This window comes from Oncorhynchus nerka, linkage group LG6 (assembly GCF_034236695.1).
Source record: "Oncorhynchus nerka isolate Pitt River linkage group LG6, Oner_Uvic_2.0, whole genome shotgun sequence".
Classification (NCBI taxonomy): Eukaryota; Metazoa; Chordata; class Actinopteri; order Salmoniformes; family Salmonidae; genus Oncorhynchus; species Oncorhynchus nerka.
The window spans coordinates 9,589,516-9,733,694 of NC_088401.1; the positions used below are offsets into that span (position 1 = coordinate 9,589,516).

General features: G+C 43.3%; 2 protein-coding genes across 2 annotated transcripts in view; both read right to left on the bottom strand.

The window, feature by feature from the left end:
* Positions 1 to 55,998: 55,998 nt before the first annotated feature.
* Positions 55,999 to 94,601, bottom strand: LOC115115985 (noelin-3-like). The gene is made up of 6 exons (XM_029644471.2): positions 94,288 to 94,601; positions 67,097 to 67,240; positions 64,170 to 64,325; positions 61,860 to 62,079; positions 60,416 to 60,522; positions 55,999 to 57,645 (listed from the first exon to the last, which is right to left on the bottom strand). The coding sequence occupies exons 1-6, from the start codon at positions 94,354 to 94,356 to the stop codon at positions 56,968 to 56,970; spliced, it is 1,374 nt and encodes a 457-aa protein (XP_029500331.2). The 5' UTR covers positions 94,357 to 94,601; the 3' UTR covers positions 55,999 to 56,967.
* A 41,730-nt stretch (positions 94,602 to 136,331) lies between these two features.
* The window catches only part of LOC115131014 (collagen alpha-1(XI) chain-like), a 256,495-nt gene continuing 248,647 nt past the window's right edge, over positions 136,332 to 144,179 (bottom strand). Inside the window, exons 61-64 of the mRNA XM_065019254.1 lie at positions 139,437 to 139,549; positions 137,950 to 138,018; positions 136,879 to 137,112; positions 136,332 to 136,686 (exon numbers count right to left, since the gene is read on the bottom strand). Of these exons, the coding sequence (XP_064875326.1) occupies positions 136,540 to 136,686; positions 136,879 to 137,112; positions 137,950 to 138,018; positions 139,437 to 139,549 (563 nt within the window). The 3' untranslated portion in view covers positions 136,332 to 136,539. The remainder of the gene's footprint in view (positions 136,687 to 136,878; positions 137,113 to 137,949; positions 138,019 to 139,436; positions 139,550 to 144,179) is intronic.

Sequence of the window (144,179 nt, forward strand, 5' to 3'; positions counted from 1 at the left end):
ATGGTTGCACTCACAAGACTCCATGTTACACAATAAATGTTTGTTTTGTTCGATAAAGTCAAATCAAATCAAATTTATTTATATAGCCCTTCGTACATCAGCTGATATCTCAAAGTGCTGTACAGAAACCCAGCCTAAAACCCCAAACAGCAAGCAATGCAGGTGTAAAAGCACGGTGGCTAGGAAAAAGTCCCTCTTTATGTCCAAAAACCTCCATTTTGTTGGCGCGTTTTGTTCAGTAATCAATTGGCTCAACGGCGGTTACAACAGGCAGACGAAAAATCCAAATAGTACCAGTAAAGTTTGTCGAAACATGTCAAACGATGTTTATAGACAATCCTCAGGTTGTTTTTTGTCTAAATAATCAATGATATTTCAAACGGACAATAGCGTCGTCAATATAAAAGAAAAACAAGAAAGGCGGGCTATAGGTCATGCGCACCAAACAGGTCTGGGGACTTTCCACTGTGCACTCATTGAAACTGGTCATTATCCCTCATTTTTCAGAATAAAAGACTGAAACAATGTCTAAAGACTATTCACAGTTAGTGGAAGCCATAGGGAACGCAATCTGGGTCATAACCATTTATATGGTGGATAGGCTTTCAATGGAAAAACACCCATTTCAAAATAATAGCACTTCCTGGATGGATTTTCCTCAGGTTTTCACCTGCCATATCAGTTATGTTATACTCACAGAAATTATTTTAACAGTTTTGGAAACTAAAGAGTGTTTCTATCCAAATCTACCAATTATATGCATATCCTGAGTATCAGGCAGTTTACTTTGGGCACGCTTCTCATCCGGAGGTGACAATACTGCCCCATTTCCCAAACAGCTAGAAATTATGTAAACCTGGGATGCGAATACCGACAACCGCCGAAAAATCGATTCTATGAGAACATTTCTGACTGTTACTCTGAAGTACCCATTCTAACCACGAAAGACTGATCTTCAGGGAAACAGAAAGACTCGTATGAACTCTCCAGCAGACGGACCGGATTCCAACAGAGAAGACAACAATGACATACACCGTAAATATGTACTTTTAATTATTCTCGAATGAGTGGCCGTTCATATGCAAAGAATTAGCATTTCAATGTATATGATTGTAGACTGTAATGAATCCATTTTATCTTTCAGTCCACACCCACTTCCCTTTGTCCACCAAGCCGTCGTTTTAGCCCACTAGGGAAGCTTCCATATCATTGTTAGTAACTGTCGTGTCTTTGGCTATGCCGGATTAAGTGATATGACATGCTATTCTATAAAATAATTTCTCCGTAATTAATATTACCTGATTGAGCTAATCATGTAAATGTGTCGGGCACCACGAAATAATATTTATAGAGCTGTTATCTTCCGAATAAACTCTTAAAGACCTAGTAATATTTTACATCAATAGCAGTCAATATCAATCGTCATCTTAATTCAGTCTCATCTCATACAAAATTGGGTTTCATTGAAATTGATTTGAAATCATTTATTTACTAAATACCTAACTAATCACACAGAATAACACATACACATAATTAAATCATAACTTGATTACAAATTAAAGAAAAGGGGCTGGGTTTGAGTGAAGGAGCGGGAAGACTGAGGAACAAAGGGAAGAAGCTGGGCTATCGTAAATACAGTATCTTATGCACTCTAAATTCCCCTCATTTGGAAAAGGAAAATGCAATAAATATTTACTCTGAGCTTCAGTAGGTTGGTGGTAGATGGAAGGCCGTGTTGCCAAACCAAGTCCTTTGTCCTTTGAAGAATGTCTCTGGTGGTCAATTGGATACGTTGTAGTAACGTCGTTGGGTGATAAGACGGGATACTCTGTCTGTTCCTTCCTAACCCTCGTTTGCATCTGCTGTTGCTAACTCAACGGCTAGAAGATATCACTTCTGTAGTGAATAAGAGTTCAAAGTTCATACCATTCGCAACCAAAGCTCAAGCTGACGTTGGCATTGTTCTGTAGTTATTATCTGAACCATTCTGACATAGGACCGTCGTCCTCACATCATTGGAACAGGAGGTTATATTGTTGTAAAGGGCTTATATAGGAACGGAGAGGAGGGCGTGTTTAAAAAGTTTTATAGCCCATGTCCCTTCACAGGGGCGGGCCACTGATTGAGCAGAGCCCTACCTTATGAAAACCCAAATCTCACATTTTAGAAGCTAAAATCACATTTCATCCCATAACAAATAATTTCATATTCAAACATTTAAATTGAACAACAATTCCATGTGAATCCGATAACTCTGATGTGTAGACTTTCCACTGTAGAGTTTATGTCATCTTATCATTGATGAGAATGTCTCAGATGACAACCGAACTGACATCATATTCATTAAGTACCACCACATATGTTCCATTGGTCGGATTACCAGAATATAGTTAATTTCCCCCCACATTCTGACGTTCCCAGAATCTCTATGTTAACCAAGGGTTTTGCAAATGTAACCTCAGTAGGGTAGAGAGAGGAAAAAGGGTGGAAGAGGTATTTATGACTGTCATAAACCAACCCCCCAGGCCAACGTCATGACATAACTAATAACTACTGTTTGTTTGTTTATGCATTTCTGTGATTATTTAGTTAGTTAGTAAATGAATGATTAAACCAATTGGTGTATGGATGATTCATAGTAAAGGCCGGGTTCGTGCAGATAACCAACAATTTACAACGTTTGGAATGAGACTGATGTGAGGTAAATAATAATGAATTAATAGAAGACTAATTGATCAGATATTAAAATATCTGAAGAGTTATATTCGGAAAAGTATAACTTTGTAATCTGAAGATTTTCCTTCCTGCCCCGACTTCCTAGTTAATTAACTTTATATGATTAGTTTGATCACATAATAATAATTACAGAGAATTGATTTGATAAAATAAGTCCTCACCTTTAATGATGCCAAAGACACCACATCCCTCTCATTCATCAAGTCATTTAACCTAGGACCTTTACCATACAGCTCACTTCCTGAACCCACATAAAGCAAGCCTTGGTCAAAGAAAAGACCAAGGCTTGCTTATCAGGAAGGATGACAGAACTCCCTCCACTTGACAGAAAGCGAAGGATGGCTCATTGAATTAAAGAGGGGGAAACCAGGTCAGTATATTAGAGGTAAAGTATTTGTTTCAATTTTCCTGGAATTCTTTATGGTGATGACTTCTGGCTGGCCAACACCGTAAGAGAAGAGAGCTTAATTAGTTTCTGCTGGAAGTTAATTGGGGGCTTGTAGTAATGTCAATGAGAGCAACATGAAAGGAAAAAGCTGATATTGCAATAAAAACAATCGTCTTGACTCAGGCCAGTTCCCCTCCGCCTTGCCACCAATACAATACACTCATTAACTTAATCTCTTAATCAATGATAATGGACTGATGCGACTTCAGCAGAGACCAGGGCACTCGATTGGACAGGTTTCATCGCGACAGCAGAAACAGAGAGAAAGGGGTTGTGCAAGTTCAGTGTTTTCCTGAAATGACTTAAATAAAACTACATAGAGAGTGAAGTGGCCCAAATCCGGGAATATAATGACTTCTGGGTAATTGTAGTTTGGGAGGACCTTTGGCTACTTTACTCTAAATACATGGGTTATTATTGATATTTTTCAGACAATAAATTAATAATAATATATATTAATTTATTTATATATATATATATATATATATATATATATATATATATTATAGTTTCAACTTCCACCTGACTGTGCTGCTGCTCCAGTTTCAACTGTTCTGCCTTATTATTATTCGACCATGCTGGTCATTTATGAACATTTGAACATCTTGGCCATGTTCTGTTATAATCTCCACCCGGCACAGCCAGAAGAGGACTGGCCACCCAACATAGCCTGGTTCCTCTCTAGGTTTCTTCCTAGGTTTTGGCCTTTCTAGGGAGTTTTTCCTAGCCACCGTGCTTCTACACCTGCATTGCTTGCTGTTTGGGGTTTTAGGCTGGGTTTCTGTACAGCACTTTGAGATATCAGCTGATGTACGAAGGGCTATGTAAATAAATTTGATTTGATTTGATTTGATTATATATATATATATATATATATATATATATATATATATAAACTGTATATGATGGTGAATCAGACAACCAAACTTTCACCCCAGTTTATATATTTTTATATTTCATTGCAATTGTAAAAATAAATAAAAAACATGAACTGGGTGAAAGTCTTTATCTGTGATGGCTGTCTGATTCACCATCATACAGAACATTACCCTGTCAGACTTTCCATTTCCAGAGGCCAGGTAATTGGGTTTTCGTCCCAACTACTGAGTGGTATTTCTCATGATGGATGGCCTTTGTATGTATTCTTTATTTGTCCTATTTTCTACTTTGTATGGCCCAACCACCACTGATTTCTGTACAGCCCAACCGCCACAGCCCAACCGCCACTGATTTCTGTACAGCCCAACCGCCACTGGTTTCTGTACGTCCCAACCCCCACTGGTTTCTTTACAGTCCAACCCCCACTGGTTTCTGTACTGCCCAACCCCCACTGGTTTCTGTACAGCCCAACCCCCACTGGTTTCTGTACGTCCCAACCCCCACTGGTTTCTTTACAGCCCAACCACCACTGGTTTCTGTACGGCCCAACCACCACTGATTTCTGTACGGCCCAACCCCCACTGGTTTCTGTACGGCCCAACCCCCACTGGTTTCTGTACGGCCCAACCACCACTGGTTTCTGTACGGCCCAACCCCCACTGGTTTCTGTACGGCCCAACCACCATTGTTTCTGTACGGGCCCAACCCCCACTGGTTTCTGTACAGCCCAACCCCCACTGGTTTCTGTACGGCCCAACCACCACTGGTTTCTGTACGGCCCAACCACCACTGGTTTTTGTACGGCCCAACCCCCACTGGTTTCTGTACGGCCCAACCACCACTGGTTTCTGTACAGCCCAACCACCACTGGTTTCTGTACGGCCCAACCACCACTGGTTTTTGTACGGCCCAACCCCCACTGGTTTCTGTACGGCCCAACCACCACTGGTTTCTGTACAGCCCAACCACCACTGGTTTCTGTACGGCCCAACCCCCACTGGTTTCTGTACGGCCCAACCACCACTGGTTTCTGTACAGCCCAACCACCACACTATGAGTTAGTAACAACAACATGGCCGAACAGTGAAGTCAGTATTTCACCCAGTCAGATGGTGAATACCTCCGATTTAATCTGGGGGTAATAAAGTGAGAAGTAAGACTTCCTCTGTTTTACTGCCAATTAGTAAGAGGCTCAGAGGTAACTTCTGACATAGCGTACCAGTCAAAAGTTTGGACACACCTACTCATTCAAGGGTTTGTCTTTATTTCTTACATTGTAGAATAATAGTGAAGACATCAAAACTATGAAAAACCACACGTGGAATCAAGTATTAACCAAAAAAGTGTTAAACAAATCAAAATATATTTTATTTTTGAGATTCTTCAAAGTAGCCACACTTTGAAGCCACACTTTGCCTTGATTGCATTTTCTCAACCAACTTCATGAGGTAGTTAAAAGTTAATTTGTGGAATTTCTTTCATTCTTAATGCCTTTAAGTCAATCAGTTGTGTTGTGACAAGGTTGGGGTGGGATACAGAATATAGCTATATTTGGTAAAGTCCTTATTATGGCACGAACAGCTCAAATAAGCAAAGAGAAATGACAGTCCATCATTACTTTAAGATATGAAGGTCAGTCAATCTGGAAAATGTCAAGAACTTTGGAAGTTTCTTCAAGTGCAGTCGCAAAAACCACTATGATGAAACTGGCTCTCATGAAGACTGCCACAGAAAAGGAAGCCCCAGAGTTACCTCTGCCGCAGAGGATAAGTTCATTAGAGTTACCAGCCTCAGAAATTACAGCCCAAATAAATGCTTCACAGAGTTCAAGTAACAGACACATCTCAACATCAACTGTTCAGAGGAGACTGCGTGAATCAGGCCTTGATGGTCAAATTGCTGCAAAGAAACCACTACTAAAGGACACCAATAATAAGAAGAGACTTGCTTGGGCCAAGAAACACGAGCAATGGACATTAGACCAGTGGAAATCTGTCTTTTGGACTAATTTGTCCAAATTTGAGATGTTTGGTTCCAACCACCGTGTCTTTTCGAGACGCAGAGTAGGTGAACGGATGATCTCCGCATGTGTGGTTCCCACCGTGAAGCATGGAGGAGGAGGTGTGATGGTGAGGGGGAGCTTTGATGTTGACACCGTCTCTGATTTATTTACAATTCAAGGCACATTTAACTCTTAGGGCTAGGCCCCTTTTTTCTCCACTTCCTGTCTGAATGACGTCCCCAAAGTAAACTGCTTGTAGCTCAGGCCCTGAAGCCAGGATATGCATAGAATTGGTATAATTTTAAATAAAACACTTTGAAGTTTGTAGAAATGTTAAAATAATGTAGGAGAATATCACAGAATAGATATGGTAGGAGAAAATCCAAAGAAAAACCAACCAGATTTTTTTGTTTGTTGGAGAGACCATCATCTTAGAAATGCAAGAGTCATATAGAGAATTAGCTCCCTTGATGCAATTCCTATGGCTTCCACAGGGTTTTGGCAGTCTATGTTCCAGGTTTCAGTCTTGTAACTTCAAAAACGATTATAAGAAATACCAGTTTTAGCAGAAGGACACAGACTTGGTAATTTGTGTTTGCGCCCCCATGAAGAAATGACGCACCTGCTAAAATCGGTTTCCTATTGAACATTCTTTCTTTCCGTAAGAAATATTATAGTTTGAATACATTTTAGGGTATCTGAGGAGTATATAGAAATGTATTTTGACTTGTTGAAACAAAGTTTAGGGGTACATTTTCGGATTCCTTTCTCTGCAAGTTGAACGGGTGGATTAATCAAATCGATGGCGCCAACTAAACACACTTGTTGGGATGATGAATGAATGGATAATGAAGGATTTTATCCAACAAAACAACACTACATGTTATAGCTGGGACCCTTTGGATGACAAATCAGAGGAAGATTTTCAAAAAGTCAGTGAATATTTAGTCAAAAATATTTTGACATGGGGTGCCGTCCTCAAACAATCACATGGCATGTTTTCGTTGTAATAGCTACTATAAATCGACACTGTAGTTAGAACAAGAATGTAAGCTTTCAGCTGATATAAGATATAAATATAAATATAAATATATATTTACCTAAATATTTAAAATACATAATATTTCTGATTATTTATTTGAATTGCGCGCCCTCCAGTTTCACCGGAAGTTGTCCCGCTAGCAGGACGCCTATCCCTTTAACCAGCATGGCTTCCACATCATTCTGCAGCAATATGCCATCCCATCTGCTTTGTGCTTAGTGGGACTATCATTTGTTTTCAAACAGGACAATGACCCAACACACCTCCAGGCAGGAGGAGGGCTATTTGACCTAGAAGGAGAGTTGGATGGAGTGCTGCATCAGATGGCTTCCACAATCACCTGACCTCAACCCAATTGAGATGGGTTTAGATTAGTTGGACCGCAGAGTGGAGGAAAAGCAGACAACAAGAGCATACGTGGGAACTCCTTCAAGACTGTTGGAAAAGCATTCCAAGTGAAGCTGGTTGAGAGAATGCCAAGAGTGTGCAACGCTGTCATCAAGGCAAAGGGTTGCTACTTTGAAGAATCTAAAATCTAAAATATTTTTTTTGGGTTGCTACATGATTCCATATGTTTTATTGCATTGTTTTGATGTCTTCACTATTATTCTACAATGTAGAAAATAGTAAAAAATAAAAAGCCTTGAATGAGTAGGTGTGTCCAAACTTTTGACTGGTACTGTATGTTCTCTAGCTTAGCTTTCAAAGTGATTCACATGGACTGGGTAAACTCAGCCAACCTACCTGCTTTTTATTGAACCTGGAAATACCCTTGATGTTAGGAACCTATGTTGTCATAGCACAACATGATTGATGGGTATGCATGGTAGCCATATAGCAATTGAACACGTTTTTAGGGGGGATAACTACTTGTGGAAGAACTGAAACTGAGTTGGACTGCTATGTCTCCCCTATATCCTTCTGTTTCCTTTATTGACTTCAGTCCTTTTCCCAGAACAGTCATTCTGTATAAACCTCAAAAGTACTTTCTGTAGAAAAGCCTTCCGATGAACTTTACACCACTTCTCTTCCAAACAATTGTATGCTCTTAAGATTGCCATGAATTACATCATCCATTTCTCAAACGTTGTTTCAACCAGTCAGTAGGTAACATCAGTTCAGTGTCGTGAAGCATCTCTCCATGAGACACAGAAAGACAGTAGGTAAACAGAGACACAGGAATGTGATTTATAAACATGCATTTTTTATAAATCACATTCCTGTGTCTCTCTTTATCTACTATCTCTCTCTGTCTCAAGGAGAGATGCTTCTGTGTTCCACTGACTAGTACAGAATGTTCTGGCAAACATTTCCCCCTAGATCATACAGCCAATCGCTAACCAGCCACAAACCCACGCGGACGTACATTTTAGCCTTCATAGCAGGTGAATTCTGTATCTAATTCCAGTCACACAACTGCTGTCCTCAGCATTGCCACTTCTCCCATGTTTGTGACAATAAAAGTTACATACATATATATATATAATAGCCCAGGGCAGTTTAGTGCTAGTGGGGGTGTTTGATTCTAGGCGGAAAACAGAGAAAGTGCCCATGCAGCTAGAATCTTCCATGGTTTATTCAGCGAGCAGAGCAGAGCAGCTAACTCAAAGCACTGACACACTGTGCAGGGTTTTTGCATTGCCAGATGAAAGGGCAATCATATCTCTGTGGGGATAGTGAGTTTATCAGACCGGGCTCTTGTTGCTGACTTCCTCTCACTGTGTTCAACACTCATCTCCTTGACGGCACGAGGCTGTGAATGTTAAAGACTGGCGGCTTGAGGAAGATAAGCAAAAGTCCGTAAACGAGAATAGCCCTTGGCACGGACGCTTAAAAAGAACGTTAAAACTGAAGTGTGACTGAAAACTTGACCCCTTGTGTCTAGACTTGAGGGGTCGTGAGTAGCCGTTGGTCCCCGTGATCCTTAAAAAAAAAGTTGTTGTTTATATGCCGTATATGATTGAACTATTGATGTGTTGAGTTAAGGGGAATGACCACTTCCTGAAGGCACGTGTATCTAACCCTATCCCCTATAGACAGAGGTATATCTAACCCTATCCCCTATAGACAGAGGTGTATCTAACCCTATCCCCTATAGACAGAGGTGTATCTAACCCTATCCCCTATAGACAGAGGTGTATTTAACCCTATCCCCTATATACAGAGGTGTATCTAACCCTATCCCCTATATACAGAGGTATATCTAACCCTATCCCCTATAGACAGAGGTGTATTTAACCCTATCCCCTATAGACAGAGGTGTATCTAACCCTATCCCCTATAGACAGAGGTGTATCTAACCCTATCCCCTATATACAGAGGTGTATCTAACCCTATCCCCTATATACAGAGGTATATCTAACCCTATCCCCTATAGACAGAGGTGTATCTAACCCTATCCCCTATATACAGAGGTATATCTAACCCTATCCCCTATAGACAGAGGTGTATCTAACCCTATCCCCTATATACAGAGGTGTATCTAACCCTATCCCCTATAGACAGAGGTGTATCTAACCCTGTCCCCTATAGACAGAGGTATATCTAACCCTATCCCCTATAGACAGAGGTGTATCTAACCCTATCCCCTATATACAGAGGTGTATCTAACCCTATCCCCTATATACAGAGGTGTATCTAACCCTATCCCCTATATACAGAGGTGTATCTAACCCTATCCCCTATATACAGAGGTGTATCTAACCCTATCCCCTATAGACAGAGGTATATCTAACCCTATCCCCTATATACAGAGGTATATCTAACCCTATCCCCTATATACAGAGGTATATCTAACCCTATCCCCTATATACAGAGGTATATCTAACCCTATCCCCTATATACAGAGGTATATCTAACCCTATCCCCTATATACAGAGGTATATCTAACCCTATCCCCTATATACAGAGGTATATCTAACCATATCCCCTATATACAGAGGTGTATCTAACCCAATCCCCTATATACAGAGGTATATCTAACCCTACCCCCTATATACAGAGGTGTATCTAACCCTATCCCCTATATACAGAGGTGTATCTAACCCTATCCCCTATATACAGAGGTGTATCTAACCCAATCCCCTATATACAGAGGTATATCTAACCCTATCCCCTATATACAGAGGTGTATCTAACCCTATCCCCTATAGACAGAGGTGTATCTAACCCTATCCCCTATAGACAGAGGTGTATCTAACCCTATCCCCTATAGACAGAGGTGTATCTAACCATATCCCCTATAGACAGAGGTGTATCTAACCCTATCCCCTATAGACAGAGGTGTATCTAACCCAATCCCCTATATACAGAGGTATATCTAACCCTGTCCCCTATATACAGAGGTATATCTAACCCTATCCCCTATAGACAGAGGTGTATCTAACCCTATCCCCTATAGACAGAGGTATATCTAACCCTATCCCCTATATACAGAGGTATATCTAACCCTATCCCCTATATACAGAGGTGTATCTAACCCTATCCCCTATATACAGAGGTGTATCTAACCCTATCCCCTATATACAGAGGTATATCTAACCCTATCCCCTATATACAGAGGTATATCTAACCCTATCCCCTATATACAGAGGTGTATCTAACCCAATCCCCTATAGACAGAGGTATATCTAACCCTATCCCCTATATACAGAGGTATATCTAACCCTATCCCCTATAGACAGAGGTGTATCTAACCCAATCCCCTATATACAGAGGTATATCTAACCCTATCCCCTATAGACAGAGGTATATCTAACCCTATCCCCTATATACAGAGGTATATCTAACCCTATCCCCTATATACAGAGGTGTATCTAACCCTATCCCCTATATACAGAGGTATACCTAACCATATCCCCTATATACAGAGGTATACCTAACCCTATCCCCTATATACAGAGGTGTATCTAACCCTGTCCCCTATATACAGAGGTATATCTAACCCTATCCCCTATATACAGAGGTATACCTAACCATATCCCCTATATACAGAGGTACACCTAACCCTATCCCCTATATACAGAGGTATATCTAACCCTATCCCCTATATACAGAGGTATATCTAACCCTATCCCCTATATACAGAGGTATACCTAACCATATCCCCTATATACAGAGGTATACCTAACCCTATCCCCTATATACAGAGGTATATCTAACCCTATCCCCTATATACAGAGGTGTATCTAACCCTATCCCCTATATACAGAGGTATATCTAACCATATCCCCTATATACAGAGGTGTATCTAACCCTATCCCCTATATACAGAGGTATATCTAACCCAATCCCCTATATACAGAGGTATACCTAACCATATCCCCTATATACAGAGGTGTATCTAACCCAATCCCCTATATACAGAGGTATATCTAACCATATCCCCTATATACAGAGGTGTATCTAACCCTATCCCCTATATACAGAGGTATATCTAACCCTATCCCCTATATACAGAGGTATACCTAACCATATCCCCTATATACATAGGTATATCTAACCCTATCCCCTATATACAGAGGTATACCTAACCATATCCCCTATATACAGAGGTATATCTAACCCTGTCCCCTATATACAGAGGTATATCTAACCCTATCCCCTATATACAGAGGTATATCTAACCCTAGCCCCTATAGACAGAGGTATATCTAACCCTATCCCCTATATACAGAGGTATATCTAACCCTAGCCCCTATATACAGAGGTATATCTAACCCTATCCCCTATATACAGAGGTATATCTAACCCTAGCCCCTATATACAGAGGTATATCTAACCATATCCCCTATATACAGAGGTATATCTAACCCTATCCCCTATATACAGAGGTATATCTAACCCTAGCCCCTATATACAGAGGTATATCTAACCATATCCCCTATATACATAGGTATATCTAACCCTATCCCCTATATACAGAGGTATACCTAACCATATCCCCTATATACAGAGGTATATCTAACCCTGTCCCCTATATACAGAGGTATATCTAACCCTATCCCCTATATACAGAGGTATATCTAACCCTAGCCCCTATAGACAGAGGTATATCTAACCCTATCCCCTATATACAGAGGTATATCTAACCCTAGCCCCTATATACAGAGGTATATCTAACCCTATCCCCTATATACAGAGGTATATCTAACCCTAGCCCCTATATACAGAGGTATATCTAACCATATCCCCTATATACAGAGGTATATCTAACCCTATCCCCTATATACAGAGGTATATCTAACCCTAGCCCCTATATACAGAGGTATATCTAACCCTATCCCCTATATACAGAGGTATATCTAACCCTGTCCCCTATATACAGAGGTATACCTAACCCTATCCCCTATATACAGAGGTATATCTAACCCTAGCCCCTATATACAGAGGTATATCTAACCCTATCCCCTATATACAGAGGTATACCTAACCATATCCCCTATATACAGAGGTATATCTAACCCTATCCCCTACCCTAGGCAGAATAATATTTATGGAGAGAGAGTGGGAGGATAACTCTGGTATGCATAAGGCAGACCTACCTCCACCTCGCCATGGGCGAAACAACCTCTGTGTGTCCCAGAAGTGATCGTTATTGCTGGGTAAGAGTCACCAGGAGATCAGCTTTCCGTTTCCATAAATGCTCCTTTGTGGCAAATCACAACTGAGTAGGCTAGATGGAAAAATGACTGATTGGTTGCCAAAGAACTTGCAAATGAATGGTATGTTTTCTCTTTGTGGCAAATCAAGGACATGTTCGATCATTTGCTCGTGGATATGAACCTCATCAGTCTGTAGTGATATAGACCTATTCAGTCTGTAGTGATGTAGACCTGTTCAGTCTGTAGTGATATAGACATGTTCAGTCTGTAGTGATATAGACCTATTCAGTCTGTAGTGATGTAGACCTGTTCAGTCTGTAGTGATATAGACCTGTTCAGTCTGTAGTGATGTAGACCTATTCAGTCTGTAGTGATGTAGACCTGTTCAGTCTGTAGTGATGTAGACCTGTTCAGTCTGTAGTGATATAGACCTGTTCAGTCTGTAGTGATATAGACCTATTCAGTCTGTAGTGATGTAGACCTATTCAGTCTGTAGTGATGTAGACCTGTTCAGTCTGTAGTGATATAGACCTATTCAGTCTGTAGTGATGTAGACCTGTTCAGTCTGTAGTGATATAGACCTGTTCAGTCTGTAGTGATGTAGACCTGTTCAGTCTGTAGTGATATAGACATATTCAGTCTGTAGTGATGTAGACCTATTCAGTCTGTAGTGATGTAGACCTGTTCAGTCTGTAGTGATATAGACCTGTTCAGTCTGTAGTGATGTAGACCTATTCAGTCTGTAGTGATGTAGACCTGTTCAGTCTGTAGTGATATAGACCTGTTCAGTCTGTAGTGATATAGACCTATTCAGTCTGTAGTGATGTAGACCTATTCAGTCTGTAGTGATGTAGACCTGTTCAGTCTGTAGTGATATAGACCTATTCAGTCTGTAGTGATGTAGACCTGTTCAGTCTGTAGTGATATAGACCTATTCAGTCTGTAGTGATGTAGACCTGTTCAGTCTGTAGTGATATAGACCTATTCAGTCTGTAGTGATGTAGACCTATTCAGTCTGTAGTGATGTAGACCTGTTCAGTCTGTAGTGATATAGACCTGTTCAGTCTGTAGTGATGTAGACCTATTCAGTCTGTAGTGATGTAGACCTATTCAGTCTGTAGTGATGTAGACCTATTCAGTCTGTAGTGATGTAGACCTGTTCAGTCTGTAGTGATATAGACCTGTTCAGTCTGTAGTGATGTAGACCTGTTCAGTCTGTAGTGATATAGACCTGTTCAGGCTGTAGTGATATAGACCTGTTCAGTCTGTAGTGATATAGACCTGTTCAGTCTGTAGTGATATAGACCTGTTCAGTCTGTAGTGATATAGACCTGTTCAGGCTGTAGTGATATAGACCTGTTCAGGCTGTAGTGATATAGACCTGTTCAGTCTGTAGTGATATAGACCTGTTCAGGCTGTAGTGATGTAGACCTGTTCAGGCTGTAGTGATATAGGACTAGCCGGCAGTGTTCACAGAGACCTGTGTGTGTGTGTCTGTTTGTGTCTGTGTCTGTGTGTGTGTGTGTGTGTGTGTGTGTGTGTGTGTGTGTCTGTGTGTGTTTGTCTGTTTGTGTCTGTGTGTGTGTGTGTGTGTGTGTGTGTGTGTGTGTGTGTGTGTGTGTGTGTGTGTGTGTGTGTGTGTCTGTGTGTGTGTGTGTGTGTGTGTCTGTGTGTGTGTTTGTGTGTGTGTAACCGCGTCCGTCCCCATGCATGCGTAATTTGATTGGTGGATTCAAATAAAGTGTTTCTGTGTGTGTGTGTGTATAAATGAATGCGTATGTGCGTGTGCACGTGCGTAAGCCTGTTACCATGGCGCTACAGCCAGTCCAATGAGGTCCCTCCGATTTTTTCCCCCTCTGACCAATCCCAGAGGAGAATGAAAAATCCAAACACAAAGAGAGAATACAGAGATGAAAAAACTGCTGCCTTATAAAACAGGACACATTCCGTGTTTCATGGGTGTACAGTGTCGTACTGTGTATAAACACCTGGACAGTGTCGTACTGTGTATAAACACCTGGACAGTGTCGTACTGTGTATAAACACCTGGACAGTGTCGTACTGTGTATAAACACCTGGACAGTGTCGTACTGTGTATAAACACCTGGACAGTGTCGTACTGTGTATACACACCTGGACAGTGTCGTACTGTGTATACACACCTGGACAGTGTCGTACTGTGTATACACACCTGGACAGTGTTGTACTGTGTATACACACCTGGACAGTGTTGTACTGTGTCTACACACCTGAACAGTGTCGTACTGTGTATAAACACCTGGACAGTGTCGTACTGTGTATACACACCTGGACAGTGTCGTACTGTGTATACACACCTGGACAGTGTTGTACTGTGTATACACACCTGGACAGTGTTGTACTGTGTCTACACACCTGAACAGTGTTGTACTGTGTATAAACACCTGGACAGTGTTGTACTGTGTATACACACCTGGACAGTGTTGTACTGTGTATAAACACCTGGACAGTGTTGTACTGTGTATACACACCTGGACAGTGTTGTACTGTGTATACACACCTGGACAGTGTTGTACTGTGTCTACACACCTGAACAGTGTTGTACTGTGTATACACACCTGGACAGTGTTGTACTGTGTATAAACACCTGGACAGTGTCGTACTGTGTATACACACCTGGACAGTGTTGTACTGTGTATACACACCTGGACAGTGTTGTACTGTGTCTACACACCTGAACAGTGTTGTACTGTGTATACACACCTGGACAGTGTTGTACTGTGTATAAACACCTGGACAGTGTTGTACTGTGTATAAACACCTGGACAGTGTTGTACTGTGTCTACACACCTGAACAGTGTTGTACTGTGTATACACACCTGGACAGTGTTGTACTGTGTATACACACATGGACAGTGTTGTAATGTGTATACACACCTGGACAGTGTTATACTGTGTATACACACCTGGACAGTTTCCTCCACATTTTGTTGTGTTACAGCCTGAATTTGTGGGAAAAAAAACAAATGGATTAAATTGAGATTTTGTTTTGTCACTGGCCTACACACAATACCCCATAATGTCAAAGTGGAATTATGTTTTTTGAAATGTTTACAAATGAATTAAAAATGAAAAGCTGGAATGTCTTAAATCGATCAGTAATTCAACCCCTTTGTTATGGCAAGCCTTAATAAATATACACAATTATATACACTGCTCAAAAAAATAAAGGGAACACTAAAATAACACATCCTAGATCTGAATGAATGAAATATTGTTATTAAATACTTTTTTCTTTACATAGTTGAATGTGCTGACAACAAAATCACACAAACATTATCAATGGAAATCAAATTTATCAACCCATGGAGGTCTGGATTTGGAGTCACACTCAAAATGAAAGTGGAAAACCACACTACAGGCTGATCCAACTTTGATGTAATGTCCTTAAAACAAGTCATAATGAGGCGCAGTAGTGTGTGTGGCCTCCACGTGCCTGTATGACCTCCCTACAACGCCTGGGCATGCTCCTGATGAGGTGGCGGATGGTCTCCTGAGGGATCTCCAACCAGACCTGGACTAAAGCATCCGCCAACTCCTGGACAGTCTGTGGTGCAACGTGGCGTTGGTGGATTTTTTATTTTAAAAATTTTTACCTTTATTTAACCAGGCAAGTCAGTTAAGAACACATTCTTATTTTCAATGACGGCCTGGGAACAGTGGGTTAACTGCCTGTTCAGGGGCAGAACGACAGATTTGTACCTTGTCAGCTCGGGGGTTTGAACTTGCAACCTTCCGGTTACTAGTCCAACGCTCTAACCACTAGGCTACGCTGCCGCCCCAGCGGAGGATGGAGCGAGACAGGATGTCCCAGATGTGCTCAATTGGATTCAGGTCTGGGGAACGGGCGTGCCAGTCCATAGCATCAATGCCTTCCTCTTGCAGGAACTGCTGACACACTTCAGCCACATGAGGTCTAGCATTGTCTTGCATTAGGAAGAACCCAGGGCCAACCGCACCAGCATATGGTCTCACAAGGGGTCTGAGGATCTCATCTCGGTACCTAATGGCAGTCAGGCTACCTCTGGCGAGCACACGGAGGGCTGTGCGGCCCCCCAAAGAAATGCCACCCCACACCATGACTGACCCACCACCAAACCGGTCATGCTGGAGGACATTGCAGGTAGCAGAACGTTCTCCACGGCGTCTCTAGACTGTCACGTCTGTCACATGTGCTCAGTGTGAACCTGCTTTCATCTGTGAAGAGCACAGGGCGCCAGTGGCGCTCTCTGGCAAATGCCAAACGTCCTGCACAGTGTTGTGCTGTAAGCAGAACCCCCACCTGTGGACGTCGGGCCCTCATACCACCCTCATGGAGTCTGTTTCTGACCGTTTGAGCAGACACATGCACATTTGTGGCCTGCTGGATGTAATTTTGCAGGGCTCTAGCAGTGCTCCTCCTGCTCCTCCTTGCACAAAGGTGGAGGTAGCGGTCCTGCTGCTGGGTTGTTGCCCTCCTACGGCCTCCTCCACGTCTCCTGATGTACTGGCCTGTCTCCTGGTAGCGCCTCCATGCTCTGGACACTACGCTGACAGACACAGCAAACCTTCTTGCCACAGCTTGCATTGATGTGCCATCCTGGATGAGCTGCACTACCTGAGCCACTTGTGTGAGTTGTAGACTCAGTCTCATGCTACCACTAGAGTGAAAGCACCGCCAGCATTCAAAGGTGACCAAAACATCAGCAAGGAAGCATAGGAACTGAAAAGTGGTCTGCGGTCCCCACCTGCAGAACCACTCCTTTATTGGGGGTGTCTTGCTAATTGCCTATAATTTCCACCTGTTGTCTATTCCATTTGCACAACTGCATGTGAAATAATTTATTGTCAATCAGTGTTGCTTCCTAAGTGGACAGTTTGATTTCACAGAAGTGTGATTGACTTGGAGTTACATTGTGTTGTTTAAGTGTTCCCTTTATTTATTTGAGCAGTGTATTATGGTCCCTCTGTCAAGCAGTGAATCTTAAACATAGAGTCAACCACAGAGACCAGGGAGGTTTTCCAACGCCTGCAGAGAAGGACACTTATTGTTAGGGTAAAAATAAAACATCTTATATCCATTTGAGCATGGTGAAGATATTAATTACACTTTGGATGCCATTCCACCAAGTCACTACAAAGATATTTGTAAAGTAATGCTTCAAAAATGGATAAGGACTGGATTTTGCACAGGCTAAATCCTAGAGGAAAACCTGGTTCAGTCTGCTATCCACCAGACACTGGGAGATAAATTGTACCTTTCAGCAGGACATAACTTAATAAAACACAAGTCCAAATCTACACTGGAGTTGTTTACCAAGAAGACAGTGAATGTTCCTGAGTGGGACGTTTTGACTGAAATCTGCTTAAACATCTATGGCAAGACATGAAACTGGTTGTCTAGCGATGACCAACAACCAACTTGACAGAGCTTTAACACTTTTAAGAGAATAATATGCAAATATTGTACAATCCAGGTGTATAAAGCTCTTAGAGACTTACCCAGAATTACTCACTGCTGTAATTGCTGCCAAAGGTGATTCTAACATGTATTGACTGAGGTTTGAAAACATATTATACAGTACGTACTTGTAACATACATGTATATTAGATATTTCTGTATTTAATTTTCATAAAATGTGCAAAAATGTCTAAACATGTTTTCACTTTATTATGGGGTATTGTGATGTCATTATGGGGTATTGTGATGTTATTATGGGGTATTGTGATGTTATTATGGAGTATTGTGATGTCATTATGGGGTATTGTGATGTTATTATGGGGTATTGTGATGTTATTATGGGGTATTGTGATGTTATTATGGGGTATTGTGATGTTATTATGGGGTATTGTGATGTTATTATGGGGTATTGTGATGTCATTATGGGGTATTGTGATGTTATTATGGGGTATTGTGATGTCATTATGGGGTATTGTGATGTCATTATGGGGTATTGTGATGTTATTATGGGGTATTGTGATGTCATTATGGGGTATTGTGATGTCATTATGGGGTATTGTGATGTTATTATGGGATATTGTGATGTTATGGGGTATTGTGATGTTATTATGGGGTATTGTGATGTTATTATGGGGTATTGTGATGTTATTATGGGGTATTGTGTGTAGATTGGTGAGAGAAAAATATCTATGTAATCCATTTTGAAGGCTGAAACAAAATGTGGAACACGTCAAGGGGTATGAATACTTTCTTAAGGCACTGCAGGTCTCGAGGCCGGTCTCAAGACCACATATTGAGTGTCTCAGTCTTGTCTTGGTGTAGGATACGTTTTTACTTGGTCTTGACTCGGTCTCGGACAATGAGGACTTGTAATTCCTTCCTGAATTCAGCAGACGAGACCAGTGGAGTTAAAACTCCTAATTATCAGCTCCCATTCAGTCAGCGCACAAAACCGCTTCGTCAGACCAAATATCCTTTCATGACAATATCTTAATGCCTATTTCAAATCACCAGTTGCACAGATGTTCTTCTGAAATATGAACACAGAAATACGGGACATTTTTAACTCTAATTATGGTGGCGAATCGACAATTACAATAACCGTCTTGACTCGGTCTCAAACCCCTCGTCCCCCCCTTAAATCAAATCACATTTTATTGGTCACATACACATGGTTAGCAGATGTTAATGCGAGTGTAGTGAAATGCTTGTGCTTCTAGTTCCGACAATGCAGTAATAACCAACGAGTAATCTAACAAATTCACAACGACAAATGTAAAGGGATGAATAAGAATATGTACATATAAATATATGGATGAGTGATGGCCGTGCGGCATAGGCAAGATGTAGTAGATGGTATAGAATACAGTATATACGTATGAGATGAGTAATGTAGGACATGTAAACGTTATTAAAGTGGCATTATTTACGGTGACTAGCGATACATTTATTAAGTCCATTTATTAAAGTGGCCAGAGATTTGAGTCTGTATGTTGGCAGCAGCCTCTCTGTGTTAGTGGTGGCTGTTTAACAGTCTGATGGCCTTGAGATAGAAGCTGTTTTTTAGTCTTTGATCCCAGCTTTGACGCAGCTGTGCCTCCTGAGGTTGAAGAGGCGTTGTTGCGCCTTCTTCACCACGCTATCTGTGTGGGTGGACCATTTAAGTTTGTCCATGATGTGTACACCCAGGAACTTCAAACTTTCCGTCTTCTCGACAAATGTCCCGTCGATGTGGATGGGGGGGATGCTTCCTCTGCTGTTTCCTGAAGTAAAAGATAATCTCCTATGTTATGTTGACGTTGAGCGAGAGGTTATTTTCCTGACGCCACACTCCGAGGGCTCTCACCTCCTCCCTGTAGGCCGTCTCGTCATTACTGCTAATCAAGCCTACTACTGCAGTGTCGTCTGCAAACTTGATGATTCTGTTGGAAACGTGCATGGTCACGCAGTCTTTGATGAACAGGGAGTACAGGAGAGGGCTGATAATGCTCCCATTTGGGGCCCCAGTGTTCAGGATCAGCGGGGTGGAAATGTCCAGGGTGGAGTTCCGAACAGAGGATCCGCTTCGGGAAAGACGTATTCCTGGTCGTAATGGTGGAAAGACGTATTCCTGGTCGTAATGGTGGAAAGACGTATTCCTGGTCGTAATGGTGGAAAGACGTATTCCTGGTCGTAATGGTGGAAAGACGTATTCCTGGTCGTAATGGTGGAAAGACGTATTCCTGGTCGTAATGGTGGAAAGACGTATTCCTGGTCGTAATGGTGGAAAGTTGACATCGCTTTTATATCCAATAGTTCTTCCCAGAAGTATGTTATTACACAAGATTTTCTGGGATAAGATGTATTGACTCGGTCTCAATCCCCTCCTTGTCTCAATCTTGAATCGGTCTCAAACCCCTCGTCCCCCCCCTCCTTGTCTCAATCTTGACTATGTCTCACACTCCTCGTCCCTCTTCTTGTCTCGGTCTTGAATCGGTCTCGAATCGGTCTCAATCCCCTTGGCCCCCTCCTTGTCTCGGTCTTGACTATGTCCCGGACCCCTCGTCCCGAACCCCTCATCCCGGACCCCTCATCCCCATTTCGTCCTGGTCTTGAATTGGACTTGGACCCCTCGTCTCCCTCCTTGTCTCGGTCTTGAATTGATTCGATTTGCTCCAATCTTGGTCTTGAATCTGTTTCACTTTATGTGTTCTCAAACACAACACTGCCGTGGACTAGGTGATTTATATGCTATGAGACAATAGCCTGGGTCTTTTTCAACAGAGCGACAACATGATCAAGTAGCTAGAAAATAAATGTCCCTTGCTGATGGGGACACCAGAGTGGCTTAGGGCTCCATAGAGAGAAATACTGAAGGCTTCTTTTTTTAGGCATTAACTCCTCTATGGCTCATTGGCCAAAGTCTATAGGGAAATTATTCTTTTGTGGAGTATTTGGATAAAAGCCAAAATAAAGTCTGTGGTAAACACAGGCTTAGAAAATGTTATAGGTTTTGTTCTAGAAGATAATGTTCATCAGCTAATGTCACTTTCTGTGAATTTTGAAGCATTTACAGTATGTAATTTAAATAAGCACACAAAGTCTTAAACTCATAAAGGTGATGTTAACTGACTGGTATTATCTCATATATAATCCTACGCCTGTGTTAACCGCAGACTAGCGAGCTCTATTCAAACATCGTCCGGAAGTTCAGCTTTACAGTGTGATTTAAATTTAAAGGCAATGTTCCTGCTTTAGCGGAGACTGCATTCAGACTGCATTCACACTCCATTCAGACTGCATTCAGGTTCCATTCAGACTGCATTCAAACTGTATTCACACTGCATTATCACTGCATTCAGGTTGCATTCACACTGCATTCAGACTGCATTCAGACTGCATTAGCACTGCATTCAGGTTGCATGCAGACTGCAGTCACAGTAAATGCTGCATAGGTCGGCTCAATCAGAAACCACCTTTAAATGACTATCGTGGAATCAGAAAGGCCTCAGCTGTACAGACTGAACAGAGCTCTTGTTAATTAAATGGCACGTTGGTTGGTAATCAAAACAGCTGAACCTTGTTGTTGTTGATGGTCCCTAACACGCTGTTGTTTTTTAACAACTCACCACTAATGGTCTTGTAACTCTGGATACATGTATTTCATTTAGTGTGCTTCCACATGAAATGAATTGCTGTGAGATGGACGCCACTTGCAAATTACATACAGTGACTCCCTTTACTGTCTAATAGTGAAGTCCGATAGTGAAGTCCTACAGTGAAGTCCTATAGTGAAGTCCGATAGTGAAGTCCTACAGTGAAGTCCTATAGTGAAGTCCTACAGTAAAGTCCTATAGTGAAGTCCGATAGTGAAGTCCTATAGTGAAGTCCTACATTAAAGTCCTATAGTGAAGTCCTATAGTGAAGTCCTACAGTGAAGTCCTATAGTGAAGTCCTATAGTGAAGTCCTACAGTGAAGTCCTACAGTGAAGTCCTATAGTGAAGTCCTACAGTAAAGTCCTATTGTGAAGTCCTATAGTGAACTCCTACATTAAAGTCCTATAGTGAAGTCCTATAGTGAAGTCCTATAGTGAAGTCCTATAGTAAAGTCCTACAGTAAAGTCCTACAGTGAAGTCCTATAGTGAAGTCCTATAGTGAAGTCCTATAGTGAAGTCCTACATTAAAGTCCTATAGTGAAGTCCTATAGTGAAGTCCTACAGTGAAGTCCTATAGTGAAGTCCTATAGTGAAGTTATATTGTGAAGTCCTACAGTGAAGTCCTATAGTGAAGTCCTACAGTAAAGTCCTATTGTGAAGTCCTACAGTGAAGTCCTACAGTGAAGTCCTACAGTGAAGTCCTACAGTAAAGTCCTATTGTGAAGTCCTACAGTGAAGTCCTACAGTAAAGTCCTATTGTGAAGTCCTACAGTAAAGTCCTATTGTGAAATCCTACAGTGAAGTACTATAGTGAAGTCCTATAGTGAAGTCCTACAGTAAAGTCCTACAGTGAAGTCCTACAGTGAAGTCCTATAGTGAAGTCCTACAGTAAAGTCCTATAGTGAAGTCCTACAGTAAAGTCCTACAGTGAAGTCCTACAGTGAAGTCCTATAGTGAAGTCCTACAGTAAAGTCCAATAGTGAAGTCCTACAGTGAAGTCCTACAGTTAAGTCCTACAGTGAAGTCCTATAGTGAAGTCCTATTGTGAAGTCCTATAGTGAAGTCCTACAGTAAAGTCCTATTGTGAAGTCTTATAGTGAAGTCCTACAGTGAAGTCCTACAGTAAAGTCCTATTGTGAAGTCTTATAGTGAAGTCCTACAGTAAAGTCCTATTGTGAAGTCTTATAGTGAAGTCCTACAGTGAAGTCCTACATTAAAGTCCTATAGTGAAGTCCTATAGTGAAGTCCTATAGTGAAGTCCTACAGTGAAGTCCTATAGTGAAGTCCTATAGTGAAGTTCTATAGTGAAGTCCTACAGTGAAGTCCTATAGTGAAGTCCTACAGTAAAGTCCTATTGTGAAGTCCTATAGTGAAGTCCTACATTAAAGTCCTATAGTGAAGTCCTATAGTGAAGTCCTATAGTAAAGTCCTACAGTAAAGTCCTACAGTGAAATCCTATAGTGAAGTCCTATAGTGAAGTCCTATAGTGAAGTCCTACATTAAAGTCCTATAGTGAAGTCCTATAGTGAAGTCCTATAGTGAAGTCCTACAGTGAAGTCCTAAAGTGAAGTCCTATAGTGAAGTTCTATTGTGAAGTCCTACAGTGAAGTCCTATAGTGAAGTCCTACAGTAAAGTCCTATTGTGAAGTCCTATAGTGAAGTCCTACAGTGAAGTCCTACAGTGAAGTCCTACAGTGAAGTCCTACAGTAAAGTCCTATTGTGAAGTCCTACAGTGAAGTCCTACAGTAAAGTCCTATTGTGAAGTCCTACAGTGAAGTCCTATTGTGAAGTCCTATAGTGAAGTCCTACAGTGAAGTCCTACAGTAAAGGCCTACAGTAAAGTCCTATAGTAAAGTCCAACAGTGAAGTCCTACAGTGAAGTCCTACAGTAAAGTCCTATTGTGAAGTCCTACAGTGAAGTCCTATAGTGAAGTCCTACAGTGAAGTCCTATAGTGAAGTCCTACAGTAAAGTCCTATTGTGAAGTCCTACAGTGAAGTCCTATAGTGAAGTCCTATAGTGAAGTCCTACAGTAAAGTCCTACAGTGAAGTCCTACAGTGAAGTCCTATAGTGAAGTCCTACAGTAAAGTCCAATAGTGAAATCCTACAGTGAAGTCCTACAGTTAAGTCCTACAGTGAAATCCTACAGTTAAGTCCTACAGTGAAGTCCTATAGTGAAGTCCTATTGTGAAGTCCTATAGTGAAGTCCTACAGTAAAGTCCTATTGTGAAGTCTTATAGTGAAGTCCTACAGTGAAGTCCTACAGTAAAGTCCTATTGTGAAGTCTTATAGTGAAGTCCTACAGTAAAGTCCTATTGTGAAGTCTTATAGTGAAGTCCTACAGTGAAGTCCTACATTAAAGTCCTATAGTGAAGTCCTATAGTGAAGTCCTATAGTGAAGTCCTACAGTGAAGTCCTATAGTGAAGTCCTATAGTTAAGTTCTATAGTGAAGTCCTACAGTGAAGTCCTATAGTGAAGTCCTACAGTAAAGTCCTATTGTGAAGTCCTATAGTGAAGTCCTACATTAAAGTCCTATAGTAAAGTCCAATAGTGAAGTCCTACAGTGAAGTCCTACAGTTAAGTCCTACAGTGAAGTCCTATAGTGAAGTCCTATTGTGAAGTCCTACAGTAAAGTCCTATTGTGAAGTCATATTATGAAGTCCTATAGTGATGTCCTACAGTAAAGTCCTATTGTGAAGTCTTATAGTGAAGTCCTACAGTAAAGTCCTATTGTGAAGTCCTATAGTGAAGTCCTATAGTGAAGTCCTATAGTGAATTCCTATAGTAAAGTCCTACAGTAAAGTCCTACAGTGAAGTCCTATAGTGAAGTCCTACATTAAAGTCCTATAGTGAAGTCCTACAGTGAAGTCCTATAGTGAAGTCCTATAGTGAAGTTCTATAGTGAAGTCCTACAGTGAAGTCCTATAGTGAAGTCCTACAGGAAAGTCCTATTGTGAAGTCCTATAGTGAAGTCCTACAGTGAAGTCCTACAGTGAAGTCCTACAGTAAAGTCCTATTGTGAAGTCTTATAGTGAAGTCCTACAGTAAAGTCCTATTGTGAAGTCTTATAGTGAAGTCCTACAGTGAAGTCCTATAGTGAAGTCCTACATTAAAGTCCTATAGTGAAGTCCTATAGTGAAGTCCTACAGTGAAGTCCTATAGTGAAGTCCTATAGTGAAGTTCTATAGTGAAGTCCTACAGTGAAGTCCTATAGTGAAGTCCTACAGTAAAGTCCTATAGTGAAGTCCTACAGTGAAGTCCTATAGTGAAGTCCTATAGTGAAGTTCTATAGTGAAGTCCTACAGTGAAGTCCTATAGTGGGAGCAGGGTAAGAGTCAGCCAAGACCTCAGAAAATAAATTGTAAGTCTGGTTCATCCTTGGGAGCAATTTCCAAACGCCTGAAGGTACCACGTCAATCTGTACAAACAATAGTACGCAGGTATAAACACCATGGGACCACGTAGCCGTCATACCGCTCAGGAAGGAGACGCGTTCTGTCTCCTAGAGATGAACGTACTTTGGTGCAAAAAGTGCAAATCAATCCCAGAACAACAGCAAAGGACCTTGTAAAGATGCTGGAGGAAACAGGTACAAAAGTATCTATATCCACAGTAAAACGAGTCCTATATCGACATAACCTGAAAGGCTCAGCAAGGAAGGAACCACTGCTCCAAAACAGCCATAAAAAAGCCAGACTACGGTTTGCAACTGCACATGGGGACAAAGATCATACTTTTTGGAGAAATGTCCTCTGGTCTGATGAAACAAAAATAGAACTGTTTGGCCATAATGACCATCGTTATGTTTGGAGGAAAAAGGGGGACGCTTGCAAGCCCAAGAACACCATCCCAACCGTGAAGCATGGGGGTGGCAGCATCATTTTGTGGTGGTGCTTTGCTGCAGGAGGGACTTGTGCACTTCACAAAATAGATAGCATCATGAGGATGGAAAATTATGTGGATATATTGAAGCAACATTTCAAGACATCAGTTAAAGTTAAAGCTTGATCGCAAATGAGTCTTCCAAATGAACAATGACTCTAAGCTTAATTCCAAAGTTGTGGCAAAATGTATTAAAGACAACAAAGTCAAGGTATTGGAGTGGCCATCACAAAGCCCTGACCTCAATCCTATAGAAAATGTGTGGGCAGAACTGAAAAAGCGTGTGCGAGCAAGAAGGCCTACAAACCTGACTCAGTTACACCAGCTCTGTCAGGAGGTGGACCCAACTTATTGTAGGAAGCTTGTAGGAAGCTTGTGGAAGGCTACACGAAACGTTTTACCCAGTTAAACAATGTAAAGGCAATGCTACCAAATAGTAATTGAGTGTATGTCAACTTCTGACCCACTGGGAATATGATGAAAGAAATAAAAGCTGAAAGAAATAATTATCTCTACTATTATTCTGACATTTCACATTCTTAAAATAAAGTGGTGATCCTAACTGAACTAAGACAGGGAATTTTTACAAGGATTAAATGTCAGAAATTGTGATAAACTGAGTTTAAATGTATTTGGCTAAAATGTATGTAATCTCCTGACTTCAACTGTACATTCACCTTCACCTTCACATAATGCACTCTCTGTAATAAAGAGACACTCTCTACCACAGAGACGCACTCTCTCTACCACAGAGAGACAATCTATACCACAAACACACTCTTTCTACCACTCTCTATAACACAGATGGACATTATCTCTACCACAGACACTCTCTCTAGCACAGAGACACACTCTCTCTACCACAGAGACACACTCTCTCTAGCACAGAGACACACTCTCTCTACCACAGAGACACACTCTCTCTACCACAGAGACACACTCTCTCTACCAGAAGCCCTCTCCTCTTGACCACCCTGCTCCCTGACTCTTGACTCTACCACTCTCCTGTTGACCACAGAGCCACTCTCCCTACCACAGAGTTGACCCTCTCTCTACCACTCACTCTCTCTCCCTGACTCTCTGACTCAGAGACCACTCCTCTACTCAGACACCTCTCTCTACCACAGAGGCTGACACTCTCTCTACCACAGAGACACTCTATACCACAAACACACTCTTTGACTCACCACTCTCCACAGATGGACATTGATCTCTACCACAGACACTCTCTCTAGCACAGAGACACACTCTCTCTACCACAGAGACACTCTCTCTCTAGACAGAGACACACTCTCTCTGACCACAGAGACACACTCCTCTCCACAGAGACTCACTCTCTCTGACCAGAAGACACACCCTCTCTACCACATACCCTCTCCCACTCTTGACCACAGAGCCACCTCTCTCTACCCAGCTTACACTCTCTCTGACCCCATCCTCTGACTCTACCACTCTCCTACCACAGAGACACACTCTCTCCTGTTACAGACACACCCTGCTCTACCACAGAGACTCACTCCCTCTACCACAGAGACACTCTATACCACAAACACACTCTCTCTGACCACTCTCTCTAACAGAGACAGAAATGATATCTCGACTCTCTCTACCACTCTCTCTACCACAGAGACACACTCTCTCTACTCAGACACCTCTCTCTACCACAGAGACACTCTCTCTGACCACAGAGACACTCTCTACCACAGAGACACTCTCTTTACCACAGAGACACTCTCTCTACCACTTCTCTACCACAGAGACACACTCTCTACCACAGAGACACACTCTCTACCACAGAGACACACTCTCTCTACCACAGACACACTCTCTACCACAGACACACTCTCTACCCTCTCTACCACAGAGATGCACTCTCTCTACCAGAGAGGCACACTCTCTCTACCACAGAGACACACTCTCTCTTGCCACAGACACACTCTCTACCCAGACACACTCTCTACCACAGATGCACTCTCTACTACAGTTGCACTCTCTACCCAGAGATGCACTCTTGTTGTCTCTACCATCACTATCTCTAGCACAGAGACACCTCTCTACCACAGAGACACTATCTCTCAACCACAGATACACACTTTCTCTCTTTGACCACAGAGACACTCTCTTTCTCTACCACTCTCTCTTGAGAGACACACTCTCTACAACAGACACACTCTCTTTGACCACAGAGACACACTCCCTCTACCACATAGACACACTCTCTACCACAGAGACCCACTCTCTCTCTCTTTGACTACAGAGACACACTCTCTACCACAGAGACACACTCTCTCTACCACAGAGACACACTCTCTCAACCACAGAGACACACTCTCTCTCCACAGAGACCCACTCTCTCTACCACTCTCTTGCCACAGAGACACACTCTCTCTACTTGGACAGACACACTCTCTTGACCACAGAACACTCTCTCAAAGAAGCACACTCTCTCTACCACATGACACACTCCTCCACACTTTGTCTCACCACAGAGATTCACTCTCTACCACAGAGACCACTCTCTACCACAGAGACACACTCTTCCCCAACATAGTCTCTGCCACAGACACAAGGCTACCACAGAGATGCATTGGTCTACCACTGAGATGCACTCTCTCTACCAGAGAGGCAGTGTGTGCCACAGAGACACTCTTCTCCACAGACACACTCTCTAATCCACAGACACACTCTCTACCACAGAGATGCACTCTCTACTACAGAGATGCACTCTCTACCACAGAGATGCACTCTCTACCAGAGAGGCACACTATCTCTTTTCAAGACACACTCTCTACCACAGAACACTATCTTGTCAACCACAGATACACACTTTCTCTACCACAGAGACACACTTTCTCTACCACTCTGTCTACCACAGACACACTCTTTCTACAACAGATTCACACTCTCTACCACAGTGACACACTCCCTTACATACATAGACACACTCTTGACAGAGAGACACTGCTCTACTACAGAGACAAACTCTCTACCACAGAAAACACTCTCTCTACCACAGAACACACTCTCTCAACCACAGAGACACACTGGATCTCTACCACAGAGACACACTCTCTCTACCACTCTCTCTGCCACAGAGACACACTCTCTCTACTACAGACACATCTCTCTACCACAGAGGCAACTCTCTCTACCACAGAGACATACTCTCTTTGGCAGAGAGACACTCTATCCACAAACACACTCTCTCTACCACTCTCACTAACAGAGAATCAGTTATGTTTGGAGAAAATAAGGGGTAAGTCTGGTTCATTTTGTGGTGGTGCAATTTGCTGCAGGAGGCCTGACTTGTAAAAAATGATATCTACCAGGTCTCTACCACAGTCACACTCTCTCTACCACATACACACTCTCTCTCTACCAAGACACACTCTCTCTACCACAGAGACACTCTTTACCAAAGAGATACACTCTCAATACCACAGACACAACTCTCTACAAAGGACACTTCTAAAGATGCAGAGAAACAGGTACCAAGAACATCTCTACCACAGAGACACACTCCTCTACTACAGAACACTGTCTCTACCACAGAAGGAACACTCTGCTCCAAGAGACAGCTCTATACCACAAACACACTCTTCTACCACTCTCTCTAACAGAGACAGAAATGATATCTTTGGAGACTCTCTCTACCACTCTCTCTGCCACAGAGACACACTCTTTCTACTACAGACACACTCTCTCTACCACAGAGGCACACTCTCTCTACCAGAAGCACACTCTCTCTACCACAGACACACTCTCTCTACCACAGACACACTCTCTCTACCACAGAGACACTCTCTCTGCCACAGAGACACTCTCTCTACCACAGAACACTCTCTCTATCACAGAGATAAAATTATGTCTCTCTTGAACAGACACACACTCTTAAAATCAAGAGACACACTCTCTACCACAAGACACAATCTCTACCACAGAGACACACTTGTCTAAAACAGAGACAACTCTCTCTACCACAGACACACTCTCTACCACAGACATCACTCTCTACCACAGAGATGCACTCTCTAATCCAGAGATGCACTCTCTACCACAGAGACACACTCTCTACCACAGAGACACTCTCTACACAGAGATACACTCTCTCTACCACAGACACACACTCTCTATCACAGAGACACACTCTACCACAGAGACACTCTCTACCACAGAGACACACTCTCTCTACCACAGAGACACACTCTCTCTACCACAGACACACTCTCTACCACAGACACACTCTCTACCACAGAGATGCACTCTCTACCACAGAGATGCACTCTCTACCACAGAGACACACTCTCTACCACAGAGACACACTCTCTCTACCAGAGAGGCACACTCTCTCCACCACAGAGACACACTCTCTCTACAACTCTCTCTACCACAGACACACACTATCTCTACCACAGAGACACACTCTCTTTAGCACATAGACACACTCTCTACCACAGAGACACTATCTCTCAACCACAGATACACACTTTCTCTACCACAGAGACACACTTTCTCTACCACTCTCTCTACCACAGAGACACACACTCTCTACCACAGAGACACACTCTCTCTACCAGAGACACACTCTCTCTACCACAGAGACACACTCTCTCTACCACAGAGACACACTCTCTCAACCACAGAGACACACTCTCTCTACCACAGAGACACACTCTCTCTACCACAGAGACACACTCTCTACCACAGAGAGACACTCTCTCTACTACAGAGACACACTCTCTACCACAGAGACACACTCTCTCTACCACAGAGACACACTCTCTCTACCACAGAGATGCACTCTCTAGCACAGAGATGCACTCTCTCTACCAGAGAGGCACACTTTCTCTACAACTCTCTCTACCACAGACACACACTATCTCTACCACAGAGACACACTCTCTCTAGCACATAGACACACTCTCTACCACAGAGACACTATCTCTCAACCACAGATACACACTTTCTCTACCACAGAGACACACTTTCTCTACCACTCTCTCTACCACAGAGACACACTCTCTACAACAGAGACACACTCTCTACCACAGAGACACACTCCCTCTACCACATAGACACACTCTCTACCACAGAGAGACACTCTCTCTACTACAGAGACACACTCTCTACCACAGAGACACACTCTCTACCACAGAGACACACTCTCTCTACCAGAGACACACTCTCTCAACCACAAAGACACACTCTCTCAACCACAGAGACACACTCTCTCAACCACAGAGACACACTCTCTACCACAGAGACACACTCTCTCTACCAGAAGCACACTCTCTACCACAGAGACACTCTCTCTACCACTCTCTCTACCACAGAGACACACTCTCTCTACTACAGACACACTCTCTCTACCACAGAGGCACACTCTCTCTACCACAGAGACATACTCTCTACCGCAGAGAGACACTCTATACCACAAACACACTCTCTCTACCACTCTCACTAACAGAGACAGAAATGATATCTACCACTCTCTCTACCACTCTCTCTACCACAGACACACTCTCTCTACCACATACACACTCTCTCTCTACCACAGACACACTCTCTCTACAACAGAGACACTCTCTCTACCACAGAGATACACTCTCTCTACCACAGACACACACTCTCTACCACAGAGACACACTCTCTACCACAGAGACACTCTCTCTCTACCACAGACACACTCTCTACCACAGAGACACACTCTCTACCACAGAGATGCACTCTCTCTACCAGAGAGGCACACTCTCTCCACCACAGAGACACACTCTCTCTACAACTCTCTCTACCACAGACACACACTATCTCTACCACAGAGACACACTCTCTCTAGCACATAGTGTCTCTGTGGTAGAGAGTGTGTCTATCTCTCAACCACAGATACACACTTTCTCTACCACAGATACACACTTTCTCTACCACTCTCTCTACCACAGAGACACACTCTCTCTACCACAGAGACACACTCTCTCTACCACAGAGACACACTCTCTCTACCACATACACACTCTCTCTACCACTCTCTCTACCACAGTCACACTCTCTCTACCACATACACACTCTCTCTCTACCACAGACACACTCTCTCTACCACAGAGACACTCTCTCTACCACAGAAATACACTCTCTCTACCACAGAGACACACTATCTCTCAACCACAGAGACACACACTCTCTACCACAGAGAGACACTCTCTCTACTACAGAGACACACTCTCTACCACAGAGACACACTCTCTCTACTACAGAGACACACTCTCTCTACTACAGAGACACACTCTCTACCACAGAGACACACTCTCTACCACAGAGAGACACTCTCTCTACTACAGAGACACACTCTCTACCACAGAGACACACTCTCTCTACTACAGAGACACACTCTCTACCACAAAGACACTATCTCTCAACCACAGAGACACACTCTCTCTACCACAGAGACACACTCTCTACCACAGAGAGACACTCTCTCTACTACAGACACACTCTCTCCACCACAGAGATACACTCTCTCCACCACAGAGATACACTCTCTACCACAGAGACACACTCTCTACCACAGAGAGACACTCTCTCTACTACAGAGACACACTCTCTACCACAGAGACACACTCTCTCTACCACAGAGACACACTCTCTCTACCACAGAGACACACTCTCTCTACCACAGAGACACACTCTCTACCACAGAGAGACTCTCTCTCTACTACAGAGACACACTCTCTACCACAGAGACACACTCTCTCTACCACAGAGACACACTCTCTCTACCACAGAGACACACTATCTCTCAACCACAGAGACACACTCTCTCTACCACAGAGACACACTCTCTACCACAGAGACACACTCTCTCTACTACAGAGACACACTCTCTACCACAGAGACACACTCTCTCTACCACAGAGACACACTCTCTCTACCACAGAGACACACTATCTCTCAACCACAGAGACACACTCTCTCTACCACAGAGACACACTCTCTACCACAGAGAGACACTCTCTCTACTACAGAGACACACTCTCTACCACAGAGACACACTCTCTCTACTACAGAGACACACTCTCTACCACAGAGACACACTCTCTTCCACAGAGACACTATCTCTCAACCACAGAGACACACTCTCTCTACCACAGAGACACACTCTCTACCACAGAGAGACACTCTCTCTACTACAGACACACTCTCTACCACAGATACACACTCTCTCCACCACAGAGATACACTCTCTCCACCACAGAGATACACTCTCTACCACAGAGAGACACTCTCCCTACCAGAGAGGTACACTCTCTCTACCACAGACACACTCTCTCTACAACTCTCTCTACCACAGACACACACTATCTCTACCACAGAGACACACTCTCTCTACCACAGAGACACTATCTCTCTACCACTCTCTCTACCACAGAGGCACTCTCTCTCTACCACTCTCTCTACCACAGAGACACACTCTCTCTACCACATATACACACTCTCTCTACCACAGAGACACTATCTCTCTACCACAGAGACACTCTCTCTCTACCACTCTCTCTACCACAGACACACTCTCTCTACCACAGAGACACTCTCTCTACCACAGAGACACACTCTCTCTACCACAGAGACACACTCTCTCTACCACAGAAACACACTCTCTCTACCACAGACACATTCTCTCTACCACAGAGACACACTCTCTCTAACACAGACACACTCTCTCTACCACAGAGGCACACTCTCTCTACCACAGACACACTCTCTCTACCACAGACACACACACTCTCTCTACCACAGAGACACACTCTCTCTACCACAGAGACACACTCTCTCTACCACAGAGACACACTCTCTCTACCACAGAGACACACTCTCTACCACAGAGAGACACTCTCTCTACTACAGAGACACACTCTCTACCACAGAGACACACTCTCCCTACCACAGATACACACTCTCTCCACCACAGAGATACACTCTCTCCACCACAGAGATACACTCTCTACCACAGAGAGACACTCTCCCTACCAGAGAGGTACACTCTCTCTACCACAGACACACTCTCTCTACAACTCTCTCTACCACAGATACACACTCTCTCTACTACAGACACACTCTCTCTACCACAGAGGCACACTCTCTCTACCACAGAGACATACTCTCTACCGCAGAGAGACACTCTATACCACAAACACACTCTCTCTACCACTCTCACTAACAGAGACATAAATGATATCTACCACTCTCTCTACCACAGTCACACTCTCTCTACCACATACACACTCTCTCTCTACCACAGACACACTCTCTCTACCACAGAGACACTCTCTCTACCACAGAGATACACTCTCTCTACCACAGACACACACTCTCTACCAAAGAGACACACTCTCTACCACAGAGACACACTCTCTCTACCACAGACACACTCTCTACCACAGAGACACACTCTCTCTACTACAGACACACTGTCTCTACCACAGAGGCACACTCTCTCTACCACAGAGACACTCTATACCACAAACACACTCTCTCTACCACTCTCTCTAACAGAGACAGAAATGATATCTACGACTCTCTCTACCACTCTCTCTGCCACAGAGACACACTCTCTCTACTACAGACACACTCTCTCTACCACAGAGGCACACTCTCTCTACCAGAAGCACACTCTCTCTACCACAGACACACTCTCTCTACCACAGAGACACTCTCTCTACCACAGAGACACTCTCTCTACCACAGAGACACTCTCTCTACCACAGAGACACTCTCTCTATCACAGAGATACACTCTCTCTACCACAGACACACACTCTCTATCACAGAGACACACTCTCTACCACAGAGACACACTCTCTACCACAGAGACACACTCTCTCTACCACAGAGACACACTCTCTCTACCACAGACACACTCTCTACCACAGACACACTCTCTACCACAGAGATGCACTCTCTACCACAGAGATGCACTCTCTACCACAGAGACACACTCTCTACCACAGAGACACTCTCTCTATCCCAGAGATACACTCTCTCTACCACAGACACACACTCTCTATCACAGAGACACACTCTCTACCACAGAGACACACTCTCTACCACAGAGACACACTCTCTCTACCACAGAGACACACTCTCTCTACCACAGACACACTCTCTACCACAGACACACTCTCTACCACAGAGATGCACTCTCTACCACAGAGATGCACTCTCTCTACCAGAGAGGCACACTCTCTACCACAGAGACACACTCTCTACCAGAGAGGCACACTCTCTCCACCACAGAGACACACTCTCTCTACAACTCTCTCTACCACAGACACACACTATCTCTACCACAGAGACACACTCTCTTTAGCACATAGACACACTCTCTACCACAGAGACACTATCTCTCAACCACAGATACACACTTTCTCTACCACAGAGACACACTTTCTCTACCACTCTCTCTACCACAGAGACACACACTCTCTACCACAGAGACACACTCTCTCTACCAGAGACACACTCTCTCTACCACAGAGACACACTCTCTCTACCACAGAGACACACTCTCTCAACCACAGAGACACACTCTCTCTACCACAGAGACACACTCTCTCTACCACAGAGACACACTCTCTACCACAGAGACACACTCTCTACTACAGAGACACACTCTCTACCACAGAGACACACTCTCTCTACCACAGAGACACACTCTCTCTACCACAGAGATGCACTCTCTAGCACAGAGATGCACTCTCTCCAGAGAGGCACACTTTCTCTACAACTCTCTCTACCACAGACACACACTCTCTCTACCACAGAGACACACTCTCTCTAGCACATAGACACACTCTCTACCACAGAGACACTATCTCTCAACCACAGATACACACTTTCTCTACCACAGAGACACACTTTCTCTACCACTCTCTCTACCACAGAGACACACTCTCTCTACAACAGAGACACACTCTCTACCACAGAGACACACTCCCTCTACCACATAGACACACTCTCTACCACAGAGAGACACTCTCTCTACTACAGAGACACACTCTCTACCACAGAGACACACTCTCTACCACAGAGACACACTCTCTCTACCACAGAGACACACTCTCTCTACCACAGAGACACACTCTCTCAACCACAAAGACACACTCTCTCAACCACAGAGACACACTCTCTCAACCACAGAGACACACTCTCTCTACCACAGAGACACACTCTCTCTACCAGAAGCACACTCTCTCTACCACATACACACTCTCTCTACCACTCTCTCTACCACAGAGACACACTCTCTCTACTACAGACACACTCTCTCTACCACAGAGGCACACTCTCTCTACCACAGAGACATACTCTCTACCGCAGAGAGACACTCTATACCACAAACACACTCTCTCTACCACTCTCACTAACAGAGACAAATCATATCTACCACTCTCTCTACCACTCTCTCTACCACAGACACACTCTCTCTACCACATACACACTCTCTCTCTACCACAGACACACTCTCTCTACAACAGAGACACTCTCTCTACCACAGAGATACACTCTCTCTACCACAGACACACACTCTCTACCACAGAGACACACTCTCTACCACAGAGACACACTCTCTCTACCACAGACACACTCTCTACCACAGAGACACACTCTCTACCACAGAGATGCACTCTCTCTACCAGAGAGGCACACTTTCTCTACAACTCTCTCTACCACAGACACACACTATCTCTACCACAGAGACACACTCTCTCTAGCACATAGACACACTCTCTACCACAGAGACACTATCTCTCAACCACAGATACACACTTTCTCTACCACAGAGACACACTTTCTCTACCACTCTCTCTACCACAGAGACACACTCTCTCTACAACAGAGACACACTCTCTACCACAGAGACACACTCCCTCTACCACATAGACACACTCTCTACCACAGAGAGACACTCTCTCTACTACAGAGACACACTCTCTACCACAGAGACACACTCTCTACCACAGAGACACACTCTCTCTACCAGAGACACACTCTCTCTACCACAGAGACACACTCTCTCAACCACAAAGACACACTCTCTCAACCACAGAGACACACTCTCTCAACCACAGAGACACACTCTCTCTACCACAGAGACACACTCTCTCTACCACAGAGACACTCTCTCTACCACTCTCTCTACCACAGAGACACACTCTCTCTACTACAGACACACTCTCTCTACCACAGAGGCACACTCTCTCTACCACAGAGACATACTCTCTACCGCAGAGAGACACTCTATACCACAAACACACTCTCTCTACCACTCTCACTAACAGAGACAGAAATGATATCTACCACTCTCTCTACCACTCTCTCTACCACAGACACACTCTCTCTACCACATACACACTCTCTCTCTACCACAGACACACTCTCTACAACAGAGACACTCTCTCTACCACAGAGATACACTCTCTCTACCACAGACACACACTCTCTACCACAGAGACACACTCTCTACCACAGAGACACTCTCTCTCTACCACAGACACACTCTCTACCACAGAGACATACTCTCTACCACAGAGATGCACTCTCTCTACCAGAGAGGCACACTCTCTCCACCACAGAGACACACTCTCTCTACAACTCTCTCTACCACAGACACACACTATCTCTACCACAGAGACACACTCTCTCTAGCACATAGACACACTCTCTACCACAGAGACACTATCTCTCAACCACAGATACACACTTTCTCTACCACAGAGACACACTTTCTCTACCACTCTCTCTACCACAGAGACACACTCTCTCTACAACAGAGACACACTCTCTACCACAGAGACACACTCTCTACCACAAGACACACTCTCTACCACAGAGAGACACTCTCTACTACAGAAATGACACACTCTCTACCACAGAGACACACTCTCTACCACAGAGACACACTCTCTCTACCAGAGACACACTCTCTCTACCACAGAGACACACTCTCTCAACCACAAAGACACACTCTCTCAACCACAGAGACACACTCTCTCAACCACAGAGACACACTCTCTCTACCACAGAGACACACTCTCTCTACCAGAAGCACACTCTCTCTACCACAGAGACACTCTCTACCACTCTCTCTACCACAGAGGCACACTCTCTCTACCACAGAGACATACCACAGAGACACTCTATACCACAAACACACTCTCTCTACCACTCTCACTAACAGAGACAGAAATCATATCTACCACTCTCTCTACCACTCTCTCTACCACAGACACACTCTCTCTACCACATACACACTCTCTCTCCACAGAGACACTCTCTCTACAACAGAGACACTCTCTCTACCACAGAGATACACTCTCTCTACCACAGACACACACTCTACCACAGAGACACACTCTCTACCACAGAGACACACTCTCTCTACCACAGACATGCACTCTCTACCACAGAGATGCACTCTCTACCACAGAGATGCACTCTCTACCACAGAGACACACTCTCTCTACAACTCTCTCTACCACAGACACACACTATCTCTACCACAGAGACACACTCTCTACCACAGAGACACTATCTCTCAACCACAGATACACACTTTCTCTACCACAGAGACACACTTTCTCTACCACTCTCTCTACCACAGAGACACACTCTCTCTACAACAGAGACACACTCTCTACCACAGAGACACACTCCCTCTACCACATAGACACACTCTCTACCACAGAGAGACACTCTCTCTACTACAGAGACACACTCTCTACCACAGAGACACACTCTCTACCACAGAGACACACTCTCTCTACCAGAGACACACTCTCTCTACCACAGAGACACACTCTCTCTACCACAAAGACACTCTCTCAACCACAGAGACACACTCTCTCAACCACAGAGACACACTCTCTCTACCACAGAGACACACTCTCTCTACCAGAAGCACACTCTCTCTACCACATACACACTCTCTCTACCACTCTCTCTACCACAGAGACACTCTCTCTACCACAGAGACACTCTCTCTACCACAGAGGCACACTCTCTCTACCACAGAGACATACTCTCTACCGCAGAGAGACACTCTATACCACAAACACACTCTCTCTACCACTCTCACTAACAGAGACAGAAATGATATCTACCACTCTCTCTACCACTCTCTCTACCACAGACACACTCTCTCTACCACATACACACTCTCTCTCTACCACAGACACACTCTCTCTACAACAGAGACACTCTCTCTACCACAGAGATACACTCTCTCTACCACAGACACACACTCTCTACCACAGAGACACACTCTCTACCACAGAGACACTCTCTCTCTACCACAGACACACTCTCTACCACAGAGACATACTCTCTACCACAGAGATGCACTCTCTCTACCAGAGAGGCACACTCTCTCCACCACAGAGACACACTCTCTCTACAACTCTCTCTACCACAGACACACACTATCTCTACCACAGAGACACACTCTCTCTAGCACATAGTGTCTCTGTGGTAGAGAGAGATCTCTCAACCACAGATACACACTCTCTACCACAGATACACACTTTCTCTACCACTCTCTCTACCACAGAGACACACTCTCTCTACCACAGAGACACACTCTCTACCACAGAGACACACTCTCTCTACCACATACACACTCTCTCTACCACTCTCTCTACCACAGTCACACTCTCTCTACCACATACACACTCTCTCTCTACCACAGACACACTCTCTCTACCACAGAGACACTCTCTCTACCACAGAAATACACTCTCTCTACCACAGAGACACACTATCTCTCAACCACAGAGACACACTCTCTCTACCACAGAGACACACTCTCTACCACAGAGAGACACTCTCTCTACTACAGAGACACACTCTCTACCACAGAGACACACTCTCTCTACTACAGAGACACACTCTCTACCACAGAGACACACTCTCTACCACAGAGAGACACTCTCTCTACTACAGAGACACACTCTCTACCACAGAGACACACTCTCTCTACTACAGAGACACACTCTCTACCACAAAGACACTATCTCTCAACCACAGAGACACACTCTCTCTACCACAGAGACACACTCTCTACCACAGAGAGACACTCTCTCTACTACAGACACACTCTCTCCACCACAGAGATACACTCTCTCCACCACAGAGATACACTCTCTACCACAGAGACACACTCTCTACCACAGAGAGACACTCTCTCTACTACAGAGACACACTCTCTACCACAGAGACACACTCTCTCTACCACAGAGACACACTCTCTCTACCACAGAGACACACTCTCTCTACCACAGAGACACACTCTCTCTACCACAGAGACACACTCTCTACCACAGAGAGACTCTCTCTCTACTACAGAGACACACTCTCTACCACAGAGAGACACTCTCTCTACTACAGAGACACACTCTCTACCACAGAGACACACTCTCTACCACAGAGACACACTCTCTCTACCAGAGACACACTCTCTCTACCACAGAGACACACTCTCTCAACCACAAAGACACACTCTCTCAACCACAGAGACACACTCTCTCAACCACAGAGACACACTCTCTCTACCACAGAGACACACTCTCTCTACCAGAAGCACACTCTCTCTACCACATACACACTCTCTCTACCACTCTCTCTACCACAGAGACACACTCTCTCTACTACAGACACACTCTCTCTACCACAGAGGCACACTCTCTCTACCACAGAGACATACTCTCTACCGCAGAGAGACACTCTATACCACAAACACACTCTCTCTACCACTCTCACTAACAGAGACAGAAATGATATCTACCACTCTCTCTACCACTCTCTCTACCACAGACACACTCTCTCTACCACATACACACTCTCTCTCTACCACAGACACACTCTCTCTACAACAGAGACACTCTCTCTACCACAGAGATACACTCTCTCTACCACAGACACACACTCTCTACCACAGAGACACACTCTCTACCACAGAGACACTCTCTCTCTACCACAGACACACTCTCTACCACAGAGACATACTCTCTACCACAGAGATGCACTCTCTCTACCAGAGAGGCACACTCTCTCCACCACAGAGACACACTCTCTCTACAACTCTCTCTACCACAGACACACACTATCTCTACCACAGAGACACACTCTCTCTACACATACAGTGGTAGACACTATCTCTCAACCACAGATACACACTTTCTCTACCACAGATACACACTTTCTCTACCACTCTCTCTACCACAGAGACACACTCTCTCTACCACAGAGACACACTCTCTCTACCACAGAGACACACTCTCTCTACCACATACACACTCTCTCTACCACTCTCTCTACCACAGTCACACTCTCTCTACCACATACACACTCTCTCTCTACCACAGACACACTCTCTCTACCACAGAGACACTCTCTCTACCACAGAAATACACTCTCTCTACCACAGAGACACACTATCTCTCAACCACAGAGACACACTCTCTCTACCACAGAGACACACTCTCTACCACAGAGAGACACTCTCTCTACTACAGAGACACACTCTCTACCACAGAGACACACTCTCTCTACTACAGAGACACACTCTCTACCACAGAGACACACTCTCTACCACAGAGAGACACTCTCTCTACTACAGAGACACACTCTCTACCACAGAGACACACTCTCTCTACTACAGAGACACACTCTCTACCACAAAGACACTATCTCTCAACCACAGAGACACACTCTCTCTACCACAGAGACACACTCTCTACCACAGAGAGACACTCTCTCTACTACAGACACACTCTCTCCACCACAGAGATACACTCTCTCCACCACAGAGATACACTCTCTACCACAGAGACACACTCTCTACCACAGAGAGACACTCTCTCTACTACAGAGACACACTCTCTACCACAGAGACACACTCTCTCTACCACAGAGACACACTCTCTCTACCACAGAGACACACTCTCTCTACCACAGAGACACACTCTCTCTACCACAGAGACACACTCTCTACCACAGAGAGACTCTCTCTACTACAGAGACACACTCTCTACCACAGAGAGACACTCTCTCTACTACAGAGACACACTCTCTACCACAGAGACACACTCTCTACCACAGAGACACACTCTCTCTACCAGAGACACACTCTCTCTAGCACAGAGACACACTCTCTCTACCACAGAGACACACTCTCTCTAGCACAGAGACACACTCTCTCTACCACAGAGACACACTCTCTCTACCACAGAGACACACTCTCTCTACCAGAAGCACACTCTCTCTACCACATACACACTCTCTCTACCACTCTCTCTACCACAGAGACACACTCTCTCTACTACAGACACACTCTCTCTACCACAGAGGCACACTCTCTCTACCACAGAGACACTCTATACCACAAACACACTCTCTCTACCACTCTCTCTAACAGAGACAGAAATGATATCTACGACTCTCTCTACCACTCTCTCTACCACAGAGACACACTCTCTCTACCACAGACACACTCTCTCTACCACAGAGACACTCTCTCTACCACAGAGACACTCTCTCTACCACAGAGACACACTCTCTCTACCACAGAGACACTCTCTCTACCACAGAGACACACTCTCTACCACAGAGACACTCTCTCTACCACAGACACACTCTCTACCACAGAGACACACTCTCTACCACAGAGATGCACTCTCTCTACCAGAGAGGCACACTCTCTCCACCACAGAGACACACTCTCTCTACAACTCTCTCTACCACAGACACACACTATCTCTACCACAGAGACACACTCTCTCTACACATAGTGTCTCTGTGGTAGAGAGTGTGTCTATCTCTCAACCACAGATACACACTTTCTCTACCACAGATACACACTTTCTCTACCACTCTCTCTACCACAGAGACACACTCTCTCTACCACAGAGACACACTCTCTCTACCACAGAGACACACTCTCTCTACCACATACACACTCTCTCTACCACTCTCTCTACCACAGTCACACTCTCTCTACCACATACACACTCTCTCTACCACAGACACACTCTCTACCACAGAGACACTCTCTCTACCACAGAAATACACTCTCTCTACCACAGAGACACACTATCTCTCAACCACAGAGACACACTCTCTCTACCACAGAGACACACTCTCTACCACAGAGAGACACTCTCTCTACTACAGAGACACACTCTCTACCACAGAGACACACTCTCTCTACTACAGAGACACACTCTCTACCACAGAGACACACTCTCTACCACAGAGACACTCTCTCTACTACAGAGACACACTCTCTACCACAGAGACACACTCTCTCTACTACAGAGACACACTCTCTACCACAAAGACACTATCTCTCAACCACAGAGACACACTCTCTCTACCACAGAGACACACTCTACCACAGAGAGACACTCTCTCTCTACAGACACACTCTCTCCACCACAGAGATACACTCTCTCCACCACAGAGATACACTCTCTACCACAGAGACACACTCTCTACCACAGAGACACTCTCTACTACAGAGACACACTCTCTACCACAGAGACACACTCTCTCTACCACAGAGACACACTCTCTCTACCACAGAGACACACTCTCTCTACCACAGAGACACACTCTCTCTACCACAGAGACACACTCTCTACCACAGAGAGACTCTCTCTCTACTACAGAGACACACTCTCTACCACAGAGACACACTCTCTCTACCACAGAGACACACTCTCTCTACCACAGAGACACACTATCTCTCAACCACAGAGACACACTCTCTCTACCACAGAGACACACTCTCTACCACAGAGAGACACTCTCTCTACTACAGAGACACACTCTCTACCACAGAGACACACTCTCTCTACCACAGAGACACACTCTCTCTACCACAGAGACACACTCTCTCTCAACCACAGAGACACACTCTCTCTACCACAGAGACACACTCTCTCTTAGAGGCAATTGCCTCTAAGATGTAAGAGATATATTGCTGTACTTTAGTACTAATATACTGTATATATATATAGGCCATTTGTCCTTATTGCTTATATTGTGCCATTTTCTGTAAGAGGTTTTTTCTTCCTCAAAGTGGTAGTTCAGTTCGTCCATCATATCAGATAGGTTACTGAACTGAGATTTCTCCAATTCCAAATACTTTTTCCCTTTAAATGTCAGTAAAGAACCTTGATATTACAGCAGGCAGTAGTCCAGACCCCCATAGCCAAGACCAGGTTGAAACGGAGGCTTCAACCAAGAATGCAAATTAACACCAACCCAGGCGATCTTAGGCAGAAAGAAAAATAACACAATGACTTACGATTGATATGGTAACGAGAGGCGCATTTTCAAACCGCTTTATCAACATTAAATGAAATGCAGCCTTGCTGTTGATATCGTTTTTGAATTATTCTGGCTTTGGTTAGTTGGTGTGATTGAATTGCTGCAATTGCCTGAACACTGTAGCTACAGAACATGGGGTCAGAATAATCATGAAACGGTGCTGGTGTTTCTGCTTCGATGTTTCTGTTGTTTTGGTTCAAATCAATGAGAAGAAGAATGGCGGCTTTAAGGTCAATCACCAATTACTTTTTATAATGGGTGTTGGGGTTGTGCCCTGGGCAGAAACGATAGTTCAGATAACTCTTTGTTTCTCTCTCACCTGCTAATGGTGGAGTCAACACACACACGTGCACGCACGCACACACACACACACGCGCGCACGCACACGCACGCACGCACACACACACACACACACACACACACACACACACACACACACACACACACACACACACACACACACACACACACACACACACACACACACACACACACACACACACACACACACACACACTGTTTTAAAGATTCAACCTGGTGCATGCAGTGAGATATGTCATGTCTATATGCAGTGAGATATGTCATGTCATGTCTATATGCAGTGAGATATGTCATGTCTATATGCAGTGAGATATGTCATGTCTATATGCAGTGAGATATGTCATGTCATGTCTATATGCAGTGACATATGTCATGTCATGTCTATATGCAGTGAGATATGTCTTGTCATGTCTATATGCAGTGAGATATGTCATGTCTATATGCAGTGAGATATGTCATGTCATGTCTATATGCAGTGACATATGTCATGTCATGTCTATATGCAGTGAGATATGTCATGTCTATATGCAGTGAGATATGTCATGTCATGTCTATATGCAGTGAGATATGTCATGTCATGTCTATATGCAGTGAGATATGTCATGTCTATATGCAGTGAGATATGTCATGTCTATATGTAGTGAGATATGTCATGTCATGTCTATATGCAGTGACATATGTCATGTCATGTCTATATGCAGTGAGATATGTCATGTCTATATGCAGTGAGATATGTCATGTCATGTCTATATGCAGTGACATATGTCATGTCATGTCTATATGCAGTGAGATATGTCATGTCTATATGCAGTGAGATATGTCATGTCATGTCTATATGCAGTGAGATATGTCATGTCATGTCTATATGCAGTGAGATATGTCATGTCTATATGCAGTGAGATATGTCATGTCTATATGCAGTGAGATATGTCATGTCATGTCTATATGCAGTGACATATGTCATGTCATGTCTATATGCAGTGAGATATGTCTTGTCATGTCTATATGCAGTGAGATATGTCATGTCTATATGCAGTGAGATATGTCATGTCATGTCTATATGCAGTGACATATGTCATGTCATGTCTATATGCAGTGAGATATGTCATGTCTATATGCAGTGAGATATGTCATGTCATGTCTATATGCAGTGAGATATGTCATGTCTATATGCAGTGAGATATGTCATGTCATGTCTATATGCAGTGACATATGTCATGTCATGTCTATATGCAGTAAGATATGTCTTGTCATGTCTATATGCAGTGAGATATGTCATGTCATGTCTATATGCAGTGAGATATATCATGTCTATATGCAGTGAGATATGTCTTGTCATGTCTATATGCAGTGAGATATGTCATGTCATGTCTATATGCAGTGAGATATGTCTTGTCATGTCTATATGCAATGAGATATATCATGTCTATATGCAGTGAGATATGTCATGTCTATATGTAGTGAGATATGTCTTGTCATGTCTATATGGAGTGAGATACGTCATGTATATATGCAGTGAGATATGTCATGTCTATATGTAGTGAGATATGTCTTGTCATGTCTATATGGAGTGAGATACATCATGTATATATGCAGTGAGATATGTCATGTCTATATGCAGTGAGATATATCATGTCTATGCTCTGGATAAGAGCGTCTGCTAAATGACTTAAATGTAAATGTATATGCAGTGAGATATATCATGTCTATATGCAGTGAGATATGTCATGTCATGTCTATATGCAGTGAGATATATCATGTCTATATGCAGTGAGATATGTCATGTCATGTCTATATGCAGTGAGATATGTCATGTCTATATGCAGTGAGATATATCATGTCTATATGCAGTGAGATATATCATGTCATGTCTATATGCAGTGAGATATGTCATGTCATGTCTATATGCAGTGAGATATGTCATGTCTATATGCAGTGATATATATCATGTCTATATGCAGTGAGATATGTCATGTCATGTCTATATGTAGTGACATATGTCATGTCTATATGCAGTGAGATATGTCTTGTCATATCTATATGGAGTGAGATATGTCATGTCTATATGGAGTGAGATATGTCTTGTCATATCTATATGTAGTGAGATATGTCTTGTCATATCTATATGGAGTGAGATATGTCATGTCTATATGTAGTGAGATATGTCATGTCTATATGCAGTGAGATATGTCATGTCATGTCTATATGCAGTGAGATATGTCTTGTCATATCTATATGGAGTGAGATATGTCATGTCATGTCTATATGCAGTGAGATATGTCATGTCTATTGGCAGTGAGATATGTCTTGTCATATCTATATGGAGTGAGATATGTCATGTCTATATGTAGTGAGATATGTCATGTCTATATGCAGTGAGATATGTCATGTCATGTCTATATGCAGTGAGATATGTCATGTCATGTCTATATGCAGTGAGATATGTCATGTCATGTCTATATGCAGTGAGATATATCATGTCTATGTGCAGTGAGATATATCATGTCTATATGCAGTGAGATATATCATGTCTATATGCAGTGAGATATGTCATGTCTATATGCAGTGAGATATGTCATGTCTATATGCAGTGAGATATGTCATGTCATGTCTATATGCAGTGAGATATATCATGTCTATATGCAGTGAGATATGTCATGTCATGTCTATATGCAGTGAGCTATATCATGTCTATATGCAGTGAGATATGTCATGTCTATATGCAGTGAGATATATCATGTCATGTCTATATGCAGTGAGATATGTCATGTCATGTCTATATGCAGTGAGATATGTCATGTCTATATGCAGTGAGATATGTCATGTCATGTCTATATGCAGTGAGATTTGTCATGTCATGTCTATATGCAGTGAGATTTATCATGTCTATATGCAGTGAGATATATCATGTCATGTCTATATGCAGTGAGATATGTCATGTCATGTCTATATGCAGTGAGATATGTCATGTCTATATGCAGTGAGATATGTCATGTCTATATGCAGTGAGATATGTCATGTCATGTCTATATGCAGTGAGATATGTCATGTCTATATGCAGTGAGATATATCATGTCTATATGCAGTGAGATATATCATGTCATGTCTATATGCAGTGAGATATGTCATGTCATGTCTATATGCAGTGAGATATGTCATGTCTATATGCAGTGAGATATGTCATGTCTATATGCAGTGAGATATGTCATGTCATGTCTATATGCAGTGAGATATGTCATGTCATGTCTATATGCAGTGAGATATGTCATGTCATGTCTATATGCAGTGAGATATGTCATTTCATGTCTGTGTGTAGTGAGATGTCATCCCTCCCATCTGTTCCCTCTCCGTCCCAACAGCTCCCATCTCAATTATGCAAAGCAGCCTGTCAAGTCAGAGCAGAGAGACAACTTTAGCAAATTACATGGTAATTACACAGTACAAAAGACCCTCTGTCTATTCAGGTAATATCTCCCTTTGCCAAAAGGGGGAATTTTCCTGGCTGTTCCTATCGTCGAAATATTCAGTCAATTATATTTCTCAAATTTATACACCTTTATTTAACCAGGTAGGCTAGTTGAGAACAAGTTCTCATTTGCAACTGTGACCTGGCCAAGATAAAGCATAGCAGTGTGAACAGACAACACAGAGTTACACATGGAGTGAACAATTAACAAGTCAATAACACAGTAGAAAAAAAGGGGAGTCTATATACATTGTGTGCAAAAGGCATGAGGAGGTAGGCGAATAATTACAATTTTGCAGATTAACACTGGAGTGATAAATGATCAGATGGTCATGTACAGGTAGAGATATTGGTGTGCAAAAGAGCAGAAAAGTAAATAAATAAAAACAGTATGGGGATGAGGTAGGTGAAAATGGGTGGCTATTTACCAATAGACTATGTACAGCTGCAGCGATCGGTTAGCTGCTCAGATAGCAGATGTTTGAAGTTGGTGAGGGAGATAAAAGTCTCCAACTTCAGCGATTTTTGCAATTTGTTCCAGTCACAGGCAGCAGAGTACTGGAAGGAAAGGCGGCCAAATGTGGTGTTGGCTTTAGGGATGATCAGTGAGATACACCTGCTGGAGCGCGTGCTACGGATGGGTGTTGCCATCGTGACCAGTGAACTGAGATAAGGCGGAGCTTTACCTAGCATGGACTTGTAGATGACCTGGAGCCAGTGGGTCTGGCGACGAATATGTAGCGAGGGCCAGCCGACTAGAGCATACAAGTCGCAGTGGTGGGTGGTATAAGGTGCTTTAGTGACAAAACGGATGGCACTGTGATAAACTGCATCCAGTTTGCTGAGTAGAGTGTTGGAAGCAATTTTGTAGATGACATCGCCGAAGTCGAGGATCGGTAGGATAGTCAGTTTTACGAGGGTAAGTTTGGCGACGTGAAATAACCGAAGCCTGTTAGTTCAAATAGACTTTTATTACAATAGTAATATAAGCCGAGCTGGTTCATGAAAACAACTAACTTTCCAGCCTTGGCGCACATCCTTTATACAGGTTACATCCTTCCGTCACACACATAGTAACTCCTCTTAATGTGTCACGGCCTGACCACAGTAAGCTGTTTATTCTCTGTGTTGGTTGGGACGTGATAGTGACTAGGGTGGGCCTGATATGGTTCCCAAACAGAGACAGCTGTTTATTCTCTGTGTTGGTTGGGACGTGATAGTGACTAGGGTGGGCCTGATATGGTTCCCAAACAGAGACAGCTGTTTATTCTCTGTGTTGGTTGGGACGTGATAGTGACTAGGGTGGGCCTGATATGGTTCCCAAACAGAGACAGCTGTTTATTCTCTGTGTTGGTTGGGACGTGATAGTGACTAGGGTGGGCCTGATATGGTTCCCAAACAGAGACAGCTGTTTATTCTCTGTGTTGGTTGGGACGTGATAGATACTAGGGCGGGTCATATAGGTTTTTTGTATGTCTACGTTGGCCTGATATGGTTCTCAAACAGCTGTTTATCGATGTCTCTGATTGGGGATCATATTTAGGCAGCCATTTTTCTCATTTGTGTTTGTGGGAACTTGTCTACATTGAGTTGCCTTGAGTGCACACCAGTAGCGTCACGTTTCGTTCGTTCGTTTGTTGTTTTGTTTTGGCGAGTTTCAGTTTAATAAAAATATGTGGAACTCTATTCACTCTGCGCCCCGGTCTACTCATTACGACGATCGTGACATAATGACTCCTCCCCTCTGGCACAGTTCTCTTTTTGCCTGGTAATCATTTTTTAGCTTGGTTTCACATTAGGGATTGGAAACTTTAGAGCCACAGCAATGGTTAAAAAAAATAAACAGTCATGTCCACTCCCCAGACAGGTGCATGTCTAATGGTGCCTAATGGTGTCTAATGGTGTCTAATGGTGTCTAATGACACAGACGCACACATAGAGTGCACTTATTCTTGCTGACTCCTCTGAAATCAACATACATGTTCTGTAACCCTGAGACTCTTAGGTTATCACGAACGGGAAACGGAAGGCTTTTTGGATAAAACAGAGGTATTAACATTTGATTTCTCAAATCACCCAGACTACATCACCCAGACTACATCACCCAGACTGTTAATGGTGTTGTTGCAGTTTGAAAAGGAGGGACATTTGTGGGTGTCTCTCTCAGTGTCAGTGCTGGGTGACAGTAATACAATGTGTATTACATTAGGGCTTTGGGGATAAAGAGACGATTCAAAATGTGAATATCCTTAATCAAAGAAATCTCTAGATTCTTCTTACTGTATTGATTCTCTTGAGATCAGGGAATGGTTAGTTTGTCATCAAAGAGGAGAAACCCCCACACCACCACCTCCACCACCCCCCATCACCTCCACCGCCCCCCATCACCTCCACCACCCCCCATCACCTCCACCACCATCTCCATCACCTCCACCACCCCCATAACCTCCATCACCACCTCCATCACCTCCATCACCTCCACCACCACCTCCACCACCCCCATCACCTCCACCACCCCCATCACCTCCATCACCTCCACCACCCCCATCACCTCCATCACCTCCACCACCCCCCACCACCTCCACCACCCCCATCACCTCCACCACCCCCCATCACCTCCTCCACCATCACCTCCACCACCCCCATCACCTCCACCACCCCCATCACCTCCTCCACCATCACCTCCACCACCCCCATCACCTCCACCACCCCCATCACCTCCACCACCACCTCCACCACCCCCATCACCTCTACCACCACCACCCCTCCATCACCTCCACCACCACCACGTACATCACCGAACCCCCCCCCACCACCTCCACCACATCCACCATTGGCACACAATATCCTCTGTCCTTTCCTGACTTAATACAATTACAGTCTCATAAAATCACAATATTCCCCCAATAGCAATTAACACTCCTACTTTTGAAGCCCTTTGTGAGGCAGAGGCCCTGAAGCTACTGAATGTGAGGCACACCATACAGAGAAGAATAAAATCAAGTGGAAAATATTCCTGGGGCTTCAGAAAAAGTCCTTTAAAGCGACCTATCATCAAATTTTAGTGGGTAGATTGTGGTAGATAATGTGTGAAGTGTTTGGAGCCCCTCTCACTAATGTGGAATCAGAACTTCTGAAGGTGAATGACGAATCCCGTGTGACTATTGACAGATACCACACAGTTTTAATACCCCAGGTGTAAATCTGAGAACTGAATTTAGCTGGAATGGAACAGCAAGAAAGCATTAAGGGGGGGGGGGGGGGGGGGGGAATAACCGATAAATTACGAATTGATATTCTACACAAAATTCTCTACACACCCAGCATCGTTCCTGGTGGGAAGTTGGTCCAATCTGGCTGAGAGGAGGTCTTTCTAAGGCCCTGAGAGGGAGAACATGCATGGTCATAATGAAGGACCCACTCTAGACTACTACGTATTTTTCCATGTAGGAGAAAATAAATAAAAGATACAGTTGACATGCCATTTCCATACTGATGAGCCCAAGCCTGTATTCATCAATGCTTGGCCTCGTTTGTCACTGCAATACCTGTGTGTGTGTGTGTGTGTGTGTGTGTGTGTGTGTGTGTGTGTGTGTGTCTGTGTATATGCATATATATGTATTCATTCACCTGGAGAAGCGATCCAAGTCATTTGTCGTGCATTGATATAGCACCCAGTGAAGTGTTCTACTGTGTGTTGATATAGCACCCAGTGAAGTGTTCTACTGTGTATTGATATAGCACCCAGTGAAGTGTTCTACTGTGTATTGATATAGCACCCAGTGAAGTGTTCTACTGTGTGTTGATATAGCACCCAGTGAAGTGTTCTACTGTGTGTTGATATAGCACCCAGTGAAGTGTTCTACTGTGTGTTGATATAGCACCCAGTGAAGTGTTCTACTGTGTGTTGATATAGCACCAAGTGAAGTGTTACAGGTTTTTTACTGTGTTTTGATAAGACATGATCAGTCAAACTTACAGCGTTTGAGGTTATGATCCTATTGCTGTGAACCATAGCTGTCCCTCCCTCCCTCTCTCCCTCTCTCCCTCCCTCCCTCTCCCTCCCTCCTCCCTCCCTCTCCCCTCCCTCCTCCCTCCCTCCTCTCCCCTCCCCTCCTCCCTCCCTCTCTCCCTCCCTCTCTCCCTCCTCCCTCCCTCCTCCTCCCTCCCTCCCTCCTCTCCCTCCCTCCCTCTCTCCTCTCCCTCCCTCCCTCCCTCCCTCCCTCCCTCCCTCTCCCTCCCTCCCTCCCTCCTCCCTCCCTCCCTCCCCCTCTCCCCTCCTCCCTCCCTCCCTCCCTCCCTCTCTCTCTCTCTCCCTCCCTCCCTCCCTCCCTCTCTCCCTCCCTCTCTCCCTCTCTCCTCCCTCCTCCCTCCCTCCCTCCTCCCTCCCTCCCTCTCCCCTCCCTCCTCCTCTCTCCCTCCCTCCCTCTCTCCCTCCCTCCCTCCCTCCCTCCTCCCTCCCCCTCTCTCCCCCCTCTCTCCCCCCCTCTCTCCCTCTCTCCCTCCCTCTCCTCCCTCCCCTCCCTCCCTCCCTCCTCCCTCCCTCCCTCCCTCCCTCCCTCTCTCCCTCCCTCTCTCCCTCCCTCCCTCCCTCCCTCCTCCCTCCCTCTCTCCCTCTCTCCTCTCTCCCTCTCTCCCTCTCTCCCTCCCTCCCATCAAGGCAGACACATGGGGAGAGAGGAAAGGGTGGGACAATCAATGCTAATCAACTTCTCTGGAAGATCTCTTTCTGATTTAATACAGAACTGCTGATGTCTGATGGATTTTTTATTTTTCGATGGGGGCGATGTGAGGGGGGACAGTGGGGACGGGGGACAGTGGGGAAGGGGATTGGCAGGAAGGAGGACAGCAGGGAGAGGGGACAGCGCAGATGGGGAACAGCGGGGAGGGGAGGTGATCACACTGGGGGCATTTGTAGCCGAGGCCTCTAGATGGGAAATCAATTTGTGTTAGAAAAATAACAATAGCAAAGTGCCTAAGAGAAGAGGAGGGGGAGAGGTGTTGTTTTAAGAGAAGAGGGAGAAGGTGTTGTTTTTTAAGAGGAGGGGAGGGAGAGAGGTGTTGTTTTAAGAGGAGGGGAGGGAGAGAGGTGTTATTTTTTAAGATAAGAGGAGGAAGAGAGGTGTTGTTTTAAGAGGAGGGAGAGAGGTGTTATTTTTTAAGATAAGAGGAGGAAGAGAGGTGTTGTTTTAAGAGGAGGGGAGGGAGAGAGGTGTTATTTTAAGAGGAGGGGAGGGAGAGAGGTGTTGTTTTTTAAGAGAAGAGAAGAGGAGGGGAGGGAGAGAGGTGTTGTTTTAAGAGGAGGGGAGGGAGAGAGGTGTGTTTTTTAAGAGAAGAGGAGGGAGAGAGGTGTTGTTTTTTAAGAGAAGAGAAGAGAAGAGGGGGGAGGGAGAGAGGTGTTGTTTTAAGAGAAGAGAAGAGGAGGGGAGGGAGAGAGGTGTTGTTTTAAGAGAAGAGAAGAGGAGGGGAGGGAGAGAGGTGTTGTTTTAAGAGAAGAGGAGGGGAGGGAGAGAGGTGTTGTTTTAAGAGAAGAGGAGGGGAGGGAGAGAGGTGTTGTTTTAAGAGAAGAGGAGGGGAGGGAGAGAGGTGTTGTTTTAAGAGAAGAGGAAGGGAGGGAGAGAGGTGTTGTTTTTAAGAGAAGAGGAGGGAGAGAGGTGTTGTTTTTTAAGAGAAGAGGAGGGGAGGGAGAGAGGTGTTGTTTTAAGAGAAGAGAAGAGGAGGGGAGGGAGAGAGGTGTTGTTTTAAGAGAAGAGGAGGGGAGGGAGAGAGGTGTTGTTTTAAGAGAAGAGGAGGGGAGGGAGAGAGGTGTTGTTTTAAGAGAAGAGGAAGGGAGGGAGAGAGGTGTTGTTTTAAGAGAAGAGGAAGGGAGGGAGAGAGGTGTTGTTTTAAGAGAAGAGGAGGGGAGGGAGAGAGGTGTTGTTTTAAGAGAAGAGAAGAGGAGGGGGGAGGGAGAGGTGTTGTTTTAAGAGAAGAGAAGAGGAGGGGAGGGGAGAGAGGTGTTGTTTTAAGAGAAGAGGAGGGGAGGGAGAGAGGTGTTGTTTTAAGAGAAGAGAAGAGGAGGGGGGGAGAGAGGTGTTGTTTTAAGAGAAGAGAAGAGGAGGGGAGGGAGAGAGGTGTTGTTTTTTAAGAGAAGAGAAGAGGAGGGGAGGGAGAGAGGTGTTGTTTTGAGAGAAGAGAAGAGGAGGGGAGGGAGAAAGGTGTTGTTTTAAGAGAAGAGGATGGGAGGGAGAGAGGTGTTGTTTTAAGAGAAGAGGAAGGGAGGGAGAGAGGTGTTGTTTTAATAGAAGAGGAGGGGAGGGAGAGAGGTGTTGTTTTAAGAGAAGAGGAGGGAGAGAGGTGTTGTTTTAAGAGAAGAGGAGGGAGGGAGAGAGGTGTTGTTTTAAGAGAAGAGGAGGGGAGGGAGAGAGGTGTTGTTTTAAGAGAAGAGGAAGGGAGGGAGAGAGGTGTTGTTTTAATAGAAGAGGAGGGGAGGGAGAGAGGTGTTGTTTTAAGAGAAGAGGAGGGGAGGGGAGGGGAGGGAGGTGTTGTTTTAATAGAAGAGGAGGGGAGGGAGGGAGAGAGGTGTTGTTTTAATAGAAGAGGAGGGAGGGAGAGAGGTGTTGTTTTAATAGAAGAGGAGGGGAGGGAGAGAGGTGTTTTAAGAGGAGGGAAGGGAGAGATGTTGTTTTTTAGGAGGAGAGGTAGGGAGGTTTAGTAGTTTTTTTAAGAGAATAGGAGGGAGAGGTGTACTTAAAAAAAAGAGTAGGTGGGGAGTGAGAGAGGTGCAGTTGTTTTTTGAAGAAGAGTGGGAGGGAGAGAGCTGGTCAATGTCTCATGGCCTGCTACTGTAAAACCAGACAGATTGGTGATTTTATCAGAAATGATGTGTGTGTGTGTGTGAGAGAGAGAGAGAGAGAGAGAGAGTGTGTATGTGCTTGCGTGTTTATAAAATAGATAGTTACCATATACTGTCAGTGTTGGTGACAGAAACTGAGCTACAATATGAGTGTATGGGGACAGGGGGGTGATGCAGTGAGCAATCTGAACCCACCCAGCTCTTCTCTGTTCCTGATTGGAATGCCAAAGGATAGCACTCAGACAAAAAATATTTAAAATGGATAAATGAAAGTTCCAATCCATCATCATCATCATCATTCATAAACGGGGCCTTCATAATAGGATTCCCTTCAACCGAGCAGTTTTTTTTTTTTATCTTGGCAGGAAGATGTCAAATTTTTATATTTTACTCGGTCTGTAAAATATTTCTCTATTTCAGAGTTGTATTATCAGGCAGACTTCTTTCAAAAATGTCACAGGTAAAACAGACATCAAGATGCAGGCAGACTACAGGTAAAACAGACATCAAGATGCAGGCAGACTACAGGTAAAACAGACATCAAGATGCAGGCAGACTACAGGTAAAACATACATCAAGATGCAGGCAGGCTACAGGTAAAACAGACATCAAGATGCAGGCAGACTACAGGTAAAACAGACATCAAGATGCAGGCAGGCTACAGGTAAAACAGACATCAAGATGCAGGCAGACTACAGGTAAAACAGACATCAAGATGCAGGCAGGCTACAGGTAAAACAGACATCAAGATGCAGGCAGACTACAGGTAAAACAGACATCAAGATGCAGGCAGACTACAGGTAAAACAGACATCAAGATGCAGGCAGAACATGTTGAGCGTGACAACAATGTGCACCCAGAAGCGTTGCAGTTTTTGACACAAACCGGTGTGCCTGTCACCTACTAACATGATCCATTCAAAGGCACTTACATTTTCTGTCTTGCCCATTCACTCTCTGAATGGCACAGGTACACAATCCATGTCTCAGTTGTCTCAATGCTTAAGAATCCTTCTTTAACCCGTCTGCTCCCCTTCATCTACACTGATTGAAGGTGGTTTAAACAAGTGACATCAATACGTGATCATAGATTTCACCTGGATTCACCTGGTCAGTCTGTGTCTTGGAACGAGCAGTTGTTAATGTTTAGTGCACCTAGTGTATATCAAGACGCAGCATTTTCATACCAAGATAAAAAGCATTGAATTACTTTGGTGCTGCATTGGGTGGGTTTCAGTTTTGTGCTATAAGAGGTAATGCCTTTGAAACACAAATAAAAAAAGTGATACACTTTTGATACAGTATTTTATAACAAACAAAATATTTACTTAGCTTTCGCATAGAGACATACAATTGTTACCACAATGTTTTCCATAATCAGACTGTTCATGTAACATGGCAGTACATACTCTGGAGAGGACCTCAAACTAGGTTTAAATACTTTAAATAGACATCACTACAAACACTGTGAGAACTGAAGGACATCTGGAACAGAACCATTGAAAATACACTGTTATCGTAAATTACAGCAGACAAAATGTCAGACAGTCATGCACATATCTATCAAGAGCCTGTGGATCATAGAGAACGTAAAGACAGCAGTAAATAAGGCCATACAGTAAACTCCTATTTCAGCAGCGATGGGAAAAGAAAAGGATCATAGAGAACGTAAAGACAGCAGTAAATAAGGCCATACAGTAAACTCCTATTTCAGCAGCGATGGGAAAAGAAAAGGATCATAGAGAACGTAAAGACAGCAGTAAATAAGGCCATACAGTAAACTCCTATTTCAGCAGCGATGGGAAAAGAAAAGGATCATAGAGAACGTAAAGACAGCAGTAAATAAGGCCATACAGTAAACTCCTATTTCAGCAGCGATGGGAAAAGAAAAGGATCATAGAGAACGTAAAGACAGCAGTAAATAAGGCCATACAGTAAACTCCTATTTCAGCAGCGATGGGAAAAGAAAAAAAGAAGAAGAGAGGATAAATAGAATCTATGACATTCTGTCCGTGTTCAAGTCACCTCAAGTGTTCTGGCCCAGAAAATACAAAAAAAGGGCAATTTCTTCAAGTATGGCAACGTAATGACAGAGCAGTTCACTTTAGGGAGGAGGTGAGGAAAAACATGAACAAGGTTGTAAAGCAACAAGGTCCCTTTTTATACCACAAATGATGGCGCTTTGCCTTGGAAAGTTGCTGTTGTCATTTCTACGGTGTCCATATGAGGACTTGTGACATTTCATCTCCCGTTTCCTCTAGGAGTCGTCTTGGGTTTTGATGACGTGGAACAGAGTGACATTGAACAGCACCTGGTGTCCATTGTTCCAGCCATAGAGGTGCCTCTCCCTGGAGTTATAGGCCAGCATGGAGATGTGAAAGTACTGGTTGTGGAAAGGGATGTCTGTGTACTCATAGCTGGAGGTCTTGGTGGAGTACGCGTAGTAGACCTTAGCACCTGTCAGGTGAGAGTTGGTGATGTAGAGTGTTCCGCAGATCATAAAGGATTCCCCCGCGTTCCGTCTGGAATATTCCGTGTTCCACGTCTTCCGGACCTCCAGGGTGTCCGGGTCCATCTGGGCGATGACGATATTTCCCGCGTTCTGATTGGTTGCGTACACTACCCACATGCCCAGTTCGTCGGCCATGACATCGATGTCGGAGTATCCTCCCCAGGAGTAAGGGTAGGTGTTGTGGAAGCCGGCGTACTCCAGAGCCCGCTGAGCCAACACTCGACCCGTCTCAAAACTGTACTTCACGATGATGTTGCTCTGGTACTTGTTGTAATACAGGGACCCATTGTACGCCACGTGACCGGTTCCCTCCCATTTAAATGGGAGGTTGTAGGTTCGAGACACCACGTTAGCTACAAAGTCGTCCATGGTCTTGTACTCACGTACAATCTTACTGTTGGTGTAGCTGTCCATGTACCAGACCTATGTCAGAGAAAGATGAATAGCAGGAATTAGTGGAAACCACAAACTGATGTGTATTTAAACTGAACACTGACTGAGTTAACATGCAACATACATTTAAATATCTTTACAGAAAGGTGACTTTTTTCTCCATCTCTCTTATGAATATATAGTGGCTTGTGAAAGTATCCACCCCCTTGGCATTTTTCCTATTTTGTTGCCTTACAACCTGGAATTAAAATAGTTTTTTCGGGGGGGGGGGGGTTGTATCATTTGATTTACAAAACATGCCTACCACTTTGAAGATAAAAAATATTTGATTTGTGAAACAAACATTGAGAGTGCATAACAATTCAATCCCCCAAAGTCAATCATTTGTAGAGCCACCGTTTGCAACAATTAAAGCTTCAAGTCTCTTGGGGTATGTCTCTATAAACTTGGCACATCTAGCCACTGGGTTTTTGCTGATTCTTCAAGGAAAAACTGCTCCAGCTCCTTCAAGTTGGATGGGTTCCGCTGGTGTACAGCAATCTTTAAGTCATACCACAGACTCTCAATTGGATTGAGGTCTGCGCTTTGACTAGGCCATTCCAAGACATTTAAAATTACCTTAATCCACTCGAGTGTTGCTTTAGCAGTATGCTTAGGGTCATTTTCCTGCTGGAAGGTGAACCTCCGTCCCAGTCTCAAATCTCTGGCAGACTGCCACCACCATACTTCACTGTGGGGATGGTGTTCTCGCGGTGATGAGAGGTGTTGGGTTTGCACCAGACATAACGTTTTCCTTGATGGCCAAAAAGATACATTTTTAGTTTAATCTGACCAGAGTACCTTCTTCTGTAAATTTGGGGAGACTCCCACATGTATTTTGGCGAACACCAAACGTGTTTGCTTATTTTTTCTTTAAGCAATGGCTTTTTTTCTGGCCACTCTTCCATAAAGCCCAGCTCTGTGGAGTGTACGGCTTAAAGTGGTGCTATGGACAGATACTCCAATCTCCGTTGTGGAGCTTTTCAGCTCTTTCAGGGTTATCTTTGGTCTCTTTGTTGCCTCTCTGATTAATGCCCTCCTTGCCTGGTCTGTGAGTTTTGGGGGGCGGCCCTCTCTTGGCAGGTTTGTTGTGGTGCCATATTCTTTCAATTTTTTAATAATAGATTTAATGGAGCTCTATGGGCTGTTCAAAGTTTTGTATATTTTTTTATAACCCAAGCCTTGGTCCTTAATGCCCTCCTTGGTCTTCATGGTGCCACTTGCTTGGTGGTGCCCCTTGCTTAGTGGTGTTGCAGACTCTGGGGCCTTTCAGAATAGGTGTATATACAGTATACTGAGATCATGTGACAGATCATGTGAACCTTAGATTGCACACAGGTGGACTTTATTTAACTAATTATGTGACTTCTGAAGGTAATTGGTTGCACCAGATCTTATTTAGGGGCTTCATAGTAAAGGGGGTGAATACACATACACGCACAACTTTTCAAATTTATTTTTAAAAAAAGTCATTTTTTTCATTTCACTTCCCCAATATGGACTATTTTGTGTATGTCCAAATATCCAAATATCCAAATTACAGGTTGAAATGCAACAAAATAGGAACAATGGCAAGGGGGATGAATACTTTTGCAAGGCACTGTACCTGAACCACTTCACAAGGCATTATAAATCTAATACCTGAACCACTTCACAAGGCATTATAAATCTAATACCTGAACCACTTCACAAGGCGTTATAAATCTAAGACCTGAACCACTTCACAAGGCATTATAAATCTAATACCTGAACCACTTCACAAGGCATTATAAATCTAATACCTGAACCACTTCACAAGGCATTATAAATCTAATACCTGAACCACTTCACAAGGCGTTATAAATCTAATACCTGAACCACTTCACAAGGCGTTATAAATCTAAGACCTGAACCACTTCACAAGGCGTTATAAATCTAAGACCTGAACCACTTCACAAGGCATTATAAATCTAATACCTGAACCACTTCACAAGGCGTTATAAATCTAATACCTGAACCACTTCACAAGGCGTTATAAATCTAAGACCTGAACCACTTCACAAGGCGTTATAAATCTAAGACCTGAACCACTTCACAAGGCGTTATAAATCTAATACCTGAACCACTTCACAAGGCATTATAAATCTAATACCTGAACCACTTCACAAGGCGTTATAAATCTAAGACCTGAACCACTTCACAAGGCATTATAAATCTAATACCTGAACCACTTCACAAGGCGTTATAAATCTAATACCTGAACCACTTCACAAGGCGTTATAAATCTAAGACCTGAACCACTTCACAAGGCGTTATAAATCTAAGACCTGAACCACTTCACAAGGCGTTATAAATCTAATACCTGAACCACTTCACAAGGCGTTATAAATCTAATACCTGAACCACTTCACAAGGCGTTATAAATCTAATACCTGAACCACTTCACAAGGCGTTATAAATCTAAGACCTGAACCACTTCACAAGGCATTATAAATCTAATACCTGAACCACTTCACAAGGCGTTATAAATCTAATACCTGAACCACTTCACAAGGCCTTATGAATCAAAATAAATTATCCTCTGCATCAGAAAAGCTATTGAATATTCCCATCTCAGAAACCCCTAGAAGATATTAGGTCATGACAGTCTTTGATTATTGTTCTGAATCCTTCCTTAGTAGTCCGGAAACAAAACAGAGATGTTGTTTAACACCCAGAGAGAGACACACCCGCAGACAGAGCTATCACCTCCCACCTCCTCCACTCCCATCCCATAACTCACCCTGTTGTTTCTCTGAGAGGCCTGTGGGTCAGTCATCCATGCTCCAAACCGGGTGCCAGATGTCTTTATTGTTACAGGTCCAGTGATTTTCATTAATTTCCCACATGCTGTTAATAAAGAAATGCAGCGATAAGACGTACTGTTTTTTCCTCCTCTTCATACTACATTTCTCAAGGCAATGTCATGGCTGCGCCACTGTGTGAGTTCTACCGAACAACGCTGTACATATTAAAACCAGGCTTGGCGGAGACAAGCACACACTAAGCTCTAGGACTCAGGCGGTCATATCGGACTCAATTAATTGGCCATAGGTATTGGCTGCATGTGAAAGCTGTTTGGCAATACTGCTTGTGGTGTCGCACGTGGTATCGCAGAGTTTTATATGAGCACATGCATTTACAACTGATCGCTCACTGGGTTTTGCCCACGTAGTCGATATTGATCTGGTTCTACTCACTGGGTTTTGCCCACTCAGTCGATATTGATCTGGTTCTACTCACTGGGTTTTGCCCACTCAGTCGATATTGATCTGGTTCTACTCACTGGGTTTTGCCCACTCAGTCGATATTGATCTGGTTCTACTCACTGGGTTTTGCCCACTCAGTCGATATTGATCTGGTTCTACTCACTGGGTTTTGCCCACTCAGTCGATATTGATCTGGTTCTACTCACTGGGTTTTGCCCACTCAGTCGATATTGATCTGGTTCTACTCACTGGGTTTTGCCCACTCAGTCGATATTGATCTGGTTCTACTCACTGGGTTTTGCCCACGCAGTCGATATTGATCTGGTTCTACTCACTGGGTTTTGCCCACTCAGTCGATATTGATCTGGTTCTACTCACTGGGTTTTGCCCACTCAGTCGATATTGATCTGGTTCTACTCACTGGGTTTTGCCCACTCAGTCGATATTGATCTGGTTCTACTCACTAGGTTTTGCCCACTCAGTCGATATTGATCTGGTTCTACTCACTGGGTTTTGCCCACTCAGTCGATATTGATCTGGTTCTACTCACTGGGTTTTGCCCACTCAGTCGATATTGATCTGGTTCTACTCACTGGGTTTTGCCCACTCAGTCGATATTGATCTGGTTCTACTCACTGGGTTTTGCCCACGCAGTCGATATTGATCTGGTTCTACTCACTGGGTTTTGCCCACTCAGTCGATATTGATCTGGTTCTACTCACTGGGTTTTGCCCACTCAGTCGATATTGATCTGGTTCTACTCACTGGGTTTTGCCCACGCAGTCGATATTGATCTGGTTCTACTCACTGGGTTTTGCCCACTCAGTCGATATTGATCTGGTTCTACTCACTGGGTTTTGCCCACGCAGTCGATATTGATCTGGTTCTACTCACTAAGTTTGCCCACGCAGTCGATATTGATCTGGTTCTACTCACTGAGTTTGCCCACTCAGTCGATATTGATCTGGTTCTACTCACTGAGTTTGCCCATGCAGTTGTGCAGCCTGCTGTCCAGTCTGAGGACCCTCTGGTAGAGCTCGTCATAGTCGTATGCCCCCATCTCCTCCTGAATAGCTGTGAGCACCATGGACAGGTTCCTGATCTCCTCTTTAAAGGAGGAGATGAGCTGGGCGTCTGTCTTGTACTGCTCCAACACAGGGATCAGAGGCTGCAGCTCATCCATCTTGTTCTTCAGCTCCTGAAGCAGACAACAGATGGACACAGAGACATAGACAGACACAAAGACAGAAACAGAGACAGGCACAGAGACAGACACAAAAACAGAAACAGAGACAGGCACAGAGACAGGCACAGCGACAGAGACGGGCACAGAGGCAGGCACAGAGGCAGAAACAGAGAAAGGCACGTAGAGGCAGAGACAGGCACAGAGACAGAAACAGACACAGAAACAGGCACAGAGACAGGCACAGACACAGAGACAGAGAAAGACACAGAGACGGACACAGAGACAGGCACGGGCTCACATACAGACATAGGCACGAGACAGAGACACGCACAGAGACAGGCAACGTGACAGATACAGAAAGAGGCATAAAGACAGAGACAGGTACAGAGACAGGCACAGAGACAGGCACAGAGACAGAGACAGGCACAGAAACAGAGAAAGGCACAGAGACAGAGACAGGCCCACAGACAGACATAGGCACGAGACAGAGACAGCCACAGAGACAGAAACAGACACAGAAACAGAGAAAGGCACAGAGACAGAGACAGGCACAGAGACAGGCAACGTGACAGAGACAGAGAGAGGCATAAAGACAGAGACAGTAAAAGAGACAGAGACAGTAACAAGGACAGAGAAAGGCACAGAGACAGTGACCGTGACCGAAACAGGCACAGTGACAGTGTTAGTGACAGAGCCAGACATAAAGACAGAGACAGGTCATAATGGAAGAAGAGAAGAGGCCATAATGGTAAAAGGAGAAGAGCGAAGAAGCCATAATGGTAGAAGAGAGAAGAGAAGAGGCTATGATGGTAGAACAGAAGAGAGGAGAAAAGTCCATCATGGCAGAGGAGGCCATAATGGTAGAATGGAAGAGAAGAGGCCATAATGGTAGAACAGAAGAGAGGAGAAGAGGCCATAATGGTAGAAGAGAGAAGAAAAGAGAAGAGGCCATAATGGTAGAACAGATAAGAGGAGAAGAGGCCATCATGGCAGAACAGAAGAGAGGAGAAGAGGCCATCATGGCAGAGGAGGCCGTAATGGTAGAATGGAAGAGAAGAGGCCATAATGGTAGAAGAGAGAAGAAGAGGACATAATGGAAGAAGAGAAGAAAAGAGAAGAGGACATAATGGAAGAAAAGAGAGAAGAGGCCATAATGGTAGAAGAGAAGGGAGAAGAGGCCATAATGGTAGAAGAGAAGAGAGAAGAGGCCATAATGGTAGAAGAGAAGAAGCCATAATGGCAGAAGAGAAGAGAGAAGAGTCCACAATGGTAGAAGGAGAAGGGTGACGAGATGAGTGAAGAGACCATAATGGTAGAAGAGAAGAGAGAAGAGACTATGCCATAATGGTAGAAGGAGAAGGGTGAAGAGAAGCGGCCATAATGACAGAAGTGAAGAGAAAAGAGACTTGGCCATAATGGTAGAAGGAGAGGAGAGAAGAGTGAAGAGGCCATAATGGTAGAAGAGAAGAGGCCATAATGGTATAAGGAGAAGATAGAAGAGGCCATACTTTAATGTATCCTAGTGCTGTAATGTTCTGTACTTTAATGTATACTAGTGCTGTAATGTTCTGTACTTTAATGTATACTAGTGCTGTAATGTTCTGTAGTTCAATGTATACTAGTGCTGTAATGTTCTGTACTTTAATGTATACTAGTGCTGTAATGTTCTGTACTTTAATGTATACTAGTGCTGTAATGTTCTGTACTTTAATGTATACTAGTGCTGTAATGTTCTGTACTTTAATGTATACTAGTGCTGTAATGTTCTGTACTTTAATGTATACTAGTGCTGTAATGTTCTGTACTGTAATGTATACTAGTGCTGTAATGTTCTGTACTTTAATGTATACTAGTGCTGTAATGTTCTGTACTTTAATGTATACTAGTGCTGTAATGTTCTGTACTTTAATGTATACTAGTGCTGTAATGTTCTGTACTTTAATGTATACTAGTGCTGTAATGTTCTGTACTTTAATGTATACTAGTGCTGTAATTTTCTGTACTTTAATGTATACTAGTGCTGTAATGTTCTGTACTTTAATGTATACTAGTGCTGTAATGTTCTGTACTTTAATGTATACTAGTGCTGTAATGTTCTGTACCTGGAAGTTCCTGGTTATAATGGTCTTCCTGTCGTCTTCTATCTGTCTGAGCGTGGTCTGGAGCCCTTTCATCTGATTCTCCATCTTCATGACGTACTGGAAGTCCCTCTGGGTCCTCAGGTTCAACACCTCAATGGACTGGGACATGTTCTGCACCTGGAACAGAGAATACAACTACCTCCAATATGTTCTGGACTACAGAAAACAGAAGCACATTCAATATGGTAGAAGGTGTTGTGTTGATTCTATGGTAGGTGTTGTGTTGATTCTATGGTAGGTGTTGTGTTGATTCTATGGTAGGTGCTGTCTTGATTCTATGGTAGGTGTTGTCTTGATTCTATGGTAGGTGTTGTCTTGATTCTATGGTAGGTGTTGTCTTGATTCTATGGTAGGTGTTGTCTTGATTCTATGGTAGGTGCTGTCTTGATTCTATGGTAGGTGTTGTGTTGATTCTATGGTATGTGTTGTCTTGATTCTATGGTAGGTGTTGTCTTGATTCTATGGTAGGTGCTGTCTTGATTCTATGGTAGGTGTTGTGTTGATTCTATGGTAGGTGTTGTCTTGATTCTATGGTAGGTGTTGTGTTGATTCTATGGTAGGTGTTGTGTTGATTCTATGGTAGGTGTTGTGTTGATTCTATGGTAGGTGTTGTGTTGATTCTATGGGAGGTGTTGTGTTGATTCTATGGTAGGTGTTGTGTTGATTCTATGGGAGGTGTTGTGTTGATTCTATGGTAGGTGTTGTGTTGATTCTATGGTAGGTGCTGTCTTGATTCTATGGTATGTGTTGTCTTGATTCTATGGTAGGTGTTGTGTTGATTCTATGGTAGGTATTGTCTTGATTCTGTGGTAGGTGTTGAGTTGATTACACAGGGAAACCCAGCCCTGAGCTGCCCAGAGCCTACCAGATTAACTAAATACCTTCTATGCTCTCTTTGAGGCAAGCAACACTGAAACATGCATGAGAGCACCAGCTATTCCGGACGACTGCGTGATCACGCTCGTCATAGCCAATGTAAGTAAGACCTTTAAACAGGTCAACACTCACAAGGCCGCAGGGCCAGACGGATTACCAGGACACGTACTCAGAGCATGCGTTGACCAACTGGCAAGTGTCTTCACTGACTTGTCAACCCCTCCCTGACCGACTCTGTGAAATATACATGTTTCAAGCAAACCACCACAGTCCCTGTGCGCCAAGAAAACCTGCCTAAATTACTAACGTCCCATGGCACTCACATCTAGAGCCATGAAGTGCTTTGAAAGTCTGGTCATGGCTCACATCAACACCATCATCCCAGAAACCCTAGACTCACTACAATTCGCATACTGCCCCATCTGGATTGCACTCCACACTGTCCTTTCCCACCTGGTCAAACGGAACATCTACGTAAGAATGCTGGTCTTTGACTACTACAGCTCATCACTAAGCTAAGGACCCTGGTACTAAACACCTCCCTTTGCAACTGGATCGTGGACTTCCTGACAGGCTGCACCCAGGTGGTAAGGGTAGGCAACAACACATCTGCCACGTTGATCCTCAACACGGGGGCACGTCAGGGGTGTGTGCTTAGTCCCCTCCAGTACTCCCTGTTCACCCAAAAATGACTTCAACACCATCATTAAAGTTTTGCCAATGACACAACGGTGGTAGGCATGATTCCCGACAACGATGAGACAGCCTACAGGGAGGAGGTCAGAGACCTGTCAGTGTGGAACCAGGACAACAACCTCTCTCTCAATGTGATCAAGACAAAAGAGCTCATCGGGGACTACAGGAGAACGCCCCCATTAACATCGAGCGGGCTGTAGTGTAGTGGGTCGAGAGCTTCAAGTTCATTGGCTTCCACATCACTAACACACCATCATGGGCCAAACACACCAACACAGTCGTGGCGAGGGCATGTCAATGCCTATTCCCCCTCAGGAGACTAAAAAGATTTGTCATGGATCCTCAGATACTCAAAAAGTTCTACAGCTGCACCATCGAGAGCATCTTGACTGATTGCATCGCCACTTGGTATGGGAACTGCTCGGCATCCGAGGGTAGTACGTATGGCCCAGCGCATCACTGGGCACAAGCTTCCTGCCATCCAGGAACTCTCTATACCAGGCGGTACCGCACGGCAAGTGGTACCAGAGCACCAATTATAGGTCCAAAATGGTCCTTAACAGCTTCTACCCCAAAGCCATTAAACTGCTAAAAAGTTAATCAAATCGCTACCCGGACAATTTTCATTGACCCCCTTTTTTGCATTGCTGCTACTCGCTGTTTTTTATCTATGCACATTGACTCGGTACGAAACCCCCTGTACATGTATATAGCCTCATTATTGTTCATTGATTGTGTAACTTTTTTTTCTTGCTTTAGTAAAAAAAAAATGGAAAAAAAATATTTACCAAATATTTTCTTACTTAAAATAGTTTTTCTGAATTGTTGGTTTTAAGGGCTTGTAAGTAAGGATTTCACAGTAAGGTGTTGTATTTGGCACAATTGACAAATCAAATGTTATTCTATTTGAGTCATGGGATTAACTTTGAATGGAATTACACCCATTTTTCACCCCAGTCTACAAGACACTAGCAAAACCCAAGCCTACTGTAGTTGATGGTAAGAGCACACACTGTTGCCACTAGTGGCTGGACAGATGTCCAATTCCGAAGTCAATCTCGAGTGATCTGCCTGAACTGACATGGGGGCTAATTGACTGACTATCAGGGAAAAACTGCTGACGCACACCAAAATTTTGAAATTGCACCTAACGCTCAACAGTAAATTGAGAACCTGGCTGAGTTACAAAAATGAAAATACAGTATATACTTATTTCATTTGGGGGGTTGGGGGCCCCCTAGCAGACACAGGGCCCTGGAACCGGCCCTGATAGAGAGAGTATGTACTGTATGTGTCTGTATTGCTTTGTGTGTGACCTTCTCCAGTAGCTGGCGGAGCTGTCTTCCCTTGGCGTCTCTGGAGCAGAGGTTCTGTTCAGGAGCCACCACCGTGCAGATACACCGCCCGTCAGTATCCTGGGCTGAGCTGTACACCTGCCAACCCTCCTTAGGCCCGATGGTCTACACACACACACACACACACACACACACACACACACACACACACACACACACACACACACACACACACAAACAAACAAGAAAATATCAGTGAAGGGAATCAGTAATCTGGATAAATGACGTTGGATGACAGACAACATTTTTCAATGTGAGCTGGTAGCTAGATAATCATATAGCTAGTGATGGAAAGTGATAGATACTACAAATGTTATAGTATACCGTGCCTTGCAAAAGTATTCATCTCCCTTGGCGTTTTTCCTATTTTGTTGCATTACAACCTGTAATTTAAATTGAATTTGATTTGGATTTCATGTAATGGACAGACATAAAATAGTCTAAACTGGTGAAGTGAAATGAAAAAATGTACTTCTTTCAAAATATTCAAAAAAATAAAAATCTGAAAAGTGGTGTGTGCATATCACCCCCTTTACTATGAAGCCCCTAAATAAGATCTGGTGCAACCAATTACCTTCAGAAGTCACAGAATGAGTTAAATAAAGTCCACCTATGTGCAATCTAAGTGTCACATGATCTGTCACATGATCTCAGTATATATACTGCACACCTGTTCTGGAAGGCCCCAGAGTCTGCAACACCACTAAGCAAGGGGCACCATGAAGACCAAAGAGCTCTCCAAACATGTCAGGGACAAAGTTGTGGAGAAGTACAGATCAGGGTTGGGTTATAAAAAAATATCAGAAACTTTTAACATCCCACTGAGCACCATGAAATCCATTAATAAAAAATGGAAAGAATATGGCACCACAACAAACCTGCCAAGAGAAGGCCGCCCACCAAAACTCAACGACCGGGCAAGGAGGGCTTAATAAGAGGCAAGAAAGAGACCAAAGATAATCCTGAAGGAGCTGCAAAGCTCCACAGCGGAGATTGGAGTATCTGTCCATAGGACCACTTTAAGCCGTGCACTCCACAGAGCTGGGCTTTACGGTAAGAGTGAGCAGAAAAAAGCCTTTGCTTAAAGAAAAAAATAATGAAATATGTTTAGTGTTCGCCAAAAGGCGTGTGGGAAACTCCCCAAACATATTGAGATGAGATCAGATGAGACTAAAACTGATCTTTTTGGCCATCAAGGAAAATGCTATGTCTGGCGCAACCCCAACACTTCTCATCACCGCGAGAACACCATCCCCAATGTAAAGCATGGTGGTGGCAGCATCATGCTGTGGCAATGTTTTTCATCAGCAGGGACTGGGAAACTGGACTGGGAAATTGCAGGAATGATGGGATGGCGCTAAATACAGGGAAATTATTGAGGGAAACCTGTTTGTCTTCCAGAGATTTGAGACTGGGGTGGAGGTTCACCTTCCAGCAGAACAATGACCCTAAGCATACTGCTAAAGCAACACTCGAGTGGTTTAAGGGGAAACATTTAAATGTCTTGGAATGGCCTAGTCAAAGCCCAGACCTCAATCCAATTGAGAATCTGTGGTGTGATTTCTGTACACCAGCAGAACCCATCCAACTTGAAGGAGCTGGAGCAGTTTTGTCTTGAAGAATGGGCAAAACTCTCAGTGGCTAGATGTGTCAAGCTTATAGAGACATACCCCAAGAGACTTGCAGCTGTAAGTGCTGCAAATGGTGGCTCTACAAAGTATTGACTTGGGGGGGTTGATTAGTTATGCACGCTCTTACTGTTTTTGGCTGTTTTTCATATTTCGGGCCCCTTAGTTCCAGTGAAGGGAAATCATAACGCTACAGCATAAAATGACATTCCTTTGCTATGAGACTCGACATTGAGCTCTGGGGCATCCTTTCCATTTATCATCCTTGAGATGTTTTTACAACTTGGAGTCCACCTGTGGCAAAGTCAATTGATTGAACGTGATATGGAAAGGCACACACCTGTCTATACAAGGTCCCACAGTTGACAGTGAATGAGCAAAAACCAAGCCATGAGGTCGAAGGAATTGTCCAAAGAGCCAGACAGGAGACAGGATTTTGTCGAGGCCCAGATCCTGAGGAATATTTTTTTATTGCTGCATTGAAGGTCCCCAAGAACACAGTGTCCTTTTTCATTCTTAAATGGAAGAAGTTTGGAACCACCAAGACTCTTCCTAGAGCTGGCTGCCCGGCCAAACTGAGCAATCGGGGGAGAAGGGCCTTTGGTCAGGGAGGTGACCAAAACCCCCATGGTCACTCTAACAAATCTCCAGAGTTCATCTGTGGAGATGGGCGAACCTTCCAGAAGGACAACCTGGCACCATCCCTACGGTGAAGTATGGTGGAGGCAGCATCATGCTGTGGGGATGTTTTTCAGCGGCAGGGACTGGGAGACTAGTCAGGTTTGAGGGAAAGATGAACAGAGCAAAGTGCAGAGAGATCCTTGATGAAATCCTGCTCCAGAGCGCTCAGAACCTCAGACTGGAGCGAAGGTTCACCTTCCAACAGGACAATGACCCTAAGCACACACCCAAGACAACGTATTAGTGGCTTCGGGACAAGTCTCAGAATATCCTTGAGTTGCTCAGCCAGAGCCCGGACTTGAACCCGATCAAACATCTCTGGAGAGAACTAAAAATAGCTATGCTACTCCATCCCCAAATACTGGTTTGCCAAGCTTGTAGCGTCATACCCAAGTCGACTCGAGGCTGTAATCGCTGCCTAAGGTGCTGGTGCATCAATAGACATATTTTTTTAAAGGAATACAGGGAAACACATTGACATGTCTGTCTTATTTTTCTCCATTTCTTTAAACGTGCAGCTCTCAGAAAACCATCCCATTAAAACATGAATCATCGGTCTGTCACTTCAGAGATAGAAATAGTGGGGGAGAGATGGTGAGAGAGAGAGAGAGAGAGAGAGAGATTGTGAGACATGGGAGAGGAGAGGGAGAGAGGAGAGAGAGAAGGGAGAGATTGTGAGAGGAGAGAAAGGAGAGAGGAGAGAGAGAGAGAGGAGAGAGGATAGATAGAAAGAGGAGAGAGGGGAGAGGAGAGAGAGGGGAGTAGAGAGAGGAGAGAGGAGAGGAGAGGAGAGAGAAAGGGGAGAGAGAGAGGAGAGAGAGAGATGCAGGTGTGAAATAGACAACCCCAGATGCTTGTGCAGGGACTTAAACTGGTGCTGGTCCACTGGGAATGGGGCTACAGCAGGGGTGGCTCCATGGCTCTAGTGAAAGGTATTTTGTGAGAATGATTAATGACCATCCATTGGAGTGTATCTCTGTGTGAAACCAATGTAGTCTTGTATCAGATCCTCCTCTATATAACTTACAGAGATCTGGAACCATAGTGTACTGTGTATTGACTGCAGAGAGAGATTGTGTGAGACAGAAAATGCCCTAAAATTCTCAATGTTGCAATTCCTATTTTTTTATCCTCTGTGCGTGGACCTTTTATGAACTGTGTCCTAACAGTGTTACTTTGATGTACAGTTTGAACTGGGCTATATTATGCAAGACACGTCCTGTAGCAGAGCTAACGTCAACACCTTACCGCGCACAGTAGAAACAAACTAACAGACAGGTCATGGTGGGGTTGAAGTTGTCTGAAGAGACGAATGATTAAGCAAAACAAACACTCACAAAAATAAAATGCACACGACATCAGGAGGGCTACCTCGGAACGTCTGAAAATTGTTTTTAAAGAACTGAAAGATTCCAAAAAGGAAGCCAATCATTTCAGGTCCGGTACGTTGCGCATTGGGAAAGTTCCGGTACGCTGTGAAAGATTCAGCCACCTACTGGCATCACACACCTGGCTAAAAGATTACTGTAGCTCTGTTGGAAACACTTTTATAGATAACTTTGACACAGAAGATATTGGCTCCTCCACTCTGGCCACGCATTTCAAGGCTGCGTTGAGACAGCAATGCCAAAGCCCAGCTCAGTTAATCCATACCTTTGTGATGCTGAGTTGTCATAATGCCGCATCAAATGTGCGTTATTGCAGGGGAGTTGGCTGACACAATGTAAGTAACTTAATGAATGTGCCTCCTATCTGCCCTGAATACCTCTGTTGATCCTAAAGCTATTGTATGCAGTAATCATGTGCCTATGAACCAGAGTTAGACTGTTATCACTGAGGCGGTGAGCCCTAGTAGGAAGTGCAGCTCACCCTGCACTATCAGCTCCAATATAAATAATATGAGCATGTCTACTTCTGATAAGCTTCCCAGTAAAGCATTAAAATCAGTCAGGCAACACAGAAAAGTTATAAAGAATAGCCCTTAACATATGTAGCCTAAGAAACAAGGTTCATGAAGTCAATAACTTGCTTGCAACATATGACATTCATATTCTAACTATTTCTGAAACTCAGACAATACCTTTGATGATACAGTGGTAGCAATACATTGTTAAAACATTTACCAAAAGACAGAAATGCCAATGGGGGAGGTGTTGCAGTCTATATTCAGAACCACATTCCTGTAAAGCTTAGAGGATCTCATGTTAAATACTGTTAAAGTAATATGGCTACAGGTTCATCTGCCTCACCTAAAGCCCATTCTGGTGGGAAGCTGCTATAGACCACCAAGTGCTTACAGTCAGTATCTGGATAATATGTGTGAAATGCTTGGTAATGTATGTGATTTCAACAGAAAGGTATATTTTCTGGGTGATTTAAATACTGACTGGATTTCATCAAGCTGCCCCACTCAAGAAAAAGCTTCAAACTGTAAGCTAGTGCCTGCAACTTGGTTCAGGTTATCAGTCAACCTACCAGGGTAGTTACGAACAGCACAGGAACTGAAATCATCAACATGCATTGATCATATCTTTACTAATGTTGCAGATATTTGCTTTAAAGCAGTATCGAAGTCAATTGGATTTAGTGAATATAGTAGCCATATCTAGGAAAACCAAAGTTCCAAAGGCTGGGCCTAACATAGTGTATAAGAGGTCATACAAGAAGTTTGTAGTGATTATTATGTTGATGATGTAAAGAATATTTGCTGGTCTATACTATGAAACAATAACAAATGATATAAAGAATGATAGTAAAAAGCTTTGGAGGACCTTAAATGAAATTTTGGGAAAAAAGGCAAACTCAGCTCCATCTTTCATTGAAATGATGGCTCATTCATCACAAAACAGACTGACATTGCCAACTACTTTAATTCATTTTTAAATGGGCAAGATTAGAAAACCTAGGCATGATATGCCAGCAACAAATGCAATAATTGTACTTTTGAGTGTGGAAGAGGTGAAACATTTATTGTTGTCTATCAGCAATGACAAGCCACTAGGGTCTGACAAACTGGATGGAAAAATACTGAGGATAATAACAGATGATATTGGCACTCCAATTTGCCATGTCTTCAATTTAAGCTTACTAGAAAATGTGTGCTGTCAGGCCTGGAGGGAAGCAAAAGTAATTCCGCTACCCAAGAATAGTAAAGCCCCCTTTACTGGCTCAAATAGCCAACCAATCAGCCTGTTACCAACACTTTTGGGAAAAATTGTGTTTGACCAGATACTCTTTTAAATGCTATTTTAGAGTAAACAAATTGACAACAAACTTTCAACACACTTATAGGGAAGGACATTCAACACGCACAGCACTTACACAAATTATTGGCTGAGAGAAATTTATGATAAAAATATTGCGAGGGCTGTTTTGTTAGACTTTAGTGTGGCTTTTGACATTATTGACCATAGTCTGCTGCTGGAAAAAAATGTATGTTATAGCTTTACAACCCCTGCTATATTGTAGATGAAGAGTTGCCTGTCTAACAGAACACAGAGGGTGTTCTTTAATGGTAGCCTCTCCAACATAATGCAGAAAGAGTTAGGAATTCCCCAGGGCAGCTGTTTAGGCCCCTTACTTTTTTCAATCTTTACTAACTACATGCTTTTGAGTAAATCAAAAGATAAAACAGTACATCATATAACATTATTACACCACTACATATATACAATACCAAATGTATAATACCACCATACAATAATATTACAATGTACGTGTGTGTAGAGTGCTTGTGCTAGCGCTTGTGTCTGTACATTTGTCTGTGTCTCTTCACAGTGTTCCATAAATTGTTATGGCTCAAAATTATAGGAGAGACACTACTTGTGTTTGTATGAAGTGGTGACAAGCTGAATCCACCGAGCTGTCTGTTTAAACTACTAGCACACAGCTCGGACACTCATGCATGCCCCACAAGACACGCCACCAGAGGTCTCTTCACAATCCCCAAGTCTAGAACAGACTATTGGAAGAGCACAGTACAGTACATAGAGTTGTGACTACTTTGAACTTTATTTCACATCAGGTAACTGATGCAGGCAGTAGAGTCAGATACAAATACAGGTAAAAATACACCTTATGGAACAGCGGGGAAGAGACACACCACAAATGTACAGACAAAAGCACTCTACACACACGCACATTGTAATATTGTTGTATGGTGGTATTATACATTTGGTATTGTAGATATGTAGTGGTGTGATAATGTTATATGATGTACTGTTTTATCTTTTGATTTACAAGTAATGTAAGGGCCTTAGGAAGAGTATCCATGGCATCAGCTAATGGGGATCCCAAATAAATATAAATACATACACACACACACACTACTGTATGACAAATGTTCAATACATAAAGATGTCAGCCTGGTCTAAACTAGCCATGTCAGAATAAAGGATGCTGAACAAACAAGCCACCAAAAAATGGACATAACTATTCATTACATCAATTGATCAAACTGTCTCTATAAAAGCTATGGGAGCAACTAAAGTGGAATGCACATGTCTGTCCTGGAATTGATGATCATGCTCCTTAAACGAGTTAACATTTCTGCTCTAATGGTGGATAAGATGAAGTCGCAGTTGCCTTGTGTGTGAGTAGGTGAATTTGAGTGTGTGTGCGTGACTGCACAGAGCTTCGTAACTAGATAGAGACAGACATTTTAGTCAGCAGCGGTTCAACTTAACAAGTGGTGACCTCCAAACATAACAGCAACACCAACGATAACAACAACACCTAACGTAGCACGGGGAACAACAGAGATAGATAGACAGAGATGGAGCGAGAGATAGACAGAGATGGAGAGAGAGAGAGAGGAGAGTGAAAGATAGTGATGTGGAGTAAAAAGAGGATGACTGTAGAAGAATGTGTGACAGTGTGCTGCGGAATTATTCACAAGGTCAGAGAAGGCAGGGATGTACCACTCCTGGAAATAAATCTCTCTCTCTCTCTCTCTCTCTCTCTCTATGTACTTAGTCAGCCACCAATTGCGCAAGTTCTCCCACTTAAAAATATGAGAGAGGCCTGTAATTTTCATCATAGGTACACTTCAACTATGACAGACAAAATGAGAAAAGAAAATCCAGAAAATCACGTTGTTGGATTTTTAATGAATTTATTTGAAAATGAGAGTTTTTAGTCAATTGGAGGTGTACTTGTGGATGTATTTCAAGGCCTACCTTCAAACTCAGTGCCTCTTTGCTTGACATCATGGGAAAATCCAAAGAAATCAGCCAAGACCTCAGAAAATAAATTGTAGAACACAAGTCTGGTTCATCCTTGGGAGAAATTTCCAAATGCCTGAAGGTATCACGTTCATCTGTGCAAACAATAGTATGCAAGTATAAACACCATGGGACCACACAACGGTCATACCGCTCAGGAAGGAGACGCATTCTGTCTCCTAGAGATGAACGTACTTTGGTGCGAAAAGTGCAAATCATTCCCAGAACAAAAGCAAAGGACCTTGTGAAGATGCTGGAGGAAACAGGTACAAAAGTATCTATATCCACAGTAAAACGAGTCTCATATCGACATAATCTCAAAGGCCGCTCAGCAAGAAAGAAGCCACTGCTCCAAAACCGCCATAAAAAATACGGACTATGGTTTGCAACTGCACATGGAGAAATGTCCTCTGATCTGATGAAACGAAAATAGAACTGTTTGGCCACAATGACCATTGTTATGTTTGGAGGAAAAGGGGGAGGCTTGCAAGCCGAAGAACACCATCCCAACAGTGAAGCACGGGGGTGGCAGCATCATGTTGTGGGGGTGCTTTGCTGCAGGAGAGACTGGTGCATTTCACAAAATAGATGGCATCGTGAGGTAGGAAAATTATGTGGATATATCGAAGCAACATCTCAAGACATCAGTCAGGAAGTTAACGCTTGGTCGCAAATGGGTCTTCCAAATGGACAATGACCCCAAGAATACTTCCAAAGTTGTGGCAAAATGGCTTAAGGACAACAAATTCAAGGTATTAGAGTGGCCATCACAAAGCCCTGACCTCAATCCTATAGAAAATGTGTGGGCAGAACTGAAAAAGCATGTGCGAGCACAAACCTGACTCAGTTACACCAGTTCTGTCAGGAGGAATGGGCCAAAAGTCACCCAACTTATTGTGGGAAGCTTGTAGAAGGCTTGTGAAATGTTTGACCCAAGTTAAACAATTTAAAGGCAATGCTACCGAATACTAATTGACTGTATTTAAACTTCTGACCCACTGGGAACGTGATGAAATAAATAAAAGCTGAAATAAATCATTCTCTCTACTATTATTCTGACATTTTACATTCTAATAATGCAGTGGTGATCCTAATTTACCTATGAAAGGGAATTTTTGTTATGATTAAATGTCAGAAATTGTGAAAAACTGAGTTTAAATGTATTTGGCTAAGGTGTATGTAAACTTCCGACTTCAACTGTTTATACAGTTGTATATACTGTATTCTATTCTACAGTACTTTAGTCAATGCCACTACGACATTGCTCAATCTAATATTTAATATTTCTTAATTCCATTATTTTACTTTTAGATTCGTGTGCATTGTTGTGAATTGTTTTTAGATACTCCTGCACTGTTCGAGCTAGGAACACATGCCTTTCGCTACACCCGCAATAACATCTGCTAAATATGTGTATGCGACCAATAAAATTTGATTTAAATTTGATCATGTCAAACGCTTCTCTTGTTTTGTTATCGTTCCATGTTTGTGATAATTAAACTCACTAAGAACACCTGCTTCCTGACTCCCTGCATCTACGTTACAGAATACTACCTCTACAAATGGAGGCAGCAGTTGATCATCTCCCAGATGGTCGGTGAACAAGGACACCTACTTCGTCAATACCATGACCAGCTGGCTCAGCTGTAGAAACAAAACATGAAGGACAGCCAGCGAAACACACGGGATTCCCGCGAAAGTCAATATTGGATCAGTACTGATGCGATTTGGACTTCAATGAGTCTTTCAATGAGTCTTTCAATGAGTCTTTCAATGAGTCTTTCAATGAGTCTTTCAATGAGTCTTTCAATAATTGTATTGATTCATCGATGTGAATGTTTAAATCATACCTGTATACTCTATCTGGGAATTAAACTTGAATTAACCTGTTGGCATCACTTTATCTAGGATAATGTGCAAAATTCTAAAATGTTTCATTGGTTGGAACAAATTCACATGGTCTTTATCCATAGATCAACCTGGTAAAATGTTTGTTTGGCAATTTAACTCCCCTGTTACATTGAATGAGACACCAATCAGTTGAGATTGGTTGGATATCATAAAGTGTAACCCGTTGTTACAAATGTGAGAAGACGTTGTCTTTAATATATATATATATATATATATATATATATATATATTGGCGATTCTTCACCATAAGTGGTCACTTAACCCTGAAAACTGAGGGATTCCCACTATGCGGAACGTCCGTTGACAAAGGCACACGGTTTCGCCCTGAAAGATGAAATCACAGGGAAATGGCTGCTCTCCCAGAGCTGTTAACAGGAAATGTTCACTTCCAAGGTTCCTTTCAATTCGGGAACGGGTTTACTAACGACGTCTCACGGTCAACCCAATCTACCGGAACACCCGGTAACATAAGAAAGTACTCGCCGTGGTCTACTCACGCTCCTGAAACGCGAGAGACAGGAAGATAATAACTTCGCTTTGGCCTAACAAATATATTTCTCTAATTTCCTTCATAGGCTGGTTCATATGTCCTAGCCCTAGAAATGGTATAATTCACCCTAAACTGATCTTTACTCAGTATGCAACACCGGAGGGGAATATTTCCAGTATCTTGTTCAAATGGAAACACACACACAGGTCAAAAACAAATCCTGCCTACGGCTCTAACGGTGTACAACGTAATCTGCTACACAATTCATATTGACAAAATTTAACAGCAAGGTCTAATTCTATCTTAGATTCCTCGCACAGGGACTCCAACATGTCGTGGCTTGATTTACATTAATCTGATGACTGCTATTTATTCCACTTACTATGTTTAATTGTTAACCAATTAAATTCATCATGTAACAATTAAATCAATAGGAATTTGGGGCACCACGGGAAGAAGTTGTTAAAACGAGCTTCCATCTCATGAATTCAACTCTAGAAGATATGTTACATATCGATAAGTCACTTATTAATCATTACCTCATATCAGACTCATTCTGAACAATTGTAACCCTCTTGAATCCGCAAGAACCTCAACTTTTGCTCATCATTCAGTACTGCACAAATGTATTTAATTATTTATTTACTAACTAACTAAATAATAACACAGAATACACACTTACATGAGCAAAGGTCCCTAGTGGACTGACAATATACAGTACGGTGGCTTATTACACAGAGATGGAGAAGGAGGTGGGGAAAAAAGAGAGAGAGAAAAGGGGATAATTATCGTGGATACATTCTAGGACTTTCTTCACATTAAACATATACCTTGCACACAAACCGCCACCCGTTTTGGAATAAGAAGCAATTAATGTATTTACGAGTTTGAATGCCGTCGTCAGTCCTCCATCTCTGTTGAAATCAAACCTTCTTGAAAGAGGGTTTTGTTGGCCTTTCCGCGGCCACTTGTACATACTCTGATTCTCCACCAGATGTCAGAATGTCCTTCTTAGTTGTCCGGTCTCCAATGAGCTTTGTTCAGAACTTGTTGTTAGCTCGTGTGGATAGTCAGAGTCTGAACCCCTTTTATACGGACAGCTGCAGCCTGTTCATTTTCAGGTATCATCTGGTGAGTTCATCTTCTTCACCCCTTGTTGGTTCAAAGTTTCAACCATTTCCCACATGTAGCTAACGCTCCACGCTTTGCTGGTCTTGTAGGTGAGGTTATCTTCTCATCTAGTGTTGAGGTTGAGGGTTTCAGAGTTTGTAATCATTTCAACGTGTGGACCAAAGTCTCACGTCTTCTGGTATGGTATGTTAATTCTTACCCAGTCCTTTTAAGCAGTCTGGTTGAAAAGGGTGGTTTCATCACGCTGACAAGCTTTCTGACCTCATTGGCTACTTAATGGGCAACGTATCATCAAAACTATGATCTCGTTAGAAAACTAAAATCACATTCCTACACAACGTGAAGGATGTAAATCTGACAGACACAGTGGGAAAGCTCTTCATGTTACAATATTTTCGTTATAACATGTTTATAAAAAAATGTATGACATCACAAAATAAACATTAATGTTACATAGACCATCCCTCATCATTCCCCACATCCAGATGTTTTAAAATATTGTCCCAGTGTTCACTTCTGGACGATAGAGTTTTGGGTGGCAAAATGTCTCTGTAACAAAGCAACATTCCAATCACCACTCCTGAAGACCAAAAATAGTTCCCTGCTGCATACAATTTATGATTGGCGTGCGGTGTCATAAAACCCACACATCATACCTAATCCCCTCTGCGGGTGAGAGGGCTCTGGTGGTCGTGGATCCATTGTAACCTGATCTTTGGATCCTCACAGGAGAGTCATGACACCATGTCAGCTGCTTCTCTCGTTTTGTTATTATTAAACTCACTAACTGAACCTGCTTCCTGAGTCCCTACGTCTATGTTACATAGGCGCATAACGAGTTTGCTTGTTGGAACTGCACAGGGGAAGTCTAGTTAAACCAAACTTCTCATCCATTCTCCTCTGTTATTATGGGCCCTGCATGCTGTGCAGTAATGTGTGTCTAATATGGGGACTGTCTGCATCACACACTCACAAACACATTTCCCTGGGTGCTGTGGAATGATATCTGTCTAATATGGGGACTGTCTGCAACACACACTCACAAACACATTTCCCTGGGTGCTGTGGAATGATATCTGTCTAATATGGGGACTGTCTGCAACACACACTCACAAACACATTTCCCTGGGTGCTGTGGAATGATATTTGTCTGTTATGGGGCTGTCTGCATCACCGCTCAGGGCCACAATTACTGTAACTAAGAAGAGGAAGGAGGGATGGATGAGAGGAGAGAGGGATAGATATATAGATCTCCTGAACATCTCTAAAACTAAGAACATTATGTTAGGTACAAATCATTCAATAAGCTCTAGACCTCAGCTGAATCTGGTAATGAATGACTGTTGAACAAGTTGAGGAGACTAAATTACTAGGTGTTACCTTAGATTGTAAACTGTCATGGTCAAAACATGTAGATTCAATGGTTGTAAAGATGGGGAAAGGTCCGTAATAAAGTGATGCTCTGATTTCTTTTTACACCACACTCCACAGAGCAAGTCCTGCAGGATCTACTTTTGCCTTATCTTGAATTAATGTCCAGCCATGTGGTCAAGTGCTGCTAGAAAAGACCTAGTTAAGCTGCAGCTGGACCAGAACAGAGTAGCATATTCATTGTAGTCAGAGGGCTAATATAAATACTATGCATGCCAGTCTCTTTGGCGAAAAGTTGAGTAGAGACTGACTAGATCACGTCTTCTTTTAATAAGAAACATTAATGTGCTAAAAATTCCACATTCTTTCCATAGTCAATTTACGCACAGCTCTGACACACACAAACTTACCCCCCCAGACATGCCACCAGGGGTCTTTTCAAAGTCCCCAAATCCAAGAAAGCATACACTAAAAATGTTTTAAAATTGAACCTTTATTTAACTAGGCAAGTCAGTTAAGAACAAATTCTTATTTACAATGACGGCCTACCGGGAAACAGTTGGTTAACTGCCTTATTCAAGGGCAGAACGACAGATTTTTACCTTGTCAGCTCGGGGATTCAATCCTGCAACCTTTCAGTTACTGGCACCAACTCTCTAACCACTAAGCTACATGCTAACATTAAGCAATGCAGGTGATCAAAGAACTGTAGTTTTCTCATTCCCTCCCTATGGGTGATGTTAGCTCTAATAATAATCAGCTTTCCCTTCCTATGGGTGATGTTAGCTCTAATAATAATCAGCTTTTCCTCCCTATGGGGGATGTTAGCTCTAATAATAATCAGCTTTACTTCCCTATGGGTGATGTTAGCTCTAATAATAATCAGCTGTACCTCCCTATGGGTGATGTTAGCTCTAATAATAATCAGCTGGACCTCCCTATGGGCGATGTTAGCTCTCATAATAATCAGCTGTACCTCCCTATGGGTGAGGTTAGCTCTAATAATAATCAGCTGTACCTCCCTATGGGTGATGTTAGCTCTAATAATAATCAGCTGTACCTCCCTATGGGTGATGTTAGCTCTAATAATAATCAGCTGTACCTCCCTATGGGCGATGTTAGCTCTCATAATAATCAGCTGTACCTCCCTATGGGTGAGGTTAGCTCTCATAATAATCAGCTGTACCTCCCTATGGGTGATGTTAGCTCTAATAATAATCAGCTGTACCTCCCTATGGGTGATGTTAGCTCTCATAATAATCAGCTGTACCTCCCTATGGGCGATGTTAGCTCTCATAATAATTCCAGACACAGTAAATCATACTACCATAGGCAGTATGTTCAGACCAGATCTATCCATCCATCCATCCAGATTATTATTATGTTTGGGTATTTCATAAGGATCCCCATTATCTGTTGCAACAGCTGCAGCCACTTTTCCTGTTGTCCACACAGAACATGAAACATCACATAATACAGAACATCAATAGACAAGAACCGCTCAATGAGAGAACTTCAAACATTTAAAAACATCACACACAGCCTACTTAAATCAATACATACACACAGAATATCCTAAGTCAAATAGAGGAGAGGCGTTGTGCCATTAGATGTTGCTTCATCTGTTTTTGAGCAATATGAGAAGGAAGGGAGTTCCTTGAAATAATGGCTCTATATAATTGGGGTGGCAGGTAGCCTAGTGGTTACCTGCCACCCAGCCTCACATGTCTGGCAGCTTCATTAAATAGTACCCGCAAAACACTAGTCTCAACGTCAACAGTGAAGAGGCGACTCCGTTATGCTGGCCTTCTAGGCAGAGTTCCCCTGTCCAGTGTCAGTGTTCTTTTGTCCATTTTAATTTTACATTTTTATTGGCAAATCTGAGATATGGCTTTTTCTTTGCAACTTTGCCTAGAAGGCCAGCATCTCGGAGTTGCCTCTTAACTGTTGACGTTGAGACTGGTGTTTTGCGGGTACTATTTAATGAAGCTGCCAGTTGAGGACTTGTGAGGCATCTTTTTCTCAAACTAGACACTCTAATGTACATTTCTCAGAACAAAAATAGACTGACGAGTTTCAGAAGAAAGGTCCTTGTTTCGGGACATTTTGAGCCTGTAATCGAACAAACAAATGCAGATGCTCCAGATACTCAATTAGTCTAAAGAAGGACAGTTTATTGCTTCTTTAATCAGGATTTCTTTTGACAATAAGGCCCGGACTACAGCCATATTGTTTTGAACCTTAGCTACAAGCTATTTAGTCATTGTTAGCCACTGCTAGCGGCCTTTAACTTCTGCACAGCTAGCTAGCACCCACCGAGTTACCCAGTACCGAAGCTATCCCTGAGGCCCACCTCCAGGCCTACTCAGTTGTTCACTCCAACTCCACCCAAACACGGCTAGAACACACTACTCCACCGGATCCTTGCCGTAAGCTCTGGACCTTGGCACCGGATCACTGCTGCTACCGAATGGGTATAGTGGCTAACGCCTCTGCCCCGAAGCTAGCACCAGTTAGCCGTGAGCCAGGTGCATCTCCCGGAAAGAAAAAATTACTAAATTACTACAACTACAATACCTCTTTCGCCACCTGGCTTGGATCCTTAGTCCTTAGTCACCACCACGACGGGTCTGCCGACGAATACTTCATCCGCTGTGCCTTCAACTGGCCTCCGTCGGAGCAGACACTTCTACTAGCCCCGGGCTACAAACTTTAAACGCTGCGTGCTAGTGTAGTAACGACTACTCCGCGGCCTCCATGTTCCATCTATTGCTGCCCCCTGGACACTATGATCACTTGGCTACATAGCTGATGCCCGCTGGACTGTCCATTAATCACGGTACTCCATTCTGTTTATATATTTATTTATTTATTATGTATTTTTTGTTTGTTTATGTGCCGGCCCCAGCCGCGAACTCAGGCTGTGTGTAGTTAACTGACCCTCTGCCCATTCTTCGCCATTTTACCTGTTGTTGTTTTAGCCGATTAGCTGTTGTGTTTGTCTTAGCTAGCTCTCCAAATCAACACTTGTGATTACTTTATGCCTCGCTGTATGTCTCTCTCATATGTCAATATGCCTTTTATACTGTTGTTTAGGTTAGTTATCATTGTTTTAGTTTACTGCGGAGCCCCTAGTTCCACTCATTATAGCTCCGATACCTCCTTTGTCCCACCTCCCACACATGCGGTGACCTCAACCATTATAACCAGCTTATCCAGAGATACAACCTCTCTTATCATCACTCAGTGCCTGGGCTTACCCCCGCTGTACCCTCACCCCACCATACCCATGTCTGCACATTATGCCCTGAATCTATTCTACCACACCCAAAAATCTGCTCCTCTTATTCTTTGTCCCCAACACTCTAGGCGACCAGTTTTGATATCCTTTAGCCGTACCCTCATCCTACTCCTCCTCTGTTCCTCGGGTGATGTGGAGATAAACCCAGGCCCCGCGTGTCCCCAGGCACCCTCCTTTGTTGACTTCTGTGATCGAAAAAAACCTTGGTTTCATTGCACGTCAACATCTGAAGCCTCCTCCCTAAGTTTGTTTTACTCACTACTTTAGCACACTCTGCCAACCCTGATGTCCTTGCCGTGTCTGAATCCTGGCTTAGGAAGGCCACCAACAATTCTGAGATTTCCATACCCAGCTACAACATTTTCCGTCAAGATAGAACTGCCAAAGGGGGAGGAGTTGCAATCTACTGCAGAGAGAGCCTGCAAAGTTCTGTCATACTTTCCAGGTCTATACCCAAACAGTTTAAACTTCTAATCTTAAAAAATGTACCTCTCCAGAAATAAGTCTCTCACTGTTGCCGCCTGCTATCGACCCCCCTCCACTCCCAGCTGTGCCCTGGACACCATTTGTGAATTGATCGCCCCCCATCTAGCTTCAGAGTTCTTTCTGTTAGGTGACCTAAACTGGGATATGCTTATCACCCCGGCAGTCCTACAATCTGAGCTAGATGCCCTCAATCTCACACAAATCATCAAGGAACCCACCAGGTACAACCCCATATCCGTTAACATAGGCACCCTCATAGACATTATCCTGACCAACTTGCCCTCCAAATACACCTCCACTGTTTTCAATCAGGATCTCAGCGATCACTGCCTCATTGCCTGTATCCGCTATGGGTCCGCGGTCAAACGACCACCCCTCATCACTGTCAAACGCTCCCTAAAACACTTCTGCGAGCAGGCCTTTCTAATCGACCTGGCCCGGGTATCCTGGAAGGATATTGACCTCATCCAGTCAGTCAAGGATGCCTGGTCATTCTATAAAAGTAATTTCCTCACCATCTTAGACAAGCATGCCCCGTTCAAAAAATGCAGAACTAAGAACAGATACAGGCCTTGGTTCACTCCAGACCTGACTGCCCTTGACCAGCACAAAAACATCCTGTGGCGGACTGCAATAGCATCGAATAGTCCCTGCGATATGCAACTGTTCAGGGAAGTCAGGAACCAATACACGCAGTCAGTCAGGAAAGCTAAGGCCAGCTTCTTCAGGCAGAAGTTTGCATCCTGCCCCCGAAGCTACTCGCCCAAGCCTCTCCAGCTTCTCCTTCACCCAAATCCAGACAGCTGATGTTCTGAAAGAGCTGCACAAACTGGACCCGTACAAATCAGCTGGGCTAGACAATCTGGACCCTCTCTTTCTAAAACTATCCGCCGCCATTGTTGCAACCCCTATTACCAGCCTGTTCAACCTCTCTTTCGTATCGTCCGAGATTTAGAGCTACAGTATGCTGCTTTTTGGTAACATATCTTTTGTGATGTCACCATAATGTTCTCACCAGACTGTTCCCACAACATAATGAAACATTCTGGGAACCTTTAAAGAACAGATTAAATGTTTTCTTGGAACTGCCTTGCAACATCAAGCAAATGTTTTATGCAAACATTCTATAATCATCAGCATGGCTTGATAGTTTTTGTGTTATGAGAACATTTGCTGCGACCTAACGAATGTTCTTAGAACGTTTACAAAACCAATTTTGGTTTGCTGGGCCCACTGTAACAAAATAATTTATTAGTTTATTTCCGATCCAATACCCGGAGCTTTGAAGACAAGGACCCAGTGAAAACCAACATCTATTATAACAAATTGTTTTGCACTGACAGTCAGTGTTGTTGTTTTGTTTTTGTTGTCACATCATTAGGCTTGTGATTTTTTTTAATTCACATGGAATTGTAAAGCAGTCATGCTGACTCACAGAGAGATAGGGGTGGGAGAGAGATAGAGAGAGAGAGAGAGAGCGCGAGAGAGAGCGAGAGAGAGAGAGCGAGAGAGAGATACATGAGAGAAAGAGAGAGAGAGAGAGACAGAGCGAGAGAGAGAGAGAGAGCGAGAGAGAGCGAGAGAGAGAGAGAGATACATGAGAGAAAGAGAGAGAGAGAGAGAGCGAGAGAGAGAGAGAGAGAGAGAGAGCGAGAGAGAGAGAGAGAGAGAGAGAAAGAGAGCGAGCAAGAGAGAGAGAGAGAGAGAGAGAGAGAGAGAGAGAGCGAGAGAGAGAGAGAGAGAGACAGAGCGAGAGAGAGAGAGAGAGAGAGAGAGAGAGAGAGAGAGAGAGAGAGAGAGAGAGAGAGAGAGACAGAGCGAGATCTGCATATCAAGGACTTTTGTCTCTCACGTCCTGACCTCTGTTCGACAGTCTCCTCATCTCATATTTAGCTTGAACGAAAGTATTTGCCAAGCCAAATCTCCTGAACTGAATGATTAATATTTCATATTAGCGAAAATAGCTGCGAGGGATTTGAAGAGAATCAATTTATAGTGGAAAATATCACCAGCTGTTGGCAATTGTCTCTGTCCCTCTGTCTCTTGAGTTTCACATTCATATTCAACATCAAATAATGTTTTTTTTCTCACAATGTGGTATAATAGACGAAACCAAGAGATACATTCACGGGGCAAATCACAATGGTTTGATCTTATCTAGGGCTTTAATGTACCATTTTCATCTTATTGAGCCTTAACCCTACATACTATAAGCTGTATTCTCTCACAGTTTACAGATCAATTAACACTGACCGCTGTGTGTGTGTGCGTGCATGCGTGTGCATGCGTGTGTGCATGTTTGTGTGTGTGTGTGTGTGTGTGTGTGTGTGCGCGTGTGCACGTGTGTGTGTGCGCGTGTGCATGCGTGTGTGTATGACTATATTGAGTTGCACCCCTTTTTTCTCTCAGAACAGCCTCTATTCGTGGAGGGCATGGACTCTGCAAGGTATCAAAAGCGTTCCACAGGGATGCTGGGTCATGTTGAACCCAATGCTCCCCACAGTTTTGTCAAGTTGGCTGGATGTCCTTTGGGTGGTGGACCATTCTTGATACACACTGGAAACTGTTGAGTGTGAAAAACCCAGTTCTTGACACAAACCGGCACACCTTGCACAAACTACCATACCCCATTCAAAAGCATATTTTGTCTTTACCCTCTGAATGGCACACATACACAATCCATGTCTCAATTGTCTCAAGGCTTAAAAATCCTTCTCCTCGCCTTCATCTACACTGATTGAAATTTAGCAAGTGACATCAATGAAGGATAATACATTTCACCTGGATTCACCTGGTCAGTCTATGTCATGGAGAGAGAGCAGGTGTCCTTAATGTTTTGTATGTTCAGTGTACAGTGATCTCCAAAAGTATTGGGACAGTGCCACATGTGTTGTTGGTTTGACTCTGTACTCCAGCACTTTGGATTTGAAATGATACAACTGTGAGGTTAAAGAGCAGACTGTCAGCTTTCATTTGAGGGGATTTTCATCCATATCGGGTGAACCGTTTAGAAATTACAGCCATTTTTGTACATAGTCCCTCCATTTTAGGGGACCAAAAGTTTCGGGACAAATTCACGTTGTGTATTAAATCCTAAGAGCTAATACACCCGTGCATCAATTTAAGTAACTTAATATAAAATCCCCATCAAAATCCGCCAGTTTAAGAGATATCTGGTTTTATTCCAAGAGCAATACACCTCATCCTCCTTTGTCGGCATTTTGCTTCTGTGGTGGAAGGTGGCAAAGCTACAATGGTGTTAGTCAGAACATCCCGAAAACCCGGTCTTCTCACAAAAACATCTATATCCTCCGAACGATTGGAACAACAAAACATAAGGGGTTAATTAACCTCTTAAGTCGACCCCCTACTTTTTCGAACATTCTGTTAAAAATCGCGCAACATTTCAGCGCCCTGCTACTCATGCCAGAAATATAGTATATGCATATGATTAGTATGTGTGGATAGAAAACACTCAGACGTTTATAAAACTGGTTAAATCACGGCTGTGACTATAACAGAACGTGCGTTTCATCGAAAAGTGCAGGAAAATCTGATAATTGAAAATGGGAAAATATATCCATGCGCCACTAGAACCCATTGTTGAATGTGAACCACATTAAATGGGGCCGAGGTTGCAATACCTACAGCTTCCAAACGATGTCAAGAGTCTTGTCATTTGCCTAGGATTTGTTTCTTGGTCAAACGGACACGAGGCAGCGCATTTCTTCCGGTCTCCGACCGGATATTTTGGTTGAGATTTACCCGGACATTATTTCCAGACGTACAGCTATAGAATATACATCGCCTCGTGATCAATTTGATCGATTATTAACGTTTACTAATACCTAAAGTTGCATTACAAAAGTATTTCGAAGTGTTTTGTGAAAGATTACTTTTTTAATTTAAAAAAATGACGTTACGTTATAAAACGCTATTTTTTTCCTTGATCACACAGTCTTCATAGATCGATATCTAGGCTATATATGGACCGATTTAATAGAAAAAAGACCCAATAGTGATGTTTATGGGACATCTAGGAGTGCCAACAAAGAAGATGGTCAAAGGTAATGAATGTTTTATATTTTATTTGTGCGTTTTGTGTAGTGCCGACTATGCTAATTATTTTGTTTACGTCCCCTGCGGGTCTTTTGGGGTGTTACATGCTATCAGATAATAGCTTCTCATGCTTTCGCCGAAAAGCATTTTAAAAATCTGACTTGTTGCCTGGATTCACAACGAGTGTAGCTTTAATTCAGTACCCTGCATGTGTATTTTAATGAACGTTTGAGTTTTAACGAGTGCTATTAGCATTTAGCGTAGCGCATTTGCATTTCCAGATGTCTAGATGGGACGCCTGCGTGTCGGGTAGGAGTAAGAGGTTTTAAGTCACGACTTCCACCGAAGTCGTTCCTCTCCTTGTTCGGGGCGGTGTTTGGGGCAGTGTTCGGGGAGGTGTTCGGGGCGGTGTTCGGGGAGGTGTTCGGGGCGGTGTTCGGGGCGGTGTTCGGGGAGGTGTTCGGGGCGGTGTCCGGGGCGGTGTTCGGGGAGGTGTTCGGGGAGGTGTTCGGGGCGGTGTCCGGGGCGGTGTTCTGGGCGGTATTCGGGGCGGTGTTCGGGGGGCGGTGTTCGGGGCGGTGTTCGGGCGGTGTTCGGGGCGGTGTTCGGGGCGGTGTTTGGGGAGGTGTCCGGGGCGGTGTCCGGGGCGGTGTCCGGGGAGGTGTTCGGGGAGGTGTTCGGGGAGGTGTTCGGGGCGGTGTCCGGGGCGGTGTTCTGGGCGGTGTTCGGGGCGGTGTTCGGGGGGCGGTGTTCGGGGCGGTGTTCGGGCGGTGTTCGGGGCGGTGTTCGGGGCGGTGTTTGGCGGTTGACGTCACTGGTCTTCTAGCCATCATCGATTCACTTTTCATTTTCCATTTGTTTTGTATTGTTTTCTTACACACCTGCTCTCCATTTCCATTATTAATTGTTGTGTATTTAACCTGTTTGGGGTACCCCCCCTTCTTCTCAATTTCCGCCTGAAGACATACCCTAATCTAACTGCCTGTAGCTCAGGCACAGAGGCAAGGATATGCATATTCTTGATATCATTTGAAAGGAAACACTCTGAATGTTGTGGAAATGTGAATTGAATTGTAGGAGAATATAACACAATAGATCTGGTAGAAGAAAAGACAAGGAAATAAACATACGTTTTCTGTTTTTTATTGTTGCTGCATCATCTTTAAAATGAACAAGAACAGCCAAACATACAGATAGGATGCTGGGGATGGTTTAAATGAAGAACATAGGATGGCAACAATAGCTGAGCAAAGGATGAGACAGATAACTTCAAAAATGAGCGAGCTACATGACATTGAACATAAAGTCACCCAGGTGTCCCACACAAATGTACCCAAATGTACCCAAGTGGCCGAATTGGTACAGTGATACATTTTGAAGGAAATAACTATATACAAACTACATAAATGCTATTCTAAAATACACCCCAAAATAAATATATATATATACATGAATAAAATAATAAAATAAAATAATAATAATAAACAAACAAATAACAAGGGTAAATATTTACACATTTTCTATTTACAATATTGTGAAGACCTCAGTCCTCTATATTGTGCTGCTGATGCCATGGCCCATAGCAGTCTCTTTCTGCTGTAAAGCAAAGGCTGACTGAACAGGTGGTGCAGGTGATGGGGCATTTCCTGTGACAAAGGGCACAACGACGTCTCCCTACTGTGCCCTTTCTGCCCTGAGGCACATTCATGCCTGAAGAGATGAATCTGGGCAGGTGAACACCACTGGTTGGAGCAGAAGGGACAGAGGTAGAGGAAGGTGCTGCAGTGGACTTGCTCTAGCTAGCAGGCTCCTGGATGAACAGCTCCCTGAAGGTTGGCTGTGAGATGGGTAGGCTGTCCACAGCTCTTGGCCATTTCCTTCTGGAGGATGAAGGAATTCACCACAGCAATGTCAATGAAATGATAGAAAAATGTTTTGTACAATTTCATGGTCTTGTGAAGAACATTGTAGTATCCTATCAGCGCATCTGACAGGTCCACACCTCCCATGCTCTTGTAGTCCTTCACAGCAGCTGGAATGGGGCCAATTTTGTGGTCCATGCCCCGGCACCATCCTTCACACGCCTGACGACGTGATCTCCACTGAATGACGTGTGGAGACTGGAGCACATGACCACCTCTCTGGTGTCCATCCACTTCACAAAGAGCAGGCCATCTTCATGGATCCATCGCATGGTATCTCGCTCAGCCCGCTTAGGCATGTCGTTCACCTTGGTCTTTGGAAATCCCACCCTGTTGGTACGAATGGTGCCACAAGCCGACACCTCCCGCTTCCTCAGCTCTGTAAACAGGGTAGGGCTTGTGTAGAGTTGTCCACAAGCAGTTTTTAGCCCTTCCCCAGCAGTTGAAAATCCAATAACTCCAAAACGGAATCATAACTCAGTCCATTACCGGTAGCAAAACTGTTTTTCACCTCATAAACAAAAACATTGCAAGTGTAGGCACATACAAAATCAGCCAAAACAAACAGCTTTTAAACCCATTTGGTTCGTTTGTTACGCATGTATTGTTTGCTGATTCTGGCCTTTGAAGCTACCATCCTCTCATCGATGGACAGGTTCTGGGCGGGCTGAAAATAAGTCTTGCAGGCATCAACGATGCTGGGGTAGAGAGGTTTTATTTTACAGAGCCTATCAAACCTTGGTGTGCCTCTCTTCTTGTCATTCTCCCCATCAACTTCTGGGTCACTGATGTGAAGTGCCCGTGAGATAGTCAGAAACCTTTTACAAGACATGACAGTCATGGGGAAAGGCAGTTGATTGAGAGCTGACATTTTCCAGTAGTCCCTTAGAGTTTTCAACTTCACCAGCCCCATGTAAATGACCATTGAAAAGTAGCTGAAAAGCTCTGACATGGAAATGGTCTTCCATGCCTCTTTCTTTCCTGCCTGCTTCTTAGCCACGTACTTATTGGTGTTCACCACCAGGGAATCAACAACTGACGAGGTGAAAAACAGTTGAAAAAGTTGAAGGGGGCTGTACTTTGCAGTCATGTCTAGTTGAGGTCCTGGCTGCTTTTGGGTCTAAAAACTGGTGTACTTGGTTACACATCATCTTCTAATACAGAGTGCCAACGACCCTCTGGCCCTCTGTCTCCTCTCTTCCCCACCTCCTCTTCTTTGTCACTGACTTCACACCTCTAGATGGTCAGGTAGGTGTGGAGCCGGAGACAGCGGGGGTCCGGCTGGATGGACCAGCTTCAGAGGGAGATGGACACCTAGACATTGGTGGCTCATAATCAGAATCACTGCCACTGACTTCACACCTCTAGATGGCCGGGTAGGTGTGGAGCCGGAGACAGCGGGGGTCCGGCTGGATGGACCAGCTTCAGAGGGAGATGGACACCTAGACATTGGTGGCTCATAATCAGAATCACTGCCACTGACTTCACACCTCTAGATGGCCGGGTAGGTGTGGAGCCGGAGACAGCGGGGGTCCGGCTGGATGAACCAGCTTCAGAGGGAGATGGACACCTAGACATTGGTGGCTCATAATCAGAATCACTGCCACTGTGAAAGATTTAAAAAATCAGTAACAATACTTTCACATATGAGCCCTGTATCAACACGTAAAATAAACAGATCCAGTCCCTTGCGAAAGTATTCGGCCACCTTGAACTTTGCGACCTTTTGCCACATTTCAGGCTTCAAACATAAAGATATAAAACAGTATTTTTTTGTGAAGAATGAACAACAAGTGGGACACAATCATGAAGTGGAACAACATTTATTGGATATTTCAAACTTTTTTAACAAATCAAAAACTGAAAAATTGGGCGTGCAAAATTATTCAGCCCCTTTACTTTCAGTGCAGCAAACTCTCTCCAGAAGTTCAGTGAGGATCTCTGAATGATCCAACGTTGACCTAAATGACTAATGATGATAAATACAATCCACCTGTGTGTAATCAAGTCTCCGTATAAATGCACCTGCACTGTGATAGTCTCAGAGGTCCGTTAAAAGCGCAGAGAGCATCATGAAGAACAAGGAACACACCAGGCAGGTCCGAGATACTGTTGTGAAGAAGTTTAAAGCCGTATTTGGATACAAAAAGATTTCCCAAGCTTTAAACATCCCAAGGAGCACTGTGCAAGCGATAATATTGAAATGGAAGGAGTATCAGACCACTGCAAATCTACCAAGACCTGGCCGTCCCTCTAAACTTTCAGCTCATACAAGGAGAAGACTGATCAGAGATGCAGCCAAGAGGCCCATGATCAATCTGGATGAACTGCAGAGATCTACAGCTGAGGTGGGACATTCTGTCCATAGGACAACAATCAGTCATATATTGCACAAATCTGGCCTTTATGGAAGAGTGGCAAGAAGAAAGCCATTTCTTAAAGATATCCATAAAAAGTGTTGTTTAAAGTTTGCCACAAGCCACCTGGGAGAAACACCAAACATGTGGAAGAAGGTGATCTGGTCAGATGAAACCAAAATTGAACTTTTTGGCAACAATGCAAAACGTTATGTTTGTCGTAAAAGCAACACAGCTCATCACCCTGAACACACCATCACCACTGTCAAACATGGTGGTGGCAGCATCATGGTTTGGGCCTGCTTTTCTTCAGCAGGGACAGGGAAGATGGTTAAAATTGATGGGAAGATGGATGGAGCCAATACAGGACCATTCTGGAAGAAAACCTGATGGAGTCTGCAAAAGACCTGAGACTGGGACGGAGATTTGTCTTCCAACAAGACAATGATCCAAAACATAAAGCAAAATCTACAATGGAATGGTTAAAAAATAAACATATCCAGGTGTTAGAATGGCCAGACCTGAATCCAATCGAGAATCTGTGGAAAGAACTGAAAACTGCTGTTCACAAATGCTCTCCATCCAACCTCACTGAGCTCGAGCTGTTTTGCAAGGAGGAATGGGAAAAAATGTCAGTCTCTCGATGTGCAAAACTGATAGAGACATACCCCAAGCGACTTACAGCTGTAATCGCAGCAAAAGGTCGCGCTGCAAAGTATTAACTTAAGGTGGCTGAATAATTTTGCACGCCCAATTTTTCCGTTTTTGATTTGTTAAAAAAGTTTGAAATATCCAATAAATGTTGTTCCACTTCATGAATGTGTCCCACTTGTTGTTGATTCTTCACAAAAAAATACAGTTTTATATCTTTATGTTTGAAGCCTGAAATGTGGCAAAAGGTCGCAAAGTTCAAGGGGGCCGAATACTTTCGCAAGGCACTGTATCATTCTCTGTGGGTGTTGTCTTCAGGGATCTATTCACACAGCTGACTGTGGCGATCATCAAATTACACTGGGTTGTTTAAAGATGCTCGAGGTTTGATTGACAATGGTCTGACTGTCACAATGTGGTGATCAAATTACCAAAGTACTGTAAATTGATCAAGGTACTGTAAATTGAGCAAAGTACTGTAAATTGATCAAGGTACTGTAAATTGATCAAGGTACTGTAAATTGATCAAGGTACTGTAAATTGACCAAAGTACTGTAAATTGATCAAGGTACTGTAAATTGACCAAGGTACTGTAAATTGACCAAGGTACTGTAAATTGACCAAAGTACTGTAAATTGATCAAGGTACTGTAAATTGACCAAAGTACTGAAAATTGATCAAGGTACTGTAAATTGACCAAAGTACTGTAATTTGATCAAGGTACTGTAAATTGACCAAAGTACTGTAAATTGACCAAATTACTCTAAATTGTGACAGTTTTTAAAATGAATATCTAGGCCCATATCTGGTCGTATATTTCCGATAAAGGTTTGATTGAGTAAAACTTACACAGTAGCCTAATTAACCAATAAAAAAGTTAACTTGTATAAGGTTATCAATATTACAAGCTAGGTAATGGGAATGGGAACATTACATCCATATATGTTTGGAGTAATACATAGATGCGTCTCAGTTTAAAATGAAATTGGCCCTCTAGAACATATTGATATCAGAATAGCAATTGGCTGAGATCAGGAATCGACATGAAACCGAACTCAAGAAGCAGGAGACTGCACGCCGCCTGCGCCCGTTGTCGTTGATTGAATGGTTTCAGCACCACTGAGTTTTGAACAAGCTCGACAGCGTTCCACACCACTCCGCCCGGTCGTCCTCAATCAGACAGCACCAAGTTGAGTTTCTTATTCGCTCATAGTTTCAACAGAGACGATCCGTGAAGGGGATAAAACCAACTGTCACTAGTTCACCTAAATTCCAAGTCTTGAATACTTCCCCGAAGAGGTTTATATGCGACAGAAAATATGAACACAGCTTCCATAGACTCCGCTTGTCAGTGCCAGTATTCGTTCACTGACAAAATCCTCTGGGAACGGGATGATACACTAGGAGAGCCGGTTGAGGAATTTAAGAAAAGCTTAAAACATAAGTTGTGGTCTTTGACTGCGTTAAAGATGTAGCCTACATCATGAAAATATCAATCAATTCGTGAGATTTATGTGGGATCCTGCAATAAGCATTTTCATCACTTTAAAGTTTGCTGTCTCCAGTGCTTAACATCCGAACGGGATCCACTGCTTGATTCTGCTGCTGAGTCTACTGTTTTCTCCGAATATTCAGGAGAATCAAATGCGAGTTATTACAATATACTCAGTCACTCTAAAAACAATACATTTTCTTGCCTCACTGATATTGTGAATTGTTCATATTTTTTTGAATATTTTCAGACACAGTTATTGCAGGCAACGCCAAACGAAAACGAATATCATAACATGCAATGTGTGTAGGCTAATTGAGGAGACCCATTCCATTTGAGGCTATGTGAATAAAGGTGAATTTAGGCACACAATCGCAGATCCTGAACAAAGACACGGAAACATGCAGAGATCTCGCGTTGAATTGTAAGAAATTAGGAGGGGAAACTCACCATTGACGGATATATTCCGAAGACCGTGATTGAAAGCACCGGGTACAGGACACTCAACAGAACACGCATTCTGTCTGTCTTGAGGCAGTTACACTTTTCTCGCTTATTGCGGGACTGCGTCAGCGTCGCTACCGGTGTAGGCTGTGCCCGCCACTGTTCCGAGCGCTCCTACAGAAGAAAACGGATAGATCCACGATCATTCCCACCCACAGCTCCGTGGACTCTGGCGTGAAGCCAATACAGAAAGTGATGCTCGGTCTCATTAAAACTGACACCATAGATAAAAGTTTCTGCCAGGGGACGAGGCAGACCTACGAGACTGCATGGGAGTCACACAACAGATGTGGATTCATGTGTTGTGTGTCCTGGGTGTTGGGGAGAAATGTTTGTTGATGTCGATCAGTTCCAAGACCTGCCACTCCTCACGCAGTGCCGAGAGAAAAGGCAACAGTTACAACGCTCACCTCCCACTGTGAAAGGAGAGGATTTAGAGCTTTAATTACCCGATCAAGACACCACTTGTACACATTTACATTTATACATGAAATGCGCTTTAATTGTTAACCAATAAAGGTGCATGACAAACTGTACTGGATGTACATTAATACACCATATTGAAACGCATGAAATATGAAATACTAATTTCTTAGCATTACAATTTTTGCAATGTGAAATTTGCTGCATTGCTGCCAGAAGTGGGATTGACAGTAGAATGACAGCAATTACCAGGTACCAGGGTTAAACTTCATCTACAGTACCATAGACCTCATCTACAGTACCATAGACCTCATCTACAGTACCATAGATCTCATCTACAGTACCATAGACCTCATCTACAGTACCATAGACCTCATCTACAGTACCATATACCTCATCTACAGTACCATAGACCTCATCTACAGTACCATAGACCTCATCTACAGTACCATAGATCTCATCTACAGTACCATAGACCTCATCTACAGTACCATAGACCTCATCTACAGTACCATAGACCTCATCTACAGTACCATAGACCTCATCTACAGTACCATAGACCTCATCTTCAGTTCCATAGACCTCATCTACAGTACCATAGACCTCATCTACAATAACAGGATTAGACCTCATCTCACAGTTTAGGGTTACCAGACTGAGTGTTGTATAGGGTTACCAGACTGAGTGTTGTATAGGGTTACCAGACTGAGTGTTGTATAGGGTTACCAGACTGAGTGTTGTATAGGGTTACCAGATGGATATGACAAAGAGAGATCAATTTATTTTCCTTCTTATCACCTTTCTGAGTGTTGTATAGGGTTACCTGAGTGTTGTATAGGGTTATCTCTGAGTGTTGTATAGGGTTACTAGACTGAGTGTTGTATAGGGTTACCTTTTTCTCTTGATTCTCTTTTGTATAGGGTTACATCCTCTGGATATGACTTTCTCTCTCTGTCTCTCCCTTCTGGAAATGTCCACATTCATTCTGCACACCTCACTCTGTGTCCGTTTCTCTGCTTCCGTCCTCTTCTCACACAATCTGAAAGACAGCACCTTGGTTGAATCCCAACTGTGTTTTTCTATCATGTCTTCTCCACAGTTGAACACACATCAGAGTGAGTCATGTTCACCAACTCCTTTACACACATAATAATAATAATAATGTGAATGACCACCATCTCCTCTATACTATGTTTCTTGTAGGATGACAATATTTGCATTTCCAATTTATTTGATAAAGTCTTGGTTCCTGCTCTTTAGGCCAAAGGCAGATGACCTCAGACCTTGTATATTCCAGGATGAGATAGTAAAAGCTTTGTGTTTCATAGTGTCTAGTGTTGTTTTTGTGTGGTTTAGGCTCGGACCATCACAGTAGGTGTCGCAGAGCATGTTGAGCATCTGATTACATTCCTCTTAGGTCGCAAGATAGTGTTTGGCTGGGTGTATAGAGTAGGTGGCCAGGTAAACATATATAGGTATTTATTATTTTTCTGTGTAATTTTTACACGTTTTTCTCACTAATTTTGTGATATCCAATTGGTAGTTACAGTCTTGTCCCATCGCTGCAACTCCTGTACGGACTCCGAAGAGGCGAAGGTCGAGAGCCATGCGTCCTCCGAAACACGACCCTGCCAAGCCGCACTGCTTCTTGACACACTGCTCACTTATCCCGGAAGCCAGCCACTCCAATATGTCGTAGGAAACACCGTCCAACTGGAGACTGTGTCAGCGTGCATGTACCCGGCCCGCCACAGGAGCCGGTAGAGAACGATGCAACATCCCGGCCGGCTAAACCCTCCCCTAACCCAAAACAATGCTGGGCCAATTGTGCACCGCCTCATGGGTCTTCCAGTCGCGGCCGGGCTACTACACAGCCCGGGATCAAACCCAGATCTGTAGTGACGCCTTTGACGCCTAAGGCACTGCGATGCAGCGCTGCGCCACTCGGGAGGCCCCAAACATTTGGTTTTAAGGCACAGTCCGGGGAAATACTTGCATTCACCCGCTGTATGGTGGCAGGGTGAAAGTATTTTCTGTGGTTGCAGTGTGGAGATAACCAATTGTGGTTGGGGAAAGTGGAAGAGGCTTCTTCAATCATCCCCTTGAGTGCTGTGTCCACACTTTCCTGCTGGGCTCTCAGTTAGTTTGTGACTGTGTGTATTATGATGTGGCTGGGGGAACTTAGTTGGTCCTCTGACAGCAGTTTCAGGGCACGCCAGGTGTTCAACACCATAGTTCAGCCACTTGGTCTCTCCCTCTCTCTCCTGTCTCTCTCTCCCCCTCTCCTCTCTCTCCCTGTCCCCTCTCTCTCTCTCTCTCTCTCTCTCTCTCCCTCCCCTCTCTCTCTCCACCCTCTTTCCCCTCTCTCAACTCCCTCTCTGCTTTCTCTCTCTCTCTCCTCTCCCCTCTCTCTCTCCACCCTCTTTCCCCTCTCTCAACTCCCTCTCTGCTTTCTCTCTCTCTCTCTCTCTCTCTCTCTCTCTCTCTCTCTCTCTCTCTTTCTTTCTTTCTTCTCTCCCCTCTCTTTCTCTCTCTCTCCTCTCTCTTCTCTCTCTCTCTCTCTCTCTCTCTCTCTCCACTCTCTCTCCCCTCTCTTTCTCTCCTCTCTCTCTCCCCTCTCCCCTGACTTTGGTTGCTCAGCAACATCAACTGATAGCTCACATATAACGTCTTGCTACAAAAGTACTTTCAGACTTATAGCGTGGGAGCATGTGTATCTAGCCAGCCACTAATTACAGACTGCTTTGTGCTTTGAGAGGTTTACCATGCACAGCAGGACACATTAAAAGGTCAAGACAGACAATTTGTTAAAAAACCTGCACTGTGATTGGGACTCAGTTGAAGACATTCAACTGACTAGGTATCCCCTTTTCCCTTTCCCTTACTTTCAGACAGTTGTCAGAGAGTCAGGGGAAGAAAGAGAAAGAAATTGCTGAAGGAGAGAACGCAAGAGGTAGAGAGAGGTAGGCAGAGAGAGAGAGGCAGAGAGAGAGAGGCAGAGAAAGAGAGGCAGAGACAGAGAGGCAGAGACAGAGAGGCAGAGAGAAAGAGGCAGAGACAGAGAGGCAGAGAGAGAGAGGCAGAGAGAGAGAGGCAGAGAGAGAGAGGTAGAGACAGAGAGGCAGAGACAGAGAGGCAGAGAGAGAGAGGTAGAGAGAGAGAGGCAGAGAGAGAGAGGCAGAGAGAGAGAGGTAGAGACAGAGAGGTAGAGACAGAGAGGCAGAGAGAGGCAGAGAGAGAGAGGCAGAGAGAGAGAGGCAGAGAGAGAGAGGAAGGAAAAGGAAAGAGTGAAGAAGTGAAAGGAGAGATGACAACCATCAGTTTCATCTCTCCTTGAAACACACCGATTACAGACCACCAGGTTCATCTCTCCTTGAAACATACCGATGACAGACCACCAGGTTCATCTATCCTTGAAACACACCGATGACAGACCACCAGGTTCATCTATTCTTGAAACACATCAATGACAGACCACCAGGCTCATCTCTCCTTGAAACATATCGATGACAGATCACCAGGTTCATCTATCCTTGAAACACATCAATGACAGACCACCAGGTTCATCTCTCCTTGAAACATATCGATGACAGACCACCAGGTTCATCTATCCTTGAAACATATCGATGACAGATCACCAGGTTCATCTCTCCTTGAAACATATCGATGACAGCCCACCAGGTTCATCATCCCAGACTAGCTCTGCTCAACTCTCTTCAAAATAATACTATTTATTCTTCTAAAAACATTTTATTTCCCTCTGTCTTTGACTCTCTTTGTCTTTTTTCTGTCTGTCTTTGGCTGCCAGTGCTGTAGTCATGTCTCTGCTTATATTAGACTTTTAAAGTGGTGATTTGTTCTGGAGTGTGGATGGAAGAAATGGCATAGCTGGTAGGGGCTCCACATCTCCTGGATGGACACCACACATGGCAGGCTCCACATCTCCTGGATGGACACCACACATGGCAGGCTCCACATCTCCTGGATGGACACCACACGTGGCAGGCTCCACATCGTCTGGATGGACACCACACATGGCAGGCTCCACATCGTCTGGATGGAAACCACATATGGCAGGCTCCACATCGTCTGGATGGACACCACACATGGCAGGATCCACATCGTCTGGATGGACACCACACATGGTAGGCTCCACATCGTCTGGATGGAAACCACATATGGCAGGCTCCACATCGTCTGGATGGACACCACACGTGGCAGGCTCCACATCGTCTGGATGGAAACCACACATGGCAGGCTCCACATCTCCTGGATGGCGACGAGTCTTCACATCTCCTCCAAAATGGCGACGAGTCTTCACTTCTCCTCCAAAATGGCCACGAGTCTTCACATCTCCTCCAAAATGGCCACGAGTCTTCACATCTCCTCCAAAATGGCGACGAGTCTTCACTTCTCCTCCAAAATGGCCACGAGTCTTCACATCTCCTCCAAAATGGCCACGAGTCTTCACATCTCCTCCAAAATGGCGACGAGTCTTCACTTCTCCTCCAAAATGGCGACGAGTCTTCACTTCTCCTCCAAAATGGCGACGAGTCTTCACATCTCCTCCAAAATGGCGACGAGTCTTCACATCTCCTCCAAAATGGCGACGAGTCTTCACTTCTCCTCGAAAATGGCCACGAGTCTTCACTTCCCCTCCAAAATGGCCACGAGTCTTCACATCTCCTCCAAAATGGCCACGAGTCTTCACTTCTCCTCCAAAATGGCGACGAGTCTTCACATCTCCTCCAAAATGGCGACGAGTCTTCACATCTCCTCCAAAATGGCGACGAGTCTTCACTTCTCCTCCAAAATGGCGACGAGTCTTCACATCTCCTCCAAAATGGCCACGAGTCTTCACATCTCCTCCAAAATGGCGACGAGTCTTCACTTCTCCTCCAAAATGGCCACGAGTCTTCACATCTCCTCCAAAATGGCCACGAGTCTTCACATCTCCTCCAAAATGGCGACGAGTCTTCACTTCTCCTCCAAAATGGCCACGAGTCTTCACATCTCCTCCAAAATGGCCACGAGTCTTCACATCTCCTCCAAAATGGCGACGAGTCTTCACTTCTCCTCCAAAATGGCCACGAGTCTTCACTTCCCCTCCAAAATGGCCACGAGTCTTCACATCTCCTCCAAAATGGCCACGAGTCTTCACTTCTCCTCCAAAATGGCCACGAGTCTTCACTTCCCCTCCAAAATGGCCACGAGTCTTCACATCTCCTCCAAAATGGCCACGAGTCTTCACATCTCCTCCAAAATGGCGACGAGTCTTCACATCTCCTCCAAAATGGCCACGAGTCTTCACATCTCCTCCAAAATGGCCACGAGTCTTCACTTCTCCTCCAAAATGGCGACGAGTCTTCACATCTCCTCCAAAATGGCGACCAGACTGGCTTTTGCTGAATGTCCAGTTACACATAGCAGAAGGATATGAGCCGTATGAGGTGTCATTACTTATCTTATGCCATATATCTATTGTCCACCGGCCAGCCCTCTCTCAACACTATGATACTGAACAGTACCATAACCCCCATCTAGGCTACTGTAAACAGTACTGCTGTAAGTCCCCCAATGAGACTGCCCTTCACCACAGCTTAGTAAGGGACAATGACTCTTCCTCCTTTTGTTTTCTCACTGTCTCTCTCCTTCCCTTCTTCTCTCTATGCTCTACACACACCACAATGCAAACAGAGCTTTCTGTGATAAGCTGCACCTGTGGTGTTTTTAATTAGTACAAAGTTCCTCTGTGTGTGTATGTCAATTCCTCTTCACAAAAAGCCTTTTCTCACTTCTGCCAACCATCCACACAGGGTTTAAAGTAGACCTTAAACATGTCACTAAAATGTCAGATTAGCCCGTTTACACTCACATACTTTGTAATGGCCAATTAATCTTAACATTCTGAAGAAACCCACCCTAGACCCAGAAGTGCTGGTCAATTACAGGCCGATATCCAACCCCCGCCTTCCTCTCCAAGGTGTTGGAAAAAGAGTTTGCTGTCAACCACCCCATCCTCCTGTAACATCTCCGGGTTACCAATGGACTGTCTGGACCGGCTCTGAGTTGATTCCATTCCTACCTCTAAGGCTGAGTATGTGTCACCAGGTGGGTCCAGGTTCCGGACCCACCACATCACCTTCGGTGTCCCACAAGGATCTGTTCTTGGACCCATCCTATTCATCCAGTACACGCTTCCCCTCGGTTGAGCCATCTCATTCCACCCAGCCGTAGGTAAATAACGGCCTCAAGTCCCTTTGATGCATGTGGCTGTCTGAACACTTGCCGTGAGGAGATGATGGCATGGATGAAGCAAAACATGTTCTTCAACTGAACAGCAGTAAAACCGAGGACCTACTTGTTGGTCCAGCAGGTCCAGCACTTACCAATAACACGCCTCACTATAGCATGACAGAACATCCCTCTCTCCCCCTCAGTTTCCAATCTGGGTGTAAAGTTCGATTCCTCCCGGACAGCAACATCAAACAACTGTGTAAAGCATAATTCTATCACCTCAAGAACATTGCCAAACTTCGTCCCACCCTCACTCAGTCTGATACAGAGAAGCTCGACCATGCCTTTATCTCCTCAATGCTGAACTACTACAACCCACTCTTCACCTGGATCTCTGGCAGGAGTCTTCATAAGCTCGGGTACATCCAGAACAGCATTGCCACGATCCTGATGAGATTGCAGAAACACCATCACATCACCCATGTCCTGGAATCTCTTCATTGGCTCCCAGTCTCATTCCGAATTGAATTCAGTTCTGAGAACGTTCCAGTGTAGTCAATGCAATGCCCCTCCTTATTTTAAATATCTGATCACCCTCCATAACTCCAACTGCAACCTCAGGTCAAGCCACAGTCTGCTCCTCCACACCCCCAGGACCACACTCCGCCCTCAGCCTCTGGAATGCCCTCATGGACCACCTGAAGGCACCACAAAGGTCCTTTCTGTTGATCACTGTGCTCCTTGGTGTATAGCTGTGCTCCTTGGTGTATAGCTGTGCTCCTTGGTGTATAGCTGTGCTCCTTGGTGTATAGCTGTACTCCTTGGTGTATAGCTGTACTCCTTGGTGTATAACTGTGCTCCTTGGTGTATAGCTGTGCTCCTTGGTGTATAGCTGTGCTCCTTGGTGTATAGCTGTGCTCCTTGGTGTATAGCTGTGCTCCTTGGTGTATAGCCGTGCTCCTTGGTGTATAGCTGTGCTCCTTGGTGTATAGCTGTGCTCCTTGGTGTATAGCTGTGCTCCTTGGTGTATAGCTGTGCTCCTTGGTGTATAACTGTGCTCCTTGGTGTATAGCTGTGCTCCTTGGTGTATAGCTGTGCTCCTTGGTGTCCTTGTCCCTTGTAGCATCAGCTATGTTCTTTGTGTCAGTTGCCCTGACTAAATTTCTATATTGTCTTTTGGGTTTTTCTGTTTGATTTAACAACGCTTTGAGATGATTCTGTATAATGAAAATCACTTAATACATTATTATTATCATTATTATTATTATTATTTACTGCTGAGGCGTTCACAGCCTTGCAGTCCTTTTCATGTTTTCATTTCATTCCGATTGTGAAATATCTGCTAGCTTTATTAAATAAATGTGCAGCTATTCTGAGAACCGTCTACTACTCAACCTTCTTTTTGACTGTTTTGTCTACCACTTCCTACACAGACACAACAGCAGACGCGTCCCAAATGGACCCTATGAGCCCTTGGCAAAATGTATACACTTTATAGGGAATAGGGTTCCATTTGGGAACCACATGTTCTTTGTGAAAGTCTCTTCCCTATCTAAGATACTTCACTTTATTGCACTTTGAGCCTGCTAGCTCTATTTACCATTACAAAACAAAAAACATAATGCTTAAAAAAAGTGGTTTGATGTCTGCAGTGTAAGTGAAAATACTTTAAAGTACTAGTCTTTTGGGGTATCTGTACTTTACTATTTATATTTTTTTGACAACTTTTACTTTTACTCCACTACATTCCTAATGAAAATATGTACTTTCCCTGACAACCAAAAATACTCGTTACATTTTGAATGCTGATGCGGGACAGCAATATGGTCCATTCCTACTGCCTCTGATCTGGCCGACTTACTAAATACTGCATTTGTAAATCACGTTTGTGTGTGGGAGTGTGCCCCTGACGGTCCCTAAAAATATATATAAAAAATAAAAAAAGTTTGTTGCATCTGGTTTACTTAATATCAGGAATTTGATGTATTTATTTGTACTTTTCCTCAAGTATGAATTACTCAAGCAGTATTTTACTGAGTGACTTTCACTTTTACTCGAGTAATTTTCTAATAAGGTACTTTTACTCAAGCATGACAATTGGGTACTGACTTGCCTAGTTAAATAAAGATTGGGTACTGACTTGCCTAGTTAAATAAAGATTGGGTACTGACTTGCCTAGTTAAATAAAGATTGGGTACTGACTTGCCTAGTTAAAGAAAGATTGGGTACTGACTTGCCTAGTTAAATAAAGATTGGGTACTGACTTGCCTAGTTAAATAAAGATTGGGTACTGACTTGCCTAGTTAAATAAAGATTGGGTACTGACTTGCCTAGTTAAATAAAGATTGGGTACTGACTTGCCTAGTTAAATAAAGATTGGGTACTGACTTGCCTAGTTAAATAAAGATTGGGTACTGACTTGCCTAGTTAAATAAAGATTTTTTTTTAAAGTTAAAAAACATTTTTAAAAAGGACAATTGGGTACTTTTTCCACCACCGGATGTGTGCAACAATAAGTCTGAGCAGCAAGTCATCGTGTTAAAATTGAAATATGAGCAAGATGTCCTCCGTCATCAGGGGGATTCTCCTGGTGAAGACGGTCTAATTCCTCAGGTAGCTAGCAAGATGTCCTCCGTCTACAGGGGGATTCTCCTGGTGAAGACGGTCTAATTCCTCAGGTAGCTAGCAAGATGTCCTCTGTCAACAGGGGGATTCTCCTGGTGAAGACGGTCTAATTCCTCAGGTAGCTAGCAAGATGTCCTCTGTCTACAGGGGGATTCTCCTGGTGAAGACGGTCTAATTCCTCAGGTAGCTAGCAAGATGTCCTCCGTCTACAGGGGGATTCTCCTGGTGAAGACGGTCTAATTCCTCAGGTAGCAAGCAAGATGTCCTCCTTCTACAGGGGGATTCTCCTGGTGAAGACGGTCTAATTCCTCAGGTAGCTAGCAAGATGTCCTCCGTCTACAGGGGGATTCTCCTGGTGAAGACGGTCTAATTCCTCAGGTAGCTAGCAAGATGTCCTCCGTCAACAGGGGGATTCTCCTAGCTAGCAAGATGTCCTCCGTCAACAGGGGGATTCTCCTGGTGAAGACGGTCTAATTCCTCAGGTAGCTAGCAAGATGTCCTCCGTCAACAGGGGGATTCTCCTAGCTAGCAAGATGTCCTCCGTCTACAGGGGGATTCTCCTGGTGAAGACGGTCTAATTCCTCAGGTAGCTAGCAAGATGTCCTCCGTCAACAGGGGGATTCTCCTAGCTAGCAAGATGTCCTCCGTCTACAGGGGGATTCTCCTGGTGAAGATGGTCTAATTCCTCAGGTAGCTAGCAATATGTCCCCCGTCTACAGGGGGATTCTCTTGGTGAAGACGGTCTAATTCCTCAGGTAGCTAGCAAGATGTCCTCCGTCTACAGGGGGATTCTCCTGGTGAAGACGGTCTAATTCCTCAGGTAGCTAGCAAGATGTCCTCCGTCTACAGGGGGATTCTCCTGGTGAAGACGGTCTAATTCCTCAGGTAGCTAGCAAGATGTCCTCCGTCAACAGGGGATTCTCCTGGTGAAGACGGTCTAATTCCTCAGGTAGCTAGCAAGATGTCCTCCGTCTACAGGGGGATTCTCCTGGTGAAGACGGTCTAATTCCTCAGGTAGCTAGCAAGATGTCCTCCGTCAACAGGGGGATTCTCCTAGCTAGCAAGATGTCCTCCGTCTACAGGGGGATTCTCCTGGTGAAGACGGTCTAATTCCTCAGGTAGCTAGCAAGATGTCCTCCGTCAACAGGGGGATTCTCCTAGCTAGCAAGATGTCCTCCGTCTACAGGGGGATTCTCCTGGTGAAGATGGTCTAATTCCTCAGGTAGCTAGCAATATGTCCCCCGTCTACAGGGGGATTCTCTTGGTGAAGACGGTCTAATTCCTCAGGTAGCTAGCAAGATGTCCTCCGTCTACAGGGGGATTCTCCTGGTGAAGACGGTCTAATTCCTCAGGTAGCTAGCAAGATGTCCTCCGTCTACAGGGGGATTCTCCTGGTGAAGACGGTCTAATTCCTCAGGTAGCTAGCTAGATGTCCTCTGTCAACAGGGGGATTCTCCTGGTGAAGACGGTCTAATTCCTCAGGTAGCTAGCAAGATGTCCTCTGTCTACAGGGGGATTCTCCTCGTGAAGACGGTCTAATTCCTCAGGTAGCTAGCAAGATGTCCTCCGTCTACAGGGGGATTCTCCTGGTGAAGACGGTCTAATTCCTCAGGTAGCTAGCAAGATGTCCTCCTTCTACAGGGGGATTCTCCTGGTGAAGACGGTCTAATTCCTCAGGTAGCTAGCAAGATGTCCTCCGTCTACAGGGGGATTCTCCTGGTGAAGACGGTCTAATTCCTCAGGTAGCTAGCAAGATGTCCTCCGTCAACAGGGGGATTCTCCTAGCTAGCAAGATGTCCTCCGTCTACAGGGGGATTCTCCTGGTGAAGACTAGCAAGATGTCCTCAGGTAGCTAGCAAGATGTCTCCTGGTCAACAGGGGGATTCTCCTAGCTAGCAAGATGTCCTCCGTCTACAGGGGGATTCTCCTGGTGAAGATGGTCTAATTCCTCAGGTAGCTAGCAAGATGTCCTCCGTCTACAGGGGGATTCTCCTGGTGAAGACGGTCTAATTCCTCAGGTAGCTAGCAAGATGTCCTCCGTCTACAGGGGATTCTCCTGGTGAAGACGGTCTATTCTCAGGTAGCTAGCAAGATGTCCTCCGTCTACAGGGGGATTCTCCTGGTGAAGACGGTCTAATTCCTCAGGTAGCTAGCAAGATGTCCTCTGTCAACAGGGGGATTCTCCTGGTGAAGACGGTCTAATTCCTCAGGTAGCTAGCAAGATGTCCTCTGTCTACAGGGGGATTCTCCTGGTGAAGACGGTCTAATTCCTCAGGTAGCTAGCAAGATGTCCTCCGTCTACAGGGGGATTCTCCTGGTGAAGACGGTCTAATTCCTCAGGTAGCTAGCAAGATGTCCTCCTTCTACAGGGGGATTCTCCTGGTGAAGACGGTCTAATTCCTCAGGTAGCTAGCAAGATGTCCTCCGTCTACAGGGGGATTCTCCTGGTGAAGATGGTCTAATTCCTCAGGTAGCTAGCAAGATGTCCTCCGTCAACAGGGGGATTCTCCTAGCTAGCAAGATGTCCTCCGTCAACAGGGGGATTCTCCTGGTGAAGACGGTCTAATTCCTCAGGTAGCTAGCAAGATGTCCTCCGTCAACAGGGGGATTCTCCTAGCTAGCAAGATGTCCTCCGTCTACAGGGGGATTCTCCTGGTGAAGACGGTCTAATTCCTCAGGTAGCTAGCAAGATGTCCTCCGTCTACAGGGGGATTCTCCTAGCTAGCAAGATGTCCTCCGTCTACAGGGGGATTCTCCTGGTGAAGATGGTCTAATTCCTCAGGTAGCTAGCAATATGTCCCCCGTCTACAGGGGGATTCTCTTGGTGAAGACGGTCTAATTCCTCAGGTAGCTAGCAAGATGTCCTCCGTCTACAGGGGGATTCTCCTGGTGAAGACGGTCTAATTCCTCAGGTAGCTAGCAAGATGTCCTCCGTCTACAGGGGGATTCTCCTGGTGAAGACGGTCTAATTCCTCAGGTAGCTAGCAAGATGTCCTCTGTCAACAGGGGGATTCTCCTGGTGAAGACGGTCTAATTCCTCAGGTAGCTAGCAAGATGTCCTCCGTCTACAGGGGGATTCTCCTGGTGAAGACGGTCTAATTCCTCAGGTAGCTAGCAAGATGTCCTCCGTCTACAGGGGGATTCTCCTGGTGAAGACGGTCTAATTCCTCAGGTAGCTAGCAAGATGTCCTCCTTCTACAGGGGGATTCTCCTGGTGAAGACGGTCTAATTCCTCAGGTAGCTAGCAAGATGTCCTCCGTCTACAGGGGGATTCTCCTGGTGAAGACGGTCTAATTCCTCAGGTAGCTAGCAAGATGTCCTCCGTCAACAGGGGGATTCTCCTAGCTAGCAAGATGTCCTCCGTCAACAGGGGGATTCTCCTGGTGAAGACGGTCTAATTCCTCAGGTAGCTAGCAAGATGTCCTCCGTCAACAGGGGGATTCTCCTAGCTAGCAAGATGTCCTCTGTCTACAGGGGGATTCTCCTAGCTAGCAAGATGTCACTGCACATCTGATTACCACACGCCTGTTTTAATGTGAAGATCCTGTACGACTCAATCTAGTGCATTATGGTTAAGCAAGAAGACAGTCAACTGAGTGTAGAAGTGAATTGCTGTAATATAACTGTGATTTATTTCTTGCTTGTGGATGGGGATCAGACATTTTAACATTTGTCCTAGTTGTCATCATGATGTATTTTCACATAAAGGACAATTTTTTAAATTTCTGAGCTATAGACTATGATAACTTAAAAATACTACAGTAGGTGGTACGCTAATGTCTGTATTTCTGTCTCTCTCTCTCTCTCTCTCTCTCTCTCTCTCTCTCTCTCACACACACAAACACACACATAGACACAAACACACAGACACACACACACACACACAGTCACATACACACGCACACAAACACACACATACTCACTGGTAATTGCCAACCCATCTAAACACACCAATTTCATGGAATTAATCATTAATAGAATAAATTCCAAGCGGTTTGGAGACGGGCATGGTCGGCAACAGGCTTGAGACCCTTTAAGATCCCCTCTGCTCTTCCATAGCCACATGCACTAGCAATTCGCCTCCAAAGAACAAAAATAGATGCTTATTTTGAGAAAAACATTATATTGCAAAAATATTATTCTAGTTATTAGACAGTTTTTAGTCCTTTGTGTACCATCAGGGTATTCAAAGTCTTCAGAAAGGAATCATGGAAAATGGAAAAATATAACATGTGTAAAAGAAATGTGGCATTCAATGCTGATATTTGTAATTAAATATCAATATATACAATTATCTCTCAAGTTCAAAACAAGTTCAAACTAATGACATCCATGCCATGTCCTCTCCTGCCCTTACAGTTCTATGGTGTGTTCACATTCCTCAGTTCTCCCATTCATTTATCTCAGCTGATGTTTCTTCCATGTTCCTACTGTACACTATCTATATACTCTGTTCTCCTCTCTCCGTATAGCTATAACCTTGGTTGGTACTGTAAGCACAGTCACCACACTTGTCCTTCACCTGCAGTTTCAAAGAGCGCACCGGCTCCCTCGTTCTCTCCTTTTCCCTGTTCTCCCTCCCTCTCTCTGGAGATGTGCTAGGAGTCATTAATATGGAGGTCAGGGAGCTTGTTGTCTGTCCTGAGTGTGATTCATCAAGATATGGCTCAGATATGGTGGTGGATACACGCTTTACCTCACATAATGAGTGTTGGGGGGAGGGGCGGGGGGAGCAGCAGGGCCGATTGAACTTATTCAAATGAGAGTGTGGCTTTGAAGCGATGGCATCTGGAAGCTTTGTTAGCGGTCCCAGCGGAGCGGCTGTGTTGACAGTCTCTCAGGTTGCTGATGGGGAAAGGGGGAGACCTTGGCGTGTGTAACCTTGGCGTGTGTAACCTTGGCGTGTGCCCCGGGGCTTGTTCAGCATCGCTTCGCCTGCCTCTCTGATCACCCGTCTTGTTTAAAGTTACCCTTGAAGTTCTGATTCCAAGGAGTCCGAAAGACAAACACTGACTGGGATGGAACGGGACTTTATGTACTTTATGTGGTGTTTGTGTTGGAGGAGGATGCCCGTCAGAAGAATGTCAATATCTTCATTGAATCTTTTATAATCGCCGTAGTTACATGTCCCCTAAAGGGGTTGAACAACCGCGTGAGAACAAAATGGTGGAAGTATGCTACACAACTCTGAATGTCAGGATACGTGCAACAGAACACACGCCTGATGACCATTTAGCTACGTTACACCCACACTCACAAACAGCATGGTGGACTGTTTTTAGCCTTTCTGTTTGATCGTGCTGCCACGACAACCACTGAAGATGCTTCTGATCAGCCGGGTAGGAGCTGCAGTTCTGAATAACTGATGTTTAGTTGAATTCATCACAGAGGGCTGTACTGTCTCTGAAACCTTGACTACTTGACTGAGCTTTTGCTTCCTGTCCTTAGCTAACCTAAAGGAAAAGAAGGGCTACTCAACGTTGGACTTAATAGAGGACATTAGTGAAGAGGAGGCATGAAGGCAGAGAATACAGTTGGAACATCTGAGCTATAAGGAGATGGGATGATCTTCTGAGCTGTGGAACTGTGTCCGTGTGTCAGCACCTATCCCCCTCAGACACACACCCTGGCAAGCGCATGGACACACACACACACACACACACACACCTATATACACACCTATATACACACCTATACACACCTATACACACACCTGTACACACACACACACACACACACACACCCACACCTATATACACACCTATACACACACACACACACACACACACACACACACACACACACACACACACACACACACACACACAGAGGTAATTAGAAGCATCGACCAGGACATGTCCAAAATTCTAACACACCTCATTGAGGTAAAGTACAGTGACACATCAGAGAGAAACAAAAAAAAGAACATGATCAATATGAAGTACCTCTGGAATAGCAAACTCTGCTGCTAGGTTAGTATGGTAACACTGACCTTACTTAAAACTGGCAACCAGACAGATGCTTTTTTCTCTCTCTCTCTCTCTCTTTCATTTCCTTTTCATCTTTCTATGTACTGAAGCTGTCAGAGATTCTCCATCTCAGTTTACCAGAGCTGGGATTGAACCGTTGTTGTCACCCCTGAAGGGACCTTGTTTAATGATGGTGTTGGAGTCGTGCCTGGCCGTGCAGTCATGAGTGAACAGGGAGTACAGGAGGGGGCTGAGCACGCACCCCTGAAGGGACCTTGTGTTGAGGATCAGCATGGCGAATGTGTTGTTACCTTTACCACCTGGAGGCGGCCCGTCAGTAAGTCCAGGATCCAGTTGCAGAGGGAGGTGTTTAGTCCCAGGATCCTTAGCTTATTGATGAGCTTTGAGGGCACTATAGTGTTGAACGCTGAGCTGTAGTCTATGAATAGCATTCCTACATACAGTATGTGTCCCTTTTGTCCAGGTGGGAAAGGGCATTGTGGAGTGCAATAGAGACTGCATCATCTGTGGATCTGTTGGGACGGTATGCAAATTTGAGTGGGTCTAGGGTTTCTGGGATAATGGTGTTGAGGCATGACCAGCCTTTCAAAGCACTTCATGGCTACAGACGTGAGTGCTACAGGTCGGTAGTCTTTTACGCAGGTTACCTTAGTTTTCTTGGGCACAGGCACTTTGGCAGTCTGCTTAAAACATGTTGGTATTACAGACTTGTACAGGGAGAGGTTGAAAATGTCAGTCAAGAATCGTACTAGTTGGTCAGCGCATGCTTGCAGTACACGTCCTGGTAATCCATCTGAACCTGCGGCCTTGTGTATGTTGACCCGTCTAAAGGTCTTACTCACATCGGCTGCAGAGAGCGTGATCACAGAGTCTTCCGGTACAGCTGGTGCTCTCATGCATGTTTCAGTGTTATTTGCCTCGAAGCGAGCATAGTAGTAGTTTAGTTTGTCCGGTAGGCTCGTGTCACTGGGCAGCTCTCGGCTGTGCTCCTCTTTCTAGTCTGTAATGGTTTGCAGGCTCTGCCACATCCGACGAGCGTCAGAGACGGTGTAGTAGGACTCGATCTTAGTCCTGTATTGATGCTGTGCCTGTTTGATGGTTCATCAGAGGGCATAGCGGGATTTCTTTAAAGCTTCTGGGTTAGAGTCCTGCTCCTTGAAAGCACCATCTCTAGCCTTTAGCTCAGTGCAGATGATGCCTATAATCCAAGGCTTCTGGTTGGGGTATGTGCTTAGATTCACTGCGGGATGTACGTATGGTCACTGTGGGGACAACATCATCAATGTACTTATTGATGAAGCCAATGACAGATGTGGTTTACTCCTCAATGCCATTGGAGGAATCCCGGAACATATTCCAGTCTGTGGTAATAAAACAGTTCTGTAGCTTAGCATCGGCTTCATCTGACCACTTTTTTAATTGATCTAGTCACTGCTGCTTCCTGCTTTAATTGTTGCATGTAAGCAGGAATCAGGAGGATGGAATTATGGTCAGATTTGCCAAATGGGTGTCGAGGGAGAGCTTTGTATGCATCACTATGTGTGAAGTTAAGGTGATCCATAGTTCCTTTCCCTCTGGTTGCACATATAACATGCTGATATGGTAAAATTGATTTAAGTTTCCATGCATTAAAGTCCCTGGCTACTAGGAGCGCCACCTCTGGGTGAGAGTTTTTTTGTTTTGTTTGCTTATGGCAGAATACAGCTCATTCAATGCTATCTTAGTGCCAGCCTCTGACTGTGGTGAAATGTAAAACAGCTACAAAGAATATTAAAGATGAAAACTCTCTCGGTAGGTAATGTGGTCTGAAGCTTATCATGAGAAACTCTACCTCAGGCGAGCAACAGCTCGAGACTTCCTTAGATATCGTGCACCAGCTGTTGTTTACAAAAATACATAGACCGCCGCCCCTTGTCTTACCAGACGCCGCTGTTCTATCCTGCCGAGACAGTGTATAACCAGCCAGCTGTATGTTGATATTGTCATCGTTCAGCCACGAGTCCGTGAAGCATAAGATGTTACAGTTTTTAAATGTACCATTGATAGTTTAATCTTCCGAATAACTCGTCCATTTTATTGTCCAAAGAATGTTTGCTCGCAGGATTGAGGGGAGTGGGGGTTTAGTTGATCACCTCCTACTCCTCAGAAGGCAGCCTGCCCTCCGGCCTCTCTTTCTCCACCTCCTCTTCACGCAGTTCACTGGGGTTGGGGCCTGTTCCCAAGGGAGACGTATATCCTCCACCTCGGGCACCTCACAGTTATGAAAGAAGAAAAAGGGTTCTGCTTGTCCGTGTTGAGTAATCGCAGTTCTGATGTCTAGAAGTTATTTTCGGTCATAAGAGATGGTAGCGGCAACATTATGTACAAAAAGAGTAAAAAAATAAGTTACAAACAACTGCTCCCAGCTCACTGGTCACCATAGCAGCACCCACCCGTAGCACGCTCTCCTGCAGGTATATTTCACTGGTCACCCCCAAAGCCAATTCCTCCTTTGGCTGCCTTTCCATCCAGTTCTCTGCTGCCAATGACTGGAACGATCTGCAAAAATCACTGAAGCTGGAGACTAATATCTCCCTCACTAACTTTAAGCACTAGCTGTCAGAGCAGCTCACATATCATTGCACCTGTACATAGCCCATCTGTAAATAGCCCATCCAAATACCTCATCCCCATACTGTTATTTGTTTTATTTATTTTGCTCCTTTGCACCCCAGTATCTCTACTTGCACACTCATTTCTGCACATCTATTACTCCTGTGTTTAATTGCTATATTGTAATTATTTCGCCACTATGGCCTATTTATTGCCTTACCTCCCTTATCCTACCTCATTTTCATACACTATAAATATACTTTTTCTATTGTATTATTGACCTTATGTTTGTTTATTCCATGTGTAACTCTGTGTTGTTGTTTGTGTCGCACTGCTTTCCTTTATCTTGGCCAGGTCACAGTTGTAAATGAGAGTTGTTCTCAACTGGCCTGCCTGGTGGTTAAATAAAGGTGGAAAAAACTGAGCTAGGCTGAAACACCTGCATTTTGGAGCTGCCTTTTTCAAGAAAACAAAAAAAGAGATATATAAACTCAGCTAAATTTGATCACGGACAGTTCTTACTGGAGAGTGGAATGTGTGTGTGTGTGTGTGTGTGACAGACCATCAAAGTGTCAACCACATATGGATAGAGTTGTGTTGGAGACATTCTTCAGAACCTCCAGCGGCAGCCTAGACCAGCTGGATCAGATGAGGGCAAATGAAAAATGAGTAAATTGTTTCGCTGTTGGTAGCTAGCTAGCAATATAGGTAAGCTCTTTTCACACGAGGGAGTGTTGTTGATTGCAGTATAATTTCATGATTGATTCTGCCATAACAGGACTTGCTAGTGCCACTACAGGCCAAGCTGAACTAGCTAGCTGTGTTTGCTATGCCCAAAATATACTGTAGCCTGATGTTATAGCTGGTTAGCTACTGTAACGTTAGCTAGCTAGCTGTGTTTGCTATACCCAAAATATACAGTAGGCTGATGTTATAGCTGGTTAGCTACTGTAATGTTAGCTAGCTAGCTGTGTTTGCTATACCCAAAATATACTGTAGCCTAATGTTATAGCTAGCTAGCTGTGTTTGCTATACCCAAAATATACTGTAGCCTAATGTTATAGCTAGCTAGCTAATGTTAGCTAACTAGCCTCAGTGCATCTCAATAGGACTAGGAGCAAAAGTGGGTAAATGTTTTGATGATGATGATGACGAAGAGTAAAGGAATGACTGACTTTACAACTCATATTGGTCTTTAACTATACCTGTGTGTTGTAGCTAGCTAGCTAGCTAACGTGTGTCTGTGAGATTTCTCATATTAGCCTTGGAGTAACTATACCTGTGTGTTGTAGCTAGCTAGCTAACATGTGTCTGATGTTGTTGTAACATATGTTATAGTTTAGAGACCCTTGTGTACATTTCCTGATGTTTTTGTAACATGCCTGCCATGCGTTTCATCTGATCACATGACTGGTGTCGTAAAGCACTTCCACGTTGTCTCCATACTGCTGTAGTGTTTGTTGCTACTTGGCTACCTCCCAAACTTTTTTTTAGCTTTTTACTCTTAATAACATTTTAATAAAACTCTTTATTTAACCAGTAAACCAACGTCTTAGGTTTGTCCTCACAGAACCTTTTAAATTAAACTTTTTCACCACAGACACTTTATCTGGACATTGATCTGCAGGACCTCCCCCCCCAAAAGCTAAGTGACATTATGTCTTCTCATTGCAGTTGCTGTACTCTTAATAGTCAGGAGATATTCATCGCCTGATGGTGAGGATAGCCAAGCTGCAAGACACAATCGCTAGGCACGGGCCATGTAGGACAGGATGATACAGCGTCTGTACCACCAGGAAATACAAATAATATAGTCTCAGCCTCCGGTATTCTATGCTACAACAATCTATGTGCTGGGGGGCTAGGGTCATTCTGTCCTATCTGGTGTAATTCTCCTGTCTTATCTGGTGTCCTGTGTCAACTTGAGTATGCTCTCTCTAATTCTCTCTCTCTCTCTCTCTCTCTCTCTCTCTCTCTAACCTGCTGTCTCGATCCCTCTGAATGTTTGGCTATGAAAAGCCAACTGACAAAAAGTGCTTTATAAATAAATGTGATTCATTGATTGATATCTGTAATATTCTGCTTTGTGCTGCTACAGTAGGAATGCAGAACCTACACAACGATTGAAAGTCTAATAGTTTTTTGTTATTCTCTTACAGGGGTGGCAGGTAGCCTAGTGGATAGAGTGTTGGATTAGTAACCAGAAGGTTGCAAGATCGAATCCCGAGCTGATAAGGTAAAAATATGTCGTTCTGCCCCTCAACAAGGCAGTTAAGTTAACCCACTGTTCCTAGACTGTCATTGAAAATAAGAATTTGTTCTTCACTGATATGCCTAGTAAAATAGAACAGACAATACTGCTTGGTGGCTTACAGATTATTTGGAAAGTTTGTTTGACATGAGTAAAAAACTAGGCACAGGACACCTAATCACCTTGCCTGAGTGTGTTGTTGAGACCGTTCCAGCAATTCAAGACAAGGAGTGAAAGGTCCATAACAATAATCTCCCCATCTATCAAAGTGACAACGAACACCTCACCATAAGCAAGAATTCCCTTTGTAGGACTGTGGTATTTATTAAAGGTATTAATAGTATATTTTCTTCTATTGTATACATGTACATTGCCATACATGTTCCTACTGTGTAAACCTCGGTCACCAGAGCAACAAAAAAAACTTGTCTGGAATACGGGCCATTTCTACTTATTTGCTACATTTTTTTTTATCGAAAAAGGTTTTAGTTGCCAAATGAAAGTTGAAATGATATACCAACTCCTTGTATCATTTGTTTAAGCAGTGACATTGTAGCTAGTCACCTCCACATACATTTAATGCATATCACAATGAATTGATTCTGTTGACGTCAACACTGTACTGGTCTCTGATGCAGCTGTCATCATTTAGTCACTTGTCAGTACACTTGCTAAAAATAAAATAAAAATTCAGACAAAAATCATACTAACTCAATATTTAAATTTGACCTTTATTTAAAGGTCTAGGCAAGTTAGTTAAGAACAAATTATTATTTACATCAAACAGAGGGACAACTGCCTTGTTCAGGGGCAAAACGACAGAACAACAGCTTGTCAGCTCAAGGATTTGATCCAGCAACCTTTGCGGTTACTGGCCCCACACTCTAACCACTAGGCTACCTGCCTGAAGTGTTCTTCAGCTGGTGAACCTCGTCTTGTGTTGGCCAATGGCAGCTGGTCTGTAAGAACAACATCAGCTCCATGACTCATAGATTATACACTCTTGCCAGCCCTGTGCAGTCTTCTCCTCTTCAGAGTCAGATGTATATACTGCCTTCTATACTTCTCTACTGTATCTTAGTCTGTGGTGCTCTGACGTTTCTTGTCCAAATATTTATATATTCTTAACTCCCTTCCTCCTGGTGTTTTTTTTTTAAATTGTTGAATTTTTGTTATTTTGTGAAATTGTGAAATTGTTTTTATTTTGTGAAATTGTGAAATTCCATCCGGGATGAAATTTCCTATTTATGTAGACATATTTGATATATGAATAATGCTTTATTCAACTTGATAAAGTTGAAAACATTCTCATGTGCTTCCTTTTCACACCACATTTCAGATTACTATCCTACTGCTCTCAGATCTCCATTCTAAGGGTAGTAACATTAACAATCAACTAATCCACCATAATACAGAAGTGGAGTAAGGTTGAGAGTTTCAGGTTCCTTGCTGTCCACATCACCAACGAACTATCATCGTCCAAACACACCAAGTGGAGTAAGGTTGAGAGTTTCAGGTTCCTTGCTGTCCACATCACCAACGAACTATCATCGTCCAAACACACCAAGTGGAGTAAGGTTGAGAGTTTCAGGTTCCTTGCTGTCCACATCACCAACGAACTATCATCGTCCAAACACACCAAGTGGAGTAAGGTTGAGAGTTTCAAGGTCCTTGGTGTCCACATCACCAACGAACTATAATCGTCCAAACACACCAGATATTGTAGCTTTCGCCAATGTTATTGTCTGCATAATATCCAATCCCCCATATATTTTTTTGTATTTTTTTGTATATATATATATATATATATATATATATATATATATATATATATATACACAGCATACATGATGGGATGGCGTATTTCTGCAGAATGATGTGGTAGCTATGCTGGTTAAGTGTGCATTGAATTTTAAATAAATCACTGACAGTGTCACCAGCAAAGCACCCCCATACATTTACCCTCCTTCTCCATGCAGATATCAGCTGTTCACCTGTATCACACAAAGACATGGACTCATCAGAGCAAAGGACAGATTTCCTTCGGTCTAATGTCCATTGCTCGTGTTTCTTGGCCCAAGCAAGTCTATTCTTCTTAGTGGTTTCTTTGCAGCAATTCGACCATGAAGGCCTGATTCACGCAGTGTTCTCTGAACAGTTGATGTTGAGATGTGTCCGTTATTTGAACTCTGTGCAGCATTTATTTCGGCTGCAATCTGAGGCTGGTAACTCTAATGAACTTATCCCCTGCAGCAGAGGTAACTCTGGATCTTCCTTTCCTGAGCCAGTTTCATCATGGCACTTGATGGTTTTTGTGAAATGTTCCGGAATAACTGATCTTCATGTCTTAAAGTCACGATGGTCTGTCGTTTCTCTTTGCTTAATTGAGCTGTTCTTGCCCTAATATGGACTTGGTCTTTGACCAAATAGGGCTATCTTCTGTATACCACCTCTACATTGTCACAACACAACTGATTGGCTTAAAGGAATTAACTTAAAGGATCCGACCCTTTATTTCAAATTTAGCCAAAAATGACATTTCCAAGTCTAACTGACTGTAGCTCAGGACCTGAAGCAAGGATATGTATATTCTTGATACCATTTGAAAGGAAACACTTTGAAGTTTGTGGAAATGTTAAATACATGTAGGTTACTATAACACATTAAATCTGGAAAAAGATAATACAAAGAAAAAAAACATGTTTTTTTGTACCACCATCTTTGAAATGCAAGAGAAAGGCGATAATGTGTTATTCCAGTCCAGGAGCAATTTAGATTTTGGCCTCTAGATGGCAGCAGTGTATGTGCAAAGTTTTAGACTGAGCCAATGAACCATTGCATTTATGTTCAACATTTTGTATCAAGCCTGCCCAAAGAAAAAGTGGCAAAGAAAAAGCTATATCTCAGACTGGCCAAACATTTTTAAAGATTAAGATGGGCAAAAGAACATAGACACTGGACAGAGGAACTCTGCCTAGAAGGCCAGCATCCCGGAGTCGCCTCTTCACTGTTGACGTTGAGACTGGTGTTTTGCGGGTACTATTTAATGAAGCTGCCAGTTGAGGACTTGTGAGGCATCTGTTTCTCAAACTAGACACTCTTAATGTACTTGTCCTCTTGCTCAGTTGTGCACTGGGGCCTCCCACTCCTCTTTCTATTCTGGTTAGTGCCAGTTTGCACTGTTCTGTGAAGGGAATAGTACACAGCGTTGTACCTGATCTTTATTTTCTTGGCACTTTCTCACATGGAATAGACGTCATTTCTCAGAACAAGAATGACGGGTTTCAGAAGAAAGGTATTTGTTTCTGGACATTTTGAGCCTGTAATCGAACCCACAACCGCTGATGCTCCAGATACTCAACTAGTCTAAAGAAGGACAGTTTTATTGCTTCTTTAATCAGCACAACAGTTTTCAGCTGTGTTAACATAATTGCAAAAGGGGTTTCTAATGATCAATTAGCCTTTTAAAATGATATACTTTGATAAGCTAACCCAACGTGCCATTGGAACACAGGAGTGATGGTTGCTGATAATGGGCCTCCGTATTCCTACGTAGATATTCCATAAAAAAATCAGCTGTTTCCAGCTACAATAGTCATTTATTATTATTATTATTATTATTATTGATCATTTGACTATGACTTTTCAAATCACCCAGCAGTGCTATTTGGAGAGTGTCACGACTCCCGCCGAAGTTGGCTCCCCTTCCTGTTCGGGTGGTGCTCGGTCTACTAGCCGCCACCGATCCCTTTTCCCTTTTCTGTTAGTTTAGTCTTATGAGTTGCACCTGTTCCTATTTGTGTTTTCTTGATTTGCTTACCTCTTTTGGCTTGTGAAACCCGCCCTTGTTTGTGCGGGATTATTTTGTGTTCACGTTTTGAATCTGAGGTGTTATTGTGCTCCGGACCGTGTTACCCAGTGTTTTGGGTTGGTCAGTGTTTTGGGTTGGTCAGTGTTTTGGGTTGGTCAGTGTTTTGGGCCCTGTGTTTTGGGCCCTGTGTTTTGGGCCCTGTGTTTTGGGTTGGTCAGTGTTTTGGGTTGGTCAGTGTTTTGGGCCCTGTGTTTTGGGCCCTGTGTTTTCCTCCCTGTGTTTTGGGTTGGTCTGTGTTTTCCTCCCTGTGTTTTGGGTTGGTCTGTGTTTTCCTCCCTGTGTTTTGGGCCCTGTGTTTTGGGTTGGTCTGTGTTTTCCTCCCTGTGTTTTGGGCCCTGTGTTTTGGGTTGGTCTGTGTTTTCCTCCCTGTGTTTTGGGCATGACCATTTTGTGCTGGAATAAAGTGCATTTCTCCGTGAACCCTCTGCTCTCTGCACCTGATTCCTACCTTCCACTCCTAGTAATCCGTGACACAGATTTAGCTGCAGGTAAATGTTGCAATCCCTCAGTCATTCCTGGACCTGTGACCAAAAACAAGCTACAATACGGACAGTATGAAAACAAATGATCTAATGATTCTGTCTCTTCGCAGCAAAATCTGCAGAACTGAGTTGGTTGTATACCCCATATACAGTTGAAGTCGGAAGTTTACATACACCTAAGCCAAATAAAATTAAACTCAGTTTTTCACAATTCCTGACATTTAATCCTAGTAAAAATTCCCTGTTTTAGGTCAGTTAGGATCACCATTTTATTTCAAGAATCTGAAATGTCAGAATAATAGTAGAGAGAATTCTTTATTTATTTCAGCTTTTATTTCTTTCATCACATTCCCAGTGGGTCAGAAATATACATACACTGAATTAGTATTTGGTAGCATTGTTTTTAAATTGTTTAACTTGGGTCAAACGTTTCGGGTAGCCTTCCATAAGCTTCCCACAATAAGTTTGGTGAATTTTGGTTCATTCCTCTTGACAGAACTGGTGTAACTGTGTCAGGTTTGTAGGCCTCCTTGCTCGCACACGCTTTTCAGATCTGCCCTCAAATTGTCTATAGGATTGAGGTCAGGGCTTTGTGATGGCCACTCCAATACCTTGACTCTGTTGCCCTTAAGCCATTTTGCCACAACTTTGGAAGTTTGCTTGGGGTCATTGTCCATTTGGAAGACCCATTTGCGACCCAGCTTTAACTTCTTGACTGATGTCTTGAGATGTTGCTTCAATATATCCACATCATCTTCTTTCCTCATGATGCCATCTATTTTGTGAAGTGCACAAGTCCCTCCTGCAGCAAAGCACCCCCACAACATGATGCTGCCACCCCCGTGCTTCACTGTTGGGATGGTCTTCTTTGGATTGCAAGGCTCCCCCTTTTTCCTCCAAACATAACGATGGTCATTATGGACAAACAGTTCTATTTTTGTTTAATCAGACCAGAGGACATTTCTCCAAAAAAGTACAATCTTTGTCCCCATGTGCAGTTGTAAACCATAGTCTGGATGTTTTCTGGCGGTTTTGGAGCAGTGGCTTCTTCCTTGCTGAGCAGCCTTTCAGGTTATGTCGATATAGGACTCGTTTTACTGTGGATATAGACACTTTTGTACCGGTTTCCTCCAGCTTCTTCACAAGGTTCTTTGCTGTTGTTCTGGGATTGATTTGAACTTTTCGCACCAAAGTACGTTCATCTCTAGGAGACAGAACGCGTCTCCTTCCTGAGCGGTAGTACAGCTGCGTGGTCCTATGGTGTTTATACTTGCGTACTATTGTTTGTACAGATGAACGAAGTACCTTCAAGCATTTGGAAATTACTCCCAAGGATGAACCAGACTTGTGGAGGTCTACAATAATTTCCTTCTGAGGTCTTGGCTGATTTCCTTTTATTTTCCCATGATGTCAAACAAAGAGGCACTGAGTTTGAAGGTAGTCCTTGAAATACATCCACAAGTACACCTCCAATTGACTCAAATTATTATAAACTAGCCTATCAGAAGCTTCTAAAGGCATGACATCATTTCAGGAATTTTCCAAGCTGTTTTAAATGCACAGTCAAGTTAGTGTATGTAAACTTCTGACCCACTGGAATTGTGATACAGTGAATTATAAGTTAAATAATCTGTGTCATGCACAAAGTAGATGTCCTAACTGACTTGCCAAAACTATAGTTTGTTGACAAGAAATTTGTTGAGTGGTTGAAAAACAAGTTTTAATGACTCCAACATAAGTGTATGTAAACTTCCAACTTCAACTGTATTTAACATTATTGGTTGCAAGAATTCAAAGTTTTGAGTCCGGCGTCATTTTGTGTATCAGTTCATAAACCATGTGCCGTGGAATCGGTACATCGGACATTTCTTCACATTTTTCTGCAATCTATATGGCACAGCTCTCCATTTTGGGGTTCTTAAATGAAACTGGTATACTTTTCTATTTAACCTTTTTGGGGTAGGGGGCAGCATTTTTACTTTTGGGTGAATAGTGTGCCCAGGGTGAACTGCCTCCTACTCTGTCCCAGATGCTATGCATATTATTATTATTTTTGGATAGAAAACACTCTGAAGTTTCTACAACTGTTTGAATGATGTCTGTGAGTATAACAGAACTCATATGGCAGGCGAAAACCTGAGAAAAATCCAACCAGGAAGTGGGACATCTGAGGTTTGTAGTTTTTCACAGCTTGGCCTACTGAATACACATTGAGATATGGATGAGGTTGCACTTCCTAGAGCTTCCACTAGATGTCAACCGTCTTTAGAAACTGGTTTGAGGATTCTACTATAAAGGAGGAGCTCATGAGACGTCTTTGAGTTAATGGTCTGGCAGAGAGCCTCTGTCTCATGATGCGCGCTTCTGACAGAGTTACCCCTCGTTCCAGTGCTTTTCTGAAAACAAAGCAATTCTCAGTTTGGAACAGTATTGATGTTTTATGTTAAAAACATCCTAACGATTGATTACATACATCGTTTGACATGTTTCTAAAGGACTGTAACGGAACTTTTCGAGTTTTTGTCTGTATGAAGTGCCTGCACCTTATGAAGATGGATTACTGGGCTGAACACGCTAACAACAAGTGGCTATTTGGACATAAATGACGGACTTTATGGAACTTTATGCATTAAGGAGAAGTCTATCTTTAATTCTGTGAATAACACTTGCATATTTATCAATGTTTATTATGAGTATTTCTGCAAAATCACCGGATGTTTTGGAATCAAAACATTACTGCACGTAAGGCGTTAACTTCTCTAGGGTATGTGGGACGCTAGCGTCCCATCTGGCCAACATCCAGTGAGGTTGCAGAGCACCAAATTCAATTACAGAAATGCTCATTATAAAAATCCAGTGAGGTTGCAGAGCACCAAATTCAATTACAGAAATGCTCATTATAAAAATTCAGAAAACAAAACATATTTTACATAGGTTAAAGATTAACTTCTTGTTAAACCAACCACAGTGTCATGTTTATAAAATGCTTTTCGGCGAAAGCATACCAGGCACAGAACATACCTAGGCCAGAACATACCTAGCCCAGAACATAGCCAAGTTGACAAATTATTACAAACAGTAACCAGCCAAGCAGAAGCGTTACAAAACTCAGAAATAGAGATAAAATTAATCCCTTACCTTTGATGATCTTCATATGGTGGCAATCAGAAGACATTCATTTACTCAATAAATGTTCCTTTTGTTCGATGAAGTCTCTTTATGTCCAAAAATCTCTGTTTTGTTAGGTTTGGAAACGTTAGAGTGTTTTCTATCCAAATCTACCAGTTATATGCATATCATATCTTCTGGGCCCGAGTAGTAGGCCGTTTAATTTGGGCATGCTTTTCATCAAAAATTCCGAATGCTGCCCCCTACCCTAGAGAGGTTAACCAAGTTTGGTCTTCATTGCAGGGCCGACAGACAAATTCCCCCTTCCACATGCCACTTCCAGTTTTTGTGGTAATGCTGCAATTAGTTGGTTGAAAATTTGGGTAGAGTAGATATTTCCATACATTTTTTGGTGAGTTGCATGTGTGACATAACTCCACCAGTCCTATTTATGATATGATTTACAATGATTATGTTTCCAAAAATAATGTATATTTTTTTAATCAATTAGTATATTTGAGTTTAACCATAATATTTCTTACGTTATTTGTTCATTCTTTTCTGGTGGATTAAACTGAAATTGCAACCAACTTTCTATGGCTTGTTTTAAAAATTGCAATATTTTGGAGATTATTTCATTTTCAAATAACCAAAAGTGAGAGGTTGTAATCTGAAAAATGGGGAAAGGCCATTCTTGAACATGGGGTGAGACTTTCTTACTAATCTGCTAGAGAACCAGTTTATATTTAAGCATCACTTTGTATGACCGAAGCCTTTATTGAGAGATCTAATGCTTCAATATTTAATTATTTCTGCCCTCCAAATTAACAACACTGTCATCTCAGATTTTCTAAATATGCTTTTCAACCATAGCAAAACAAGCATTTGTGTAAGAGTATTGATAGCTAGCATAGCATTAAGCCTAGCATTCAGCAGGCAACATTTTCACAAAAACAAGAAAAGCATTCAATTAAAATCATTTACCTTTGAAGAACTTCGGATGTTTTCAATGAGGAGACTCTCAGTTAGATAGCAAATGTTCAGTTTTTCCAAAAATATTATTTGTGTAGGAGAAATCGCTCCGTTTTGTTCATCACGTTTGGCTGAGAAAAACCCCCGAAAATTCAGTCATCAAAACGTCGAACTCTTTTCCAAATTAACTCCATAATATCGACAGAAACATGGCAAACGTTGTTTAGAATCAATCCTCAAGGTGTTTTTCACATATCTATTCGATGATAAGTCATTCGTGGCAGTTTTGTTTCTCCTCTGAATCACATGGGAAAATACATGCAGCTGGAGATTACGCACCAATTTCGACGGAGGACACCAGGCGGACACCTGGTAAATGTAGTCTCTTATGGTCAATCTTCCAATGATATGCCTACAAATACGTCACAATGCTGCAGACACCTTGGGGAAACGATAGAAAGTGTAGGCTCGTTCCTGGCGCATTCACAGCCATATAAGGAGACATTGGAACACAGCGCCTCAAAAATCTGGCTCACTTCCTGTTTGAAGTTTCATCTTGGTTTCGCCTGTAGCATTAGTTCTGTGGCACTCACAGACAATATATTTGCAGTTTTGGAAACGTCAGTGTTTTCTTTCCAAAGCTGTCAATTATATGCATAGTCAAGCATCTTTTCGTGACAAAATATTTGTTTAAAATGGGAACTTTTTTTTATCCATGAATTAAAAGAGCGCCCCCTATATCCAAGAAGTTAATATCCATTATATAAATAGGCCCGTTTAATTTTGTCCTTCTTGCCGTTCCAAATAAAATGTAATAGTTTTTGCTCATATAATTGAAAAACAGGTCGCTAGGTGTAGGCAAGGCCATAAGCAAATAGGTAAACTGGGATATGAATACAAATAGACAGGTATTTGACTTTCCATGCTAGCAAAATCTTATCTATTTTTGCTAACTTTCTATAAAAAATATATTTTACTGAGATAATTTCTTTCTTTCGGGATATTAATACTGAGTATGTACATATCCCCGCTAGACCATTTTATTGGTAAACTTCACAGTAATGTACGTAAAAGCTATATTTTCTTGTGATCCAATACATAATATAGTACACTTATCATCATTTGATTGTAATCCAGAGAGGTTAGGAAAAGTATCTAGATCCTAATTGTGGATTTAAAAGAAAACATGAGTCAGCATACAATGACACCTTTGTTTTTAAGCCCTGGATTTCTAGCTCCTTGATATTGTTGTTGGATCTGATTTTAATAGCTAACATTTCGATGACCATAATAAATAGATATGCCAATAGTGGACAACCTTGTTTTACTCCTCTTGACTTTGAGAAGTAGTGCTTATTTACCATTTTACACCTAGTGTTAATATACAGAAATTTAACCCATTTTATAAGAGATTCTCCAAAATGTAAACATTAGAGAAATTTACAGTATATATAAATTCCAGTCGTACCAAAAGCCTTTTCAAAGTCAGCTAAACCATTCCTGGTTTCACAGATATTTCATAGTGTTCTATTGTTTCCAGTACTTGTCTTTTATTATCTCTAATGCATCGTAATAAAAACCTGATTAGTATGAATAATATTCAACATTAATTATTTGCATTATGCATTTTACTAGATATTTCCATCAAAACACTGAAGCGTAAGGGACCTCCAATTTGTTTAATGACCATTATATTTACCACTTGGGTCCTGTTTCAGTAATAATTAAATCTGACCTTCTTGTTGAGTATCTGAAAATCTATCATTTTTATAGGAGTGGCTAAAACCATTCATACACAGCTTCTATTACCATCTGCCTGTTGAACAGATTCTATTACCAGAACAGCCTCTATTACCATCAGACTGTTGAACAGCTTCTATTACCATCAGACTGTTGAACAGCTTCTATCACCATCAGACTGTTGAACAGCTTCTATCACCATCAGACTGTTAAACAGCTTCTATCACCAGACCATCAGACTGTTAAACAGCTTCTATTACCATCAGACTGTTGAACAGCTTCTATTACCATCAGACTGTTGAACAGCTTCTATTACCATCAGACTGTTGATCAGCTTCTATTACCATCAGACTGTTGAACAGCTTCTATCACCATCAGACTGTTGAACAGCTTCTATCACCATCAGACTGTTGAACAGCTTCTATCACCATCAGACTGAGCAGCTTCTATTACCATCAGATTGTTGAACAGCTTCTATTACCAGACCTTCAGACTGTTGAACAGCTTCTACCACCACCAGACTGTTGAACAGCTTCTATCACCATCAGACTGTTGAACAGCTTCTATCACCATCAGACTGTTGAACAGCTTCTATAACCATCAGACTGTTGAACAGCTTCTATTACCAGACCATCAGACTGTTGAACAGCTTCTATTACCATCAGACTGTTGAACAGCTTCTATTACCATCAGACTGTTGAACAGCTTCTATTACCATCAGACCATCAGACTGACTTGAACAGCTTCTATTACCATCAGACTGTTAACCATCAGACTGTTGAACAGCTTCTATCCATCAGACAACAGACCATCAGACTGTTGAACAGCTTCTATTACCATCAGACTGTTAAACAGCTTCTATTACCATCAGACTGTTAAACAGCTTCTATTCAGACCAGACCATCAGACTGTTGAACAGCTTCTACCATTACCATCAGACTGACTTTGAACAGCTTCTATCTCAGACTGTTGAACCATCAGACTGTTGACTGTTGACAGCTTCTATTACTAGACTGACTTCTATTACCATCAGACTTGTTGAACAGCTTCTATCACCATCAGACTGTTGAACAGCTTCTATTACCAGACCATCAGACTGTTGAACAGCTTCTATCACCATCAGACTGTTGAACAGCAGCTTCAGCTTCTATTACCATCAGACTGTTGAACAGCTCAGACTCAGACTGTTGAACAGCTTCTATTACCATCAGACTGTTGAACAGCTTCTATTACCATCAGACTGTTGAACAGCTTCTATTACCATCAGACTGTTGAACAGCTTCTATTACCATCAGACTGTTGAACAGCTTCTATTACCATCAGACTGTTGAACAGCTTCTATTATCCATCAGACTGTTAAACAGCTTCTATTACCATCAGACTGTTGAACAGCTTCTGGATTACCATCAGACTGTTGAACAGCTTCTATTACCATCAGACTTACCATCAGACTGTTGAACAGCTTCTATCAACATCAGACTGTTGAACAGCTTCTATCAACATCAGACTGTTGAACAGCTTCTATCACCATCAGACTGTTGAACAGCTTCTATTACCATCAGAATATTGTACAGCTTCTATTACCATCAGACTGTTGAACAGCTTCTATTACCATCAGACTGTTAAACAGCTTCTATCACCATCAGACTGTTGAAAACAGCTTCTATTACCATCAGACTGTTGAACAGCTTCTATTACCATCAGACCGCTGTCCCATGTTATAGACACATTGATCCATGGATCGCTCCCATGAAACAGTGTATTTAAATACTATATCCCTAAACTAGATTATTCTAAAATTTCTACTACTGTACATTGTAATTTAGTTACACGGTTTATAAACACCGTATATTAAAATATATACTGGATTTTTGACATAGTTCACTGTAATATATCTACTGCTGTACATATCATTCTTAGTTAATCTTGTGTAAATTCCACCAGTGTACATATGTGTAGATTGCGGTTTGATACAGGGCTTTTTGGGTTCATTGGATTTGTCCTGCCGTCCTTGATTTCTTGACGTTATTTTTTGTATTTTTCTTTACATGTTAGTTGCTTGACAATTGTCTGCATTGTTAGGAGCTAGTAACATAGCATTTCTCTGCACCACTATAACACCTGTTAACTGCGTACGCAACCAATAAACTTTTACTCAGCCCAGTCAAAACTGTTCGCTGCTCTGGCCCCCCAATGGTGGAACAAACTCCCTCACGACGCCAGGACAGCGGAGTCAATCACCACCTTCCGGAGACACCTGAAACCCCACCTCTTTAAGGAATACCTAGGATAGGATAAAGTAATCCTTCTCACCCCCCCCCCCCCCCCCCTTAAAAGATTTAGATGCACTATTGTAAAGTGGCTGCTCCACTGGATGTCATAAGGTGAACGCACCAATTTGTAAGTCGCTCTGGATAAGAGCGTCTGCTAAATGACTTAAATGTAATGTAAATGTATTTTGAATTCCATATATAGGCTCTGAGAAAACACCAATATCATTCTTCAGTCATACGTTATGTTCTGGGACTCATTGAGTACAGTGTCCATCTGTCGCATTAGTTCCTCTTAGAACTTCAGACTCGGTTTTATAAGCTCTGGAAAAAGTTTGTTTGCTTCAGCTTCACTGTCTGTTGTTCACGACAGGGCTTTGTGTGTGCCAAGATGCTTGGCAGACCCCATATGTTGCTGACAAACACATTCTTTCATAAAATAAGTGGTATGGAAGAGAGTTTACTCTTCGCGTTGGAGCGGACAGAGAGAGAACACGTCCTGGTTTTTAGTATACCCCCTTCGATGTGTATTCCCTTTTGTTCTGTCTACAAAGACACAGCTCTAAGAGGAGGAAATCCTTGTTACTTCTGGAAGGACTTGTCAGTTATGTGATTCTCAATTATGTGATTCTCCAGTCTCTTTGTGGTAGAAAACTTTTTCTCTTCCTATTTTTATGAGAGAGAAAAATACATCTGACTGTCGTTTTTTGGTCGATGACAGAAATCACGAAGATGAATTTGTTGTCAGATTATTTCGTTGTCAATTTGTTTTTGTTTTTGAGAGACCCCCCTGTCGAGTTAAATCTCCACTCCATCAGTTTTGTCCATGATTGGCGTAAGAGACATTTTATGCTAGATCCTAAATTGAGGTGGGAGGCAACGTATGGATGGTGTGAAGCAATTGTGGCATCCACACGCAGAGGCCAAATTGAGCTCCGTACCACATTGCCGTACGCCTCTCAAATTCTGAAACAATGCACAGGGCCTCGTATATCTCCACATTGGTTGGTTGACGTTAGGTAGCAGCGGGAGGTCCTGTATTAACACAAACTCACTTCCTTGACAACAGCTCTGTGCTGCTCTGGGAAGTGCAAGAGGTATGAATGCCCTGACTTCTGCAGAGGCCATATCACAGTAAATACTGCACGGCCAATTCAGACGTCGGATTGACCATGCAGCGCCTTTTACTGTTGTTTGATGTCCAAAACCCCATTGTTGAAGAAAGGAAACCAGTTTAACTTCTTGCGTCGAGCCATCCCGGATCCGGTATCGTGACTACAGCCTCAAGCTCATTACCATAACGCAACGTTAACTATTCATGAAAATCGCAAATGAAATGAAATTAATGTATTTGCTCTCAAGCTTAGCCTTTTGTTAACAACACCGTCATCTCAGATTTTCAAAATATGCTTCTCAACCATTGCAAAACAAGCATTTGTGTAACAGTATTGATTGCTAGCGTAGCATTTAGCATAGCATTTAGCGTTAGCATTCAGCAGGCAACATTTTCACAAAAACCAGAAAAGGATTCAAATAAAATCATTTACCTTTGAAGAACTTCAGATGTTTTCAATGAGGAGACTCTCAGTTAGATAGCAAATGTCCCGTTTTTACAAAAAAATATTATTTGTGTTGACAAATTGGTCCGTTTTCTGCATCACGTTTAGCTACGAAAAAAACCTGTGTCCAGGATTGTGTAAATCTATCCGCAAGCTCATTAGCATAACACAATGTTAACTATTCATGAAAATCGCAAATTAAATTAAATTAATCTATTTGCTCTCAAGCTTAGCCTTTTGGTAACAACACTGTCATCTGAGATTTTCAAAATATGCTTTTGAACCATAGCTAAACAAGCATTTGTGTAACAGTATTGATAGCCTAGCATAGTATTATGCCTCTTTCACCATGCAACATTTTCCACAAAAACCAGAAAAGAATTCAAATAAAATAATTTACCTTTGAAGAACTTCAGATGTTTTCAATGAGGAGACTGTTAGATAGCAAATGTTCCGTTTTTACAAAAAATATTATTTGTGTCGACTAATCGCTCCGTTTTTTTCATCACGTTTGGATAAGGAAAAAAATTAATAAAAAATCATTAAAATGCAAACTTTTTCCAAATTAACTCCATAATATCGACAGAAACATGGCAAACCGATGTTTAGAATCAATCCTCAAGGTGTTTTTCACATATCTATCGACGATAAAATCCATCGTGGCAGTTTACTTTCTCTTCTGAAGAAATGGAACGCGCATGGACCTACAGATTACGCAATAATTTTGACACAGGACACCGGGCGGGACACCAGGTAAATGTAGTCTCTTATGGTCAATCTTCCAATGATATGCCTACAAACACGTCACAATGCTGCAGACAATGGGGGGAAACGACAGAGAGCACAGGCTCATTCCCGGCGCATTCACAGCCATATAAGGAGACATTGGAACACAGCGCCTTCAGAATCTGGGGCATTTCCTGTATGAAACTTCATCTTGGTTTCGCCTGTTGCATTAGTTCTGGGGCACTCACAGATAATATCTTTGCAGTTTTGGAGACGTCAGAGTTTTGTCTTTCCAAGGCTGTCAATTCCATGCATAGTCGAGCATCTTTTCGTGACAAAATATTGCGCTTAAAACGGGCACGTCTTTTTATCCAATAATGACACAGCGCCCCCATAGGTTGAAGAGGTTAAGAGAAAACGTTTCCATCCGTTTTTAAATCAGATTGGTTTTAACTCATTCAGGGAGAAAGAAAAATGACAGAACGATGTCGTCTGAATAAAAAAAAAACACAATCTGAGCCACTAGCTATGAAAACACAGTGCCATTACTACTAAACAAGCTAAACTTGTTATCCGACTGGAATGATTGCTTCTATTTTATTATAGTGCAGCCTACATATAATTCTTCAGTCAAAATAATCTATTTAGATGTCATTATCCACATGTAAAATTTACGATAGCTATATCATATTCATCATATAATCAATATTAAAAATAATGTGTCCAATTTTTAAGTTCTCTGTACTTAAATGGCATCCAAATCCTGTTGAACTCATAGAGGCAGCCACAGAAAGACGTCCTTTAAAACCTCATACAGGCAGCCACAGAAAGACATCCTTTAAATACTCATACAGGCAGCCACAGAAAGACGTCCTTTAAAACCTCATACAGGCAGCCACAGAAAGATAACAATAAGTGCGACCCAGCCGTTCATTTCTAAGTGGAGTCGCATCCTTGTGTGCATCAATTTTCTTCGATGATCAAATTAAGATATTGGAAAGGCTGATTAACATACTAACGAAATATCCTGTATTCACAGCAACAAATTAAATACAGCATACAGCTCCCAAGTGGTGCAGCGGTCTAAGGAACTGCTTCTCAGTGCCAGAGGTGTCACTACAGACCCTGGTTTGATTCCAAGCTGTATCACAACTGGCCGTGATTGGGAGTCTCATAGTGCGGCGCACAATTGGTCCAGTGTCGTCGGGGTTTGGCCGGGGTATGCTGTCATTGTAAATAAGAATTTGTTCTTAACTGACTTGCCTAGTCAATTAAATACATCAACACTACCGTGCAAAAGTTTGGGGTTACTTACAAATGTCCTTGTTTTTGAAAGAAAAGCACATTTTTCGTCCATTAAAATAACAACAAATTGATCAGAAATACAGTGTAGACATGGTTAATGTTGTAAATTACTGTTGTAACTGGAAATGGCTGATTTTTTAATGGAATATCTACATAGGCGTACAGAGGCCCATTATCAGCAACCATCACTCCTGTGTTCCAATGGCACGTTTAGCTAATCCAAGTTTATAATTTTAAAAGGCTAATTGATCATTAGAAAAACCTTTTGCAATTAGGTTAGCATAGCTGAAAAATGTTGTCCTGATTAAAGAAGCATAAAGCTGGCCTTATTTAGACTAGTTTAGTATATGGAGCATCAGCATTTGTGGGTTTGATTACAGGCTCAAAATGGCCCGAAACAAAGAACTTTCTTCTAAAACTCATCAGTCTATTATTGTTCTGAAAAATTAAGTCTATTCCATGCGAGAAATTGCCAATTGCCTTCACAGAAGAGCGCAAACTGGCCCTAACCAGAATAGAAAGAGGAGAGGGAGGCCCCGGTGCACAACTGAGCAAGAGGAAAAGTACATTAGAGTGTCTAGTTTGAGAAAACAGATGCCTCACAAGTCCTCAACTGGCAGCTTCATTAAATAGTACCCGCAAAACACCAGTCTCAACGTCAACAGTGAAGAGGCGACTCCGGGATGCTGGCCTTCTAGGCAGAGTTCCTCTGTCCAGTGTCTATGTTCTTTTGCCTATCTTTATCTTTTTATTGGCCAGTCTGCGATATGGATTTTCCTTTGTAACTCTGCCTAGAAGGCCAGCATCCCGGAGTCGCCTCTTCACATTGTTGGATTACTTCACGGAGCAATTTTTTACATTTATTTAAAGAACAGAGAATTTCCTATATTCAAACGTATCCCCTGGAAACTGACATTTTATGGTCAAATATTGTCAGTGCTACACCAAACAGTACCTTTTCCTGTAACTTCCAGTATAATGGAGAAAACAAATTTGGGGGTTAAATCACATTATCTGGTGTGACAAATCGTAGCTCGGTCGTACATTGATGCCACATTCCTGTCCTCTCTCTTTTAGAAAAGAAAACATAAAACAATCAATAGAGACATTTCGTTCAATGTTGTTTAAAATCCAGTTTTAATATTTAAATGACCATAAAAAGCACATTAAAACATTTTCTAATTTTAGTTAAAAATATATGTCAGATAAAGGTCTTACATCTCAGAAGGATCTGAACAGAGGATCTCTAACCCATAAGGAGTTATCTTCAATTCCCAACCCCAAAATATATCAACTTAAATGTTTAACCAAGGTATATTCAGGGGATAGCATCCTCGGATCTTAATGGTTATCAACAAAATTTTAAGGTATACGACCCCCTTCCCCCAATTTTTTTTTTAAAAGACGAAAAAATTAGAACAAAATGAAAACCCCAAATAGACTTAAATAAAAAGTAGAATGAATGCATTGATTGCTTAATTAATACAAGCGCAGTATCAGAACATTAGTGGAATATGTTGCTATATGTGAGCTGGTGAGTCTTAGTCATTTTACCTATGGTCTCAAAAGGTAAACCTGCAAATAACATACATCTTAGGATGGTATATATATACATTATCACTAGAAATAACTTAACTGGTAACAGTTGACACAGGATATATTCATCGACAAAATATCATAATTATTGAATTCTGTCAGTCTGTCTTTACACACACACTACCAGTCAAAAGTTGTAGAACACCTACTCATTCAAGGGTTCTTCTTTATTTTTTTACTATTTTCTACAAATTTCTACATTGTAGAAAAATAGTGAAGATACAAAAACTATGAAATAACATATGGAATCATGTAGTAAGCAAAAAAGTGTTAAACAAATCTAAATATATTTTATATTCTTCAAAGAAGCCACACTTTGCCTTGATGACACATTTGCACACTCTTGGCATTCTATCAACCAGCTTCATGAGGTAGTCACCTGGAATGTATTTCAATCAAGCGCTACGATGAAACTGAGAGTAGGTGAATGGATGATCTCCGCATGTGTGAAGCATGGAGGAGGAGGTGTGAATGTGTGGAGGTGCTTTGTTGGTGACACTGTCAGTGATTTATTTAGAATTCAAGGAACACTTAACCAGCATGGCTACCACATCATTCTGCAGCGATACGCCATCACATCTGATTTGCGCTTAGTGGGACTATGATTACATTTTCAACTGGACAATGACCCCAAAAACACACATCCAGGCTGTGTAATGGCTCTTTCACCCAGGAGAGTGATGGAGTGCTGCATCAGATGACCTGACTTGCACAATCATATGTCCTCAACCCAATTGAGATGGTTTGGAATGAGTTGGACTGCAGAGTGAAAGAAAAGCAGCCGACATGTGCTCAGCATATGTGAGAACTCCTTCAAGACTGTTGGAAAAACATTCCAGGTGAAGCTGGTTGAGAGAATGCCAAGAGTGTGCAAAGCTGCCATCAAGACAAAGGGTGGCTACTTTGTAGAATCTCAAATATAAAATAGATTTTGATTTGTTTAACACTTTTTTGGTTACTACATGATTCCATATGTGTTATTTTACAGTTTTGATGTCTTCACTATTATTCTACAATGTAGAAAATACAAAAAAAAACACAAAAAAAACCCTTGAATGAGTCGGTGTCCAAACGTTTGACTGGTACTGTGTATATATATTTTTTTGTTTCGAAGATTAAGAGCCAGATGCGATTCTGATACACACGCAGGTTTTGAAAGTGGATTCAGAAATAACAGTATTGTAAGAAAAATTATAATTAAAGTTTATTCATTATCAAAACGCACCTTTTTTTAGCACCTCTTAATTTGTGTGTGTTTTGAACAAGCACCATTGTCATTGTGGTATTTCATTTTGTACAGTACCTGTAGAATTCAGAAAAGAGGTCTCTACTCCCTCGTCTCTCAATCTCTCTCGTTTTTCTCCTGTTCACCTTTCTCTGCAACACCTTCATATGTCCTTCGTCTTTGTGCCACAACAGGTTTAAGTCATGTGATTCTAGCCCTACAAGGGAAAGAAGTCTTGTCCTGGTAAAACCTACATACACGGCAAGACTTATTCGCTACACCATTTTTTATTCAAAACTTGCATGTGATATGGAAACAGGTGAGGGGGCTGGGTACCCAGGTTAGGTGATATGGAAACAGGTGAGGGGGCTGGGTTCCCAGGTTAGGTGATATGGAAACAGGTGAGGGGGCTGGATACTGGGGTTAGGTGATATGGAAACAGGTGAGGGGGCTGGGTACCTGGGGTTAGGTGATATGGAAACAGGTGAGGGGCTGGATACCCAGGTTAGGTGATATGGAAACAGGTGAGGGGCTGGGTACTGGGGTTAGGTGATATGGAAACAGGTGAGGGGCTGGGTACTGGGGTTAGGTGATATGGAAACAGGTGAGGGGCTGGATACCCAGGTTAGGTGATATGGAAACAGGTGAGGGGCTGGATACCCAGGTTAGGTGATATGGAAACAGGTGAGGGGCTGGGTACCCAGGTTAGGTGATATGGAAACAGGTGAGGGGCTGGGTACCCAGGTTAGGTGATATGGAAACAGGTGAGGGGCTGGGTTCCCAGGTTAGGTGATATGGAAACAGGTGAGGGGGCTGGATACCCAGGTTAGGTGATATGGAAACAGGTGAGGGGGCTGGGTACCCAGGTTAGGTGATATGGAAACAGGTGAGGGGTGATGGGGTGAGGGGCTGGGGGGTTAGGTGATATGGAAACAGGTGAGGGGCTGGATACCCAGGTTAGGTGGTATGAAACAGGTTAGGGGGCTGGATACCCAGGTTAGGTGATATGGAAACAGGTGAGGGGCTGGGTACCCAGGTTAGGTGATATGGAAACAGGTGAGGGGACTGGGTACCCAGGTTAGGTGATATGGAAACAGGTGAGGGGCTGGGTACCCAGGTTAGGTGATATGGAAACAGGTGAGGGGGCTGGGTACTGGGGTTAGGTGATATGGAAACAGGTGAGGGGGCTGGGTACTGGGGTTAGGTGATATGGAAACAGGTGAGGGGGCTGGATACCCAGGTTAGGTGATATGGAAACAGGTGAGGGGGCTGGATACCCAGGTTAGGTGATATGGAAACAGGTGAGGGGGCTGGGTACCCAGGTTAGGTGATATGGAAACAGGTGAGGGGCTGGGTACCCAGGTTAGGTGATATGGAAACAGGTGAGGGGCTGGGTACCCAGGTTAGGTGATATGGAAACAGGTGAGGGGGCTGGGTACCCAGGTTAGGTGATATGGAAACAGGTGAGGGGGCTGGGTACCCAGGTTAGGTGATATGGAAACAGGTGAGGGGGCTGGGTACCCAGGTTAGGTGATATGGAAACAGGTGAGGGGGCTGGGTACCCAGGTTAGGTGATATGGAAACAGGTGAGGGGCTGGGTACCCAGGTTAGGTGATATGGAAACAGGTGAGGGGCTGGGTACCCAGGTTAGGTGATATGGAAACAGGTGAGGGGCTGGGTACCCAGGTTAGGTGATATGGAAACAGGTGAGGGGGCTGGGTACCCAGGTTAGGTGGTATAGAAACAGGTTAGGGGGCTGGGTACCCAGGTTAGGTGATATGGAAACAGGTGAGCGGGCTGGGTACCCAGGTTAGGTGGTTTGGAAACAGGTGAGGGGGCTGGGTACCCAGGTTAGGGGGTATAGAAACAGGTTAGGGGGCTGGGTACTGGGGTTAGGTGGTATGGAAACAGGTGAGGGGCTGGGTACTGGGGTTAGGTGGTATGGAAACAGGTGAGGGGGCTGGGTACTGGGGTTAGGTGGTATGGAAACAGGTGAGGGGGCTGGGTACTGGGGTTAGGTGGTATGGAAACAGGTGAGGGGCTGGGTACTGGGGTTAGGTGGAATGAAAATAGGTGAGGGGGCTGGGTACTGGGGTTAGGTGGTATGGAAACAGGTGGGGGCTGGGTATTGGGACTAAGTGGTATTGAAACAGGTAAGGGGGCTGGGTACTGGGGTTAGGGTATATGGAAACAGGTGAGGGGGCTGGGTACCCAGGTTAGGTGATATGGAAACAGGTGAGGGGGCTGGGTACCCAGGTTAGGTGATATGGAAACAGGTGAGGGGCTGGGTACCCAGGTTAGGTGATATGGAAACAGGTGAGGGGCTGGGTACCCAGGTTAGGTGGTATGGAAACAGGCGAGGGGCTGGGTACTGGGGTTAGGTGGTATGGAAACAGGTGAGGGGCTGGGTACTGGGGTTAGGTGGTATAGAAACAGGTGAGGGGGCTGGGTACTGGGGTTAGGTGGAATGAAAACAGGTGAGGGGGCTGGGTCTGGGGTTAGGTGGTATGGAAACAGGTGGGGGCTGGGTTACGGGACTAAGTGGTATTGAAACAGGTGAGGGGCTGGGTACCCAGGTTAGGTGATATGGAAACAGGTGAGCGGGCTGGGTACCCAGGTTAGGTGGTTTGGAAACAGGTGAGGGGCTGGGTACCCAGGTTAGGTGGTATAGAAACAGGTTAGGGGCTGGGTTCTGGGGTTAGGTGGTATGGAAACAGGTGAGGGGGCTGGGTACTGGGGTTAGGTGGTATGGAAACAGGTGAGGGGGCTGGGTACTGGGGTTAGGTGGTATGGAAACAGGTGAGGGGGCTGGGTACTGGGGTTAGGTGGTATGGAAACAGGTGAGGGGGGCTGGGTACTGGGGTTAGGTGGAATGAAAACAGGTGAGGGGCTGGGTACTGGGGTTAGGTGGTATGGAAACAGGTGGGGGGCTGGGTACTTGGGACTAAGGGGGCTGGTATTGAAACAGGTGAGGGGCTGGGTAACTTAGGGTACTGGGGTTAGGTTAGGTGATATGGAAACAGGTGAGGGGGCTGGGTACCCAGGTTAGGTGATATGGAAACAGGTGAGGGGGCTGGGTACCCAGGTTAGGTGGTATGGAAACAGGTGAGGGGGCTGGGTACCCAGGTTAGGTGGTATGGAAACAGGTGAGGGGGCTGGGTACTGGGGTTAGGTGGTATGGAAACAGGTAAGTTTGGTTGCTGGTCTGGGTTGGGGGGGCTGGTTGTTAGCCAAGGAAGCAGACTGGACCCACTTCAAATCCAAACTTCTGGCTGGCATCTCCAAAGTCATTCAACATGACATCAATGATGGGAACCTGATCGATCTTGGGAGTATTAATCTCCATCACAGTCTTTCCGTAGCCCTTCCTCGACTGGAAAGAGAGAACGGGGGGAAAAACACTATTAAACATTGTGCTTTCAGCCATCGGACACAACCTCATTGGAGATATAAAACAAGTCCAACAAAACAACCAATGGGGACATTTTACATAGTTGCGATACTTTCCCAAATGTACTTGAAGTATCACTATTACAGACAGGCAGTATCGATGGGCAGCCCTTACCGCGCATCCGTCTATGAGGGCCCTGACATAAGGGTTGCTGTCGTAGGACATCTCCTCATCGTTGGATCCCAGGAATCGCAGCGCCTTGTCGTAGCTGTCGGTGGTCTCGTCGTGCCACACCACAGACTGGTGGCAGCTATAGGTGAAGTTCTGCCTGGCAGAGGCAGTCAGTAGTTTCAGGAAGGTCATCTGAACTTCACTTATTGTGTTACCGGCTGCGTCAACGTATGAAAACTGTTCATTGGAGGAGGGTGTGAGAGAAAACAGAAAATAGAGAGAGAGAGGTCAGAGGTCAGAAATTAAACATGGGATTGGACATAATATACTGCTTAGAAGTATTTTATCCCAAGAGTTCTTATGCAACATGAGAAAGGCTAACAGAATTTTTTTCTCCAAAAATACTCATTCAAGGCAGAAAGGAGTTGGAGCACTAAAAAAATAAAAAATATTTTTATTTTTATTTTAACTCACTTTACTCCATTGTACAGGAAGTCAAGCTGACTCCTTCCTCCTCCACTTCTGGCTCGAATTAGTCCTTTTGGAAGTTTTTTTTTTTTTTTTTGTCATTGTTGTTGAGCACCCTTATTTTCATTTGTTTGCTGAATCAAAGGTTCCCCCTGATACTCTTCTTCAAAAAACATGCTGTCAGTATCAGTTATACAATCTCTCTCTCAGGCAATGGGCCAAACTGAGTCTCAAAGCAATAGAAAATCATATTTTCCTCCTCATCCTTTGTCAATCCCAGACTGTATGACATATGAATGAGAAGGGTCTGGGGGGTGAGGGGGGGGGGGGGTGTGAGGTCTTATATGAGAGGTCTGGATTCCTTGGTGGCTAGAAAAGTGGGGGTCACTTCCAGAGACAATTTTCTCTCTCTCTCTCTCTCTGTCTTCTATGTCTTCTATCTCAAATGCTACTTCTGAAGAGCCTCTGTACTGACAGACATAAGGCAGAGAGATGGCCAAGTGGGAGCCTGAGAAATCATTTTAGTTTAGTATTGTGAAGAGGAGACATTTCTTTTGAGAAGAGAACAGTGGAGGATGAAAACGTGGAGTTGAAGGAAGTACTTACTATTTCACCGTGCTCAAATTCACTGAACCACGACCCTGGAAGTTCTTTGGGCCATGACGATATTCTGACCTACGGAGCCAAACAAATGAAATGCTTCGATACTTGGTTCCTGGAATTAGGTTTAGTTTTGATCCATCAAAAGTTGTGTAATATACAGCTAGATCCCCCTTCCCTCAGATCTTAACATATAGTAATATCACAACAGTATGTATAGTATTTCAATAAAAAAAATTGTATATCAGTTTTTTTCTGCTCAGACAGTTTGTCTATATTGATTGTCTTGACAATTACCAATGTCACTTCCAACCCTTTAGTTCAATGCATCTATTTTTCTTCATGACTTTACATTACATTTCACAGAGATACAGTATGAACGTAAATGTCATATTCACAAGGCTATCACCAAAACAAGTTAGGTTTAAATGTAAATGTCAAATTCACAAGGCTATCACCAAAACAAGTTAGGTTTAAATGTAAATGTCAAATTCACAAGGCTATCACCAAAACAAGTTAGGTTTAAATGTAAATGACCAAGCGGTGAACCCATCAAACATCCCCAAACATGAATCTCGCAGTCCCATAACCCTCACTAGCATACGAATTAAATCAAACTGTATTTGTCACATGCACCGAATACAACAGACCGTACAGTGAAATGCTTACTTACAAGCCCTTAACCTACAATGCTTTAAGAAGTTAAGAAGAAAAACGTGTTAAGTAAAAAATGGATGAGCATTTGTTTTTTTAGGTCACAAATAATTAAAGAGCAGCAGTAAAATAACAGTAGCGAGGGTATATACAGGGGGTACCGGTACAGAGTCAATGTGGAGGCTATATACAGGGGGTACCGGTACAGAGTCAATGTGGAGGCTATATACAGGGGGTACCGGTACAGAGTCAATGTGGAGGCTATATACAGGGGGTACAGAGTCAATGTCAATGTGGAGGCTATATACAGGGGGTACCGGTAGAGAGTCAACGTGGAGGCTATATACAGGGGTACCAGTACAGAGTCAATGTGGAGGCTATATACAGGGGTACCGGTACAGAGTCAATGTGGAGGCTATATACAGGGGTACAGGGGAGTCAATACTATATACAGGGGGTACAGAGTCAATGTGGAGGCTATATACAGGGGGTAGCAGTACAGAGTCAATGTGGAGGCTATATACAGGGGGGTACCGGTACAGAGTCAATGTGGAGGCTATATACAGGGGGTACTGGTACAGAGTCAATGTGTGGGGGCACCGGTTGGTTGAGGTAATTGAGGTAATGTGTACATGTATGAATGATCCTATCAGAACATTATCTAGAATTGAACAAGACTTTGGCTTGACTCTATGCTTAACTTCACAGCATGAGCAGGTGTCTGTGTGTGTGTGTGTGTGTGTGTGTGTGTGTGTGTGTGTGTGTGTGTGTGTGTGTGTGTGTGTGTGTGTGTGTGTGTGTGTGTGTCGTCCTCTTGGAGGAAATGAAATGCCACTCACTCCACTGAACTTCTTATCTGGGAAGATGCAGGTCTCTCCTCCAGCCGTGAAGTTACAGTGGACAGAGAACGAGTCCCCTGAACATCCCTGGTTAGGATCTATCCAGTACTCGCCTGTGGAACAAAACCCAATGACACAATAAAATACCCGAATCTGTAGTTCTCTCTAGTTCTAAGGTTCCACCGACAACTGAAAACTAAAAACTACAAAATGTCACTAAATCGTTTAATTGTTCTATGACACCTGACAGATATAAAAATAATATGTTCATATGTTTAGCAACAACAGATCTTCTAACATTCAGTGTAAACATTTAAAAAGGTACTAAGTGATATGATATCAGTCCTTGGCCGAAACAGGTAACCCTCCTTGCGTCTTGTATTAATCCACGTCCTCGTTCCAGCCATAGACCAAATGGTACAGTTGTAAGTTATCTTGTATTTACAGTATACCGTACCATTTCAAGACAACCCCATGGCTATTTCATATAGAGGGTTACCTACTCATCATAGCATGTTTGTGTTAGAGACGCCGTCTGATCTGAAATCCCACAGCTGTGGCCTTGGACTGATTCATGTAAAATGTCAGAAGTTTGATTACGAAAATGGATTTTATTACATTTACATTTACATTTAAGTCATTTAGCAGACGCTCTTATCCAGAGCGACTTACAAATTGGTGCGTTCACCTTAAGACATCCAGTGGAACAGCCACTTTACAATAGTGCATCTAAATCTTTTAAGGGGGGGTGAGAAGGATTACTTTATCCTATCCTAGGTATTCCTGAAAGAGGTGGGGTTTCAGGTGTCTCCGGAAGGTGGTGATTGACTCCGCTGTCCTGGCGTTGTGAGGGAGTTTGTTCCACCATTGGGGGGCCAGAGCAGCGAACAGTTTTGACTGGGCTGCGCGGGAACTGTACTTCCTCAGTGGTAGGGAGGCGAGCAGGCCAGAGGTGGGTGAACGCAGTGCCCTTGTTTGGGTGTAGGGCCTGATCAGAGCCTGGAGGTACTGAGGTGCCGTTCCCCTCACAGCTCCGTAGGCAAGCACCATGGTCTTGTAGCGGATGCGAGCTTCAACTGGAAGCCAGTGGAGAGAGCGGAGGAGCGGGGTGACGTGAGAGAACTTGGGAAGGTTGAACACCAGACGGGCTGCGGCGTTCTGAATGAGTTTTTATTGTAATTATTTTATTGTAATTCTGACTTCTCAAACTAACACGGACATTTAGATCATTACTGAGACAAATCTGTGGCAGACACTGGTGTGTCTCTGAATGAATATAATGTGTAATACTGCAGATCTGACAGAGGTGAGGGTGTCACCATATTCATGAAGAAAAATGTGAATGTTACTGTATGAATTACCACCTCTGTGAATGTCTAGTCATAAATCTGGGCCTTGGGTAATAATGCCCAACTAACGTCAGTGGGAGTTTGTCGTCATCCTCTCAATTGCTTTTAGAAAATTGTCTGACTTTCTGTCTAACTATGATACATCTAAATTATTCATTTTTAATTTTACTTTTATTTAACTAGGCAAGTCAGTTAAGAACAAATTCTTATTTTCAATGACAGCCTGGGTCAGTGGGTTAACTGCCTGTTCAGGGGCAGAATGACAGATTTGTACCTTGTCAGCTCACGGGTTTGAACTTGAACTTCCGGTTACTAGTCCAACGCTCTAACCACTAAGCTACGCTGCCGCGGGGAGTAAATGAGACCTTGGTCTCAATGGGTTCCCCTGAGTAAATAAAAGTTTTAAAAAATAAATGAAAAATAAACCTTAAAAAAGGTCAAAGAATGACCTGACATTACTCTGTATCATTTTTGGCAAAAACAAACCTCAAAAGTTCCTCACTGAAGGTCTGTTAATGTTAAGTATAACCACACTGAGGTCTGTTAATGTTAGGTGTAACCTCAATGAGGTCTGTTAATGTTAGGTATAACCTCAATGAGGTCTGTTAATGTTAGGTATAACCTCACTGAGGTCTGTTAATGTTAGGTGTAACCTCAATGAGGTCCGTTAACCTCTTCAACCTATGGGGGCGCTATGTCATTCTTGGATAAAAAGACGTGCCCATTTTAAGCGCAATATTTTGTCACGAAAAGATGCTCGACTATGCATATAATTGGCAGCTTTGGAAAGAAAACACTCTGACGTTTTCAAAACTGCAAAGATATTATCTGTGAGTGCCACGAAACTCATGCCACAGGCGAAACCAAGAGGAAACTCAAACAGGAAATGAGCAGAATTTTTGAAGCTCTGTTTTTCTATCGTCTCCTTATATGGCTGTGAATGTGCCGTGAACGAGCTTATGCTCTCTGCCGTTCGTCCAAGATGTCTGCAGCATTGTGACGTATTTGTAGGCATATCATTGGAAGATTGACCATAAGAGGATACATTTACCAGGGGTCCGCCCGGTGTCCTGTGTCGAAATTATTGCGTAATCTCTAGGTCCATGTGCGTTCCATTTCTTCAGAAGAGAAAGTCACCTGCCACGAAGGATTTATCATCGATAGATATGTGAAAAACACCTTGAGGATTGATTCTAAACATCTTTTGCCATGTTTCTGTCGATATTATGGAGTTAATTTGGAAAAAAGTTCGCGTTTTAATGACTTAATATTTATTTATTTATTTTATTTATTTTTTTGTTCTTACCCAAACGTGATGAAGAAAACGGAGCGATTTGTCAACACAAATAATATTTTTGTAAAAACGGAACATTTGCTATCTAACTGAGAGTCTCCTCATTGAAAACATCTGAAGTTCTTCAAAGTTCTTCAAAGGTAAATTATTTTATTTGAATGTTTTTCTGGTTTTTGTGAAAATGTTGCTTGCTGAATGTCAGGCATAATACTATGCTAGGCTATCAATAGTGTTACACAAATGCTTGTTTTGCAATGGTTGAGAAGCATATTTTTGAAAATCTGAGATGACAGTGTTGTTAACAAAAGTCTAAGCTTGAGAGCAAATAGATTTATTTCATTTCATTTGCGATTTTCATGAATAGTTAACGTTGCGTTATGCTAATGAGCTTGCGGATAGATTTACACAATCCTGGATACAGGTTTCTTTCGTAGCTAAACGTGACGCAGAAAATGGAGCGATTTGTCCTAAACAAATAATATTTTTGTAAAAACTGAACATTTGCTATCTAACTGAGAGTCTCCTCATTGAAAACATCTGTTCTTCAAAGGTAAATGATTTTATTTGAATGTTTTTCTGTTTGAGAAAATGTTGCCTGCTGAATGCTAACGCTAAATGCTACACTAGCTATCAATAGTGTTACACAAATGCTTGTTTTGCAATGGTTGAGAAGCATATTTTGGAAATCTGAGATGACAGTGTTGTTAACAAAAATGTAAGCTTGAGAGCTAGCATATTGATTTAATTTCATTTGCGATTTTCATGAATAGTTAACGTTGCGTTATGGTAATGCGCTTGAGGCTGTATTCACGATCCCGGATCCGGGATGGCTCGTCGCAACAGGTTAATGTTAGGTGTAACCTCAATGAGGTGTGTCGTCTGAGATTCCCAAAGATTGGAAAGCAGCTGCGGTCATCCCCCTCTTCAAAGGGGGGGACACTCTTGACCCAAACTGCTACAGACCTATATCTATCATACCATGCCTTTCTAAGGTCTTCGAAAGCCAAGTCAACAAACAGATTACCGACCATTTCGAATCTCACCATACCTTCATACTCGTCGCCAAACCCACTGGCTCCATGTCATCTACAAGACCCTGCTAGGTAAAGTCCCCCCTTATCTCAGCTCGCTGGTCACCATAGCATCTCCCACCTGTAGCACACGCTCCAGCAGGTATATCTCTCTAGTCACAATTCTTTCTTTGGCCGCCTCTCCTTCCAGTTCTCTGCTGCCAATGACTGGAACGAACTACAAAAATTTCTGAAACTGGAAACACTTATCTCCCTCACTAGCTTTAAGCACCAACTGTCAGAGCAGCTCACAGATTACTGCGCCTGTACATAGCCCACCTATAATTTAGCCCAAACAACTACCTCTTTCCCAACTGTTTTTAATTAATTAATTAATTTTGCTCCTTTGCACCCCATTATTTTTATTTCTACTTTGCACATTCTTCCATTGCAAAACTACCATTCCAGTGTTTTACTTGCTATATTGTATTTACTTTGCCACCATGGCCTTTTTTTCCTTTACCTCCCTTCTCACCTCATTTGCTCACATCGTATATAGACTTGTTTATACTGTATTATTGAGTGTATGTTTGTTTTACTCCACGTGTAACTCTGTGTCGTTGTATCTGTCGAACTGCTTTGCTTTATCTTGGCCAGGTCGCAATTGTAAATGAGAACTTGTTCTCAACTTGCCTACCTGGTTAAATAAAGGTGAAATAAAAATAAAATAAATAAAAAGGTAAATGATTTTATTTGAATGCTTTTCTTGTTTTTGTGAAAATGTTGCCTGTTGAATGCTAGGCTTAATGCTATGCTAGCTATCAATACTCTTACACAAATGCTTGTTTTGCTATGGTTGAAAAGCATATTTTGAAAATCTGAGATGACAGTGTTGTTAAACAAAAGGCTAAGCTTGAGAGCCAATATATTTATTTCATTTCATTTGCGATTTTCATGAATAGTTAACGTTGCATTATGCTAATGAGCTTGAGGCTATACTTAAGATCCTGGATACGGGATTGCTCGTCGCAACAGGTTAATGTTAGGTATAACCTCAATGAGGTCTGTTAATGTTAAGTATAACCTCACT

Bases quoted from the DNA above. Each gene is read 5' to 3' on its own strand.
- LOC115115985 (XM_029644471.2), bottom strand. From the start codon at position 94,356: ATGCGTGTTCTGTTGAGTGTCCTGTACCCGGTGCTTTCAATCACGGTC. The intron at 64,326-67,096 runs GTCACACACAAA...TCTCTGTTCCAG, and splicing joins TCCGCCAGCTACTGGAGAAG to GTGCAGAACATGTCCCAGTC. The intron at 60,523-61,859 runs GTGAGTAGAACC...CTTTATTAACAG, and splicing joins CAACTGCATGGGCAAACTCA to CATGTGGGAAATTAATGAAA.